Below are 144,179 nucleotides of genomic sequence, written 5' to 3'. Positions count from 1 at the left end.
CCGGGTTCGAATCCTGATTCGGGCATGGTTGTTCTTCATCTGTCTTCTATCTATGAGGTGTGTGAATGTGACCCCCTGTAAAAAGAAGTTGTGCAAGCGAATGTGTGTGTGTCATATTCATATGAGTTAGAAGTCAGACTTCTGCCCTCGGGTGCTCAGGGGTCTTTACCCTCAGAAACTACTGGACCCCCTTTCTGTGGTAACGTGGACACAACGTCATCAACCAACTTGGTGAAAGTAAATGAAGAATCTTGTCAATTACCGAAAATTTTCGAAGCGTTGTGCATAATTGCTAATTATTACACTCATTTCCGTTATTTATTACACGGAATAACTTTGCATAGTGTTCAAAAACTCAGTTTTGCTGAAATATATATATATATATATATATATATATATATATATATATATATATATATATATATATATATATATATATATATATATATATATATATATATATATATAATAAATTCAAACGAATTTCCGCGTTATCATAAGTTCGCTCATGTCATGTGTGGCTTTAAAGCTACTTTCAACTTAAATAAACTTTCGCTGTTAATGATTTTTCTGTACTTTTTTCTCTCGCGTATATAAAAAATAAAACTGTACTCAGAAAAAAATAAGAATTTGAAATGTTGACAAATCCCCTCGTTTCAGAATTCCCCCGAGACCAAAAAGCACATTTTTTAGAATTATAAAAACACATTTCATCTGCCTACGAACACGATAACACAAAAATCCTTTGAGCTAGACGGATGAAATCTTGCATGTGATCTTTATACCGAAATTATCGATTTCAATCCTATTTTGAACGAAATCCATTCAAAAGAAGTCTGTCAATATGTCTATCTGTAAACAAGTGAGCACCGTAATTATAGAATGAAAAGATAATGGTTAAAATTTGATACATAATTTTGAGAGACTAAAATATGGTAGCGAAAATGGCTCCAAGCGCCAATGGCTCAGTCGGCTGAACGACGCATTCATCGCGGACCGGAAGGTTGCGGGTTCGAATACAGCTAGGCGAACTGCTAAAAATTGATTTTTAATTTCAATTTGCTTTATGTCAGACTTATGCAAATTTATGTTAATTATTCTAATATGTTATTTATGTAAATTCCTAATTTTCTGCGGGACTTCTTTTCTGCGGGCCTTCAAATTCTAGAAGATTCTTGAACTGTATATAAGTAATTTCCCAATCGGTTAGATTATTATTAAAACTCTTCAGTTGATCTTGAGTGTGTTCATTTCTATTGGACTTACTACATTCACTTCATCTACGTGACAATATTGATCAGTATCAAATTTTGAACGAAATTCACTGGAAGGTTGGCCGTCTGTCGGTTTGTGCACCTGCTGTGTTGATAGCAATTTTCCCAACATTTAAGAAACTTTTATTGTTTGTTAAATGACAATAACTATGCTTGCTTTAATTTGGATTGTAAATTAAAACTTTAATAAAAAAAAAAAGTGTCCAAAATTTATTTTGTTCTAAAATATTATTAAGCAATTAAGTGCTTTGTCACAGCATATAAATCTGGTGTCTAAATAGTGTTTTTAAATATTTTTTTTTCCTCTGTTTCAGTTTTGATGTGTGAACTTATAAACTGAATTGATTTTGTTAGAATTGATTGAAAATAGTAAGCAAAATGAACGGACGTTTTTTTTTTGTCTGCATATTGCTAAATTTATGTACATATATTGGTTCTATATATGTTGCTGTTATCTTAATTTCATATTAGTTGATATATTCGACGTTGCTTGAAATGAAAATATTTTCAAGTGAAATATTTTTAGCGCAAAAAAACTACTTTTGTTTAATACACTATAATATAGAAAATACTTTTATCGACTGAAATCTTTATCTTTTGCTTTTAATTAAAATGATAATACAAATGAAACCAGACGATTTTGAAGAAACACTGAAAGCTAATGTTTTCCGTAAATTATTAATATTTGTTATAGTTCAGACTTCCTTCGTTTGAGAAATTGACTTAAGGTTAATTTTAGGCATGATTAAATCGCCACTTTAAGATCGACAACAGCATTGCCAACAGACATATTAATATAAGCGGGAATTTTTTAAAAATAGTGGTAGAGTAGTTAAATTTAAGAAAAATAAAAATCTGAGCTTCCTTAAAATTCACGGACTTGCCGAAGGGCCCACAACTTTTACAGAGCGAGAGATAAATAATACTTTATTGGAGAATAAGTGAGAAAGTTTTGGGAGACCACCCCAGTTGGATGACAAATGACATTCATGCTATTTATGGAAATTACATAATCAATATCTAGTATATAACTGATTATTTATGCTCTGCACATTCTAGAGACACGGGAAGCAACAAAGAGTTAATCACACGAGGGCATTGATCCTTGCAAGTAACGCACAAATGAAAATACATTCACAAATAATTAAATAAACTTTCCCAAGCTAATCTTGAACTATTGATGAATCAGTGAACCGATGTCTGTTGAAAGAACAAAAAAGAAAAAAGTCGTTACAATTATTAACGATATCATACCCGAATACAATATATTCTCTCACGATCCGAAAGAATATAACTTCAAAAAACCTCCTGAAGATATAAATGGTTTTTCCTATGATTACAACATCGAATCGCCTTTGGCCTCAAATCAGATGCTTTATCATGTGATGTAATAAACAATCTCATCTATTTGAGTTCTAATTCGCTTCTTACTTTCCTCAAATTAAGTCCCATCCGCCACTAATTATACGCCAAACTTGTGATTAGGGCGCCAACAACAAGAGCGAACAAGCAGCGCAGATGAAAAATCAAAATGGTATCAAAACATTCAACAAGACGTGTCCAATTAAGTCTTGTCGAAGCAACATCAAAGGATTATTGTAACGAAGTGTTTTGCATTTTTAGTGCGATCGGCTCAATAGCAGCTGAAAAGTTCCCCGTGGAGTTTGAAACAACAAAAGTGATCGTCGGTAAAGAACCATTAACAAGCTTATGTTCTAATCCCTATACGAAGTTTTGGTTAAAGAGATCGTTTGATTAACGACGGAAAATTGAACTTTTTATTCTTAAATTTCGACTGTTTTAGAGTAATGAACACATAATGTAGGCTTAGCGATTCGGCAGGTTGCTGGCATTAAAGGATAATTTATTCCGATTTTGTGAAAAAATTTTGGTTGTCGATGTAATAATGAAGAAAAATATCTGACTAATTCTCTTTCATTTAGGTTTCTGTTTGAGAAAGGATTTCATGAAATACAGAATTTTTCTTTTCTTTTTTTACCGTCTCATGCACGAAATACACAAAGAAAAGGTATTAAATTGTTAAAAAATTCGAACGTAAGATTTTGACGAATTTCCACTTTTTCGATCTCCCCAAGCTCGGAAAACATATTTTTAGCACCATGTATGTCTGTGAACACAATACCTCAAAAACGCTGTGAGCTAGACAGGCGGAATTTGGTACATGGCTTTAAGATCAAAATTGCATATTTCTGTCGAATTTTGAATGAAATACACACTGAGAAAGTCTGTCTGCCTAACTGTGCGAGTACAAGTGAACTCGCCAACTATAAAACTTAAAGAACTTGATTAATGAAATTTGGTACGCAGGATTTGCATCTAAAATGTTGATTCTAAACAAATTTTGAACCAAATCTATCAAAGGCTTGACCGTCAGTTCGGACGGTAGTTTGGAAAGCTTTAAACGCAATGAGTTAAATCAATGAAATTCAGTATATGTTATTGCGTTTACAATTGTAATTCCGTGTCAAACAGTAATTTCAATTTGGTCTAAAAACAGGCGTATATAACAGACTCCATATTGGCATGATGGATTCTGTAAGAATGCTAGATTCCAGCCAAAGATTGGAACTCTCGCATTGTTTGCCAATGTCATGTAAGACTTTACGATCTCATGTAAAAATTTATGCGATGTTGGAGATAAAACCTTTATTGGAGAATATTTGAGAAAATTCCTGGAAGGCAACTCACGCTGGTTTGAAAGTGGAGATAAGACCTTTATTGGAGAATATGTGGGAAAATTTCAGGAAGGCAACTCGAGCTGATTTGTAAGTGGAGATAAGACCTCTATTGGAGAATATGTGTGAAAGTTACGAGAAGACAACTCCCCTCCCCCGTATGTAAGTGGAGATAAGACCTTTATATGAGAATATGTGAGAAAATTCGGAGAAGGCAACTCAAGCTGGTTTGTAAGTGGAGATAAAACCTTTATTGTAGAATATGTGCGAAAGTTACGAGAAGACAACTCCCCTCCCCCGTTCGAAGTGGAGATAAGATCTTTATTGGAGAATATGTGTGAAAATTTCAGGAAGGCAATTCAAGCTGATTTGTAAGTGGAGATAAGACCTTTATTGGAGAATATGTGAGAAAATTCCGGGAAGGCAACTCAAGCTGGTTTGTAAGTGGAGATAAGACCTTTATTGGAGAATATGTGCGAAAGTTACGAGAAGACAACTCTCCTCCCCCGTTTGTAAGTGGAGATAAGACCTTTATTGGAGAATATGTGGGAAAATTTCGGAAAGACAGATCACGCTTGTTTCTAAATGAAATATACAAAGAGAAGATATTGTAATTGCCAGTTTTGAAATTTCGAAATTTTCAAAAATATTCGTGCTTTAAACTATCCTGAATTTAAAAAATAAAAAAAGGAAAGAAGAACCAAAAAGGAAAATCATTTTTGGAATTTTATGCATCGTTTTTTCACTTTGCTCAAAATGAGAAGAGCTAAGCGAATGAAATTTGTTATGTGGTTTTAACACCAAATGTAGGTATAAAATTGCAGAGGAAATCAACAAGCAATCTGTACATATAGGGGTCAATATATACCCCCAAGAATCCATATCCCGTGTCATTGAACAAATATATAGGAATTTGGAGTGGGATGAGAGTCTGGAGAGTGGATTGTTGATTCAGGTGTTGCCATTATTAAGTCCCGTTCCTATGATCCGTGTGCGCCTTGCATCAGGCGCATTTTGCCCTCTTTCCTCTCATTTATAGTTATCCGGGGCTCTTTGATGTCTGTTTATTTTACCGGCTGTTTGCGACAAGCTCCCGACCGACGTCCACAGGCGAGAGTGGTCTTACAATGACTCAGATGGCAGATTTACGACCATATTCGTAAAGGCAACGGGCCATGAAGACGGTGTGTTAATATTATGTCTACTGATAACTACTTTCAATTATGAAATCACTGCTCAATTACTTTTGCGTAATTATAAAAACGAGATGTTAATCTGATAATCTAATTACAGTAACAATTACGAGTCAAAACAAATCGAAATATTTTTGTAATAACATAAAAATAATATCATTTTCTGCAATAAAGTTATGTTAATGAATAATCTAAAAATAATACCAGTTAAGTTAATTAAATTGTAATTTATTAAAATTAATTTAATAAATATAATTAATCATTATCATCATCCTATTTGGCTAGAACAGCCCAGGGTAGGCCAGTGCCTTCCTTTGAATTCTATTCCATCACGTTCTATTTTTGACACTTGTGAGCCAGTTTCTTTCTTTGATAGCCAGGAAGTCTGTCTCCACTGGCTCCATCCATCTCATTTTGAGTCCTTTTCCTACTTGTTAGAGGTTTATGTAAAGGATTTTTTTTTTTTTAATATGGAATCATTAATCATTCTAAATGTATGAGCCACCCAGTTCATCCGATTTATTTTTATGAACTTTATAATATCTGGCTCTCTATAGATTTTATATAGCTCAAAATTATATCTTCTCCAAACATTGTTAATTTCTATCCCACCAAGAATGGCTCGCAGAATTTTTCTTCCAAAAATGGCTATTTCATTTCCTCCAGCTTTGGTCAGGGTCCAGGTCTCTGAGCCATAGGTAAAATATAATTAATAATACAGGGTGTTTATAAAGTCCCGGACCCATTTTGATGTTTAATAGCTCATAAAATAATAAAGATAGATTAAAATTAATAACATAAATGGTTAAATAGACTCAAAAAGTTTCATGACCCTTGTCAATGAACTTCCACGTGTGCTCCCTTTGTCGCACGGAGAATATCAAGTCGATAGTCAATTTCACGCCAGGTAGCGACAAGCATGTCGGCATCCACAGAGCCATTTGCGCACATTATGGCGATTAACAATGCCAGAAACATGAAAGGATGCTTCATCGGAGAACATTATGCTCTTCAGAAAATCAGCAGCATCTTCTATCCTCCCTAGCATATCTGTTGCAAAGGCCATTCTCCTAGGCCTATCGTTCGGTTCCAAAACTTGAACAATTTGAACTTTGTATGCATGCAGTCTTAATTTTTTCTTAATAACCTTGTACACCGTCGAAATTGGCATATCCAATTCTGTTGCCGCTGATCTCACAGATATTCTAGGATTGTGTAAAAATGTCTCTCTGACACGCTCAACATCAAAATCACTTGTGCAAGGACGTCTGGAACGTTTCTTATCTTCGATACTTCCAATTTCTAGAAAATTCTTTTTCCACCGCAAGATGCTGTTTTTGGATGGAGGATCTTTTTGGTAAATTCTTCTGAAATTTCTCTGTGCTTGCACTATCGATTTCATTTCTATGAACCACCATAAAATCTGTGCTTTCTCTTGTGATGTACGCATTCTCCTTAATATCCACTCGAATAAAACATCACATACAAAAGTACTACATAGAACAAACACATCAAAAGTAAACATAACATTGCAATAGTTGCCAAAATCAAAAGAGAGAAAAATGCAATTAATAAGCAGACAATATTTAGAAAAGTACAGATATTTAGACTGGAAAAGGAAATTATCTGAAAATAACCACACGTGCAGACGATATTTACAAAAGTAAAAATATTCAAACCTGAAAAGGAAAATATATGAGTTATTTCATCAATAAATGCCATAAGTTTGTTTATATCTTTATTATTTTACGAGTTATTAAACATCAAAATGGGTCCGGGACTTTATAAACACCCTGTATATTGAATGTTATATTACTTTTTATTACAAGTATCGGAATTCCTTCATAGTACTATAATCAAATCTTTTCCATACATTCGAAAATTTTTTTGTTCGTAGTTTTCTCATTAACGTGTTATACTTTAATTTTATTACGGAATATACAAAGAAAAAATTTTTTTAAAAAATTCGAATTTGAGAGTTTGACAAATCTGAAAGTTCTTCCAGACAAATCCAGATCTTCCTGACTTCGAAAAACACATTTTTGGTATTATATATGTCTTTGAATACAATAATTCAAAAACTCTTTGAGCTAGATAGGTAAAATTTGGTTTATGGATTTAGTTTGTCGATTTCTGTCGATGTTTACGTTTCATTTTCTCCAATAAAAGATTTTTATGTTTATGAACAATCAAAAAATAATATGATTTAAATTAATTTAGTTAAATTTTAGTTTATTAAAATTAATTTAAGAAATATAAGAAACTAACAATCCATAAATCAACAATGTGCAAAAACACCTGTATAATTTTTCTGAATCTATATAATAAAATATACATTGTATTTAGAGAGCGCTAATGCTGCTACAAACTAAAACACAAATGAACTTAACCAAAATTAGAAATAAATGTTAAGTTAATAGCCAAAGAATCAAAAAGAAAGATTAACTGAATCCGGCCCGAAGACTTTCTCAAGGGTCACTCTCAGGCAAGGATTCAAACCAGGGATTTTCGGGTCACGAGGGGTCAGTTTGTTGGACGAAAGTCAGACCCCTCACAGAAAAAATCCCTGGTTTGAATCCTTGCCTGAGAGTGACCCTTGAGAAAGTCTTCGGGCCGGATTCAGTTAATCTTTCTTTTTGATTCTTTGGCTATTAACTTAATATTTATTTCTAATTTTGGTTTAAGAAATATAATTGATATTATTTTGAATATTATATTATATTTTAATGGAAGTATCAGAATTCCTGGATACTAGTATAATCAAATCTTTTCCATGTATTCGAAATAATTTTTGTTCCTAGTTGTATAATTTAATTTCATCAAATCTATTTAATCCATGAAAGCAAAAGTCACTTTTTAAATATGAGAGAAAAAATGTTTAGTTTATAAATTACTGCATCACTTTTTTTCCGTAGCCTTAAATATTAATAATAAAAAACAAATCATTCTTTCAGAAAAAAAAAATCATTCCATAAAAAACATTCAATATCAAACAAAAAAAAACATCCTTTCATTTAAGATGATAATGTAATAATTCCTTTCCAGTTCAAAATTAGATTTCGTTTTATGCAAATTTGTATCGCAAATCCCTACTTCTACTACTCTCTGAAAGTAATCAGGGAATAAAAAAAAATAATAATAATAAAACAAAAAAAAAAATGTAAAGAATTCCAGCACGTAGAAATTATTTTCTTTGCACTTTCGAAAACAGCGCCGTAAAAAACACCATCACGTTTCGCTACTAAAAGAAAAATCTAACACCCGGGCTTATAAGAAATGCGTAAATGACAAAACAAACTTGAATTTCTAAAAATGTTCTTCGTGGAATGAGTTTTCCATCAATATGGCGTCTCCCGGAACGCGCGGCAAAACTGGAATAAGAATTCCAAAAATCTTCTTATAGCTGGAGTTGCGCTATCATAAAGATTTATTCCCGGGTTGCAGCGTGGGTTATTTTATGCTTTTTCTCCTCAAAAGTGCATTTTTATGTATCTAAATTCGCAGGAAAAAAAAGCGAAAAAGAAACGCAAGCTGCAAATCTGTATTGACAGAAAGTATAGGTAGTTGTGTTTCGTAAGTGAAAAAACAGCCTTGTTGTCTGCGATGCAGGATTTTTTTCCCTCCCTCTAAAACTTGGTCTTATTGAATTGAATGAAAAATGAGAAAAATTGGATATTGTATAAACAATTTTTTTTTTCCATCATTTTGTAAAAATGTATGTCGAATATTTATTACGAATTATGTAGAAGAAAAATGTTCTTTTAATATCAAAAATTCTTGATGGCATTTTTTTTGGGGGGGGGAGGGGGAAGCAAACATCCAACTTTGATGTATTTTTGCCTGCACTTTTTCGTATTTTAACACCATATGGTCCTTTGTGTGTTTTAGAATTCTATGTAGAAAACTGAGTTTGAATTTTAGACTTCTTCATTTAGCCGATTCAGTTAAAAGTTTACTATAGATTTACAAAAATTGGTACTAACACATATACCAAATTTCATTTGTCTTAAGTCATTTCATTTTAGATTATAGCATTATAACTCGTTGATAGATTAGATACAAGATGTGATACTAATTTACGATTCTGGTGAAAAATAATATGATTCATTTCATTCATCAAGTTATATGCGGTTTTCAATAATGTTTTCACATGGATATAGATGAGAAAAATATAGATTTTTTTTGTGTTTAGATTTTGCCCAAAATTTAGGAGAAACCAGAAAATTTAGAAAAAAAAAAATTACATTTTGATTTTTTTTTATCTGAAAAGATTACATTTTTCAGACATCGGCAGATATAATTCCAAAAACATATTTCATTAGGATTTCTAGATAGATAGAAACCAGAAGATTCTCTCTCTATATATATATAGCTTTATTACATCCCGGGAAGCATATCTTGTACAGATAAAAAGGGTAAGAGATACGTCAGTCTACATCGTGACACAAGAACAGAGGAGAGCGAAATTTTTCTCTTCAGTGATTTTACTATGAGGTTTTGTCAGAAAATTGCTTGACGCATGTTGATTAAGGAAATGGAATTTTAAGTATCTTTAAAAGAATGTTGTTAAGCATTAAGAATTTTTATCCCTTCACTCAGAGCGTGTGAAAATGCTGAAACCATCAATTTTCTAGAGCGCATGTAGAATTAATTAAATAAAAAAAAAAGTTGGAATTAGATCAGGGAATAAGAGAGCATTTTAGAACAATGTTAATACGCCTTAAATTAAGATAAAAATCAGGAAGTTAATAATAATTAAATTAATAATTCATAAAATTAGTTAAATAAATAAAATTTGATACTAATCAATATTTCTAATAAACGATAATATGCTTCATTTCATCTATGCAGGTGTATGAGATTTTGAATAATATTTTCTCACGGATATGGATGAAAAATAGATAGACTTTATATAGGTAATTTCTCCCCAAATTTAAGAGAGATCTGAAAATTTGGCTGAAAAACTCCATTTTCTGAATTTCGTATCAGACGCTCATTGTGTTTTTGAGCCGTCGTGTTCAAATAACGGGGGATATAGTTCCAAAAATATATTTTTTCAGACTTCAATAAAAGCAGAAGTTAAATATAAAATTTGTCATATCAGAGAGTTACAGGATAGAATACTATCATCAAGCTCTTATGATTATTATATGTAATTAAATTATTATTATTTTATAATATTAAATTATCATTATATATTATTATATTATGTGATAACTGCAATAAACTAGCTAAATGAAATTTGGCATATGGTCTTGATACAAAAATTACTTATCTGCGTCAAATTTCAGATATAATCGAATGAAGATATGATGCCACTCAAAAAATTTTCCTCACTTAATGGCGAAGTTAAACATGAAACTCGTCATATCAGTGAGTCATAGTGGAGCATACCTCCACTGCGTGCTTAGGATTATTATTATTACATATTATTAAATTATTATTATTATTATTATTAAACTATCATTATATATTTTAAAATTATTATTATTATTATTATATATTACCAAATTATTATTATATTATTATTAAAATAATTGATTCCGCTCAAAAATCAAAACGATTATTTCAATGAGATTTTTTTCTGCTACATGAAGTAAATATTGAGTAATAGTGTCATTATTTTCTTCAACAAAAATTCACTACCCATTGTAGCTTACCAAAACAGAAGGTGACTATTTTTTTCTACTTATAATTCTCCTTCTTAATGTCACTATGTTGTACGAACAAGATATAAACAGATTTCCGCAATTCTTTAACAAACAGCTGTGCTTAATCCATTTTTTGCGAAACAAATTCAGAAGTTCGGCAAACCACAAACAGCTGTCTAAGTTCGTCAACCCTTAATAAAAAAAACTAAGAAAAGACATGCACTAACAGATTGCTCATCTGTTTTATTTCTCTGTTCAGATCATTTAAATGGATCAAGTTTCTTTTTCACGCTAGTCTTAATTAATTCCATTTTACTTGTTCATTTTTAAAATAGTCGTTAGAATTTCTAAGGTTCGTATGACATCGTAGGTTAAAAGAAGAAAAAAATCTCACTAAAAAAATACAGAGAAGCATTGCTTAAAGGACATTGTCTCCTAATGTCTAATTTAATTACTGTATATGCAAGGTAAAAATAAATTTAGATTAAAAAATTATTTATAGGCTAATTTATAGGTTAAAATAGGTTAATATATATGTTAAAAAATTTTTAACCTATCAGAAAATCATTTCCCTCAGTTTTTTAAAAATATTTTTAAATGCACTTTAAAGTATTGCAATTGTCAAAAAAGTACGAAATGTTGTTGTATCTCAACATTAAGATTTTATTAAAACCGAAAGAAAAAAAAAATGGAAGGATGTCTATCTGTCCGCGAATATGCCAGAACATAGGAATATAGTATCAAGAACATAACAAACTGGTATGCAACATTGGTATTTGTTAGTAAGTGTTGTCCCTCAAACCGAACTGCGGATTTCCATCAAATTTTGTGCAAAATCCGTGTAGCGAAAATGTCTCCCTGCCCAATTGTGCACGTGTGAGTACTTGCAACCGAAGCGTTCGATGTATCTGGCTTTATCCCTTGTTTAAACATGTATGGTTTTAACCCCAAATGTGTAAATTTGGATCACATTTCTAACCACTTCCGCCAAAGGGTTGTTGTTCTGCTTGCCTGCATATATAATTGTTCATTCTCATATTAGAAAACCTCCCATGCTTTTGCGCGTGCGCCGAGAAGAGTTCATTTCGCCAAAAAAGGGATAAGAGGAAAGATGAAATGAGGAGATGTTTATATTTCGCAATAGGGTAAATTCCGATTATTGGTGGAATTAGGAGGCGTAATAACTGCTCATATTTTAGCATACCATCCCTTAGCGAAGTACAAGCTACGAAAAATGGTCATCTCGGGATTCTAAAATGAATAGTAGAAACATGATAATTAAAAGCGTAATAAGTTATATAGATGAAATTCGGTAAGATTTGAGGACCTTTTCAAATTTTGGGTTTTAGTTTTTAGTTTAGTTTCGTTATATTAACGTCCCATTGTAAAGCAACACTAGGGCTATTTTGGCACCTCGACATTTTGAACCGCGGTCAGATGGCGAAGAGGACACCTGAGCTGGCACCTCCCTTTCCACACCACACCACACCAGCGGGAGGACGTTCGGCATGACGGATTTGACGTGCAACAGACCCCCTTCCACGACGGTCCTTCGGGTCTCGAACCTGAAACCCTACGGCTCACAAGCCGAGACCTTACCACCAGGCCACCGCAGCCTCATCATATTTAGGGATTATTTGCATAAAAAGAAGAAATACAAAGTGTATACTCTGTTTTATTTATTATGTTACGAAATTTAATTTAACTCAAAAGCCATCTACTGAGTTAATATACCAAATTCGAGATCTATGTAGTGCATGTTTGCGAAAATGACAAGAGCAGACCATTCCATTCAGTATTATTTGTTATTTATTTCCTCACGTTTATGAAAATCATACCCACATGAGTTTTGATCTATAGAGTTTTTTACCCTCCCTTTACAGCACTTTATACAGACTTGTTTTATTTCTAGCTGCTTGGTAAAAAACGTAATAAATAATTAATAATGAGTTAAGAAATTTATAGTTAGCTGAATTTAAAAACTTGTTTTTAAAAATAACCAGTGGAAATGGTCGCCCCAAAACTTTCTCGCTTATTTTCTAATAAATTTGTAGTGACAGAGAACGCCTTAATGGCATTGGCTTGCAATAGTTACGAAATATTAAGTATTGGCATGTAAGAATTTTTATTGAATCTATCGTGTCCGTTTTGGCGAGTTATTTGGCGATAAATCATCGACATCCGTTAATAGTTTCCAAAAATCAAATTTGTATTTTAGACATATTTTTTACAATAAAGATGTGACACAAAACTGTACTTGTATTCACAAAATCCCATACCAAATTTGTTATATTTAGCTCATCTTGTATTTGAATCATCACGTTTATATGTTTTTGAAAGTACAGAACGACCTACAGTCAATCCGTTGTTGGATTTCGCACAAAATTTGACAGCTGTCAACACTATAGATGTTAAATCTGTGTACCAAATTTATATATCTAGTTCTCTTCGTTTAGTAAGTATCGTTTTTAACTTGGTTCGAACCAGCCGAACTGAAGGACTTCCTCTGAGAAGATTTTACTCAAAATTTGATAGATATCTGCAAAATTGATATAAAGACTACATACCAAATTTCAGCGGTCTAGCTTAAAGAGTTTTTGAGTTATTTTCGTCACAGAAAAACAGACGGGCATTTTCCAAAGATACTCGTATGTTTTTCTAACTTTGGGAGGGCTAAAACATGGAGATTCGTCGAAATCTCGAGTTCGAATTTTTTGACGATTACTATACTTTCTCTACACTACGAAGATGTGAAAGTAAAAAAAAAAGCTGAATTTCGCATTGTACAAAACCATAAGAAAGGCTAAAGCGCAAAACTATTTCTTTTATTTCTCCATATAATCGTCAAACGCAGGTGCAACCTAAACATGATTACGAAAGGCGCCGGGTGCATAGTTTTAAAAAACTTCCGGAATAGCAGACATTATTAAAATTGAAAGAAGTAACGGAATAATAAACCCTGAGGTAGAATGCCTCTGTAAACATATAAACAGATGATCTAATTCTAGCTTATTAAAAACATTTATAGTTCAATCATTACAAATAATAAAAAAGAATGTGTGTGCGTAGGCACCTTGTAGGCCAGATCGTTTGACCTAGAGCTATTATCGATCTTCGACGGATAAACTTTCGAGTGTGGAAATGTACATCACGGAATTGTTATTATTATTATTGAAATTTTAAGAATAAATTTAATAAACTAAAAATCAAATGGGAATTTGGATCTTACCCGTAATGCGCTCTCAATTATTATTGGGCAAAGCTAATTTTTACGCCATTTTAAAATTTAAAAGATATTTCCTTTTTAACTATACTTATTTAATTGTCATGAATTTAAAAAAAATTAATATTTTTATTAGTTTTTAGCCGTAGATTCTATTGTTGCACTGAAATTCAAACTAAGTTCGTTGCTTCATTCAATATTTATGTGATATGATTAGAAAATCATTTTATTGAAAACTAAGGAAGAAAGATACTGTTTAATATTATACGCACATTTTACATAAAGTAAAGAAAGGGAAGTTACAGACCCCACGAAAGCTAACATAAAATTAAAAGAAGGATCGCTCAGATAGTTGCACTTTTCATAGCATTACGATGCTATCTGACTTTATTTCATCAGTAAGGTTCATGTGCTCAATAAAAAGAAATGGTGCAAGGCTTTTGAAATAACGCAGTTTCAATAGCTATCGCCATTTGATGTTAGTTAATTAATTGGAACACTAATTCAAATTCTAATTTGATATCTAATTGAAATTAAACACAACGCATATTTTCACCGAAACCAGAAAGTCGCCAATGGTGATAATTATTAGACTAAAACACTAACTTAAATTTTGAACCTAAACTTTACAAAGATTTAAATGAACAAGCTTGATTCTGAGAGGAAAACCTAAAATAAATAAATAATTAAAAAGATAATAACAATGAGAGTGATCTCGCAATAAAAGTGTTATCCCGAGAACGTCTTGCATTGGCTTACAATAGCTACCGAATTTTAACTTTTGGCGTGAATTTAACATTTTACTGAATCTATCGTGTCATTTTTGGCGGGTTATTTGGCGGTTAACACCTGGAATACGGTTAAAAGTATCCGAAGATGGAATTCACGCTTTAGCTGCGTTTTTCCACCCTGCTGAAACAAAAATTCGACCCCGAATTACACTTGTAGTCACAAAATCTCATACAAATTTGATGTATTTAAATAATTCCATTTTTTGAGTTATCGCATTTTACATGTTTCTAATAGAAGAGATCGATACAACCGCATTTTGGATTTGGGTAATTCGATAAATTTGGGATTGTAAAATTCGATAGGAGTTTATATACTATAGATGTTAATTCTGCCATCCGAATTTTATTTATCTAGATCTCTCCGTTTTGTAATTATCGTGTTAAATTATATTCGAACAGCCGGACAGACGGACTTCCTCTGAATAGATTTTGCTCAATAGAAATATTAGAATGGTAGATCTACATCTCAATTTGTAGATGAAATAGAAATCTACAAATCTGGCATAAAGACCGTATACCAAATTTCATATTTATAGTTTAAACCGTTTTTGAGTTATGTTTGTCACAGACAGACAAACAGACGGACATTTTCGAAAACTGTATACGAGAAAGTAAAAGATCACTCATCAGATCCAATGAACAAAGGAAAAATGTAACAAATGTTTTCATTAGCTATAATTTCTTCTTGTTGTTTTTCTTGTTAGCTATCTTTTTTATTTTTCCTTTTTGTGTAGCGAATTTCTGATTGGTTTGGAAGGCCGTTCTGTCTAGCTTTGAATCTGCCCTGAATCAAGGGTCTGCTATAAACCCAAGATCAGAACTCGGTTATGAAAATTAATGGTTGCGTTCAGCTGCTAATTTAGGAGATTAACTCGGCTTGTCTCGAAATAGGTTGTCCAATTTGTTTCAATCAGAGGGAGAGAAAGTCTATTAATTTCCAAGTAGGTTCCAGACGGGAAAAAATATATATATATACGAAGTATTTAACAGAAACAAGTAGACAAGTATTCATTGCATAGTGTATAAATAATAAATGCTGCAATGGTAATGTAAGAGTGTCGTTAAACATTGGCTGCCAGCCTTAAGGTGATTTGTTATTTGATGATTTTACGAAACAAGCTTGGCAGTCATTGTGTTAAATAGGAGTTTTTATTAATTTGAATTTTTCTACTTTTTTGGAATTTTTTAGTACGAAGTTTCTTTTAGAGTTTTTATAATACAGTAGACTCCCGATTATCCGCGGGCGGGTTATCCGCACCTGCCGTACTAAGTTTTTTTTTTTTTTTTTTTTTTTTTGCTACCAAGCAAAGAGAAAATGCTTCCAAAGCAAGAAGCAAACACAAATGACTGATTTCTTCAAAAAGGTGTAGTTTTACAGTTATGCTTTTGCAATTACATAATACATTACAGTATTAAAACAGTACATATGTATTAATTTTCTGTGTATCCTTGACGCCTCCCGTAAGTGCAAAGCCCTTTTCTGTTTTCATTAACAAAATGTATTTTAGGTTAGTTTTGAGTGATATACTAAAATATTAAGTGTTAGTTAAACATTTCCTGCTGTTTAATTTACGTTTTATTGTACATAAAACGATTTTTCAAAGTTGGAATGACTGTTTTCTCTTTTGCTATACCCGTTTTTAGCTTTTTTCGGATTATCCGCGATTTTTGTTATCCGCGGCGGCCGCGCCACCCAATTCCGCGGATAATCGGGAGTGTACTGTAGTGATTCCTGGGCGTTCCGGGTTCGAATCCCAGTGCGGACATGGTTGTCCTATCTGTGAGATGTGTGAATGTGACCCCCTGTAAAAAGGGGTTGTGCAAGCGAATGTGTGTGTGTCATATTCATATGAGTTAGAAGTCAGACTTCTGCCCTCGGGTGCTCAGGGGTCTTTACCCTCAGAAGCTACTGCACCCCCTTTCCGTCGTAACGCGGACACGACATCAATATCATCATAATAATAATGATTCATTTTATTCATAATGTAACGCTAAGCCTCCACAAGTACCAAATTTTCATAACTGCTTTTTATTATTATTATTTTTTACTCATACTCTACACCGTGTTCAGTCATCCAGTTTCATTGTACACCAGATATTTTTCATTCTAGTTTTTACCATTTTTTTGTTATGCTATATGTATTCGTATCTTGTCATTTGTGTGTTTCTTTCCAACTGATTACACTCTTTCTTTCTTCTTCTTCTCCCCCCCCCCTTCTTTTTTAATAAAGTCCACCTACATCTGTACCAGACCAAAAAAGGGATCACATGAGCTCTGAAGGTGTGTGTTAAGTGTTAAATATATTAATGATTCATAAAAGAATGTCTGAATACCGTAAAAAAAACAGCTTTTAAGTGGATAAAAAAAGAGGAATGAAAAGTTATAATGTGAAGAAATAACTTAGATTGGCAGCTTTTTCCAAAATTTACTTGTTATTCAAGAGTTAAGAGAGAGGAAGAATTATTACATTCTTCTGGTTTCTTTGAATTCTCCGGTACGCACTTCTACTTGTGAGTTGTTTATTATGGAAAAAGTGAAAATGAATGTATATGTTAAAAATAAACATTTCTTTAAATAAGTCTCTCTGTCCAATAAAAAATATCCATAAAATTTTGGTCAGTTCTCTGTTATGAGAGGAAATATCTTACTACTTTGAAGTAATAAGTGTTAATGTTGATTAATGGGTTATATATGTTACTTACTATACAGCAATTCTTTTTTATTTCTAGTGGAAAGGGGAGGAAACCAGGGATGCGATGGAGACCCCCCTCTGCTAAAATTCTCATATACTTGCCTACACAATATGCTTCGATTTGTATTTAGATTTATCATACATAGAAGGTACGTAATTTGAACCTCCTCTGAATAAATTTCATTCAATTGATGTATTCTTATACACACAACCCAATAAAAAGGCTGGTGTTTCTTTTCAAAAATATCATTCCATTATTGAGGGAACATTTTAAATTAAGACCATGCACCACATTTCTTTTATATAGGTTGTTCCATTTTCAGTTGCCATGTTAATAGACAAATGCATATAAATCATAAACTGACTACTCTGACCTTCCAGAAGGCACACGGAAAAACTTGAAGGACCAGACCGCCGTAGCAGCACCACTAGCGGGAACTGTGGTTGAGTCCTAAGGGCTATTACCGGCCACGGTACAACCCTTCCCTAAGGAAGTGTGTCCCGTCATCGATGGGAGGAGCCAGGCCTCCATCTTTTCATATACCGACAAGGGATGGCGAGAACCAACCACCTAGAAACATCTCATCCTCCATACTAGAAACATCTCATCCTCAATAACGAAGTGCCCCCCTCCTGTGGGACCAGATGCATGTAAAACGTTTTTTAAAATATTTCTTTATCGCAAATCGCAAATTAATTAAAATAAGTCAATTAAAGTGTAAATTAATTAAACTAAGTCAAATCTTTTAAAAACGGCAAACTTTTTTTTTTTTTTTTCGTATAGTATAAAGTAAATGCGCCTTCTACACTGGATGTTTACTAGAAAAATAAGTACCTTATTTCATGTTTACATCTCTATTCATCTTTCATAGTGTATTGTTTATTGTCTTACTCAAGAAAATTATTTGAAGACAATAAAAATAGAATTAACCATATCGCAATGTCAATCTCAATAATCATCATGAAAAAAATATCGTTGATCAGTATCTCTCATTTCTGCTATTCTCGCCTCAATTCTGATTTCACTTCTCTAATCAACTTTTCGTGACTTCCCTAAATCAGACCTCCCCTCCCACCCACCCCAAAAAAATGATACAATTGACGAAAGACAACCCCCAAAAAATCACTCCACTTCACAGATCTCAACCTTCTGTTTCAGCCACACCTAACCCTTAGAGAGCACAAAGACCTTTCAGAGCAAATACAGCCATTGTTAAAAGCACTTCTCTACTGAAGACTCCAGCGCGACTTTATCTCCCTGCAAGCTTCTGGCGAGACATTCAAGATAGGGATCAGTTTTCATTGTTGCAGCCGGGGGGGGGGGGGGATTGCAGCAACAACAATTACGAGGTCAGAACCCTCTGAGGCTAAAACTCCCATTATTAAAAAGCGTGACGCAGCATAATGAGTGCAATAATTTAAAGTCATTGAATCTATTTACACATTTAATTATCGCAAGGCCGCGTGTGGCTGGCTGAAGACGGCACTTCTAATCTTGGCAAGCTTCCGACGATTGGTTTGATTTGACAATTGCCAGACATTCGCTCTTTTGGTTGCACCGCTTTTGGGGACATATTTGGGATTATTTCAAAAATCAATAATTCTAAAAATAATGAAGATAAACTTATTTCATTTATATAGAAAGGTCAAAAATGAAATCGGATTTTTACTTTAATTTCGATATGGTGATGGACAAAGGGGGTAGTATGGAAATCTTCGAAAAATTCGAAATCGAACTTTTGATGTATTTGCATGTTTCACATCTCCCCTGGTACGAAAAACGTATATCTGTCTCGGAAGACGATATTTCAAAAACGTTTTTAGCTAGACAGATAAAATCAGATATTTTAAATTTTACTTTACTTTAAATTTGCTGGTTTCTATAAATTTTGAACAAAATCCATTCGAGAAAGTCTGTCTGTCAAGGTAACCGAATGTAAGTTAACACAATAATTACAAAAAGAAGAGAACTAGAGGGATACATTTTGGTGCACCGGTTTAGCATTTGAAATTTGGAATCAAATTCAAATCTGTGAAGGTACTGACAGTCTGTTGGTTTATACTTTCACAATCGTATAAACACATTTTAAAAACGAAACAATATGAAATTTAATATGGTATTTTGTGATTACAATTGTAGCAATGCGCCAAATTTTGATTTTAATCCGACGCAGAAAAGGAGTTCAAAATTAACATTTGATTTTCTAGTACTTTTCCAATAACCACATTCAGAGATGAATCGCCAAAGTTCTCACTCTAATAAGTTCTTGAGTGTGAAATGTTCAAGTAAAGTGCTTGAACTCTAGGTTCTCAACCTCCGGACATAACAGGGGAATAGAGCAATGGCATGACAATGAGCAAGTGGTTGTGCTTAAATAACAAAAGGTATTATTTAGGAGAGTAACTTATTACTCATAAATCGGATATTTAATACCTATTAAGCAAATGTATTTCTAATATCTTTTAAAGGTTCTCAGAAAATCTCTGGGATTCCTAAAACTCTCTGGGTGAGAGTTTCAAGTAAAGAAAACAAACTTCTCAAGCAATTTAATCAATTGAAACAAACTTCTCGAGCATTTAATCAAATGATGATGTCGTGGCCGTGTAACCACGGAAAGAGAGTATAGTAGCTTCTGAGAGTAAAGACCCCTGGGCACCTGAGGGCAGAAGTCTGACTTCTAGCTCATATGAACATGAAACGCCCACATTCGCTTGCACAACCCCTTTTTACAGGAGGGGAACATTCACACTCCTCGCAGATAAAACACAGTGGAAGAACAACCATGCCCGAACAGGGATTCGAACCCGGGACGCACAGATCACGGGAAGATGCGCTACCCCTACGCAAGGACGCCGACATTCAATCAAATACATTTAATGAAAGTGATCGGAAATTTCGCAATGAAAGTCAAATATCTAAGGACCCGCCGAAGTTTCGTTGAACGGGCGTTTGGGGCCTTTCAGTATTGATAGAGTTAAAATTTGACATAAACGGACTAATATTTTAGCTCCAAGATAACTTTAGCATGGCACCCAAAATGCTAACCTTATCCTCTTATCGATTGCCACGCCACTGGTTACTTATAATCCATTAATTTTGAAGCAAATGAGTGTTCTGTCAGTCAGTGCTCATGTACGCGTATTCAAGATAGGATCTGTATCTTTCGCTTAATTTTCTAAACTGAAATATCTCATTAATGAGGCGAAATTTGGGTGAGGCATATACTGTCTCAAGTGTCAATTCTAGGTTCTACATTATGAGATTCTTCCCTGAAAAATCTTCGTGCGATTTCAAAACGAATATTTGGCGTTGTGTGGAATTGGGAGGAAATGTATATAGTCTCAAATGCCGTCTTTGTCAATTTATGGCTCAAAATAGGAAATCTGGCCAAATTAATCCTCTTGTCATTTCGAAACGGGTTATTAATTTAATTAAACTAATCTATACATTAAAATAGATATTTAAAAAAATAAAAATTGGGCCAGAATATAATGTCTTTTTTTTAAAAAAAAATTTATTCGCTTTAGTCGAGATTCCGAGAAAATGTAAACTTTTCATGCTTCCAAGAACCTACAAATCACCAGAAATTGAATCTTTTGTTCTCTTAAAAGTAATTAGGAACCTAAAATCATTAGAAGACATAAATTGCAAAACTCAAGGACATATACATACGAGACAACAATTTAAGCTCTTCTATGTTTTTCTCGTTCTGCACCACTTATGACATTGACAGTCTAAAGTAAGTCATCCAAAGCAGAACAATAAAGCCATTTTCAGCTGTCTCCTCTGACTTGTCAAGATGTCGACCTGCCTTCAACTTATGAATTGACAGAGAAGTCTGACGTGGCGGTCTGCTATTATTTTCGGTTGGTTTATAACTAGCTTGTAAAGAATCTTTAAAAAAGTATGTATACAAAGTGTCCCCCCCCCCAAAAAAAAAAGTGCCAGCAGATAGAAATTGAGGGCTGATTCTGAGTAGAGTATTGTGTTTAGTTCGACCTATTATGGAATAAAATATTCATTGCTAGTTTAGAATCAATTTTTTCTGAAAATTACTCAAAACGTCATGGATATGTATGAAGTACTTTAGTAGAAAAGAAGCTCTCTGTTTCATTGTTTTATTAGTTTCCGTCCTTAAGGTGTACGTACACACATAAAGATTTTTTTTTTTTTAATTTTAACTTTAAAAATCCAGTTTTTTCACAGTAGGTTATTAATATATGTTTAAACTCATTTCAGTGAGAAAAAACCATATAGCAATAATTATTAATTAATTAAATAATATTTAATGGGCTAATTAGCCCATTTTTTGAAACATAATATCTTAAATTCTAATTTGTACAGACACACAATTCTAGTTGGAAATGATGCCTAATATTAGTCTTCATGTTGTCTGCCTCAAACAAGTTATACGAGGGCAATTCAGAAACTAACCTCCGGTTGATTGAAAAAAATACACCAAGTTAAGTAAAAATATTTTAATATATACATCTTACAACTACATCTTTGCACTATTTTTCGACATAGTCTCCATAACGATTGAGGCACTTATCGTATCTCTTCACAAGCTTTGAAATTCCTTCTGCATAAAAATCACCCGCTTGTGCCTTGAGCCAGCCTGTGACCGCATCTTTGAGCTCTTCATCGTCATCAAACCGCTGGGACCCGAGCCATTTCTTCATACGCATGAAGAGGTGATAATCGCTTGGCGCCAGATCTGGGCTGTAAGGTGGATGGTTGAAAACGTCCCACTTGAAGGACTCAAGAAGGGCTGTTGTTCTGCGAGCAGAGTGAGGACGGGCGTTATCGTGCAAAAAAACGATACCGGAAGTCAGCATACCACGGCGTTTGTTCTGTATAGCCCGTCGTAATGTTTTTAGTGTTTCACAGTACACGTCTTGATTAATGGTCGTCCCACGTTCCATGAATTCAACCAACAACACCCCTTTGGCATCCCAAAACACCGTTGCCATCAGTTTTCTGGCAGAAAAATCGTGCCGGGCTTTTTTTGGTTTGGTAGGCGAATCTGAATGTGCCCACATCTTTGATTGTTCTTTTGTCTCAGGGTTCACGTACTTAATCCAGGTTTCGTCACCGGTCACGATTCTGTTTAACAATGGTTCTCCTTCGTCCTCATAACGTGACAGAAAGTCTAATGCAGAGGCCATTCTTTGACTTTTGTGGTGGTCGGTAAGAATTTTGGGCACCCATCGTGCACAGAACTTACGGTAACCCAATCTTGCTGTCACTATCTCGTACAAAAGAGTCTTAGAAATCTGTGGAAAATCAGTAGACAACTCCGCCATTGTGAAACGTCGATTTTCACGAACTTTTGCATCAACTGTCTGAACGAGTTCGTCAGTCACCAAGGATGGTCTACCACTCCTCTCTTCATCATGAACGTTTTCTCGTCCACTTTTAAATAAACGTACCCATTCACGGACAACTCCTTCACTCATAACTTTTGGTCCGTACACGGCACAAAGCTCACGATGAATAGCTGCTGCAGAGTATCCTTTGGCTGTAAAAAACCTTATAACAGCACGCACTTCACATTTGGCGGGATTTTCTATTGCAGCACACATTTCAAACTGCCACAAAAACTAAACTAGCGCAGGTACGATGTTCACTCGACTACGGCTTGATGCCGACTGACCTGCTGAGCGTGTGAATGCACAGATGGCGCGCTACTCCCCCCACTACCCGCACTGTGACCAATCGGAGGTTAGTTTCTGAATTGCCCTCGTAAAAATGGATAGTTTTTTTTTAAACAATTTTTTCATCAACGATGAATAGAAAGAGCGAGGTTTTTTCTGTAATTTTAACTTTTAAACAACTATTAAAGATTTATTTCTATAAATATAGCTTTCATTGAGGCACAAAACATCCGCTATTTCATACAGATTATTTTGATATATAAATAACTGTATTTGGTTCATTTCTTGTTGAGTTATAATGGTTTGAATGAAGCAACATAGTGGGAAAATATCATTCTTCATAAAATGAGTTTTAAAAACACTGTAACTAGAGTTTTTAATGAAAGCACCTCAAGAAAAATAATTATAACTCGAGAAATATTTCGAATATTGGCAACATCTTGGTATAATTTGAAAGCTAAGGGATCAGAGAACATTATTAAGCAATAAAAAATATTCAATATTTTGAACGATTTTTTAAGTTTTAAGTGTGTACATACACCTTAATTGGAGATATAAAAATTCATCTCATGTTTGCTTTTCCAACTTGAGAGTTATTTGGTGATGAAGTTCGCATTTCTGAATCATGCTCAGATGATGAGGGCGACACATGTTCCACAGTTCCCTTTCTTAGTTTCCTCTCTACACCAGCGGAAAGACATTTGATCGCGAAGTATTATAAACGCTAAAAAAACTCAAACTCGAGAGTGTGATGAATCAACATATTTTAGATCTTCCTGAGTTAAAAAACCTATTTTTGTCATTATTTCTACAGTTTATCTGTTTGTGATAAAAATGACTCATAAACACTTTAAGCTACATGGCTGAAATTTGGTTCCCAGTCTTTGTATCAAATTTGTAGATTTCTGTCAAAATTTGAGCAAAATCCGTTAGAAGAACTCTATCTGTCCCGCTATTTGAATATAAGTTAACACGATAAATATAAAATGAACAGAATTAGATAGATAAATTTCGAAATATAGATTCAACATCTATACTGTATACTCCTACCAAATTTTAAGTCAAATATAGTAAAGTGTTGACTGTTTTTTGGTCTGCACTTTCAGAAAGAAATAAACGCTAAAACTCAGATATGTAATGAAATATATCAAATTTGATATATAATTTTTTGACTAAAAGAGTAGTTTTGCGTCAAATTTTTGTTTCAATCGGTTGGAAAAAACGCGCCTAAAACACAAATTCGATTTTCTCATACTATTAATCAGGGATTAAGGTATCCGAACACGTTGAATAAGTCGATTTTCGCTGAAAATGGCAATTTTAAAAATTCTTTTATTGGATAGACCACTCTTTGAGCTATTAAGGCCGCGGTGGCCTGGTGGTAAAGTCTCGGCTTATGAGCCGTATTGTTTTAGGTTTGAAACCCGATTCCACCGAAGAACCGTCGTGTAATGGGGTCTGTTGCACGTTAAATCCGTTATGCCAAACGTCCTCCCGCTTGTGTGGTGTGGTGTGGAGAGGAGGGGTGCCAGCTCAGATGTCGTCCTCGTCATCTGACCGCGGTTCAAAATGACGAGGTCCGTCCCAAAATAGCCCTAGTGTTGCTTTATAACGGGACGTTAATATAACTAAACTGAACTAAACTTTGAACAATTCAAAACTGGTTTACGTTCGTCTCTACTTTAATTAGAAGTCAATATATTAATATGATCGGAAAACCGGAAGTGGACATTTAAATAACCGGAAGCACCAATTTTAAAGGCCAAAAACATGTTAAAAATTTGTATAAACACGAATTTAGATTTAAATACTGAACATTTTTTCCACGGAAAAATGCAAAATGCCAACAAGAGTTTTCAACGGTGTTTTGTGCAATTTTGTACCTGAAGATGTATTTATTGAGTTCCGAATCCTCAGATTAGGGGCTTTTATGTCTGTATAAAGAAGGTTTTATAGGATTGCTGAATATCCTTAAGGTTATTGGAGTGTATCCTAGAGCAAGTGCAGTTAGAGCATTTGCTGAGCTCGACAAAGACAGAATAAACGAATCTAGGCGGTAAATGCAAAAATTGTCAGGAAAAAAAAAAAATTATTAAAATAGAAAAATTATTAAAAGGTGGGAAGGAAGAAGGTATAACCTATAAATGAGGTGAATTTTGAGTATATACACACATAATTTATAATTAAAACATGTTACTATATATTTTAAATGCATTTTTCTCAAAATTTATTTTTACTTGTTTTTTTGCTCACTTCAAATCAAATGACCCAAAATATAATTATCATATTACTATGAAATTTGGTGAATTTTGCCTTTATACTATTTTCTAGGGAGGGAACTAAAAGAATTTAGATTTAGTGATTTTTTTATTTTTATTTACAGCCTCTTGTTTGAACAATAACGTAATAAATTTACTAAAAATTTCATGATAAATCTTCGACTGGTTCTAAAATTTTTATTTCTTATTATAATCATAGTTCATTCCCTAGAGAAAACTATGTAATTTATTTTGGTATAAGTTTTGTTCGGATGAGAGTAATAGTTTTTGGTGTCGCCAATTTGAAGTGTTTTAAGAATATGCTTAAATTTATGCTATTAAATATCAATTTTTAAAAATTATAAATGTTTATTTCAAATATTGACATTCTATTGCTAATCTTTAATAGTCTTAAATCCATAAATATGGTTAAAGTATGTCTAGGCCATGTTTTTCTAAAAAAGTGCACCGAACGCGTTCGGATATCTTAATAGCCAAAACACTGACACGCTATATTCAGTAAAATTGCTAAATTAACGCCAGAGGTTAATATTTCGTAACTATTGTACGCTAGTGCCATGCAAGGCGTTCTCTGAGATAACACTTTTATTAGAGACGAGAAAGAAAACCATTCCCGATTTTTTTTAAAAGAAATTTCTGGTTCATTAGAGCTCAAAAAAGAATCGCTCTCGTTCGTCAAGTCTACACATAAACACGCTGTATTGAGGAAATGTATAAGAATTACCAGAGGTGAACAATCTGGGTGGGTTGAATTTGATTATTGACCTGGTCTGAAGTCCGTAAGAAAAAACATGCTGAATAACAACTGATACAGATTCAGAGCATTTATCAAAAGTAATATTACCCAATTCTTAAAACTTGCCTTCAGATAACTGCGTTTATTTAAAATACATTTTTTGTATTTTTTATCATGAGTTACCTCTTCATTAACCTATTTTATTTTTGACATCGCAAAACTGACTTCCGCATTTCTCACTGCTAATTATTATTTGATTAGTCTAGTTAATTTTTTACTTATTAATAAGGAAAACACTTCCCAACATTAGATAAAAGAATAAGAACATAGGAAAATGAGATGGAATTACATAATTTCTTTAAAGCGGAAAAGAGTTTACAAATGAAAGTAAGATTTAAAATACTTTAACCTTGAATAAACACAATTGACATAGTTTTCATATTGTTACGAAATTTCGGGTTCGTTTGGATAGTGGAAGGTATATGTTGAGGAGAACGCTCAATCAGCAGGCGGCAGTAGAAAAAAACAACGACGTTTATTTACACGAAGACAGGACAGGACAGCACAAAGACGACAACTATATAAAGCATAGAGAAGCCGAGACGTGCACACAGCAGCATACAACAAGACTCTACTGCAGACAGTAGCGCACAGCTTAGTTCAGCACTAGCTTGACTCCGTCGCTGCTCCGCTAATCACTGGAAGAATCGTTCTTTACCGTCGATTCCGACTACCATCCCGGCAGCTTCAGACTGTCTCCTTTTATAGGTCTCAGGAGACGGGGCTAGAAGCCTCTCAACCAATCAGGAACGTTCGAGGCGTATCTCGGTTCCTAATGGACGGATCGGGAAAATTCTCGATGTTTCGGGTATAGTCTATTTTGGCGCCAAAGTCACCAGATTTGACGCCAAGTCGCCAAATGTTCGCCAAGCTCTGAGTTCATTGACGCTTAGCACGCACAGGACAGATCGTACATCCTGTCTTTCTTACGATGAGACTAGTCGTACTGAGAAGCAAAAGTACAGGTTTGTAATAATATTTACCCTTTAGAGTTTGATGAGTGTATATGTTTTAAACCACCCTGGCTCCGAAATATTTAAGTTTGAAATTATGTCTGACAGTAAGCAGGATTAATTAACAAGAACCAGCAGAAGAAGTCTTCCCAAAACTTTCTCGCATACTCTCTAATTAAATTCGTCAGGCCAGAGAACGCCTTACGTGACACTGAAGTAAAATAGTTACGAAATATTAACTTCTGGCGTGAATTTAGCAAATTTACTGAATCTATCGTATCATCCTTGGCACGTCATTTGGCGATTAATCCCTAGTGTACAGATCCGAAAATGTGTGCTTTACGCATGTTTTTCTCTACCGTTTGAAACAGAAATTTGATACAAAACTGCTCTTATAGTCACAAATTCTCATACCAAATTTGATATATTTAAGTCATTGCATTTACTTATTTCTGAAATACATATCGACAGACAGTCAACTCGTAGTTGGATTTCGCTCAAAATTTGATTGGTGTCCTATAGTATAGACACCAGTCAATACTTAAATCTATGCAATGAATTTTATCTATCTAACTCTCTTTGTTTTATAACTACCGTGTTAACTTATATTCGAAACAGTCGGACTTACTCTTAACAGATTTGTTCAAAATTTGATAGAAATCTGCAAATTTGGTGTAAAAATCGCATACCGAATTTCAACCGTCTAGTTCAAAGCGTTTTTCTTCGTCACAGACTAGGGATTGCAATACCGGTATACCGGGATACCGAATACCGGTATTTTGAGCCATTTGTACAATTTTGTAATACCGGTATTCACAAGTTTAAATACCGGTTTTTCGGTATTTACAAGAAATTTTTAAAATTGCCTCCTCTATATGTTCAGGGATCGCCAACATAGCAAAATAGTATACGTTTTTGTTTTATGTCTCCCTAATGGACGAAATTAATTAGCTAATGAATGGCTTAATTAATTGCTTAAATCTAATTTAGCGAAACATGGATTATCCCTGAAAGAAGACATTGTATCCATAATGACTGATGGAGCAACAGTTATGAAAAAAGTTGGAAAGTTGATTGGGGCAAATCAGCAATTGTGCTATGCTCATGGAATTCAATTAAGAGTAATAGATTTATTATACCAAAAAAATAAAGAACAGAAGAATCCAAATACTGTGGATACAGAAACTTCGGATTCCAACTTTCAAGAGAGTAAGAGTGTGAGTGATATTGACAATGAAGATAATGACAATGTAATTGACGAAGAAGACATTGGTAATGAGAACGAAATATTAACCCATCAAGAATTGCTTCCTATAATTTATAAAGTTCAAAAAATTGTTAATATATTTAAACGTTCCCCTATAAAAAATGATATATTACTAAAATATATACTAACTGAAAATAAAACAGAATATATGTTAATATTAGATTCTAAAACACGTTGGAACAGTTTATTCCTAATGATGGAACGATTTTTGAAACTGAGAAATCCAATCCAACCATTAATCGATTTAAACCTGTAAATTAATTTTTCAGATAGTGAATTCGACTTAATCAGAACTGTATCAACTCTACTCCCAATAAAACTGACTATTGAGGCATTATGTCGGAGAGATTCTAATTTATTAACAGCTAATGCAACAATCAATTTCATGTTGCAGTCACTGAAAGAACAACACACATTACTATCTGAAGAATTATATATTACATTGAAAAATAGCACAGAAGAAAGGCATACCGAAATAGAAAATGTCTTGTGGTATTTAGATAATTATAATGGTTTTAAAAATGAAAATGAAAAAGCGGAAAAGAAAATAGCCAATTCAAATCTGACTAAATTTACAGTAAATTTTCTTAAAATTTTTTACCCACAAACCTATCTATATTCGGAAGAATTCGGTTCAGTTATCTAAGATTATGATGACACTAATGTCGATAGTGAAAAGGAATTGTCTCTTGAACAAAAATTAGAATTGGCGATAAATAAAAAAATTTCAATAAACCATAATATAATCAGCTATATCCAAAAACCACCCGACAAGAAATCGATTTGTTTGGAGATGAGGATTTAGAGGTAAATACTTGGAAAAAAATATATCGCACATTGCTAACAGTACCACCGACTAGCGTAGATGCCGAAAGAGCGTTTTCGACAGCTGGTAATTTTTGCACAAGATTACTTTTCATGCTTAATCACAGTACAATTGATGCATTATGTTTTTTAAGATCACATTTCAAAAATTTGTAATAGTACCGCAGACTGAATAGTGATATTTACACTTTTTTGCGATTTAAATAAATAAGACTTAATTACTTTTTTTGTGATTCTTTATATACTGTTATAATTTATAAGTTATACATTTTTTGTGATATTTATACTCTAATAAAACTGGCAAATAAAATAAAAAAACACCTGTGTTTTCTTTTTTTTTCCTAAAATTTCTAATACCGGTATTAAAACCGGTATCCCGGTATTAAGATCCAAAAAATACCGAATATCGGTATTGAAATTTTGGTCCGGTATTGCAATCTCTATCACAGACAGACGGACATTTTCAAAAAATGCGTTTTTCAAACTCATGGTGGTCTAGAATGTGGAGGTTCGTCAAAATTGGTTGAATCTTCACGTTTTAGATCTCCTTGAGTTCGAAAATCATATTTTTGGAAAATGTCCGTCCGTCTATCTCTCTGTGACAAAGAAAACACAAAAACGATTTGAGCTAGACGGCTGGAACTTGGTATGCGATCTTTCATATTTCTATCAAATTATCTAAATCTAATTTCTAATCAAATTATCCAAATTTTCTGATATCTATCAAATTTTGTATAAAATCTGTTCGGCTGCTCGGATATAAGTTAACACGAAAACAACAAAATGAAGAGAGCTAGATAGGTGAAATTTGATACACAGAATTATCATCCGTAATCTAGACATATTTTGAGCCAAATCCAACAAGGGATTGACCGTCTGTCGAACTGTACTTTCTGAATCATGTCAAAGCGATAACTCAATGATGCAGTGATTTAAATCTATCAAATATGTGACATTCGTATTTTTGACTAAACTAGACTTTGAATTTTGTGACAAGAAGTAGGTTTGTGTCAAATTTTTGTTTTAGTCGTTTGGGAAAAACATGTCTAAAATACAAATTCGATTTTTGGATTCTACTCACGCATGTCAGGGATTAATCGCCAAATAACTCGCCAAGGATGACGCAATCAGTCTAAAATTCATGCCAAAAATTAATATTTCGTAACTATTGTACGCCAGTGTCATGCAAGGCGATTTCTGACATGACAAGTTTATTAGAGTGTATGTGAGACAGTTTTGGGGTGATCACTTTTGTTAGTATTGTAAAGAATTTGACTGGAAAATTGCCAGAAGATAGATGGCAGCACCGTATTGATTTAGATCAAAAATGTGATGACATCACACCGGTAGTACGTTTGGCAGACGGAGATTTTTTTTCGGCGGGAGTCAGCGTGGTGTTGTGCTATGTGATGTTATGTTGTGTTGAAAGTAAAAGGCATTGATGCCTTGAGATTGTGTTCTATCTTGGGGATTAAGATAATGGTCGTGAGAATGGATTTACAAATATTGTAATGTATGAATTTCTTATTGTTTATATGTTGTGAATGTTTTTATGTTGTGTGTTTTGTCGGACTCTAATGTTATAAATAAACAAATTTAAAAGACAAATTTAGCTTTATTCACTCGGTTGTATTTTCATGACATCACAGTATTCTCTACATTTTATAAAGAAGAAGAGGTGCTTTTTCAAAAGGCATATTCAACAACATATATAAGAAAAAACGTGACAAGATTGTTAAAGTGTACGAGAAAGTGGCGGGAAAAGAAAAGCAGCTGATTAATTTATTATAATAGAATTTATAAATAACCAGACTAACCTATGTGCTGGGAGAGACACAGCCGGCTCTTGGAGTGTATGTGGTGAAAAGCTTATAAGCCAGATAACAACTACGAAACATAAGCAATTGCTTTTGTTTTGTGGTCTTGTTGCTCGGCTGCGATCCCCAAGGTCCCAGGTTCTATCCTCGCCCATACCAATCCGCCACATTGGTGACCTCATACGATGAACCTTCAACCTCCGTACAGCTGTTGTGGCGCCATCTACCACAGCAACCCAAAGTCGTCAGACTCACTTGGCGCATCAGCGACAACAACCACTCACCCACATACGCTCGCCATAACACTTGGCGCTACTCAAATGGGTACAGGCACATTAGACACAACAACTAATACATCACCACTCAACAGCAATGTCGTTTGTCTCACCTCCGACTCTCTGGAGGGAGAGTACTGTGGTGAAAAGCTTATAAGCCAGATAACAGGTACGAAACATAAGCAATTGCTTTTGTTTTGTGGTCTTGTTGCTCGGCTGCGAACCACAAGGTCCCAGGTTCTATCCTCGCTCATAACAATGCGCCACATGCGTCATGTGCTATGGCAAAATGCACTGAGCGGTAGGTGCACCAATTCAGAATCACAAATTTGAAAATTCGCGGGAGTTACATCGCTTCTGGCTGGAACACAACAGAAATAGAAAACTAACAGAAAATACTAGGCTGAGTGCGAAAGAGTGTTATTTTCTTTTTCCTTTACATTGTGTTTCGGCTGGTTCCCATTGACACTTTATACCCCCACTATTCCAGACGAGTTTCTTAGCAATTAATCCCCAACATACGGTTAAAAGTGCCTGAAAATCGAATTTGTGCTTTAAACGCATTTTTCCCATCCGATTGACACAGTAATACAATTGTAGTCACAAAATTACATATCAAATTTGATATACTTAAGTCATCGCATTTTTTTAGTTGTCGCTCTTATATACTTCTGAAAATACAGACGGACAAATGTTCAAACCCTTATTAGATTTGGCTCAAAATGCGATAGGTGTTTAAACTATAGGCGATAATTCTGAGTATCGAATGTTTTCTATTTAGCTCTCTTCGTTTCGTAGAAACTGTGTTAGTTTATATTCAAACAGCCGGACAGACAGGTCTCCTCTGAATAGATTTTGCTTAAATTTTAATAGAAATCTATTAATTTCGTGTAAAAATTGTATACCAAATTTTATTGGTCTGACTCAAAGCGTCTTTGAGTTTTCTTTTTTATACAGACTGACAGACATTTTCCGAAAATGCGTTTTTCGAACTAAAATGCGAAAATTCGTCGAACTCTCGAATTCGAATTTTTTGACGATTACAATACTTTTTCTAGACTTTGTATGTGAAAAATTAAAAATTAACCGATAATAAATTATAAACATGCAGGTTAAATTGAAAATTTATTAAAATGTGAAGCCTAAATTGACATTTTATTAAAAGAGGGCCTTATAATGGTCCTAGTCTAAAGCCACAAATGCCTTATTCCCCCATTGCCGTTTAGTCCAAATGTGTTCTCCATATAAAATACTCGAACTCCTTTAAGCGTGATATCTAATCTACACGCTATATTTGTTGAGAGCTAGCGGAATTGTTAATAGCACGCCTCAAGATGATTAATGCCCTTTTTATCTTCTTTTGCACTTTTACCTTACTGACAATACCTATCATATAGAAAAATTATTTTTAAAATAAAAATTTACACAAATTGTAAAATTCTTTGCTCTTGACTTTTTTTTTTTTCCCCACCAAAAATCAAAGCAAGAAGCTTATCCAAAACAAGCGCATGAAACAAAGACACACACCCCAGTCATTCATCACCCATCTCTCACCTTTCCCCTCCTCTCGTCAACCTATTATTCCACCGGAAAAATCGAACGCATTCCGAGCGAGCGACTTCAACGCTTTTCGAGTTCCAAGCGGGACGTGCGAAGAATATCGTCTGCTACTGCCGCAGAGAAAAAAGTTCCATTCCTGCGACTGGCAACAACGAAATAAGAGCAGGCAGACGACGAACACGAACACCCAAGGCAGCAGCTGAGTGGTTCCCGTCGTAATTAAAACAAAAACAATTCCATTCCATGACTTTCGCTGATCGTCACGCATATTTTCATCGGATATCTTCTGTCTTTGCCAGAGAATGGACTGATATATAGATGCCCGTCACGTATATTTGAACACGTTTTCACATAGTGGACACTTTTTTATTTTATTTCATTCACTCCGCGTCCGCTCCGAGGATAGGTGGAGTGACCTTCAGCGATGAGAACAGACTTCTATTCATTTAGCTGCAGCTCAAAGTGGCTGGTTTTCGTGTGTGAGCTGCTGTGGTTATTCTCGGAGTAGATGGATACGGAGAAAGTGAGTGGTTCTTGTAGCTGCAGTGTGTGTGGTTTCGGTGTATGCTGTCTGTTCGAATTAGCGATGGGGCAAGCAACTGTCAGTGGCGGATTTAGATATTTTGGGACAGTAAACAGTGCACTTTATGATACCACACTTTCAATTGGATGGTCAATCTAGTTGGGTTTTTTTTCAGCGCATTTTTAACCTGGTAGTCTTTGCTTTGTCACTACCCTTATCATCTGTTCTATCTGGAGATTAACAAGTTCAAGAACTCCATGACCCATCTCTTAAATCTGCAAAATATTAATGATTTATTTCAAACTATTATTTTGTATTTATAATACCTTCAATAAGACGGTCAATTTAGTTTTTTTTTTTTTCAGCTCATTTTTAATCTCGTATTCATACATAAATCAGATTTTATCTTTGGTATGCCGACAGGACTCAGGACCGATTTTGTGGAAATTACCTTACATAAATTAATAAAATTCATTCTTTTTTCCCCTCGAAATATTGTTACTATTTTATTAACTGCTTGATAGTTATCTTCTTAATGCTATTACTTGTTAAGTATTTTCAATGTCATGTCAGTATCCTTGTCATCTGTTCTATCTGGAGGTTAAGAACTGCCAAGTTCAAGAACTCCGTGCCTTATCCTTTAAATCTGCAAGATGTTAATGACTTTTTTTAAATTAATATTTTTTTATTAACCTTGCGAATAGATATTATTTATTTAAAATACTTGAAGACTGCCCGGCATCAACGTTTCTATATAATATTATTGAAGCAAATGTTTTATGAGTATTCTAATTAGTAAACTTAATGACATATAGAAACTTGACCAATACCAATGATAAAATATCCTTATATTTAATCATACATAAAACCTATATATTTTACAAATTTGGCGGCTTGAGATATAAAGCTTTTTAATAGACCTTCTGGTAGCACTATCTTAGGTTAGAGGTTCTAGGCAGCTGTCTATTGTTTGCCAACGGATTCTAAAACCTTCCACGCTATTGCGCATGCGTTAGGATGGGTTTAATTCGTCGAAATAGGGGTGAGAGGAAAGATGAAAGGAGGAGATGTTTACATATAACAATAAAGTGAACTCGGATGACTCGCAGGCTAAATTAAAAAAATAATAATAAAGTCAGAAACGACATGATACCCACATACACGTGTAAAAAAATGAAAATGAAAAAGTATCTAACAGGGCGGGAATCAACGTCAAAGAATGGCGAAGAATTCTGGAAATGCGCTCATCTTTCCGCACTTCACCCCTTAGTGAGATAGAATAGACGAAAAGTGGTCATTTTAAAATACTGAAACGAACAGTAATTGGAAATCCGCCACTGATTACTACTGAAACATAAATACGCTTCAACAGTGGCGTAGCGCAAAGTAAGTAGTAGTAGAGGCATAATATTAATGTTTTATTACTTATCCTCAGAGTAACAAAGCAAAAGCGAAGTTAAATACCCCCCCCCAAAAAAAAAACAACAACATAGTATTATTTTTATATTCCATCATTCATCGTTGATTGGAAAAATTAGCAAAGGCAAACTAATATTTTGTACCAGTAGAAACTCAGAAGACTGGTGTCAGTGATGGTTATGCTTTTTCCTCTCATTTTCTTCCTACTCCTCTATGAATCTAAATTGAACTAGCCGAAGTAACCAGTACTTTTTTTCCACATTTCTCTTTGTCATGTGTGATTGGTGGGCAGGGTATCTATGTCCAGAGCCGGCCTTCTCTTCAAAGGGACCTGGGTGCAAGAAGTCATTTGAGGCCCTAATATTTTGTAAAGCAAAAAAAAAAAAGAGAGAGAGAGAGAGAATACAAATCTGAACATATATTATTAATGCATATTTATTTAATGCGTTTTTTTTTTTGTTTTTTGTTTTTTTTGTTTGCTAATTAACATATCAATTACTTCAGAAAAATTACAGTTTTTTTTGCAATTTCTTTTTCGATGATTAATACAGCAAGTGTATTTAAGCGTTTAAGCGTTCTGAATACATGTTTGACCAAAGAAAATACTTTATTAATTTTAATTTGCTGAAAGAGAGCTCAGCACTTGCTGTAGTAACTGGCAACGTAAAGAAAAGTTTTAACACAGTTAATACATTTTGAAATAACTCATTATAATTATTATTTAGCATGCATTGCAATATGTCTTGTGCGTTATTTACATCTCTTTCATTCAAAATCAAATTCCGTAACATACAAATTTCTTAGATTAGGTTTTCATCTATACGTCTTTGTTATAAAACTTTACAAATTTTTTGCAACATTTCTCTAATTCATATTTTGTGTCTTGCGACAAAGCCTGACGACAGCTACGCAAACACTCTCAATAACTCTTAACCTCTGACTTAGAATAAATTTCTATTTTTCTGGCGTCTTTGTGGTTTCTTAGGGTTTAAGATAGAAATCATGTATAAAAGTTAAAGGATAAATGTAGGAAGAAGGTATATAAATTATTTATATCATCATTTTTCAAAATATTAAGTTTTTTCATGTATAAAACAGATTCCTAATTAAAGATGAATTTAACAGAAAATGAAAAAGCTACAAAATACTAATTATATTTAATACATTCCATATTATTAAATTTTAACAAAATGAATGATTGCATTTCACTTTCCAGGTTTTGAGCATTATTTGTGCCACTTGAAGCTTCGATTCAGTTTCTGGATACTTTAATAAGACGCAGAAATTAAAGGTTCGGTAAGACTTCAGATTAATGTCCGATTACTTGCAAAATATGACAAAATCGTGCCAACTTTCTGAAAACTTGTCAACAGTCAATCAAATAAGAATGGGTTGACGGTGTTCCTAGCCAGGACTTATAATAGTTAAAAAATATAATTTATAGTTTATACATAATAGTTTAAGTATAGTTTTATTGTTCGCACTTATAATAGCTTAAAGAAAAAAATTCGAACTCCATATTTTGACGAATCAGCACGTTTTAGATATCCCAGAATCTGAGAAACTTTTTTTTAAAAATAAAATCACGCCTATGAGTGAACGCAATTATTCAAAAGCGTTTTCATAATTGAAATTATGAATATATGGTCTCTACTTCAGATTTTTAAATTTCTATCAAATTTTAAACGAAGTGCATTCAGAAGAAATTTGTCAATTCGGTTGTTCGTAAGTAATTTAACACGATAGCAACAAAACGAAGAACGCTAAACGAGTAATATTTGATGTACAGATTTAACATCTGAAGATGTCATGCCCGCGTTACAACGGAAAGGGGGGGGGGGGGGGTCCAGTAGTCTTCTTAGGGTAAAGACTCCTGAGCATCCGAGGGAAGAAATCTGACTTCCAGCTCATATGAAGATGAAACTCACAGACTAGCTGGAGCAATCCCTTTTTACAAGCGGGCTCGTTCACACTCCTCACAGACAGAACACAAGGGAAAGAACAACCATGTCTGAACCTGTACGCGTTAGGCCCAGATCAAGGGGAAGACGCGCTACCCCTAGGTCAGGATGCCGGCGATTTAGTATCTAAAGTATTTCAAATTTGGATTGACCGTCTGTCGATCTGCTCGTTTACAAGTGTGTAAACACAATCTTAATCTGATAATTGATCTTATCATTAAAATAGTTTGGTATGGAATTTTGAGTTTCATTTGGTTGACAAATGAGCGCCCAAATTGCGTATTCGGTTTTCTTCAATTTTTTACGAATCACTAAACGCTCATGTAAAGGATTTTGAAAATTGGTGCTTCTTGAATTGATGTTTTTTTTTCTGCATTAGTTTTGAGGAATTTTATCTTTCAGCATATTTTTGCCCGTTTCTTCTCTTTTTCTTTCACTTTTCTTTTATCTTCCACTTCCTTTGTTTAACTAATTACTACACTAATATGAGATAGCAATTTATCTCAAATACAACACAGGGCACAGTAAGGATCGGCCATGATTCTCTCACTCCACAGGGCGATATTCTACCAAATTTTGCATCCCGGGTTCCAAGGTCGCCCCCAGAGAGCATTAACCGGAAGGAAAAGAGAGGGATGCTGTGTAAAGAAGCGAGGAGAGAGAAGGAGAGGACGCCATGTCCAGTTGGCTTGTGTTTGTTGATGGTTAAGAAAATATTTCTTAAATTACCAAAGCTGTACATTTTACAACAGTTAACCCATATACATAATGTAAATTTATGTAAATAAAACTATAGCCTAGAATATGGCACTTGGCTTTTATTTGTGCCGACAGGCAGTTGGCCACATCTACATGAAATGACAAATTAACAGAAAGGTCAACCTGGGCTGTCGGAAAACGCGGGAACTCGTCATAGCTGGGCGGGAAAAACTTTACTTTCAGAAACTTATTTCTTAACATATTCAGTAAAAAGGAAATTTGTTCTCAAATTTTACTCAACACATTTTTTACAAATTTTAATCAATTTCAATCTCGATTGATAGTATTCGTTTTAAATCCCACATGGAAAATCTAGTTAACATTCGAAAAAATATATAAATTAAAACCCACATAATTTAATTAAATATTAACTCCCTTCTTTGCCCCCCTCTAGTATTCTATACTTGATTATTAGATTTATTCCATTGTTAGCTTAATAATAATCATTGGTTATATTTCAGTTGTTATTGGATGAAGAGGGTTTCAACAATCACTTTCTATTATTGTTGTTAGCAGAAATATTACTGTTTAATGTTAAGAAACTTACAAAATACAAACAATGTAATAAATGAAACAATGAATCCATCATCTACTTCTCTGTTAAGAATCATTTCTCTTTCTGCAACTGAACGTTGTGTGACTTTTTTTTGTTGAGCTATGCTTAGTGCGTTTTTTGAACATTTCAATGAGGCTACGGCCATCATTGGATGGATCGCCCTTTGGACGATCTGGGAACTGTTGAAATATTACATGTTCTCTCACTTACCCTCAATCGGAGATCTGTTTCTCGATCCCGATTTGGATCAGGTTGTTTATACATCACCTGATCCACCTGCGACTAGAGTGGAATCCGTCCCAGTGGTTCGCTCATACATGGTATTTAGGATTTGCCAGGCTTTAGAACTTCCAGCGAAACTGGCTCCATCTGCAATCCAGATGTCAGATATCCCTGTTGTAGAATCCTATATGGTCTACAAGCTGTGTTCTGCTCTGAGTTTGCCTGCACGGATGGCTCCTGTCGGAGTGCCAGTTGTAGAATCTTTCGAGATCTACCAGTTCTGCTTAGCCTTGGATATTCCAGTGAGATACCGGTCGCAGAAGGACGCAATTTAACATCAAAATTGTCGTCGGCTGCCCGATGCAGTTTTCAGATCAGAACTGTCTTCGGATGCAGCTTCGGAGGGTGGGTGGGTGGGGAACGAATGTAGCCCACCTCCACGTGGTGTTCCCTGGGCAACGGTGCAGTTCTTTGGAACTGCATCGGCTAAGAGGCTACTCAAGTATGAAACAAATAATGAGCTTTTTATTTAGTTTCACAAAACTACACCTCTAATTTTTAATTTTGCGTTTTAACTCTTTAACATCCAAGCACTTTTCAAGTGGCACTCCCTTTAACATCCAGACTTTTTCAGCGTGTCTCTGAAAGACATGGACTCTTCCTAGCTGAGGGACAGTTACCCCCCGCACTCTGAAGTAATAAAACTGTCGACGCTCTACCTTGAATAATTGCCTTGCGGTTTTCGACAAAGAGATTCATTTTCCATCAGCTTAAGAGTTTTATTCTAATGTATTTATATTTTTTAGTGTGAAGTGTTTCGCTCATCATCTTTGTAGGTTTTTTTTTTTTTTTTTTTTTTTTTTACAAAAAATTTGAAATTTATTCTATAATTTAGAAAATAGGGGTTGTTTTTTTTTGTAAGTTTTATGTTAGGCTTCCAAACCATTTAAATAAAAACTGGCTTTACTAGCAATTTCAAAAACATCTTTATGTTTCATTTAATTCTCAATAGGCTTTTACATTTTTTTGTTGCCAAAATTAAATAATATGTCATATATTACCATGTAAAAAATTTTTACAGAGTAATGTAAAACATACATTATACATATATCAATGCAATTAGTACATTTTTTTACATAGTATAGATGTCAATGCTTTTCAGTGTAAACAAGATAATGTTTTAAATCTTCATTTAATACCGAAATAAAAACAATCGTTGGATAAAAAAAATGTTATTGCTCTTTTTGAAAGATGTTTCGAAAATAATATGTTCTTTCAACATTCAGCCTAGATTTTTTTTATTGTCTTTAGCATTTTTTTTTTTTTTTGAGTATAAACGATTATCTTTATTGAATTTTTAAATATAAAATATTATTTTGTATTTTCGATAGTGATACTAAGAGAAAAATTTTAGAACTTTAATTAAATTTTTAAAGAAGTTTTCACATTTTTCCCCCCAAAACCTTACGCATTCTTGCTTTTACATTAAATAATCGAAAAAGAATGTAGGGTAAATATAAATTTCAAAAATATCTCTATTTTGCCACTCATTTTTACTAATCTTTTAAAATATAACTATTAAAATTTTTTTCTTACCAAGGGAATATATTACGTCAAACGTTATATATCTCATCTATCGAATTGTTTCGATAGATGAGATAACATATTTTTAAAACTTCATTTAATAATGAAATACAAAAATTTATGAAATAAAATTCGGGGGAAAAATTACTCAGCGAAATATATTTCGAAAATACATTCCTTCAGTTTTCAGCCTGAACATTTTTCTAAAACATTACATTCTTCATAAACTAAATATGAAGATTTAACACATTTAAAATTACATCAATCATAAATATTACTTTTTTAGTATGAACTGTCATGTTGAATTTTTCAAGCTGAATTTCTGATTTTAAAATGTTATGTGAAGTTTTCTATAGTATTGTTAAGACAAGATAAATTTTTGAACGAAAGCTTCATATTAAATTTCCACAAATTTCCACACGAGGGAATCATTTGCAAATTTTTGATAATATGTACATTATATAACATTTTTTGACTCCTCATCTCTATCTCTCTCGTTCATCTCCTGCTTCTTTGCTTAGAATAAATGAGAGATCAGCTAAAGTATCATTTTTTGGCCAAGCATCATCTTCGCTGATAGATCACTGTCACTTTCATCAGAATCAAGTAAAATTGCTTTAATTTCTTCTTCAGTGTGTTCACGATTTCTTTTACTCATAATGAAGAAATAATAAGCTTTTCAATAGAAAAATTACTCTGATAATCCAAACACCCGATTCACAGTACATAAAATAAAGAGTAGAAATTCACAACTGAAGAGAAATTTTCAGAATGGCATTCTATAAAGGAACTCAGTATTTATATAACTTATCTCACTCTTTGAAGAGGGCGATAAAGAATACTCCCAATCTTTTTTTTTTTTTTTTGTCTTTTAATTCTATTTTAAAAGCGGTAGTTTGTACACGGCCTCAGAATTTCCGACAGTCCTTTGATGAAAGAATAAGATGCTTGGAGTGTAAAACGACTTCCTTCCATAGTAACAAGTGTCGCTACCCATTTTGTGAGAAAACTGCGATGCGAATAGGCCGCATTGACAATGCAATGGTTTGTCTTTATATCATTACAATAGTCTTACTACTGAAAAGGGCTTCTGATGCTTGTCCGAAAAATAAACAACGTGTCGGTATCCTTATCGTTACCAGAGAACTTCAGTGGAAAATTTCTTTTATAAATGGCCATAAAATCTTTCCAATTTTGAGCTAACAACAAGTGAAAATAGAAACTAAAACCCTTTCAAAATACAAAATGTACGCCAACAACCTATTTAGTGAATTCCTCCTCAACCCCTACCGCCCTAAGGCACAGGGGAAACTACTGTGAAAAAGCCGCGATTGTCGGAGATAACGAGGACCTCCTGGAGTGTTCAGTAGAGTAGCCGCTTTTAATACCCATCTCCCCTAAAACGGCTAGCAGCCGCCCCAAACCGACCCACGTGGATGTTATAGGGTAAATTCTCAAACCGCCCCAAACCGCCCCGCTGGAATCGAGAGGGTTAATCCCACAAAATTTTATTACGAGCATCAAATTTAGAACATGCAGAACGTGTATTTATTGTAGCAACAACTGCAATGTTTTTTAAATATACTTAAGAATTATATTTTTTTATTCTAAAAAATAAAAAAGAATTTAAAATACGTTATCACAAAGAATTATTGTAGAACTCACACATACAGAAAATAAGTAGCGTTGACAATCATAAATCTGATGGAGGAATCTTATATTGACTTGAATTTGAAAAATTATAGTGACAAAAATTTACAAATTCATAGCATAATTCGCCGCCACATATTTATAGCCAGTTATGAAAAAGTATATTAAAGGGCTTATGATACTTACTCTCTTCAAACTGTTTTGGTGCAAGAATTCATTTGAGACCCTAACTTTTTGCAAAGCAAAAATAATAATAATAATAATAATAAAAATAAACCGATGCAAATCTGAACACACATTATCAATGCGTGATTATTATTATTTTTTTTTTGCTAATTAATACATTAATTACCTCAGAAAAATTACAATTTTTTGCAATTTCTTTCTCGATGCTTAATACAGCAAGTGCATTTAAGCGTTCTGAACACATGCTTGACCGAAGCTAATTCTTTATTCATTTTAATTTACTGAAAACGCGCTCAGCACTTGCTGTAGTAACTGGCAACGCAAAGAAAAGTTTTAACACAGTTAATACATTTTGAAATAACTCATTATAATTATTATTTAGTATGCATTGCAATATTCTCTTATATCTCTTTCATTCAAAATCAAATCCCGTAACAAACAGATTTCTTGGATTAGGGTTTCATCTACATCTGTGTCATAAAACGTCACAAAGTTTTTGGACATTTCTCTAATTCAGGTCTTTCTAAAGTTTTATATAAGTGATTAATTTAAAATACTATTTGATATACTTTTAAACCCATCTTCTATTTGTACAATAACAGTATCAATTACAGTGTTAAAAAAAATATCTAAATTACTCTACCGTTTATATATATATAGATATATATATGTATAATATTATTTTGTTTGAAGCAGAATGCAGGTTCAAAGACGTTGAAGAGACATGTTATATTTTTAAATTAATTTTAATATTCAGCAGAGACGCGGACAAGGCATGTCCGCCAAAGCGTAGCACAAAATCAGAAGTAAAGAAGAACGCGAAACAAATGATCACTAGTCTTATATAACATAGGATTTCCGGCCACGCGCTGATGGAATACATGTTTTGACCTCTGATAAGGGCAACGGAAGTATCACTTTCATTTGATACATAGTACTCATGGCGCATTAGTTTTACAGAGGAATTAATTAAACCGAAAGTGGAATTGGATCACGAAATAAAAGAATATTTTTAGAATGAAGTTACTATGGGCTAAATTAAGATAAAATCTTGGAAATTAATTAAATTGAAATTAGAATTAAAATATCATTACATATATATATAACATTTCCTTTTAATAATAATAACCTTTAACCTTTTTAATTCCTTTTAAGGATATAACATAATTTTTTCCTTTTTCGAATTCGTTTTTCAGGAAAATGTTCAAATTATGTGCTAACACTTTTACTTCGTCGAAAAATGTGTTAAAGTTTGTTCTTAAAATTTGGATTTCAGTTTTAATTTTACTGACTATATTGAAAGCCGAGTCGAGAACAATTGTTTCTGCTTGAAATAGTTTATTGATAGTGTTAATTTAGGTATATACTGCAAACAATACTATTAAACATAAAATAAATGGCGTTTCTTGCACCTAATAAACTTTTAGCTTCGAATACGCTACCGGTACTTACATCATTTAAACATCAATAAATTTTTCTAGGGCATTACAAGTTCCTTCAAACTGTGTATACACTGCTTTCACCTAATCTATTTTGGCTTCCCAACGAGTGTCACATAATGGTTTAAGAATAATGTTAAAATGCTTTGCAGAATTTCCTATCTTTTTCCCATTGCAGAAAATAAGCAATATAAACGTTGTAATATCCCCAAAAGTTTTTTACTTTATATACTGCTGGAAACAGCATCACAAATTAATAAATTAAAGGAATGTGATAGGCCAGAAGCATAAATTGACGAATTTATTTCAAAATAATAAAAATTTACATTTTGAGTTTGAGATTAGGTACCAAATTTTATTCATCTAGCTCCTTACAGTTATCCTGTTCAAACGTATTCGGACAAATTTCTTGAGGATGGATATAAATCTTCACATTAAGTGTACATCCCACATACCAAATTTCATCCATCTGGCTCAAAAACCACACTTGCGGCCACACTCAAATTTTATACAGCCCACATATAAAATTTCATCCATTACATTTAGTTATTCTATTGTCAGAGATACAGAAATATCACAAACTGACTACTCCAACCGGCTGGAAGACACGCGGAAACATTTGAATGATAGGACCGTCGCGACAGCAACACTGACAGGAACAGTGGTTGAATCCTAAGAGCCGGCCACCGGCCACCTTACAACCTTTCCCTTAGGAAATACTTCCCAACATCGATGGGAGGAGTCAGTCTCCCAGCTTTTCGTGTACCCAAAAGAGTGGCGAGAACCAACCACCATGCCGGAAGCTTCTCGTTCTCAATTATGAGGTGCCCCCCCGTGGACAGAAAAAAACATCCCCCCCTCCTCCATTTTTTTTTTTTTTTTTTTAAATTCATGAGGTCTGAAGCGCGGAAATTCGTCAAAGTGTCGAGTTCGAATATTTTTGATGACTGCAATACTTTCTCTTTGCATATGTGTATGTACGTTTCTCAGATCACATGAAAGTAATATGAGAAAATAGTTGGGGGTGGGGTGGAGGTATGATATTAGGGGGTACTCAATAATAAACTGATAATAATAATAATAATAAATAAAAAAATAAACTGATAATTTTAAGAATCAATTATCTTTGATACTGGAAACGAAACAAACTAGAGATATGAATTTTAGTGATCGGTCTTAATATTAAAATTATAGAAATGTATTAATTCTTGGAACATTGAAATCGAATGAAGAATGAATGTTATTCAAAATTCATATTACTTAATTCAAATTGTGTTATATTATGCACTATTTTGTCAGAACGTTCTGTTGATAAAACTCAGAGATCAACAACCTGTTCTCAATTTCATTTCAACGAAATTTAATTATGTGCAAACATATAAACTTTCTGAAGTTGTAATGTTTATGTATATATATTTATAGCATTCTATGAAAGAAATTTTACGACCTTCATAATGGGTGAACAGCGTGGCAATAAAAATAGTCTAAAACAAGCATATTATTTTTCCTCTGTTTCTTTTTCAAATGTAATACAAACAGAAAGTTAAACGAATTCCCAGACGAAGTTGTTTTCTTAAGCCTATTAATTGAACCCTCCTTCAAAACAAATGTTATATTCACATGTTTATAGTGCTAAAGTGAATTCAGTATTATTCAATATCAGTGACATTATTTATGAAGCTTAGTTAAACATTAAAACTCAACGAATCAAACCTTCGAAGCATAAAGAAAGTTAAATTTAAAAGTTATTGGAATTTCCAGATGTATTTATGCTTTATCAGGAGGGCATTACTAGCTTCGTAAAAGAGTATGTTCGAATGTTTGGGGGGAATCCCTCCCGCTAGTTTTTTTAAAAAATAATTTTAGTAAAGATTAAACTAAATAAACAGAATTAAGATTATTTTTTAATTTTACATTTTATTTTATTTTTACTTTAAGGCGCATATTATAACCGTTAAAGCCGCAGTGGCCTGGTGGTAAGGTCTCGGCTTAGGAACCGGAAGGTTTCAGGTTCGAGAGCCGATGCCACCGAAGAACCGTCGTGTAAGGGGGTCTGTTGCACGTTAAATCCGTCATAACCAAACGTCCTTCCGCTGGTGTTGAGAGGGGGGTGCCAGCTCAGGTATCGTCCTCGTCATCTGACCAGGGTTCAAAATTACGAGGTCCGTCCCAAAATAGCCCTAGTGTTGCTTCAAACGGGACGTTAATATAACTAAACTAAACTAAACTGTAACCATTAAAAAATTGGAACTCGAAATATTGACGAATCTCTTCGTTTTAGACATCTATGAGTTCGTAAAGCACATTTTTGAAAAACGTCCATCCGTCTGCTTCTTTGTGACAAAGATAACTCGCAAACGCTTTGAGCTAGATGGATGAAATTTGGTATAAAATCTTTACACCAAATTTGCAGATTTCTTAAAAATTTTGAGTAAAATCAGTCTATCTGTCCGAGTGTTCGAATATAAATTAACAGAATAACTACAAAACGAAGAGAGCTAGATAGATAAGATTCGGTACACAGATTTAACACAGGTGTCTATTCATTGTGTAGATACCTGAAATTTTTTTCAACTAAATCCGACAATGGATTGATTGTCTCTAAGTCTGTATTTTGAGAAACGTGATGAATCAGAAACGCAGTGACTTAAATATATCAAATTTGGTATGGGATTTGGCGACTACAAGTGCAGTTTTGTGTCAAATATTTATTTCGATCGGTTGAGAATAATTTGTCTAAAGCACAAATTCGATTTTCGGATACTATTGACCGCATGCCAGGGATTAATCGGCAAAAAACTCACCAAGTGGGACTCGATTGATTCAGTAAAAATGCTAAATTCAAGCCGAATGTGAATATTTCGTAACTATTGTACGCCAGTGCCGTGCAAGGCGTTCTCTGGCACAACAAGTTTATTAGAGATTATGTGAGAAAATTCTACGAAGACCACTCCCGCTGGTTACAATAGAGATCCCACGTTCCAACAAATGAAAATTGCATTGCAATAACTTAAAGCTAACAATGACTCACTGTCATAATCAACTCTTCAAATGGAAGACAATGTCAGTGTTATACTTGTACTTGGTTCATGGAATTGAATTTTATAAAATAAAATAGAAATGAGTACAGATATCATTTCTTCTTGGGAACTGCTTTAAGCTAACTGTGAAATGTGTTACTGATATACGCATAAGACCAGTCGAAGAGTTCATTAGTGAAATTATTAAATATTCATTGCCTTAATATCAAGCTCTTAATACTTTTCTTTTACTGCTATGTGGTAGGGTTTCAGATTTACATTGAATCACTTTTCACAAACTTGAGGAAACAAAATTGCCGAATTTATTTATTACTTTCTCGTATATGTTGTATAGAGGATGCATTGTAATTGTCGAAAAATTCGAACTCGAAATCTTGGGACAGTTCTAGGGACGGGTACCATTTGGCGATTTTCCGCCACATTTTTCTCGCCAAGCCCCGCGGACGCTGTAATCTTCGAAATTTTATTTCTCAATATTATGACTATTTGGCAAAAATTTGGCGACTTTATCTTTAAAGTTTGGCGCAAAATTTGGCGGTGCCCGTCTCTAGGATTTAGCCGAAATCTTGACGATTCAGACCTCTTTGGGTTCGAATAACACATTTTTAGAATTATGTTCGTCTGTGCATCTGTGATCTGATCCCTGCTGTATTCTGCCCTTGGCGGAAATCTTGATGCCAAGCCGATCCACTACGCAAGAGAATGTATGCTGATTTCTTTCTTTCACATGACCAAGCCAACATCTGAACTAGAACGAGTGTGGTTTCGTAGTGTTGCCTCTTCAAAAGGATCCAGGATGAAAATTCAGAGAACGATTCATCATCTCCAAGATCTGTTTAGATTTCAAGAATGCTATTTCCGAGAGTAGCACTATACATCTATATATATATATATATATATATATATATATATATATATATTTTGTACATAGCATTTATTTGTATTTGTATTTGTTTTTCTGTGTGTGCTGTTCTTTTTTTTATTTTTATTTCTGTCTCACTTTCTAATTTTTTGTTAATATTATTTTTCTGAATTTAGTAATCACAAACAGACTGTAAATCTGTTGATGTGAATTAGCATATGTTTTCAGTTTATCTCTGATGGCTTGCTTTAAAAGCCAAAACTACTACCCATTTTTATTTCAAACATCTCATTACTTTCGGCTTTCTTTTGTCCAATATTAAAATCCCCGGTAAAATCCTAGATGGGCCCATCTCTTGGCGACTTATTTGAAATCTCGCCAAGTTGACTACTAATTGAATATTTGTTATTATTATTATTTTTCAATTAAAAAACGATACTTGAAGGCCAGGAATAATAATAAATATAATAAATAAATAAAGGAAAGAAAGAAATAATAATACTATAGTTGTAGTCGCAAGAACACATACCGAATTTTATTAAAGGAATATAATTACATTAATGGAATATTGCGTTTATATGCATGAGAAAGTACTGACTGACTGACGGCCAACTTTTGGATATATTTTGTTCAAAATTTGACAAGAATCCACATTTTAAATGCTAAACCTCTGTACCAAGTTTGATCTATTTCTTTTTTTACGTTTTCTAGTTATATTGAGTTTATTTATACTGGAACATTTAGACAGACAGATGCTCAACATTCAAGAGAACTTTATAAAATGGGTCTGAAATCCGTGTACTCTATAGCGTCCTTCTGGTTCAAAGTGTTTTTGAGTTATTATATTCATAAACATAATGCCAAAAAAAAAGTTTACGGAACTCAGGAATATCTGAATCGTGGTGATTCGATAAAATTTCGCGTTTGAATTTTTCAACGATTAGAATGGCCGCGGTGGCCTGGTGGTAAGGTCTTTAGTTTCGGAACTGGAATGTTTCAGGTTCCAGACCCAATTTCACCGAAGAACCGTCATGTAAGAGGGACTGGTCCAGGTTAAATCCGTCAGGGCCAAATGTCCTTCCGCTAATGTGGTGCGGGGTGGAAGTTTGGAGAGAGTGGTGCCAACTCAAGTTCATCCACGTCATCTGACCGTGGCTCAAAATTACGAGGTCCGTCCCAAAATGGCCCTAGTGTTGCTTTGAAATGGGACGTTAATATAACTAAACTAGATTTGACGATTACAGCACTTTCTCTGTACTTTGTCTACGAGGTGTCTATACAAATATATTGTCACGTAGATACTCTAGTGCGGAACTCAATGACACACTCAAGAAGTAGAGCTAAACCAATTTATTAACTCAACTCTGAACTGAGAATACAGTGACTGACAAATCTTCTGCTTTTATACTAGCAGGGAAAGTTCCAGAATACTTTTCTGGAGACAGTAAAAAAAGTCCAGAACACTTGTCTGGTAAACTACAGAAATGTCCAGTATCTTCTGGAACATGAAATAAAGGTAAACATAAAAGCAAGGAATTAAATACTTATACAGACGGTGAATCGCATTGTCTCTAGCGGGATTCGAACTTACGATCTCTTGATTAAGAGACCAGTGCTATGACCATTCGGCCATGGAGATTCGACTGCCTCTTTTCAATGCGGCAAAATAAACTAAAATTAATTTTTGAGAAATTTGTTTTTAGACATTGAAGAGGAAAAGGGGGCTTCAAGACTTAACTTGCACAAAGGCCTTTACAGGGCTTATTACGGAACTGCGCAGAAGGCAAGTAGTCTCATGGAGCCTCGAGAAAATAAACGATCGATCTACCTTAGATACGCTACCGTCCACCATGGTCTAACTACAAGGTAACAAGGATTTTAGTATTTTCCTGCTTACTTACTGGAATATATCTTATTTATTCTAAACTTGTACTCTCTTATCTCTGGTAATAATTCATATCTCTACGAGTGTAACCCTGAGTGTTTTACATCCACGAGTTCTCATTCCTTCGCATCCAGCTTTCGCGCATCCATGGCACAGACGAGCGCGGGGTATCATAAAAACTACGAATTGTCAACTTCTGTGATTGATTTTTATTACCCTGTAATACTACTGGGCGAGCGCCATTCATGGAATAATGCAATAATTTCATTCACTTCGTATGAAAAAAAAATGAAAACACCTGTCAGAACTGTCGTCTTTAGAATGTGTTTTACCGCTTAAATTTTCTTTCAAGTACGAATTACGTTCTAATAGTTCGACTCATAACCATAATAATTTCTTATTCTTTTTTTTTTTTAAGAGAGTGTAAAAGATCCGTTCGATTATGATTTGCATCGTCTGACGAAGATGAATGAGCGATTTTGGAATACATCGAATTCGAATCCTCTTTATCGAATTCAATGGAAGCCGATTTATGTAATTGAAATGAAATACCGGGCAGATGTTTTTTATTCACACTTCGATAGCGCGTTCCTTTTTATTAGCGAATCATGTTATGATTGATTTATTTTTTCTCCTCTTCATATGCATGAATCAAAACCGATTTAACATAACAAAACATTGAAAGGAATTGAAATGGATCGAAGTTAATACTTGAAAAAAAATATGCGTCGCGTCTTTTTTTTATAGAATATATCAATATCCGAATGAGAATTATCTTCAGTGCAATCCAAAACAAATTAAAACCAGCGAGTGTTGTCTCGCCCAAACTTTCTCGCATACTTTCAAATAATGATATCATCCAATGATATCACGACTTGCATAGCATTGGCGTACAATAGTAACGAAATATTAACATTTGACATGAATTTAGCATTTTTACTGATTCGATTCTGTGATCCTTGGCGAGTTTTTTGGCGATTAATTCCCGGCATGCAGTTAATAGTATCCGAAAATCGAAGCGTTTTTCTCAAGCGACTGAAACTAAAATTTGGTACAAAACTACAATTGTACTGACAAAATCTCATATCAAAATTTACGTTTTTATGTCCTTATGTTTCTGAATTATCGTGTTCAAATGTTTCTGAAAGAAAAAAACCGAGAGATGGTCAACACCTAGTTGGATTTGGCTCAGAATTCGATAGGTATCTAGACTATAGATGTTAATTCTGTGTATCAAATTTTATTCATTTAGCTCTCACCGTTTTGTATTTACCGTTTTAAATTATGTTCGAACAAAGAACAGACAGACTTCCTTCCAGCGGATTTTGTTCAAAATTTGATAGAAATGTACAAAACTTGTATACAAAACGTGTACCAAATTTTATCCATCTAGCTCTAAGCATTTTTGAGTTATCTTTGTCACAGACAGACAGCTAGACATTTTACAAAAATGCGTTTTTTAATATAAAGTGTGGATTTTTGTCTATTACTATACATTTTCTATACTACGCATACGAACCTTTCAAACCGTTCTAATGAACGATTTTACAGCTGCATTTAATTCAAGCTTCGCTAATTCATGAGGCTGTAAAATATTTTCAGAAATATTTTGAGAAGAATACGCTCAGAACTCCATTCAGTCAAAGAAAACAAAATGTAAAAGAAATCAAGATAAAGGTGTCAAGGAAAAAGCGAAAATACTAAAAATACTAGTACTAATACCAGTAGGCTTAACCGTCTCCAAATGGGTAATCGTTTCGATTTAATTATGAAAATAGATGAATATGTCTTCCAAAAAATATTATCTAACGAAAATGGTTTTTATATCACTTTAAAATTGAAAAAATATGGCATTTTTACTGATCAGAATTTTATTTCATATAATTTTATTGATTTATTTTTAATAATTTTAAAATTTAATTTGATATTTAAACTATAAAATGTTTTTATTTTTAAGAGGAAATTAAAACTAATTTCATTTTTCTATCAAAACATTTAATCGAACACATTTCCCAGTATTTAAATTAATATATAAAAATTGTTTTCTTTGAACACTCTGATTTTCACGGCGACCGCTATTAAAACGACGCCAATCTAGAATTACTCGCATTTAATAGTTTGTGGCATCGCTTTTTTTTTTTTTTTTACATGATTTGGCGGTTTATCGCGGTTGGTATGGAAATTAAGTTCTACTATTATAAAATTGCATTCTATATTCGTCATTCATTTACAACCTAAAAAAAATCTGTAATCTGTGAGAACAATCTGGTCGCCAAAGGCGTTTAGTTTATTATGTCTTTTTGATGAATTTTATCCATTGTCATTATTTTATGGATATTTTATATTTTAATTCATACAGCTATTTAAATACTCACAATCAAAAAATTTATTTTTTTAAAAATCGAACGTTTCTTTTTTTGAACCAACACAATTTTCTTAAGTGCACCCCTAATATTTTTCCTGTTTTCATATTGTATAAGTAACTATATAATTTCTTTGTCTTTTTTTTACTCTTACCTAAGAAATATAATAATTCAATTTATCGAGATATTCTTCAGTATTCAAATATTTAAAATTTTCTTAATTAATAAAAATTATAATTTACAGTAATTTAAATAGATGAAATCAGAGCACTTTAACAATCTTCTGTCAAAAGTACAATGTATTGGATTTTAAATAATTTTTTATTATGTATTTTTAGAATTGAAAACTAACTTAAATCTCCATTTTAATTAAATTGAAATTATGAAAAACAAGCGTGTCATTATATTTATCAATATTTCACCCATATTATATACGAACAATGCTTTCAAACTGCCAAACGATAACTGACCATGATAAAAGCGATTTCTCAACACTGCATCAACATTTCCCGATTTTCAGTTATCGTTTGCATATCAAATTGAAATGTCGCTTTTGAAAATGAAAATTTAATTACATCTGAAACAACTACAACTAGCTTTCTGAACAGCCATAATAATTCTATCATGAAGTTTTTTTATTTTGAAAGAAAATAGCACGCTTTTCGAATTTTTATTATTAAAATATTTTTATTTATTTATTATTTTTTTCTGTCTGAAAGGTTCTGACGAGTAAAGTCGAGAAAATTGCAATTGTCTCTGAATACTAACGTACCCTCAGTCACGATAGTGACTATTTCAGAAAAATAGTAATCTCCGCGCCTGTCAGCGATATCGTCTGTTGTAAATCACGTATTTGATTTTTAAATTAGGTATGTCTGGACTTAAAGAAAAAGTTATTATAAGTAAAATATCAAATGTAAACATAATTCAATATTTCTTAGATTAGATTTATTGAAAACTAACTTATGTTCATCTGCATGGATTCGCAATGCTTCTTGCATTTGTTTCTGAATTTTTTAACCCTTTTTTATTCCCGATAGACTTAAGATTATCGCCAATCATTAAAATCCTTGCCAAACTTCCATCGTTTTGAATAATAGCAAAAAAGAATTTCTTTTGAGAAGCCTTCAATTTTTATTTTGTAGGGTTGTAATTGAAAGAGAATACAAAAGGTTATCGCATATAGCACATTATCGCTGGGGGGGGGGAATTATAGTTTAGTGATCGTATCTTATAGCATATATATTGATAATATGGAGGGTTATTAATCGGTAGCTTAAATATTGAAACAATTGATTTGTTTATGTTTTTTGTTATTGAACTTTTGTTTTATTAACAAGACAGTTTGATGTAGAGACACTGATTTTTACCCCTCCTTTCAATTTCAAACAAAATTTTATAATAATATTCATATTATATTTCAAATAAAGAATTGATAATAGAAACAAAATAGCTCTCAGAATTCGAAGAATTTTAATATGTATCATCTATTTGCTTAAAATCTTTGTTAAGACGTGCTCGAAATGGACCTGAAAGTTCATAAAAAGAATATTCAGCCAATTTTTAAAATAGTGTCCAATTGTCATATTTGAATGAGTTGCCATAACTGAAATTTTTTTGACGATTTCTCGCCAAATTTGGTAATTTCGATAACATTGAATTTATCCAAGTTAGCTGAACTTTTGCCAAGTTGTTCATAACTTGACACGGTTTGAGCGTGCTTAACGAGAAATTGGGCATTATTCTTACCTTTTATCGATTGTTCATATTTGTTTAATTGTGTTGGAAAATGCAAGTGCCTTTAAATTGTCGCGTTGTCGGAATGCTGTACTATTTCAAGATTGTTATGCAGAAATAAATTTCATACGCCTGACTTAAAAATAATATCCGTACACTAATGATGAATTTTTTGAGGGTCAGTTTTTTATCAAGTGTAAATCTGACATTTTTTTATGTATAGATTCAACTCTAAAAGCTAATTGTTATCATTTCCTATAACAATCCAAAATGGCCGATATTTGACAAATTTTAAAAAAATAGTTGGCAGGATTTCGACTTGCTTGGCGAGAAACCAAACGCTATTTTTTGTCTTGCCGTTCCGTATTGTTTCGAAATCGTGAAAGTGGAACTAATATTCTTAACAAAATCAAAATTGTTTTTTGAAAAGATTTGAGTTACACAAAGAGTGTTTAAAACTATTCATTCTAATAATGCAATGAAGATGTTTCTAAAATGATGCGACTAATAATTGGAATTTTTGCACCGATTGTATCTTCCACAGAAGATTTAATTGTAAAAATGTTCATGTTAAGAAATAAATTTAACACACTGTAATAACATGAAGTATTATTTGTAAATTGCGACATTCGAAAAATCGACGTGCATGAGACGATGTTTATGATTCAAAGTCACACTATTTTTTTACAATCTGAAGAACACACTACACACCCCTGAAACTAACCAACAGAAACTTACTGATCAGTCACAAAATCATTATGAAAGGCTTTTATAAACTTTAAAAAATATTTTAATTATTTATATTATTTCAATTAAGAATTAATAAAAATGCTAACGTTTTCCTTAATAAATCAGCTCATATTATAGCTCAAAAATTCTCTCTAATCCGAAGCATACGAAGCCAGATGCCTATCGGATTACAGGGAGCGTCTGTACTATAGAGGATCACATAGACATCACTAAAATATACAGTGATCCAGATGCCTATCGGATTACAGGGAGTGTCTGTACTATAGAGGATCATACAGACATCACTAAAATATTCAGTGATCCAGATGCCTATCGGATTACAGGGAGTGTCTGTACTATAGAGGATCATACAGACATCACTAAAATATACAGTGATCCAGATGCCTATCGGATTACAGGGAGTGCCTGTAGTATAGAGGATCGTATAGACATCACTAAAATATGCAGTGATCCAGATGCCTATCGGATTACAGGGAGTGTCTGTACTATAGAGGATCATACAGACATCACTAAAATATTCAGTGATCCAGATGCCTATCGGATTACAGGGAGTGTCTGTACTATAGAGGATCATACAGACATCACTAAAATATACAGTGATCCAGATGCCTATCGGATTACAGGGAGTGTCTGTACTATAGAGGATCATACAGACATCACTAAAATATACAGTGATCCAGATGCCTATCGGATTACAGGGAGTGCCCGTACTATAGAGGATCGTATAGACATCACTAAAATATACAGTGATCCAGATGCCTATAGGATTATAGGGAGTGCCTGTACTATAGAGCAGGGAGTGTCTGTACTATAGAGGATCATATAGACAGCACTAAAATATACAGTGATCCAGATGCCTATCGGATTACAGGGAGTGCCTGTACTATAGAGGATCATAAAGACATCACTAAAATATACAGTAATACTCTTCTCTACAAGAGAAGAACGAGCTAAATATATATTACAGTAGATTGAGTTGGGGCACATTAAACAGACAAATCATGTATTGAAATGTGGAAGGTTTCAAGTTTTGAAAGGGATGAATGACTTAAATAACATATACTAACAGGTGTGTTGGATTAGTGTCAGAGTCGGATTAACGAGTGTCAGGTTAGTGATAGTCTGCTGTACTTTAAGAATCAAAACTTTAGCTTTTTAGTAATAACAACTTTAATTTCCTTACATTTTTTTTACTTTCTCTTTTATGAAGTATAGAGAAAGTATTATAATCGACAAAAAAAAATTTGAACTCTACGTTTTCAAATCTCTCCGAGTCCGAAAAAGACACTTTTGGCATTATGTTTGTCTGTGAACACGACAATCATTACGCTTTGCGCTATAAAGGCTGGAATTTGGAATATAGATTTGCGACCAAATTTGTAATTTTCAATCAAATTTTGAACGAAATCCATTCGTAGAAAGTCAGGCTATTCGTGTACACAAATGAACTCAATATTTACAAAACGCAAGGAGCTGAATACGTAAAATGGAGTACACAGTTATTTAAAATAAAGATTACTGTCAAATTTTAAATCAAAATGGTTGACTGTCTGTTATTCTGTACTTTCGCATGCATGTAAACGCAGTAATTCATAAATGCAATGACTTAGATCAATGAAATTCTGTGCATTATCTTATGAGTACGGCTGTAGTTTTATGTCAAATTTTGGTGTCAATTGGCGTCTTTTGGTGTCAATTGGTGTCTTTTGGTGTCTTGCATTAAAAAAAATGTTCAAAATACACATTCTTGCGATTAATTCAATGAAAATGCTACATTCACTCAAAATATTATATTTCATAATTATCGTTCATCAATGCAACGCAATGAATTTGTGACTTTACTCAAGGTCCACATTTTATGTGGAAGAAGAGGTTAAGACCTTTATTACAGAATATCCGAGAAAATTTTGGACAGACCACTCCCGCTAGTTCTCCGTAATTTTAATACATTTTAATGATAATTTTAAATAAATTTCAGAGCAATATTTTATGTTGTTTTAAGTACTGCTTTAATACACACTTGGGTTGCTATGATATTAAATAGTATTGTTTATGTCCTCGTTATGCAGCTGCAAATCAGAGCAGTTTTTTTAAATATATATTTAAAGGTAGACAAGTAAAATTTAAAGTCATCATCTTGCCATGAGAATTCGGATCAGAGGGTGGTGATGACCAAAAGTCCTAATGATTTTAAAAGTTTCTTTAATTTTTTCACTAAGATAATATTTTTGATATACCTTTGATAAATTCTCGTGATTTACCGTTCTAATTGCGCCGATGAATTCAGACAGATATTCGAATTAAACAGCAATATTACTTTTACTTGCAAAGCCTTGGATTACCCAGCTTGCCAACCAAACATTCGCCACCGATGGAGGAAGTGAAATGTTACATTCCAGGAGGTTTGGCGACCTTGGCGCTTTTTTTGTTGCAGCATCGCATTGTGAAAAGATGCCCAATTATGAATGTAGCTTCATTTGCATGATGGCAAGGAGGAAGGTCAGGCAGGGAAAGTGCATACATCCCTCCTACACCTTACGCCGCCACAAACAGGTTGGGTAATTTTTCACCGTGATTACACAAAGCATTATTTGCCAGCAAAACGCCCTCTGGGTCAACGTATCCGAGCGAGGATCGAAGTCATACTTTCAAGAGTTATGAATCAGAGAAGATAACCTTATTTTTCTTGATTACACTCTTGTCTTGAGCATTGTATTCATTCTAAACGCGGCCCAACAGCTAATTTTTAAAGCGTTAGAGTACGGCCTAAACTTCCAATTGGAAAAATGCTTTAAATGGTGTATAGAAACATATTTCCTATTGTTTGAGTCTATAAATATATCTTAAAAATTAAGATTTCTAGTAAGTAATCTAGTAATTTCTATCTAGTAAATTTTTAGTAAGCGGCTATTAATCATAATCTGTAAAATATTGATGATGATGTCGTGTCCGCGGTACCACGGAAAGAGGGTGCAGTAGCATCTGAGGGACACTGAGACCTTCTGAAAGACCCCTGAGCACCCGAGGACAGAAGTCTGACTTCTAGCTCATATGAAGATGAAACTCGCACAGTCGCTTGCACAACCCCTTTTTACAAGGGGGCACATTCACACATCTCACAAATAGAACACAGAGGAAGAACAACCATGCCCGAACCGGGATTCGAACACGGGACGCCTATATCACGGGGAAGATGCGCTACCCCTATGCAAGAGCGTCAACTCCAAAACATTGTTAGCAGAATAAAAGTTTAGACAGTTAAAATCCCACTCTTACGATTAAAGCTAACCGAGTTATGAGGCACTGAATATCCCTATTTTAAACCATTTCAATAACTGTCCCTACCTATTCCTAAAGATCCAATAATCAACGGCTGACGATAACTCGAGATGGTCGTTGATTGACTTAAAACAAGAAGATTCGGAAGTTTACATAATGGTTTTGGTCGTAGAAGAGGCGAAGACATTTTTTCAGAGAGTTACGTTACTTATATGACATAACTACAATACATAATTAACAGAACAGGAAATTACATAAAAATTTATACTTCGTGTTCTTTTCGATCATTACATTTAATAACTCAAATAATATAAAATATAATTATGTACATCATTGAAAGAATTTTACCAATGGGAAGCATGTATGACGATTAGAGATTAATTATTAGACCCCAATCGCACCCACATATTAATTACTAATATTTCCTGTGAAGTATATGATTTGTAGTAAAGCCATATTTCTGAACAATTCTGTAACAGGGAAATATTGCAAAGACATGCATGTCTTCACAATATTAACCTGTTACAAATAGCCAACTGAAGCAAAACTGAAAACTTTCCTGGAAACTCAAAAGAAGATTTTAAAAGATGTTCCATGCAATGTCCTAAAACCATACAATAAGCTCGATGTTCAGATTTGTCCAAACTATCCTTATTAATCATAAATTCGGTGTTCATAATCATTTGCAACATATTTTTAATAACCGAGCCATGACCATTTCCATTTCTTCAGATATCTTTTAACCATTCAGTTTGGACGCTTAGATTATTTTTAGCACCTCTAATCTTTTTGAAAAACCTGTTTAAATATGCTCGTAATCGATATTAATATGCTCGAAATAATAATTAAATATAATAATAATAATTAAATATCCTCGAATATGGTTTTAAACAAATCACTTCCAATCAATTTCTTATTGCAAATTATTCTTACTTTCAAAGTAAAATACTGCATATAATCCAATAATGAAAAAAAAAAAAAAAAAAAAAAAGAACGAAATTAAAAACCGATAAATCTTTACCCTAAGATGTCAAAATCAATGAGTGTTTTCTTTTCCCCCCTTGTTGCCTGGATCAAAGTTTCATTTTGCTTAGTTATTATTTTATTTATTTTTTTTATTTTATTTAATTACTATAGAAGATATATTTATTTTTATTATAACTTATTATAACTAGAAAATGAGGAACAACGGGGAGTAGGCTACTATTCACAACTATCTAGGAAACCTAAGCATTATAAGAAACAAAAATTGGCAAAATCGGTACTGTGGTTGTTGCTAGAGCATTCTCTCAAGGTTCCCCCCCCCTAAAGAATATATAGTGGAATGATGTTTTTGTGAATTCTCTTGAATTTGGAAGGTGGCGATGAATATTAATCTGTATTTGAAGAGGTTATAAAATTTCATAGGAAATAAAAATTGATGAAATCGTTACCGTAGTTATGGTTGGGTGACTATTAAAGTTGTTCTACCATAAAACATACGCAGTGAAACAATGCTTTAAAAATTTCTCACGAAAATGAATGGTTGGAGAGTGGGTAAGGATATATAAATCATATATGCAGGAACCATAAACATTCACTCGAAATAAAAATTAGTTAAATTTGTAAAATGTTTGGAGCTGGAAGAACTGATATTTTGATCCTTCCTATTTAATTTCAAATATACTGATCATGAATATGAAATTTCGATTTCCTGAAACTATTTTCATCAATGCCTTGCACTTAAATAATTTTTAATTTGATCACCATATTTTTGGTAAGAAAAAAAATTGATTTCGATTTTTTTTTAGTTATAAAATCGTTTTTTTTTAAATTAAAAAAAAAAACTTTTCATTATTTTTGCTAATTTTTCTATAATTTATCTAAAAAAATCTATTTTATTTATTCCTAATAGATCTAGATGGAATAAATTAAATTGTATAAAAAATTTCTACGAAATGGTGTCAAACCATCAAAAGTTGTCCTCTGATATTTTTTTATAGAGCAATTAGAATTACATCCTGATTTTGATAATAATCCTACATATCTGTCAATCTACTTTTCGTTAAAATTAATATTAAAATACATTTTTACAGTATGATGTATTATTAAAATTAAACAGCAATCTCTAATACAAATACCTCGGTTGTATTTTTTATTGGCGCAATTTGCATATATTAATAGAACTACAATTTAAACACAATGAAAACGAAACGAATAGCTTCGCCAAAAAAGAAAAAAAGAAATTAAGAGAAAGTCATTACGATAATGAGTTTGTTTGAAAAAGGACATTAGGACTTCCATTTTAAGCTGATGAAACAGTAGTAACTGATGGATTAAACTAAACGGAAGTCAAGATTGCATTAAACAAAGATCAAACGATCGTTAAACAAAATAAAAATCGCAATTTGCCATATCAAAGATCAAACGATAATTCAAATGCTAAACTAAATGGCTCAGTTATGACTTTAACTTTTAACTCCAAGTTTTTTTTATTATTAATTTAAAATTCTACATTTGAAATGACTTATCATAAAATTATGTGCGAATTTGTTGATCTTTTAAAAAAAAAGTGTTTGTGGGCATGTTGGCGATACCCAGGCAAATCTATAGCCATAAAATTTTGAAAACAGGTAATTGTGATAGTGACTTAATGCAACTCGAAGCCTAAATTTTAAGATTAATATAATTTTTTAATATTAAATATTTGGTGCTGTTTCGGATGGATGATCTTTTATTTCATATTCTAACGTAGTATCGTTTCGAAGGATTGTAGGAAGTAAATCAGAGCATATATGAAAGAAAAAAAAATCAGTGCATATACGAAAAAAAATCAAGCTTTTATTTTACACCTCTCAGATAGCTTAATGAATTTTGAGAAATTTTGAAATATCAATAACTTAGATGAAAAAGTTTAAAAATTAAAAAATAAGATTCCTGCCTGCAGTATTCTAACTCCATTATCTTTTTAAAATTTTTTTGGTTATTATTTGAAATTTTCTCTCTAATTTAAAACAAAAATGATCAAAACACCTTTTTTCTTTGATTTTTAATATATTATTTTCCTAATTTTCTCCACGTAAACAAATCTTATTTTTTTCGTTCGTTTAGAAAATTAAGAAATCAAGGGTCATTAAAATTAAATTTCATTTGTGTTTTGTCCCTTTCTGATCGTTTTTTCAGTTCAATTTTGTCTCTTTTTCTTCAGTATAGTTTTGTGGCGAATTGTGATGAGCGAGGATAGAACCTGGGACCTTGTGGTTTGCAGCTCAGTAACATGACCACAATACAAAAGCAATTGCTCGTGTAGCGTAGCTGTTAATTGAGTTATAAGCTTTCGCCACAGTTTCTACAACATCCATTTATCTTATTCATACCTCGGGATGTTCTTATCATCATTCATTGCATGAAAAATTCTATGGTTAATTTCGTGATCCACAATGCCTCCTACTCAATTATTAATATATCCTTATCGTTCATGCTGGATATTGTCCATCAAAATCGTCAATTTAATCTTAAAACCAAAGAAATTATGTTGTTTTCCTAAATTTCGTATGAATGAATAGAGGATCTCTTGACGTCTCTTCAAACGAAACACAAATGTGAACCAATTCCTCCTGAAATTCCCCCAGTCGGCAACCTGAATAAATGTAAGGAAGTCAGAACTTTTGACAAACCATTCTATTCCATTGATAAACCTAAGAACTTATACTCGCTGCTTTATCATTTCATTAGATATACAACATCCAACTATCACAACTTTTCTTATTCCGTTGTTAATAATTAGCTTTTGACTATCATAAAAAATATTTTTACTTTCTGTGTGTGTAAAGCGTAGAGTAAATATTGCAATGATCAAACCAGCAAGAGTGATTCCCAAAACTTTCTGACATATTCTCTAATAAATTTGTCATGCCAGAGAACGCCTTGCATGACATTGGCGGAGTATAGTCACGAAATTTTAACTTTTGGCGTAATTTTAACATTTTTAATCTAACATGCGATCCGTGGCGAGTATTTTGGTGATTCATCTCTGGTATATGGTTAATAGTACTCGCAAATCAAATTTGTGCTTTAAACAAGTTTTTCTCAACTGATTGGAATAAAAATTTGATGGAAAACTGCACTTGTAGTCACAAAATCTCATACCAAATTTGATATATTTAAGTCATTGCATGTTTGAATTATTTTTGAAATCACAGACCAACAGAAAGTCAACCCGTAGTTGCATTTGTCTCAAAATTTCAGAGATGCCTACACTATAGAGGTTAAATCTGTGAAAATCTTATCCATCTAGCTCTCTTTGTTTTCTAGTTATCGTGTTAACTTATATTCGAAACAGTCGGACAGACGGACTTCCTCTGAACAGTCTTTACTCAAAATTTGATAGAAACCTGCAAATTTGGTGTAAAGGTTTTATACCAAATTTCAACCGTCTAGTTCAAAGCGTTTTTTGAGTTAACTTTGCCACAGACAGATAGACGGACATTTACCAAAAATGTGTTTTTCGAACTCAAGGTGGTCTAAAACATAGAGACTCGTCAAAATCTCGAATTCGAACTTTTTGAAGATTGCTATACATTTTCTAGACTAGTATACGTGAATGTGAAAGAATGTTAACCTAACTGTCTTTTTGTTTGTCAGACAAACAAACAGACAGACATTTTCCAAAAATGTGTTTTTCGAACTCGAAGAAATTTGAAACGTGGAGATTCGTTAAAATTTCGAGCTCAAATTTTGTAACGTTTACTGTACGTTCTCTATACTCAAACAATTCAAAAATTCAAACTCAAGATTTTGACGAATCACCACATTTCAGACCTCCCTAAGTCCAAAAAGACACAGTTTTGGCCTTATGTCTGTCTGCCTGTCTGTGAACAAAATAATTTATGAACGCTTCGAGCTGGACGGACGAAATTTGGTATATGGACTTACTACCAAATTTGTAGGTTTCTATCAAATTTTGAATGAATTTGTCCAAGTAAAAAAGGAGACTCGATAACTACAAAATACAAAGAGCTCCAGAGATAAAATTTGTTGGTATCTTACACACACACACACACACACACACACATACACACACACACACATATATATATATGTAAGATACCAACAAATTTTATCTATGGAGCTCTTTGTATTTTGTAGTTATCGATATATATATATATATGTGTGTGTGTGTGTGTGTGTGTGTGTGTGTGTGTGTGTGTGTGTGTGTGTGTGTGTATATATATATATATATATATATATATATATATATATATATATACAGTGGCAATTATCATACGCATTGTCACTATTAAGTTGTATGTCTTTTGGCTCTTATAATGGCCTCTAAACGTCATGGTACCATTCGACCAATTTTTGATGGCATCTGAAGATATTTTACCCCATTTTTCTTGCATTACTTGTTTTAAATGGGTTTTGTTTCTAATTTTGTGTTTTTGAATCACTTTTTAGTATGGCCCACGAGTATTCAATAGCATTGATGTCGGAGTACTGTGATTCATCGTAACTGCTGTTTACAATGAAAAATACACCATATTTTGACATTAAGTGCATTCTGTTTGGAGTCGTTTTCCTGCTGGGAAATGGAATTTTCATCTAAACCCAAATTTTTAACACTTTTCTTTAGATTGCTGAGACCATATGGTTCATCCAACTTGTTGCAGAAACTTTTCAGATCATAGACAGAAGTGCAATTGCTGAAACTGTGCGAAATGCCATTAGACAATCTGGATATAAAAGTCGCATTTTTAGAAAGAAACTGTTCATCAGCTTGCAAATTCAGGAAAAGCATATAAAGTTTGCAAAAATTCATGAATGGAATAACAATTACCTTTGGAAGAAAGCTATATTTAGTAATGAAAGAAAACTCAACATTTTTGGCAGTGACAGCCATCACACTGTATGGAGAAAGCCTAATATTGCTTTGGATCCAAAACATTTACGTCCTACAGTTAAACATGATGGTGACTCCGTCATGATTTGAGGTTGCATGGCTTCATCTGGGGTAGAAAATTTAATTTTTATAGATGACATTATAAACGATATGGTTTACTTGAATATACTTAGCAGAAATCTAAAGGAAAGTGCTAAATATTTGAGTTTAGAAGGAAATTTCAGTTTCCAGTTGGATAATGACCCCAAACAGAATGCACGTAACGTCAAAATATGGTGTCTTTTTCATTGTATACAGCAGTTACACACACCACCACAGTACCTCGACATCAATACCATTGAATATATGTGGACCACACTCGAACCAGTGGTCCAAAAACAGAAAATAAGAAACAAAACCCATTTAAAATAAGTGGTGCAAGAAGAATGGGGTAAAATATCTTCAGATACCACCAAAAATGGGTCGAATCGGTACCAAATTTAGAGGCCATTATAAAAGCCAAAAGACGTGCAACTAAATACAGACACGTTCTTTCCATGTGAGATATTACAAGAATTTCATTGGTGTATTCTCAATTTTTTGAGGCAAAATTCTGCTTATATTTATTTAAAATGCTTCTGAAACTTTTTAATTTAGAAATCTTTCATTGATTTTTCTTTATTTTTACTCTAAATTAAACCATTTGTTACATGTAAAAATAAAAATATGTTTGCACTTCCCAGCAATGTGTTATTTATATTGAAAGTCGGATTTATCAAGTAAAAGTAAGGTGTACTCCCAATTTTTTGAGCCACTGTATATATAAACAGTTGACTGGTTGTTGGTCTTGCCTTCATCTGCATGTAAATGCAATAATTCATAAGCGTAATGACTTGAATCAATGAATTTTGATACATTATATGGTGACTATAAATGTAATTCCATGTCAAATTTTGGCGACAATCCATAGGGAAAAAGTCTCCAAAATACATATTCTCATGATAGATTCAGTAAAAACTAAACTCACGCGAAGGTTCTATATTTCATAACTATCGTTTTCCAGTATCATGCAAATCATTCTTAGCTTTAATGTCCACAATTTTATTCGCGGAAATGTGAGGCTTCTATCAGGGAGGATGCGAGAAAGTTTCGGGAAGACATCTCATACTGGCTTTCTTTTGTCTTTTTTTAATGTATTTGTAACAACAGGATTACGCTTGACTTGAAAACTATTGTTTATACTCTAATTAATTCAAATTAAATCCACGTTCTCAACAATTTAAACCCAATCAATTCATTTTTTTTCCCTCTTTAATTCGTAAAAGTTTCAGCAAACAATTTTATTTTAAAAGTCAATGAAATGTAGTCGCAGCTGAAGAGATGTTCATTAGAAAGAAATGAACATTGCTCCTCTTAATTTATTCTCGGATGAAATTCAGTTAATTAAATAACTTCGTGGGAGTGCACATTCCGATAAGAAATGAAATGTTACTTAATTAAAAGTAATTTATGGCCGAATCCCGATCCCAAATTACTTTCTTTAAGATTCAAAACATTTCCCTTTTAATCAAATTTAAAGTCCTTGAATTAAAGCGCAAGTTGCCGGAAATCTAACACAAACTCATTAAAAGATAATGCATTCACGGTATTAATGAAAACATTCCGGCTTTTGAATTATCGCAAGTTTTCTGAATACTAGACCTTCAGCTGCGTACGATTGTTGTGTTATATGTTTGTTAGAAAAACATTTGGAATTCATTCGCCGAATGCGTTCAAAAATAATCGTCTGATTCTGTACGAGATTTAAATTCATTATTTAAATGCAATTAAGTATTGTTTTTTTTAATTCTCTTGTGCACAATGCAGGAAGCTTTCTTATTAAAATGAAAAGATATTTGCGGATTTTTTAAAACAACTTTTGCTGAGGAAGGTTATCTAAATTTTTGCATTATTATTATTTTATTTTCAAATTTTCGCACAATTTTGGGATTTTTTTTTTCAGAAAATTAGCAGGAGTTGTCACCCGAAATTTTTCTAGTATACTCTTTAATAAACTTGACATATCAGAGAACACTTTACATGGCATTGGCGTACAATATTTTACGAAATATTAACTTTTGGCGTGAATTTAACATTTCTATGAATCTGTCGTTTCATCCTTGGCGAGTTTTACCTTGGCGATTAATCCTTGGCACGCATTAAAAATATCCCAAAACCGAATTTTTGTTTTAGACCCATTTTTCTCAACTGATTGCAACAAAAATTTGGCATAAAACTTTGCTTTCACTTACAAAATTCCAAACTTAAACTGATATATTTAAGAAACTGCGTTTTTGAATTACTGCGATCACTTGTTTTTGAAAGTACAGACCAACAGACAGTCAACAGTTAGTTGGATTTGGCTCAAAATTTGACAGGTGTCTGTCTACATTAAAGATGTTAAATCTGTGTACCGAAAATTTTATGCATCTACCTGTCTTTGTTTTGTATTTATCGTGTTAACTTATATTCGAACAGCTGGACAGACGAACTTCCTCTAAATAAAATTAACTCAAAATTTCATAAAAGTCTGCAAATTTGATGTAAAGGCCACATACCAAATTTCAACCGTCTAGCTCAAAACGTTTTCGAGTTATCTTTGTTATTGACAGAGACATGGATATTTTCCAAAAATGTGTTTTTCGAACTCATGTAGCTCTATAAAATGTACTAAATCCATCAAAATCTCGAATTCGAATTTTTTTACGATTATTTTACTTTTTTTATACTAGGTATACGAGAAAGTACAAAAAAAAACAAACAAAAAAAAACAACAGATAAATGGAAATTCAACCCTCTAGTCTCAAACCTTAAAACATGTTAATGTTTTTAATGTTTTAGACTTATATCAATCTGTATCGTATATTGATAAAAAAAAATTGAGATATATTTAAAAATTCTTAATTATTTGGCAACGACAACTTGCACAAAAAATTGTATAAATTATCGCCACAAGGCACTCTATATAGATGTCGTAACTAAAAATAATGAGGAAATTTTGTTGTAAAATACATTATAAAAATATTAATTAAGAATCGATAGGAAAAGTTGTTCTGAAATAAAATTGTTTTTATTGAAAAGCTTATTTATTTACTTTAAACTGGTGTAAAAATTGTTTTTCATGTTTAATCGAAATAATTGAAGAAAAATGTTAAAATTAACTATGGGCCATAACAGCCAAATTTGGCCCGGAGTTACTTCTTAGGTAGCAGGTGATTATCAAGAAAGATTATCTATACCCCAAATCGTAGATTTTTATCAAAATTTGAATGAAATCCATTCATAGGGAGTGAACTCAATTACTACTAAACGCAAAGAACTAAGAGCATAAAAATGTGATGTATGGGTTAAACATTTAAAATGTAGATACTTAAAAAAATGTGAACAAAATCTGTCAAACAGTTGAACGTCTGTCTATCTGTACTTTCGTATGTATATAGACGCAATAATTCAAGGACCTAAATCAATAAAATTCGATATGTGATTTTGTGACTTCAAATGTAATTCTGTGTCACATTTTCGGTGTGAATTGGCTGACTGAAAAGTATCCAAAATATATATTCCCACAATAGATTCAATAAAAATGCTAGAGAAACGCCGAAGTTTTATATTTCGTAACTATCGTTTACCAATACCATGCAAGTTATTTACAGCCTTACCTGATTCCACAATCAATGGGAAAGGCTTTTATAAGAGAGTTACGAGAAAGTTTCAAGAAGACCACTCCAGCTGGAATCTAAATATAACTTACTTCAATAGCAAAGTTCGTGAGACCCGATGCAAAATCAGTCTTTTTTAACATGGCACTTGCCGCCAAATCAGCCAATATGTATATAATTAATGATACAATTCGTGTTTATCTCCGACTGGTTCTTTCTGCCTCATAATTCATAAATTATCGGTCGTGTCTTACAATCCCTTTCTTAACGGGGTGTTTTGATTTTATCGACAAATTTTTCCGTCGTAAATTGAGTCGTAAAGTAAAAACCGAAGTCGTTAGCTCTGAGGGAAAGAAGTAATGATTACAAAAAAAAAAAAAAAAAAAAAAAGAGAGAGAAAAGAAAAGAAAGAAATACGTTAAAAGGCAATAAAACTTCTGCATAAAGATAAGAGTTCATCTATCTAGAAGTCACGATTATTGGAGTCCTTATCCTTCTTAAGATTTTATTCTATAATACAATTCTCAAGATGGTTTCTGAACTTTTTTTTATTTTTTTTAAGGATGGTTGAAGTCTTTCATGGTTTAAGTTAGGATTCATTGACTTCTGCAGAGCATTAGGATGTATTTTTATGCGTAATAGTAGCTGAAAGCTTTCTTATCTTAAAATGGCTATGATGAAAGACAACGTGCTTTGGAATTGATGGTCTCGTATCTTGTGATAATACCCGAAAATGAAGGAAAACGGAAGATTAGGTGATTGGCTCGTTTCGAAATGAAAGAAAGTGGAAGGGGAATTGCCAGGATTTCGGTGGAATTCGTTTTTTGCAACACTGTGCACTTTTAGGTAGATTCCTTTTAGGAATGCTACTTATTGCAATGGTTCTCATGACACGATTTTAAATATATATACAAGGGATGTTCAAATGAAAAGGTACGAAACGATACTATGGGTAAAAATGAAGACTTTATTCAAAGTGTACACCATAGGCCTGAGCACAACGATCTCATTGATTAACGAGCCAAAGGATTCCTTTTACCAGAATTCCAGTGGCAATGAGACCCAGTCCTTCACAGCGTCCTTGAGTTGACCGTCCGAGGTGAAGCACTTCCCTTTCAGATGTTTTTCCAGGGGACAAAACACATAAAAATCGCAGGGCGACATGTCCGGACTGTAGGGTGGATGGTCGAGCTGCTCCTTTTTGAACTTGGCTAGTTCCGCGGTGTGTGACCCTGGAGACATGTGGACGCTCCTTATCATGGAGCAGATCCACATCCTCCGTGAGTAGCCCCTGTCTTTTGTTCTTGATGGACCTGCGTAGTCTTCGGAGTGTCTCACAGTACATATCGGAGTACATATTTTGCAATGTGAACGCTATTATGCCTTCATATGTACTGCCACGTCAATTGGACGGCGCTCTTTATAAGAGCCTCTGCTCTTTCTTGCGCATGTGGGCGCCAACTAATGCTCCGATCTAGGCCGGAGACTCCAATCGCATCCCTAGATGTCACGCTACGTTTTCCCATAGCGGCATAAGCAAATATATTAACGGTTACGTTGTTATGACGTTTCGTACCTTTTCATTTGAACAGCATGTTACCGTTAAAGTATGAAATCTGTTATTTTATAGAATACCTAGTTATTCCATGAAATAACTGATCGTGTCCGTTAAAGTGTAAAACTCTCTTGTATTTCATGGTTTAACTAGTTATTTCATAGAATAACGATCTGCAGCCCGTTAAAGTGTAAAATAATCTATATCATATATCTCGCACGACAAATACATTTACCTTCCACCCCTACTGCATTTATGTTTTTGTTTGTTTGTTTTAGAAATAAAAAATGTTTTTGTTTTAGAAATAATGTTCTTTGTAATTCCAAGTGTCATTTTAGTAATCCTTGTTGTAACAAATGATTTTATGGTATGTTTCCATAAATGCCATTTATACGCTGCATAAATTAGATACATTGCTTCTTTTTCATTTTAATTGTCTATGATTAGTTTAATTTCATTTTAGATAAATTGTTTATTTTACACTTTAACTGTCTCTCATTAGTTAATTTATAGAGTACCTAATTATTTCATAGAATAACTAGTTAAAGTGTCAAATTAATAACATATTACACACTTTAACGGACACGATCAGTTATTTCATGGAATAACTAGGTATTCTATGAAATAACTGCATTATATACTTTAACGGTACCATATATATCTAATGAATTTAATTTATCCGCGTTCTTACAAGTTATTATTTTCTAATTACTTGAATTCAAAACTTCACTGCGACTTTGATTCCTCAGTTGCGTGGATTTTGTCTTTAATTCTCAGGGTCTTCTTTTCATAACTTTAATTATTAAATATTAAGTTGCAGAATAACGTAAGAATCACGCGGTTAAAATAAATGCTTGCTTAACCAAATTTCGACAAAATTACAATTTAAAGTTATATAAGCTCTGAATGAATTCTCTAACTGTTTTTTTTTTCTTTAATTTCTGGTTTCCTACTTTGCTTTGTTGAGCGTGCCCCTCCAATGACAACGGTTTGGATTCATCAACAATAATTTCTGAAGAGTACACTTAAATATATCCTTAATAAATTTCAAATAAACTGGTTTATGCATTTTTGCTGATTTTCTACAGCACATAGTTCATATTTAATTAAGAAAAACAGTAAAATAAACAGAACATTATCCGTTATGTATTTGTGTATATATATATTTGAAAAGAAGAAATTTTTGGAATTTTATCTTCGATTTATTTTACACGGAGTCATCATTTGTGCAGGGAAAATAAATAGGTGTCTGTTTACATCATGACATAAGAACAAAGTGACAAAAATTTTTCCCTTCAATTATTTTACTAAGAGATTCTGATAGGGATTTCTTTGAAGCATGTAGATTTAGAAAAGGGAATCTTAGGTACCTTTAAAAGAATGTCGTCAGCATTAGGGATTTTTATCCCGTCTCCCTAAGTATGGAAAATGCAAAATTCATCAGATTTCTAGAGCGCGTGTTAGAATTAATTAAATAAAAAAAAACTGGGAATTGGATCAGGTATTCAGGTATTAGATTCACATTTTAGAGTGAAGTTAACATGGGCTAGTTTAAGGCAAAAATTAGGAAATTAATTTAGATTTAAAAATAACATTACATATATATATTGATATTATCCGCATATAAGCATATTAACCGCATAATACATGCGGATAATGTTCTGCTCTTCTTATCATGTGAAACAATAATTGGAGAATAATTTTGATTGGATTTCAATCGGTAAAGAATATGTTGCAGAGAGAATGAAGATCTCTCCCGAGTTCGTTGATGGGTCTTTTAGAACAAGGGAAAGGGGCGGGGATAGTGGAGAGTTTTGAAATTTTCATAGTAACTTTCACGACTGAAAATACAATGGTCGTTCAAATTTATGCATTTAAATTATAATGAGGTAATAATTCGACAAATATCTCATTATAATAAACAATAATTGAATGAAAATGAGTTACTTCGATGTTATAGACTGGAAAGGGATTTTCAGCCCATAATCTAGACTGCCTTTAAACGTAATCATGCCATACCTAATTGGAAGGCTCTCATAAGTTATATTCCCTTCCACGCTTTCAGTTCATCTTCGTATTCCAATCCTTATAAAATTAGGGAAGAAAATGACGGTGGTGTGAAATTTTCTTATATCTCGACAAAAAAGAAATTGCATTTTGGCGATTTGCCAATAGATAATTTTTTCTTTTTTAATGAGAGTAGACAGCACAGGTTAAATTCCTTGAACGATATTACTCAGTGTATCAGACATATCGTCCTATATCATTAAGTTCTTTTCCATCTTTTAATTGGGATTAACTATCAATCAACAAAAACTATTACCTTCCTTTCCTGACTGTTAAAATGATAATTAACCTCTTTTATTGTTCTGGTAATAATAAGGTTTCTGTAAAGTGTTTTTACTCAGATCGGAATATCACATTATGTTATCGCTTCCTATAATTCAAACTATCAATCAATTATTAGAATGGCTTTCGGACAGTGAAAATGATAATTACTTTTTTTTTATTTACCTGATTTATTTGATAATAAGGTCGATGTGAAATGTTTTTTCCGCTAACTTTTGTTGTTTATCATCACTTGGTATGTCTCTTTCCCGATGACATGAAATCATACGGGTCATCAACATATTTGATTGATCATTATTATGAGTTATATATTTGACAGGAAGTAAACGGTTTCTCAAACAAGAGTGCTGAGCCTTAGTCGAAAAAAAGCTTCAGGAATAACTTGTTTTCACTTGGGTTTTGATTAGTAGCGGTTTGGTATCTCATGAAACAAACAACATGTAAATAATATTTTTGTATATATATAAATTCATATTTTTTTTCCTTGAATCAAAAGTCTTATATTTAATGACGGTTTTCGAATGTTTTGAGTTTTTAAATTATTAATTTGAATAAATTATTTATTTATTTAATACCAATAAACACAATAAAATTGATCCAAAAAGGTCTGGAAATGTTTGGACATTTTATTAACAAGTTTTTTAACTCACCTGTTTGTCTGTTCGGTGCAAATTTTGCAATCGATTTAAAACTAACTTCCTGCTGAGAAAGAGACTTGAAACTGTAAATATAGTTCGAAACCAGATAACACTGTAATATTAACTCGCTTTCTTATTTGTCTATTTGCTGCTCTGCTCGGTACAAATTTTACAGTCGATTAAAAACTTTCATTACTGACAGATGGCGCCATGCCAAATGGTTAGCTCATCCGGAAGTTAATTTAAAATTGATTACAAAATTTCACAAAATTTAGACTAAAAAGTAGAACACCATTATTTAATGAAAAAAAAAATTAAATTTGAAAGAATTCCTTTAATGAAACTCTGCATAAAGTCTTGAATGCAGTGCAAGGCGACATTGTTGATAGAGAAGAAATGCATGATTTGTTAACAAACATAATTTGAAGTAGGTAACTACGTTAAAATTCGATTTTTTGTGAAATTATGAAGTTTTTATTTTATATTCTTTAAAAAAGGTTTTTATATGTTTCTTTATAAAATCGTTATAATTTTGTTTCTGCGTACATTCTTTTGGAAGTTATGCTGATTTGAAAAAGGTTTTTATATGTTTCTTTATAAAATCGTTATAATTTTGTTTCTGAGTACATTCTTTTGGAAGTTATGCTGATTTGAAAAAGGTTTTTATATGTTCCTTTATAAAATCGTTATAATTTTGTTTCTGAGTACATTCTTTTGGAAGTTATGCTGATTTGAAAAAGGTTTTTATATGTTTCTTTATAAAATCGTTATAATTTTGTTTCTGAGTACATTCTTTTGGAAGTTATGCTGATTTGAAAAAGGTTTTTATATGTTTCTTTATAAAATCGTTATAATTTTGTTTCTCAGTACATTCTTTTGGAAGTTATGCTGATTTGAAAAAGGTTTTTATATGTTTCTTTATAAAATCGTTATAATTTTGTTTCTGAGTACATTCTTTTGGAAGTTATGCTGATTTGAAAAAGGTTTTTATATGTTTCTTTATAAAATCGTTATAATTTTGTTTCTGAGTACATTCTTTTGGAAGTTATGCTGATTTGAAAAAGGTTTTTATATGTTTCTTTATAAAATCGTTATAATTTTGTTTCTGAGTACATTCTTTTGGAAGTTATGCTGATTTGAAAAAGGTTTTTATATGTTTCTTTATAAAATCGTTATAATTTTGTTTCTCAGTACATTCTTTTGGAAGTTATGGTGAATTTTATATTGACATTTGCATACTTTTTAATTCTATTTTGAATTTTTAGGTGCTATTTTCTCAAATTAGAAATGAAGACGGAAATGGAATAAAAGAAGAATAGCAACATCGTTAGAATAATGCTCAAAATATTTTAAAAACGAGACTTATTTGAAAAAGTTGAATTTAATCCAATAAAAAGGGACTTTTTTCTCAACCAAATCTTTATCGAGGCGAAATTTTTAGAATTCACTTGATAAGACTTATTTGGTAAAGACACAAATGTTAGAGTAGTAAGATAACGAGAACGATTTGATCACTTCATTAAAGAATATGAACTTTGCAAAATAGAAGTAAATGGCCAACGAATTAGAAAAAGCAACCAATTAAAAATTGACAGATACTTCCAATTGCCATCTCTTCGATTAAAGAAATCATTTCGATAAATGCCCGCTGGAAGCTTTATTAATAATTTTTTATCGACTCAGTCTAACAAAAAGGACTATTTACTTTCAATATACAGTGGTTGTCAAAATTGTGGACACTTTTGAAAATCGTTATGTTTTCTAAATTTGTATGCTTACAGAAAATGTTACATTTCACAAAATGCAAACTCTTACATATCATTTTAAAGAAAATTCAATGCTGATTTCAATACAAAAAAACAAAATAGAAATCATTGCAATACAAAAAAAAGGTATTCTTACTTTAATCTGAATAACAAACACAGTGATGAAGTGGATTGTAATTTCTACTTTCCTGACTAATCACTGTTCTTGTTCGGTCAACCAATCAAATGTTAATTACTGCCGGCAGAAGCTGATATCATGTTTAAAGTTGGAATAAGTCATTATTGTGCTTTTTTCTGTAGAAGAAAGACTGTTTTTTATGTAATCAAATTGCAAGTTAGAAATTTTGTTAAACTTTTTAATTATAGTAGGAATTTTTGTAAATATTTCTAATATTTAGTAAGAAGTAATGACATCAAATAAAAAAATAGATTGTACACTAGAAAGAGATCTAAGATTGCGTTACATGAATGTGGTCTTTTGTTTACGATATCAGGTGACAAATTCAATAAAAAAAAACGAAGAAGGAAATATCTGAAAAAGATGCACCACATCTGTTGACGACAGAAGAATAAAAAGACAATGTCTCCAAGATAGAAGAATGTCATCAGAGAGCATCAGAAATCAATTGAATGATGCTGGCATTTATGTCAGTTCAAGAACAATCAGGAGAAGATTATTAGATGTTGGACTAAAAGGTAGAATTCAACGAAAAAATCCTTAGCTCAATTTACAGCAGCGTGTAAAAAGATTACAGTGGGCGAGGGAAAGCATTAATTGGACAGATGATCAGTGGTCACAAATTATTCGGAGTAATGAAACAAAGGTATTGTTATTCAGTAGTGATGGCGAAAATATGCAAGGCATAGAATAGACGAAGATCTACACACTGACTACTTTCAGGCAACTATGAAGGACTCAGTTAGTATTATGATTTGATCCTGCATGTCAGCAGACGGTATTGGTCTCCTTCATGTTATCAATGGGACATTAAATGCAAGAAAATACATTGACACTATTCTAGAGCCAAAACTTACTCCTTCCATCAGTGATCTCTTTCTCAACAACGCATCATTTATTTTTCAGCAGGATTCAGCTCCTTGCTACACAGCAAAAATATCAAAAGAGTGCTTTAGTACAAATAGCATTGGATTATTATTATGGTCAGGAAACAGTCCTGACTTCAAAATTATTGAGAACTTATGGCGCCGTTTGAAAACTCTTGTACTTATGAAGCTTTCATCAAATAAAAGAGAATTAGTTCAGACTATAATTGTTTCCTGGCATCATGCAATAACGAAAAAAGAACTAAACTCTGGTCATCTCAATGAAACATCAGTATGAAGCTGTAATAAAAAATAAAAGATATCCTACTGATAACCCACTGCAATCATCAGCATTTATCTCGATAATTATTACCGCCCAACTTTTTTTGTATTGCAAATATTTAAATTTTGCTTTTTGTATTGAAATCAGCATTAAAATGATAAAAATAGTTTTAAATGATGTGTAAGAGTTTGCATTTTGGGAAACATTACACTTTCTATAAGCATACAAAGTTAAAAAACATAAAAATTTGCGAAAGTGACCACAATTTTGACCACCATTGTATAGTGAAATTTTTATTGTTAAGACAAGGGGCTCGCTTTCATTCGCCAACTATGATTGCGTGTTCGATACTGCACGCGAAGGTTCGTCAATTTCAATTAATAAAATTTTAACTTTACGAAATTAAAGTTCAACTGGCCCTTCGTTCAATGCTGGAAACATATTTTTTCCATTATGACATCATATATTGGTAAAAGTGAATTATAGTGTGCCTCTGCTGCGCCAACAATGCTAAGTCACCTATAAAGATGCCAAGTCGCCAAAAGAAACAAATACTTCCGCGGAACAGTTACGGTTACCATTTCCCGCCATATAATTAGGACTTTTTACTGATAAGTATATTTTTTTTTTTCCATACTGCCCGGTGCCTTCTACAGATGCCGAAGGCAGCGGGCAGAATTTTTTAACTTAAAAAAAAACATCCTACCGCTTCGCTAGCAGCGGGAGCGGGAACCTAGTAGCTTCGCTAGCACATTGAACATAAGGACTGTTCGGATAACAGAAACAGTACATAACCAAAAGAAAAGGAAGAACGGAGAAAGAAGCAATCGGAACATTCTCCATTCAAAATTTCAAACAAACATCCTTTTACCAACTTCATCAACTCGTTAAAAAATATCCTCCACTCACCCTTCATCCATTCTGCCGGATCGATATCAAACCATTCTCAATACAAAATTTCAAACAAGAATCCTTTTCTAACTTCATCAACTAGTAAAAAAATTATATATATACATATTTAACTCACCCTTCATCCATTCTACAGGTTCGAAATACTTCCGACATAACAAATTATGAAGGGAACCAACCGTTAGAACACCAAAAGAATTACGAGAACTGCGAAGAATTCCATTGCAGCTGTCTTTTAAAGTGAGAATGCAGACGATTTTTTAAAGCGCATACGGACAATTAAAAATTGCAAAAGAATAAATATTTTCTGTTTGTATTCACATTAAAAAACAGAAAGAAGAAAATAGCTTTTAATTATAAGCTTAACTATCTTTATTTAATAAACTTTTAATTATAATAAAGAACAAAATTAAAATCTTTAATCGATATTTTTTTAATATTTTTAATTTAACATTTTTCATAATATATTTGTAGTTTATGTACAACTCAACATTGCAAAAAGTAGTAAACAAAACAGCATTAGGGTTGCTAGAAGAGCGTTCCGATGGGCTGCCATATTGGCGACAAACTCGGGGGAACACTATTCTTCACTTTATCCCATACTTTTACCGATCGACCTACTTTCGATTTAAAACTCAAAGCTCCACAATGGGAACATTATTTGTTCATATATCCCATATCGAAGCATTGATTCAATTTTTCACTGTTTTGTCGCCAACGTAATAGCTTCACGATCAGCTTTCCTAATTAGAAGATTCTTGCTTGTCCTTTTTTGCATTTATTTTTATCTGATATCGCTAGCTGCCTGCACTATTATTATTTAAGAAAACAATGCAAAATTAACATGTGTTTTGCTGAGATATAGCCGAAGGGAGAAAAGTTTCCGTTATACGAAAAAAATAACACAAGCTGGAAAGCTATTGCCACAAACGGTGCTAAAAGTGTTGCCACAAACGGTGTGAATAAAAGTAGAATCAACAAATAATATTGTTTTAAATTCGTTTGTTGGTAATTTGTTAATAAACAAAGCTTTATTTCCCCCTTTTTTTTTTGTTACCATTTCACTGTCAAGTGCAACATAAATACTACGACGTAATAATAATCTTCATTAAATATTTCAAACAATACTGTCAAAACAAACTTCAAATGTCATGGGTCAGGTGACTCGCTATCTACCAATCGTAAAGCGAATAAAAAGCAATGTTTTCGTTCAAAAAATTATATAATAGATAGATATTATCATTGGAGCTGAAGATCTGCTGGCGAATATATAGATCAAAGTAGATCTTTCTGAAGGACCTTGAAAATGAATCTGTCTAGACAGGCTAATATCCTGCTTTCAGATCTGATTATCACATATTAAATAACGGAAGTTGTAATGGAAAATATCACGCACATTAGCGAAATGAACAGACATATTTATAAAACGCAGCGCACTTTAGATTTAAGCATAGAGTAACATTAAAAATAAACAATAAAATTTCAAAATTTTGTGAATTATAAAATTTGAAAAAAAAATTAAATCAAGACTAATTATTAAAAGTGGATCAAAGAAAATAATGATCCATTAACAGAAAATAAATTAGAGTGAGGGATTATCTGGAAATCCACATGATAATCTGGAAATTCTTAAAGAAAAGAAAATGATTGATAGTCTCTAGCTGATCAATCTGATTACCTGCGGGATGTTGCTGCACCTTGGTAATGGGTGGGACTGTTTCACGGGCAACCTGCATTGAAGTCCACATGGCTTAGGACAGAATAAGATTTTGCATACTAGAAAAAGACGTGAATCACAAACCGAAATCTTCTTGATTGCTGAGAATACTAAATGACCCATAAATGGCCCATCTAGCTCAAAGGTGGTAGAAATGGTGGGGTGTTGAAATTTTCAATTCCCTATAATTTCCTTAATATCGAAGATAGAAAAATAAATCCAATTAATCAAATGAGCGCCTCATTAAGATGAGCAACTTTTGTGTTTAAAGTGTTTCGATAACTGCAATATCTTTGAAGGTAGGGGCTGAAAAGTTATTTTTCGCACCTTAATTCTGACTTTTTCTAACATCAACAGTTTATGTTGCCAGATATTAACTCAGATGTAAAGGAATTTACCTTTGCCTTCTAGCTTGCTGAAAGGAATTAATTTCGTCTGCCTTTTATGAATTCGATTCATCAAAAATACTTTAATCCAGAGAGAGAAAATTCAACGTTTGTTCTCTAAACAAATTTTTGTTGAAAACTGTTAAATTTTGAACGATGTTTATTCAAAGGAAGTCAGGGGTCAATGGAAGTCAATGGATGCAATAATTACTAAACTTAAAAGGCTTGATGGATGAAATTTTGTTCAGAGATATTGAATCTAAAGCGTAGAAAGAATCTAAAGTATTATTTTCAGACAATTCTTTATTTTACAGCCCTATATATATACAAAGAACAACTTGTTCTAATCTTGGTTAAATAAATAGTTATTTACACCTGTATTAGGAGATATAACAATCAAAGTTGAAGAGTTTCTTGAAACTCAGTTGGTTCACGGACTCCGAACTCGTGGGCGTAGTCCAACAGTCTCCTGCAATTCGTTTCTTCTCTCCTCTTCAAAAAAAAAAAAAAAAAGAAAAGAAAAAAAGAAAGAAAGAAAGAAAAAAAGCCCCGCACTTTATTTCGGCGACAATCTCCGCCTCTTAATTTACATTGGTCATTTGAGCTCTCTTTCGGCCAATCGGGGTTCAGCAATATGCTCTCTCAGCGGCGCCAATTGGTCGTGGGAAGGTCTTTCCACAAAGAGAAACATCTAGCATCCAGATGTTTGGACACCCCTTTCTCTTTGAAGGTACTATCAATACCTCTCGGACGAGGAATTCCACATGTGGTCTTTCATTGTAGTCGCTAATGAACAGATGTGAGACCACCCAAGTGAAAAGATCCACCACCTGGCTATCTCGGAGAGTTTAGTAAGTAACAGCGACGACACAGCTGGCTGTAAATGTCTTATCAGTACTGGGAAACGGGGAGTGTTACAGTATCTTTATCAAAATTAGAACTAAATCTTTCAAAAGGATGGACTTTCTACCTATCAGTACTTTCACATGCATTTGAACGCGATGACTTAAAAATGCGAGTGCTCAGGTAGATGAAAATTGGTTTGTAATCGATTTAAGTAAGATGTATAATTTAGCCCCAATTTTTGGTTTTGATCCATTGACAAAGAGGCGTCCAAACTGAATATTTCTTCATTATATTATGAAGACAAATTAAAAATAAAAACTTAAACAATCTAATCATTCACGATCTTGCCTAAGGTCATTAATATTTACGCAGTGGAAGGAGATACATATTACCTTTATTTAACAGAAGGTCTAGGAAGACCTCTGCCATTCATTAAACATTATATATATTCCCGTTTTTAAAAAATTATTATTATAATCTGGAATTTTCCATTTTTTTTTATATCCCAGAGTTTATTATAGATTTCAGATGCGCTGCAAGATTAGCATGGAACAATATAACAATGCCATAAAATAATAAATGCGATATTAAATATTGAAATTAACTCATTAGAGGTTCTGCAAAAAGCTTTATAACTGCATTTCTTTTAATCAATTTAATCTCTTATAGATTATTTTAATGATAATTTAAAAATCAATTATTGAGAGTTCAATGAAAATATGCAGGGAGTTGTTTTCCCAAAACTTTTTTTTCGCATACACTCTAATAAAGGCGTTACCCCAGAGAACACTTCGAATGGCACTGGCGAACAGTAGTTACGAAACACTAATATTTGGCAGGAATTTAGCATTTTTACTGAATCTGTCGTGCCATACTTGGCGAGTTATTTGGCGTAGATTAATCCCTGGCATGTGCTTAATAGCTTTCGAAAATAGAATTTTTGTTTTAGACGCGTTAACACCAATCGATTGAAACAAGAATATGATACAAAGCTAAAATTCTAGTCACAAAATCACATACTAAATTTAATATATATAACTCATTGCGTTTTTATGTTATTGCGTTTATATGTTTCTGAAAGCACAGACCGACAGACGGTCACCCCCTCATTGGATTTGGCTAAAAATTCGGGAGTTTCCACCCTGTAGATTTTTAATCTGTGCACCGATTTATCCATATACGTCTCATCGTTTTGTAGATATCGTCAACTTATATCCGGACAGGTAGACAGACTTCCTCTGCACGGATTTTGCTCAAATTTCAGTGTAAAGATCTTATACCAAATTTCATCCGTCTAGCTCCAAATGTTTTTGAATTATCTTTGTCACAGACATACAGACGGACATTTTCCAAACCGAACTCAGGGAGATCTCAAACGTGAAGATTTGTGTAAATCTGGAGTTCGAATTTTTTGACGATTACAATACTTTCTCCATGCTACGTATACGAGAAATTAAAGAGAATACATCTTTATTTTCAGACATTATGTTTAATTATTTTCATGTTGATCAAACTTTTTGCATGCTTTCTAGAAAACTACCCGTTTTCTTAAGCTTCAAACTATAACTTGCAGAGCATCTTAAATTCTTAAAACTAAAATAATACTCCAAGCAATTTAGAATTCCATCGGCTTGTTTATTCTTTCAACATAACAGCGTATCTTACAAACATTGCCAGATTCCAGAAGGTTTAGAATTGATCATCAACTATTATACAAAAGATAAACGAAATAATATGAACAAAATATGTTTGTCAAAGAAAAAATCGTTTGCTTTTACTTTTTAATAATATTTTAACAGAAACAAAAATAGTAGCAGTTATAAAATGTCTGAAAAGAAATCGTCTGCTAAATGTCTATTAACAGATTTAGATTATGATATTTACCGAACAAAACTAAAAATAATCTTTCAATCAGGGTTAAGTGATCGCAATCAAAGCTGTTTAAAATCACTGGTTATATTTTTATCAAATGTTAACCCTAATTTTTTCCCTTAAAATGTTTAACTAGTTTGATGTTAATTAATTATGTTGCATTTTATTTTACACCGAATGATAAATTATATAATTGGTTATAAATTATATTTTGCAACACATTTAAAATTTCAGATTTAAAGTTCATAAGAAGGCGTTGCAATCAAAGTTTTCTGAAATCTAATTTCGTTTGACTAGCTTAACATTGAACCATTTTTTATAAGTGGTATTTGCATTAGCCTAAAGGGAACAAAATTAACCATCTCTCATGTATATGTTGCCATAAATTAAAAGCATCGAATTCCGACACTAAACCCCAATCTAAAATTTTCCGATGCAAACCCACTCTTTTATTTCCCTCTCTGTTATTAAATTTAAAGATTTCAAACTTTCATCTTCATCAACCCTTCACTCCTCCTTCCATAACGAGACCAATAAACGCGAAGCAAGCAAATTTAGGAAAACCCGTTAATTCTCAACTCATTTCAGTTCCCTGGACGAAGCAAAATAACGGAGACTCAAATTAACAGCATTAATTTTACGACCTTAGCTGTACCGGGTCGTCCAACTGGAGCAAAAATCGATACACCAAGATATGAGGCTTAAGTAAAAGAAGGCTTATAATAACTCTCCCCATTACTGTGGAAACAAAGAAAACGAACGAAGAATCTGATTCCATAAGATAAGAGGAAATTTATGGGACTTCGTATCATTCCCCATTCTTGGCTGGCAGAAATGGCATTAAGGACGTTATGGCGGGAAAGAAGGCTTAGAAGATATCCCGAGCAGAAAATGTTCTTGAAGAACATTGCTTTAAAATATGGAGCTGCCGTCGTAAATGGCATCGTTATGTATAAAAAACGACGGAAATTCTATTTAACATTCCTATTATATTTTATCCCTTTTTACAGAATATCCGGAATTTTTGCTCTTTTCATCTCTTTTTTCCCTAAGCTTCCAATGGTAGTGTTTCAAACTTTAATACCCTAAAATTGAGCAAAAAGTGAAAGTCGTAAATTTTCAACTTGTCTCGCATTTCCTTAACAAGTCTGGAATGGATGTTTGATTTAATTGCATTTATTCTTTTTTTTATTATTATTTATATATATCTTCAGGAAAGAATTCTTTTATTATAAAATTTTTCGTTTATTTTTAGAGGTATACATTATACATACAATAACATATACATTAAACATATTGATTGATTAAAATCAAATTATTCTGAAGAGAATACCTAAACGTAACTTCTTATAACAACAACAACAGAATGATTTATCGAAATCTTTCTGGCAACAGAAATACAATTTAAAAACATTTTTTTTTTTTTTTTTTTTTTTTTTTTTGGCAAGCAGACGATATTCTCCTGCAATTATTTTTCCTTTTATCCATTTATTTTAAACTTTTCTAAAATAATTAATGACTTCTTTCAATTTTATACATACTATTTTTTCCTGTTTCTAATTATATTAATATTTCATATTCATTATAAAATTGCTGCAAAATTCTGAACAGATATGACATGTTCGGATAATGGATTTGTGGGAATGTGAAATGCTTATCAAATGATAATTCAAATTATAACTTCAAAAAAATTTAAAACAAAAGTGAGGAAATGGAAAGAAAAACATAAAACAACAACATTATTCTTTAAAAATTATTTATCTTAACTTGAATTTCATGAATAGATGTATATTTAAGAGCAAATAATCATTTAGATTTCAAGTATCGTTGAAGATTTGTGCATATTATTTCCTACATGTACAAGTATTTTATTTTCGTTATAGGAGAAATGTGAAAACAAAGTAATTCGATATATCTGCTTTTGTTTAATAATACTATTACAGGAAAGTATTTACTTTGCAAACATAAGACCATTTTTTCCTCTTAAACCCAATCGAAAGTTTAATGGTAAATATTTTTATTTATTTTATTATTTATTTATTACACTTTTTTAGAATTTTTATATTTTTTACATGAGAAAACTTTCATTATTTCATCTATTTTTGAAAATGTTTTGCAAACTATTCTCTATAACCGTATTTGCAAATGAAGAAAACCAATTAAATTCAAACAAAGTAGTAAACAGCTTTTTTTTTTATATATATGATATTTTGACTTCTGTTTTTCCAGTTAATGTTCTTGAAAAGATTAGTTTTGCTTCTTATTTATATTTCCATAAATATTGTGATGCTGTACTGAATTGCATCGTCTAAGATGTCAAAACAAGATATATCTTAATTAGATAAAAAAAAAAATCCAAAGCATTCGCATATTTATTACAGCTAGGCACAACAAGCATATTTACTGAATAGTTGTCCCATTTGACTTGCTAATTTATTTCGCTTTGACTCACTTCTTTAAGGGTTAAGTATTGCTCTGTCTTGCGCAAAAAATTATAAATTAAGTCAAATCAAAATTTATTGCCAGGAGAAAAATAAAAAGAACAAAATTTGTCATTCCTAAGAACTTCGCATTAGCAAGAAAATTTATTCATTTGGAATAAAACACAGAAAGCAGAGACGACGAATTCTTGTCTAATTTATTAGTCAGATGAGTATCTTCTAATTGCTTTTCATTTTTATTCTACAATTAGGGAAGCTGATTTCTGGTACACGTAAAAACGAACAATTCGAACTTAACAGCTGGCTGGAGAATGAGAAAATCAACATCAAGCGTTAAACATTTACTTTTTTTTTTTTTCAAAATCGTTTGGTTACGAACACGAACATTGAGTTTCTTCGTTCAGATGAATTTACGAGTACGAATGCAAAGGAAGAAACATTGGCTTTTGCAGTTCAAAAACAAACATTTACTTCTTTAAAAAAAAATGGGCAATAAAATGTCCACGTTTCATGGTGGATGGAGTTCGTTTTCATCCTGTTTAGCTGGAGGCTAAAAGTGGTGGAATGAAATTATTTTCATGGCTATTCCGCACGTAAGACTCGTAAGGAATTTATGGACTTCATTAAGATGCTCGCGGAACTGTAATGAAATAGGAATAAACCAGAATTGCGTTTTAATAAATTACTTTGTTGTTTTTCAGAAAGCAATCTTTTATTGGCTGATATTGTACTTGGAATTGCTACTACTTTCAAAAACGAAACTTAGCATACTAATCGCAGTTAATGATCCAGAAGATTTTCATTACTTTTATTCCATTCCAGGCGTAAAACTTTCGTTTTACATTTGCTATTAAATTTTAATTTGGGTGCAATTAAAAGATATCACAAATCGTGCAAACTGAGAAATTGACAACGGTGCTTCATTAATTTTAATTTGCTGTATAAGTAATTAATAAAAATGAACCAATCAATAAATAAGAAAATATAGTAGATGTAGTAAAAAGAATACAAATTTAAGTACGAAACTTTAATGCTAGGTTTACCACGGGGTCATTTTGAATCCCTTTGAGAAAACTTTTCGTTAATTTTCTTCAAGAAAATTATTACCATATTTTATGTGAATATTTTAATTAATTTTTACTTACATTTATTAGATATATAATCGCAAATATTATTATTATTATTATTTAGTTTCGGAGGAATATATATAGTACTAGCTGGTACCCAGCGCGTCACTGCAACAGAAGAAATAATTTTGGAAATAACGCTTGAAATTTAAAAAAGCTGTCTTGTTTAGTTACGAATGATAGAAAGAATGTTATTTATTTTCTTTTCGGTAGTGAATACATGCGTTGAAATTTAATGATATATAAAAGAGAAGAACAAATAATATTTTTTTCTATTTTTTGAATTTATTATTCAAGTGTTTTGGGGTTGGCAATATTTTTTATCTTTCCATCTTCAGTAAAAACAATTAAATTTATTGGCTGTCCAACTCATAAACATCCAGCGTACAACTGGTATACATGTAAAAAACATGGATTTTCTAGGTTCAATCCGCACACTTGAAGTGACTGATCTTGAGCCATGTTGATGGTCCTCGAGAATGCAAGTCGAATGGGAACTGCAGACATTTGAAATCCAAAGGCATGTCGGTGGGAATAATGGGAATGAGCACATCTTCAATCGACTTTCTGTTAAGAATAGTCACTTCTGGCCGTATATTGGTCTTTTGATTCCAATGCGCGTGATCAGGTAATATATAAACGTTGTCTTTCGATTCTTGCCGTATGCAGATCGTGAGATTCTGAAGCACGTGAACTTCTAATTTGTAAACGATATGCTTAATTGCTCGCTTATCAATCTTCGTTTGTTAGAGAAGCTCGAATTGGCTCATTTCTACATGCTGCGCTGGTAGATCTATTAAGTGACAAACGTTTAGGGACATTTTTTTTGTCGAAGCAATCAATACACTTGTATAACCGAAACATCGTTTGTCGATTCACTGAATAAATAGAAAAATTATTGTTTTCGCTGGAAATTAATCTATAACTTAAATCGATTAGCATCGATAATAATAATTCTATTTTGTATGTGAGAGATAAACTCAAAATAATATTGCAGTTTGAGGCAGACAAAATATTGTGCACGCTGAATGACAACATCCTGTGTAGATGATTATTAATTAATGAGAAGACATAAATTAGCGCTTGCACTAAATAATTCCGATTTCATTTCCCTCACATTGATTGGCATCAATCATAATAATTACTTTTTGTTTATATGCGATTAGCTCGGAATGACATGTACCGTTTGCCATTTACTGTTTGTCAGTTCTCAATTTTAAAGTATAACTTTCTCGCAAGAGCAAGCAATAAGTTGGCTAAGTTTCATCGATAATCGGTTTTCACTTTTATATATTAGATATGATAACTGTACTATGCCTATAACCTTCACGCAGATACGAGCAATAAGTTGGCAAAGTTTCATCGCAATCGGTTGAACGGTGCTGCAGCGCATACAAAAATTTGTTTTTATATATTAGATACTTACTTTTACCGAAGGTGTCATTTTGGCCATTCAAATAAATATTGGTGAGAATATATACATTTATTTTTAAAGATGTAATGGCTTTATAGGGACGCACATAGATATAGGTATAAATATAGAAATAAGTATGTGTTAGTAAAATACGTGTATATAAGAAGCAAGAAGACGAAGCCGAAAGACAGTTAGAAAGAAGATATTATAGGTTGTTAATAAGAAGACGTGTGAGTCAATGTCTTGGTAGAAAATGATGGTAGAAGAATAGATGGTCTTGAAGACTTAGATTAGAAAATAAACACAGAGGCACTGCCTTTTAATCACACCACTCCTCAGCACATATATTGGATATATATATATATATATATATATATATATACTTTAACTTCGTAATAGATAAGTCAATTTATATTTTTTCTAATTAAATACCAAAAGGTGTCATTTTGACCCCTTTGGTAGAAAGAGATATACGTCAATTCATGGTAAACCTAGTGTTAAAAGATTGAGTAATCCCCATTTTTATTTCATTTTTTAAATTTATCTGGCAATCTTCGAATCTATAATGTGTTAGTTATACATATTTTAGCAATGTAAATTATAAATTAGAAACAAATATTTATATAATTGAAAGCACCTATTGTTCTGAAATGTAGTAATTATATTTTTGTTTTCCGTTATTAGTAACATTATTATTCGTGTGTAATAATATAAATGAAACACTTCGCTGTTTCTCCATATTAATTCTGATGCTACATTTCTATGCAAAACTATTAAATTCACACACTACAAGTTAAAAAACAACGTTTTTTTTATATATGTTCATTAAAAAAGTTTTTTCTCCAAACTGTCCCCTATCTCCCTAATAAATATATTTCCTCTCCTCCCAGCATGAAAATTGTAGCACTTGTGTGAGCAAGGCAGTAAACTCCACTAGTACTCAGATTTCTCAAAGAAAAGTGCTCCTATGAACCTTTTGTGCTTTGCAATATAGAGTAGAAAACCAAATATGCAAATCGGATACTCATGCTTTGACCGATTGAAATCAAAATTTGACCAAGAACTATATTTTTAATGCGAAGAAACTTACCAAATTTCATTTATTTAAACTGAGGAGTTTTACATGCATGCGAATGCAAGGATCAACAGAGGGTTAATTCTTTGTCGGATTTGGCTCTAAAGCTGACATAAATTTGCAGTTCGCATGTTGAAACTGTGTATCAAACTTATCCAGCAAGCTCTAGACATTTTGTAGTTAACGTGTTTATTTGCTCTTGAAGAAAGAGATAAAAAGAAGAAAAAAAAAACCCTTTCTGCGAATATCGTTCAAAATTCTACTGAAATCTGCAAATTTAATGTGCAAATCACATACCAAATTTCACATAAAATTTAAAATTGTACGTATTTCTAAATACAGAGAATTCCGGACTAATCTACTTTTCCTTATTAAAAAAGTATCACAAAATCTTTATATTTTATTTCATCCAGAAATGTAATCCCCTGATACATCGAACATCTGACACTTACACCTGGGTGGCCATGCCAGCCACCAGGTCCTTGAAAAGCAATTCCGTCACCCAATATCCTTGAAAAATCTTAACGAGCCACCCCATCAGCCCTCATACCCTCTAATCAAGAATTATTAGGTGCCTCCGAACAGTAGGATGCATCACTACCTGTTGCACCAGACATACCCAGCACGAGTCACCTATCAGATCAGGTTCGATAACATCTCTGCCGAACGGAAGTTGACATCCTCAACCCAAGCGATGCAGCAGCCACCCCCTGAGGGCTGCATACCCTAATTAAAAGACAGACGACTAACCTACAAACCATGTTCTGCACCCTCCGGGCGGAATATCATCCGGAATGTTCTTCATTGTGCCAGTATCGAAAAGAACAAAAGAATGCTGCTTCCGTGGCAGCGTCTGCCTTTGTTAACCTCCATTGTGTTTGGGCCATGAGGTTTTGGTAAATGATTATTTAATTTGTAGTAATTAGTCGTGGCTGGAACAGGACGGTTGTGTCAGAAACAAAGTGATTTAAAGGTTGGCCAGATGGTCTAGATTATTATGGTGATGAGAGTGTGAATTTTAAATGGATTGCGGAATGGTTTCAAGGTAAAGTGACCTGATGTCCTGAATTAATCAGAAACGCCCCCCCCCCCGTTTTTAGATCTTTGTCAAGATTTGATTAAATGCCTCAGATTGGCCTGGTAATTGTCTCCTGGCCGCCTATAATTGTTTCAGTATATAGTTTATTTTTAAAAACAGTTTATGAATTTTAAGTTTATAAAAAAATTTTCCTCGACTTTTATTTTACACAGAATATGATTATTCTAAGATGAACATTGGGATTTTTGGAAGAACCAGTGGAAATGGTCACCTCTTCTCATATACTCCCTCATCAAGATTACCCTTCCCCCCATATAAAAATTATTGATCTTGGATAAGGCTATGAACATCACAGAATGTCTATATTTATATGTCTAAGTCATTTTATAATTCATAGGATATTGAAGAAAACCAAAAGGCACTTTGAGAGGCTTTTCTTTTCTTTTCTTTTTTTATATAACCAGTTAAAAGTAAAATTCAACATTGAATTACATTTTTAGTAGCAAAATCATATACTACATCTCATTTATCTTTCGCGTTTATTTGCATGTGGATGTACAGACCGACAGGCGATCGAACCATTAGCGAATCAGATTTAAAATTTTGATATGGATCAATAAATTTGATAAATTCATCGATTCTATGCGTTTTGCAGTTACCCAATTTACTTGTACTCGGGCAGACAGACAGATAACTTTCTGCGGATGCATTTCATAAAAATTTTGATAAAAATTTGAAGTCCACATAATAAATGTTATGTCTGATTAAGGCATATTTTGGTTATTGTTTTTATGATTGAAATTTTCCAAACAGACAGACAACATTCCAAAAAATTTGTTTTTCCGACTCAAAAAGGACTAAATTTCGAGGTCGAATTTTTTGACGACTATAATTCTTCCATTTTATATACTTGCACATACGACAAATATAAGAATAAAAACATTAAAAATAATGGCACAATTATTTTTGCTGCCTGATTCCTCCATTTTAATTTTAAATAATAAATTATTCCCTTATTTATTATTTTTTTTAAATTTATTTATTTATTTAATTTGAATTTTATTCATTGCCTTTTCCCTCTCCTATCAAGTTATCAACCCAGAACGAGGTTCAGAAAACTTGGTCATTTCATTTCAAGATAATTTACTCGATTCTAGAACATTATAATTATTTTTTAAAAAAGAATAATATGAAAACTCGTCTTGGAATGATAAATGAGATTAAGTCGTGAAAGAATGGATTAAGATAATAGTTGAGGATGTGTTATTTTTGAGAAAACATATTTAAACTCAATTTTTCTTTTATCAGTTTTTATAAAACTGGTTCCAGACATTTAAATATTTACTTTTCGTTAACTACAAGAAAAGATTATGCCATCATATCGCATCAGAGATTTAATTTAAATTTAATTCTGGAGTAATCAGAGCATTTCTATATGTAAACAAATGATTTATGTTAATCGAAATAAGTTTTTTTAATGTATCATTAAAATTTTATAACTTTTATAATGATTTTATTAATGTTGGATTCGAAATCCAAGCAACTAATGTTTGTAAAACATTTTATTTATTTAATTTTTTTAATAATTTTTATTATGACTGACAAAATAATAGTGGAAAAGCAAAAATTATCTCCTTTGAATAGGAAATGAATTTATTTAAAAGCTTATTAATATGATATTTCAGTTTTAATCGTTTCGTATTTATTATTTAAAAAATTAGAAATTTTAGTTATAGATGCTATATATTAGAATACTGATATTCGCTCTTTTTGAATGTTTCATTTATTTATTTTCTACATACAATTTTGACTCTGTCAAATAAAATCATAATAGAATAGTAAAATGAAGTAAGAAATCAAAAAAAAACATTTTGGAAAATCGTTTGCAATATGCAATATTTTTTTTAAATATAATTTTGACCGTGTCGAATAGAATCGTATTGGATTATATTAAGAAATTAAAAAACATTTTGAAAAATCGTTTGCAGTTATGAAGTATAAGAGAAAACTTTTTTTGTACGAAAAATAAACTGTAATTGTTAAACAGAATTGTTTATTTAAAAAATAAGTAAAAAAGAGATATTTAACAAAATTCGTTTAATATAAATCGTATTGATAATTAAAAAACAACAAACTCAATTAGAATTCGCTTACCAATGAAGAAAATAATAAATTCTGATATTCAATAGAATTCTTATTTAAAAATAGTGCAGAATTCTACTCTTAAACAGCAATAAATAATTTTGAGTTTTGAGAAAGAAAAAGAAAATGCTTATCCTCAAAATCAGATGAAGTTTGCATCATTTCTATTTTTTACCTGTTGATTTTAGATATTAAAAAAATAAAGAGCACCGTACTCAATCATCAGACGATAAGGCAGCGAATGTACATTAAAGCTAAAAACAAAAATCACTCAACTTAACTGTATCAATTTCTTGGAACCTCTCTTTCCAAAACAAATTACAGTGCTCTGCTGAACTCACGATGTCTAAGGATTTTTATCTTGCCACCCACACCCTTAAACGAACAGCTGCAGATAATGTTCATACACAAAGAGTTTTCAATTAACTTGGAACACCATCTGCAATAACATTTTCTGAAGTAAAAAGAAAAAAGGGGACATAAAAAAAAACTGAAACATGGTAGTAATGATCTTTCCACCATAAGATTAATTTTTCTTGGCATAAAATTGAAATGTCGTCCTCAAACTGGAGATGGCTTTACAAATAAATTAGAACCCTAGCTTGTTATATACCGCTGGAGACATCTTCATGTTCTGCTGGAATGCAATTCGCAATCGGAAAATTCGAATTCTTCTGTAACGGTGAATTCTTCATCAGTTCACTTCATTTCCTGGCGGGGTCCTTTATTTCACTCGCGAAGTGTAACAATCTTGCTTTTGTCCCCTAGGAATGTTTCGAAGACTCATTTAAGGAGATATTTTTAGTTGTTGTTGTACACTAGAGGTGTGAGGAGGCATTAGAATCACTCCGCGGCCTACTCATTCAGCTTTGGAATGACACTTCGTGGGTGGGGGTGGATTCTTTTTTTAACATTTTTTGCAGCCTTTTTTTTTTTTTTTTTTAATTTGTTCTGTGTTTAATTTGTTTATTTTGTCGTTTTTCTTTAGGTCGCTCTGATGTTTAGCTTGGCTTTGAGTTTGGACTTTTTTCCTCCCCTCAAGGCCGGAAATGAAGTTAGCATGTGTTGCTGTTCTTACTCAACACGTCATTTGAGGGAACGTTTCGTCGAACGAAGAGGACATTTTTATTAGAACAACTATCATTCCAAACACCATACTAGCAATTATTCCAGAAAGATAAGAAGATAAATTTTCAGCTAAAGGCATTGATTATATGTTCTGTTTCCTACTTAACTAGGAATGTTTACTAATTCGCCCTCTTAAATAATAATTTATAATTTAAAATGAATTAATCTTGGTGTTTCATTTAACACTTGAATGGAGGTTAAATTTAAGTTAATTGGATTGTTTAGTCTTGTTTTTTTTATTCTAATGTGAGTCTATTTTTGCGACCAAACTTTTAATTTTGAATCTGCATTTAAAATAAATGCACATGATAGCTCGTTTTTTACTTACAAGTGGATAACTCATATTTAAAAGAAAGAAAAAAAAATGAATAAAATGAAATAAATAACTAAATTTATTATTCGAAAAATCATCTGACTAGTGGTGTATAAAACATGACAACTTTATTATGATCAGTACGGACGAATTATTCTAGTAGAAAAATGATAAAAATCTTGTATCTGCATGCGATTTTAATCTTTTCCAGGTTTTAAATTTATTTTTAATGACTAGTCGTTTTATTATTTTTGACTATTTATTTTTTATTTATTTATTATTATTATTTTAATTATGTCGAATTTCATACCTTTACCTCTCTCCCTTTACAAAGTGAACAACTTTGCATCTCCTGATATTAAAATCCTCACAAATATCAACTTACTTTAAGCTAAATATTTATACCTATTCATGCGTAGAAATATTCTCTTTCATTTTATTGTTTTACAGACTTGTATATCAAACGCCGTTCAAGTTGCAAAACAATTTTATATCTGCAATTTTGATGTAAAAAATAATTTTATATACAAAATCATGTTATCGTCTGCAACTTTATTTTCAGTTATAGTGAGAATATCAGTTGCATCTATTCTTAAAAAAGTTATAGTAATTTATTTTTAAAAAAATTACGTACTGTACCAAACGATTTTTAAAAACCGTTGCAAGTTGGGTTTATTTTTCATAATTTTAGTAATTATATTTTAATTTAACGTTTACAATTTTTAAAGGAAAATTTAATTCTGGAATCACATTCCGAATAACAGCTTGAGTGCAAATAAATAAAATGCTTCAAAATATCGACAACATTTCCATTCAAAATGGACTCCAGCATTATAGATAGAACAATTCTTAATACACAGAAAAAGAATATTTAATTTATAAATTTTATTATTTTAAGAATTGCCACTAAATCTCCTTTATTCTTCATAAAATTTGAAGAAAATTGATTAAATAATTTAAATTTTTATAGCCTGCAAATTATTTATGATTTTTCACTTCTGAAAATACAAATAAAATAATATTTTTAATCAGTGAAGCAACGTCTGCGTTTTCTAAATTTTCTACAAATGAATGCAATTTAAACTAGCAGGGTTTTCCTCTTGTCGAACAAAATATGGCCTCGTTTTATGATTCATAGTAAAATTAAGAAAAGTGAATATGAGTATTGTGTAAATTCCTTTTCGTCGATTAGGTACAAAGTTTCTAACAAATCTTTAATACTGATGACAAGATTACATATCAAATTATATATGTCTAAAATAATGCGATTTCGTTACATTGTCTTCATGTACTCGCAAATATACAGACCAATAGTTCCAAATTTAATACGTATTTATAATTTAGATGCTAAATTTGTATACCAAGTTTTTTCCATCAAACTCTCTTTATTTTGAAAGTTATAATAAGATAATGGACAGAAAGGTGGATTTCGTTCAAATTTTGATTGAAAATCTACGAATTTGGAACTGCCATATACCAAATTTCATCTATCTAGCTCAATTTTTTAAAAATGTATTGTGTTAACGACAAACATAAAATGAATAATGCATTTTTTAGGCTCAAGGTGTTTTGAAATGGGGAGATTCGACAAAATATCGAATTCGAATCTACCTTCGATTTCAATATTTTCTCTGCATACTTCAAATACGAGAAAGTAAAAACGGAAAGGAATAACCGCATCAAGCGCTAAGAATTTATTAATTATCAAAAAGTCACGAATACTTACAAAAAAATAATAAAAAAGCCAAATTGAGTATTTTTTTCTCGATTTTCTTATGCATTTACAAGTACGTTTTATATTTAAATTCATAATATAATGAAGAAAATCAAAACAGCATTTTGGACTTGATTGCATCTAAAATTCAGTATATATCTGCAATTTCGGTGTCAAGACGACATATCGAATTTTATTTAACTGCCTTGTTGCGTTTTTCAGTTACCGTATTCATGTGCCCATGAATGGATAAACAGACAGAAAACCAATCCTAGGATAGATTTAGTCCAATGTTTGGTACATATTTCCAATTATGATAATAAAATCTTAATTGGAAAGTGTATAGTAAATTTCATTTCTCTAGCTGATTCAGTTTATATACTATCATATATTCATCTTTGCATGAACCAATGGACGAATAGACAGACTTTCAGTTGAGGAATCTCGCCCAAAATATTGCTTAGATATTCAAACGATTGGTATTATAGCTAAGAGATGAAACGTTTCCGTTACGGAAAAGGTAAACCTATTGGAAAATTATACATTAGTGTTGCCACAAACGGCGCGTCTAAAAGTAGAATTAACAAGTAATTGTTAGTAAGTAACAAGTAATATTGTTTTAAACTCTTATATCTTAATTTGGTGTTAATTAAAGCGTTACTTTTCCTTTTATTTTTTGCCACCATTTCACCGTCAAGTGCGATATAAATAAAAGATGATAACACTTACATGTCGTAATAATAATATTCATTAAATATTTCAAGCAATACAGGCAAAACGAATCTCAGATGTCATTGGTCAAGTGATTCGCTATCTACCAATCACAAAACGCCACGTTTACATCAAATTACACACATACATATATATATATATAATATGAATTTTAATTAAATTCTTAATGTTAGCTCATGTTACTTTATTCTAAAATTTTCTCTTATTTCCTGATCCAAATCCCATTTTTTTTTATTTAATTATTTCTAATATGCGATCAAAGTAGTTGATGAACATTTCAGTTTCTCATGTTCTGAGTGAAGGGATTAAAAATCCCTAACACCTATGACATAACTTCAAAGATACCTAAGATTCCCTTTCCTAAATAGACACATATCAAAGAAATCCCTACCAGAATCTCTTTGTCAATGTTCTATGGGGAAATACGTAACCTACTTTTCCCTTGTGTCATTATGTAAATAGACGCATGTCATTGTTCTTTCCGTGTAGGCTCTTTCATGAATATATATATATGTGTGTGTGTGTGTGTGTGTGTGTGTGTGTGTGTGTGTGTGTGTGTGTGTGTGTGTGTGTGTGTGTGTGTTGTGTGTAGAAGAAAATTTTGGAATTAACTTCAGTTTTTCCCTTCAGTGGTTTGATTATGAAATTCTAATGGGGATTTCTTTGACACTTTGATTTAAGATAGAGATAGGATTTAAGATAGATCGGATCTTATCTTTGAAAGGAAGTGCGGGTGGTAGGGATTTTTATCACTTGGCTCGGAGCTTGAGAAAATGCAATATCATCAATTTTCTAGAGCGCATGTTAGAAATGGGAGTTGGGAATGAAAAAATGGGAGTTGAGTCAGGAAATAAGAGAACATTTTAAAAGCTAGTTAACGTGGGCTAATTTAAGGTAAAAAAAATTGGAAAATTAGTTGAGATTAAAATTATATTTAAAAATGTCTTCACACACACGAACATATAATATACATGAGGGAGCTGCTAACAGATCTCATATCCTGTATGGCGCCATGTTGCGTCATTGATCACGTGATGCTTTCGAGTCTTGAAATTGCGCTCAGAGATAGATTGATACAGACAGACAAAGGCACAGATACGATCCAAAAATTGTCTTTTTGAAATCGGGAAGTTTTTATTTATTTATTTTTGTACCCAAGAAAATAAAATTAGCTATGTCTCGAAATATTTGTTTTATCGATTCCCTGTGACATAACCGTGTCCAATTAAAATTTAAGAACCTGGAGATCAGTTGACTAAATAGTAATGGCATCACAACTTCCGCCTTTTCTTTCTTTCTTTTCCCTTTTTTTTTTTTTTTTTTTCTTTTTTTTTTTCATTACTTTACTTTCCAGTGAAAAAAAAATATTCCTCATTTAACATGTCACTATATCGAAATACAGATGAAAAAAAAAAAAAAAATAATTAAAAAAAAACAGGAAACACGCGTTTTTTATTAGCGCCTCGAATATCAGGACCTCGGAGTCGAAGCGTTCCATGAAATATTCTATAATATAGTTCTTTTTTTCGTTCCGCAGAGTCTGTGGTGAACGAAAAACCCCAAAAATAATCGCCCGAGGGCAACCGCAACCAGCCAGGCAGTTCATTTAACGCGGCCATTGAGAGTCTCAAACCAGCAGACGATAAACACCTTCCGTTTCGCGTGCCCCTCAGCTCAATTATTCGTTTGGGGAACGAAGAACCGCCTGATCACCTGGACTCAGGGAATGTCGGCTTCATGACCTTGACACTTCTTAACTAGAGTCAAACGCTTTTGCATTGGATCGGTGGCTTCGCTTTTGTTGCCATTCTTTTTGTTTTTATGAAGTGTTTATGATTGTTTGCGTTTTTGAGCCGTGTTTCACAGATAATTAGCACTTGGGGCACTTAAGGGAAACATATAGAATGACGGGAGATTAAATTCTAAAGCTTTTTGTACTTTCTCTTATACGTAGTATAGAGAAAGTATGATAATCGCCAAAAAATAGTTCGAACTCTCGAGATTTTGACGAATCCCCACGTTTCAGACCTCCAGGCACAATTCTGGAAAATGTTCGTCTGGCTGTCTGTGACAAAGATAACTCAAAAACACTTTCAGCTAGACGAATGAAATTCGGTATACGGTCTTTACACCAAATTTGCATATTTCGTTCAAATTTTATGTAAAATCTGTTTATGATAAGCCCGACTGTTATAATGTAAGGTAACATGATAACTACAAAACGAAGAGAGATAGATTAATAAAATCTGGTGCCCAGAGGTAATGTCTACAATATAGACACCTCAATTTTCAAGCCAAATCCAACAAGGGGTTAACCGGCGATCGGTCTATAATTTTAGAAATATGTAAACGCTGTAACTCAAAAAACGCAATGACTTTAATATATCAAATTTGGTATGGGTTTTTGTGACTACAAGTGTAGTTTTGCGTCAAATTTTCCTTTCAATTGGCTGGAAAAAATATGTCTAAAATACAAATTCGATTTTAGAATACTATTAATCGCATTTCAGAGATAAATCCCAAAAAGCTCGCCAAGGATGCCAAGATCGATTCACTAAAAATGCTACATTCACGCCAAAGGTTAATATTTCGTAACTATTATTCACAAGTGCCATGCAAGACCTTTATTCGAGACTATGCGAGAAAGTTTTGGGAAGACCACGCCCGATGGAATTTTTTTTTTATTTAAATGCCCATATGCCTGCATGTAAATCATATAAAATAAAAATATATATAATTAATAGTGAAAAATACCTTGATAGTACAATTGTTTTTTTATTTTTTTATTAAATAGTTAATTTTGAAATCATTTTTGTTTGCATGTTATGTAGAAATATTATATTGTTACTATAAAAAAACATTAAAATTATTTCTTTTAAAAAATTGCAATATTAACATTAAGCTTACTATAATGAAAGTTGTTTATTAAAATATCGATTAAACATCTTTTCTTTTAACATGCCGATTTTCGTTCATGCATTCATGGACATAAAAATGTGCTTTACAGTATTTTTTAATTGATTTTAATTAAAACTTTGATAAGCTTTTAAATAATTAATGCAACGAAAAAGTCGGATGAGCGAGTAATTAAAAAAGTATTATCAGATCCACTTATGCCTGAATTTTTAAATTAACACTGAATCAACATTTCGACAGACTTGATATAAAATTTTTATAGGTTTACAATTCATGCAATTAAACTGTATATAAATTCAATTGCCTTTGGCGACTGGTGACTTAGCAATGATAAGTAACCTAGTAAAAAAATATGATTTTTTTTTCTCCAAGTGTCGTCTTCGTCGTCTGACAGCGACTCCAAATTACGAGGTCCATGACAAAGCAGCCCTAGCGTTGCTTTAAAAAGTGATGTTAATATAACTGAACTGAACTGTTTAAAGTCGGAGCAGTGTCATAAAGCGATAAAGTTCGCCAAAATTTCTAGGGGTAGAATCTTTTTTGGGGATTTCAGTATACCTTGTACGCCTCCCGAGTATCCGATTCGCGACTATCCGGCTTCCGTACTATCCGGCATAGTTTTCTTTTATCGTAATTAAGTGAGGAAGGCAAAGCGTTGAATTTGCAACATTTCCAACGCCTGAAAATATTGCCAAAGCATTTTAGTCCAAAGCTTGGCCTAAAATGCAGATGCAGTCATCTATTCAGAACTTTTCAAATCTAAAAACTGTTTACTTTTTACTCTTATCTTAGGGTTACCTTTTTATATTTGTGCAATCATTTCTCAGTGAAGAATAAAATCAGTTTGTGCCAATTTTCTTAAGAATTGGCCTATTGTTTACTTTAATGTTTTATTTATGTTTCCTACATTTAAGTTGGGCATTGCAGAATGTATGTTAAAATGTAAACAGTTTATATCCTTTAACTTACTTTTTCTCTGATAAATTCTTGAAATGTGCAGTGCAGTATATAAGCATATATAAACTACCAATACAAAGTCTTCTATTTTAACTCGACACGTTACCGACAACTGCTTCTATGATTCATCCGGCAGCGGCTGCGTTCACATTGAGATAAATGGAGAGCTTAGTACTCAGTAAGAAGTGAGAAAATACGTATTGTAACAGTGAATTTCGGTATTTAAACTTTTTCTGGTATTGGTGGGCAAAGAAAAGAGTTCATAAAATTCCGGCTTGTCAGGCTTTTTTGTTATCCGGCCTACCCGTCCGCCACATTAGACCGGATACTAGGGAGTGTACTGGACTTTCTTTTTGTGCCCGTTATTCACACAAAAAATAATCAATAAATAAATGATACTAGAAATATCTTGGAGGTGCTAAAAAAACCCTTAATGATTCAAAGTTTCGAATGCCTGGAGATGAAGCCCACGCCTTCCATAAATCAACATGAATACCATCTCAATCCTCCTTTCTCACACAAAAACCATCGACCCTTCCCATTTAGTTATGTTATACATATATAAATAACTCCATATTAAGTGCCTATTACTAATTTAATGGCTCATATTTATTCCCTCCTTCTCCTAGCCTACCTACCTTAAAATGAAATGGCTCGGCGAAACTCAGAATATTAACGCGCCAAAATCATAACAATCCGGCAGCGTCATTTTATTCCACATTAACTAAAGTTAACAGGGTCGCTTTTCTACAGAACCCGCCAACCGTGGCATCCACATGCAATTTCCCCGAACGAGCCCATTATATATGGAAGGCCCATAAAACACCCCAGCAAAAACGAATGTCTGACCTTCCATCCTCTGGCCCAGCCATTTATAACCCAGCATTTGCTGCGGCTCGAAATATCGTCCCTTTTCCGACTCCTGTAAATCAAATATAATGGTCGCATCCTCGATCTTGGGGAAGAGGGAGGCAGAAAGATGCAGAGACCCTCCCAGTGTCCAGGTGGGCAAACCCCCCGTGCCCATGCAAGTCCAGGGTTGCCACATTAGCCTTTTTTCAGACCAGTTTTGGGATTTCTTCAGAGAGTTTCGTCGATGGAGTTCATTTTTGATCGTCGTTAACCAGGCATTACTGCTTAGCTGATGAAATAACAGCTTCTGATTCTTTTTTTCCAGCTTGAAGATAGATAGATAGATACTATATTAGAACAAATTGTTTCCGTTGTCATATTTTTTTCTTAAAATTGTAGGAGAACTTGTTTAATTCGAAGCTGACATGGCCAGGATAAAAATTTTATTTATTTAAAAATTTGAATTAAAAAATAGTATATAATAATAAATAAAAAATAATAAGAGCATGGTAAGAGAAAATTGCACTTTTTGAACCTGGACACTTTTTGAACCTGACAGTTAACTGGTTCAACCTCTTCTGAAAATGCATATCTAAATTGTGTCACGAAAATTTAGCGATGACGAGTACACTCGTCAAACACAGAGTATGTGAAATATGAAATTATGTGGTAATGAAATGACTTTTATGTTTTTATACTTTTTTTCCCTGTGACGAGTATACTCGTCAAAAACTGTTAACTGGTTAAAACTGATAAGGGCTTTAATAAATGAACGCATGTCATTTCAATAAATAAAATAATAATTAGTATAATAAAAATATTTCATAATTTTAATAATTAGTAAGTGTTTAGCGTATATGGCAGTTCGAATACAACAATTTGACAATGAAACTTTAAAATAGAAAAGTAAAAAGCTTACTTGAAAATGAAAAATATTTTAATCAGTTTTTCTGGGACTGATTGTAGAATGGTAAAGTTTTGAGTAAATCAAGGGCTATAAAAATTATTTACACACAATTACAGAACATAAAATACTGAAATATAGAACAAACGAAAACGATTAACAAATAAAAGCAAATTCTTACAGTTTTTAGTGCTGACTTCGAAGCCCCCCCCCCAAAAAAAAAAAATTCAAAGAATGAATGAATGAAATGAGTGAAATCCAATTATAGACCATATTTTAGCATTGTATTTAAAAAAAATTTAAGGCACTTAAGAAAAAAAATTAGTATTTCTAACGAATTTGAATTAAAAATGTTCGAATTAGCCAAGATACATTGTGTATACCTCCTATTGAGAAAATTTTGTTCCTTTTATCCATCTTTCTTTATATTGGAGAAGTTAGAGGGGGGTTGGAACCCTCATTAATAAAAAGAATTAACTTAAAATTAGATTTTAGTTTTCTTCTAACTTGAATGTTTTTGATATTAATAATTTAAAATAAATAATCATCTTGATTTAAAGTATATGTTTGGAAATTGCAAAAATAGCTATTATAAATTGAATTTATTTTTTATTTATCGTCAATTTGACTCATTTACCATTAATTAGTTTCCGTTCTTTGAATTAACACAGTCGGAGCATAAGTTTTTGAAGAAAAGCAATGTTCATATAATTTTTCTTCTGTTAAAAAGAGTTGCTAGCTAGAATCGGACGGGGGGGGGGACCATTCTGTGTTAAAACATTCTGTGTTTTTTTTTTTTTTTAATCAAAAGCAAATGCCGGAAAAATTGAATTTATTTAGTTTGGTTTAGTAAAAATCTCCCCATTTCTTAATAAATGTCTGGTGAATGATTCCAAACCAAAATAGAATTGAATTTTGTTTCAATACTCGTATTAAGTATGAATATGTTTTATTGACTAGGTTTAGTTATATTAACGTCCCCTTTGAAGCAACTCGAGTGTTATTTTAGTAGCGACCTCGTAAATTTGAGCCCCATTCAGATCGCGAGGACGACTCCTGGGCGACAGTCAACACTCCATACTTCCGCATTAACCAAAAGGAGGACATTGGTTCACGAAGTCAGATTTAAAGTGAACCAGAAGAGCATAAAGCTGGATTCTTATTGAAATCGGGTCGCGAATTTGGATCCTTCCAGCCCCAAAAACAAGTCTTTGCTACAAGGCCACAGCAGCCCCTTATGAGTTTAAGATATATCTGCTTAACAATCCTTCTCTGTAATTGCTCGTTATATGTAAGTCATAGCGTTTTTGTGTTATCGCGTTTGCACACTTCTGTTAGCACGGAACGATGGACAATCAGCTCTTTGTTGGGTTTGGCTCAAAATTTGATAGCCAACAACAATATAGATGCCAAATCTGTGTACCAAATTTTATCCTTCCAGCTCTCTTCGTCTTATAATTTTTACGTCAGATTATATTCGAACAGTCGGATAGGCAGACTGCCTCTAAACAGATTTTGCTCAAATTTTGATAGAAATCCACAAATGTAGTGTAAAGATAATATACCAAATTCTACCCATCTTGTCAAAAGTATTTTTGAATTTTCTTTATCACAAATAGATAGACGCCATGTAAAGAATGTGTTTTTCGAAATGAGGGAGATCTAAAACGTGGAGATTCGTCAAAATCTCAGATTAGAATTTTTATATATACTAAACTTTTAGTATATTGAGTAAACAAAAAATTAAAAAAAAAGAAAAAAGAAGAAAGAAAAGATGCCGAATTTTATTAACTTATTGAAAATCAAAGCATTTTTGAGTTATTTTGTTCTTTCAATTCCAAGGAAATGTTTTTCTAGCGCGGAGAGGTTTGAAGCGTCTGTATATATATTTTTTAATGATTGCAATACTTTCTTTTTTATGTAACGAAAAATGAAATAATAGCTGAATTTCAAAATGTATTTTATATAATTTAGTCCAGGAAGCTATGTACTATACAAAAAAGCCTTTTTCCTTCCTTTTGAATTTCAGCATTTTTTAAATGAAAGTATCCAATATTCGGATATCTTGCAATTCGTTTTCACAAAAACTACCCCTTTTCAAATAAATTTTGATGAAATATCACGTTTTTCTGAAGGAATCAAAATATGTCCCTATTTTAAAAATCGTTTGGCATTATTTCGTTACTTTGATCTGGCAGTCCTGATGCAGCCAAGGAATTCTGGCAACCGAAAATAAATCGTCTGTCACCTTCTCTCTCTTTCAGCAGAAGCGTTTCGCTTACCTTTTCAAGCGCTCGGGTTCAAAGAAGACCGCCAAAATGCCCCACCCCCTACTTTCGGATGAACCCTGCTGGAGATGGATTTGGGGATGGAAGACCCAGATTTGCACCTTTTTCTCTCCCCGTTATTGGAAGAAGGATTTTATTCCGTCGATGAAGTGGAGGTACGACCGTGTCCGATCGAAGAGATTGACTTCCAGGAGAATTTTGTTAGATTTGTTTCTGTTTTTAGATATGCCGAAGTATCTATTTTGATGAGTTAGCAATGTTTTCGAAAATGACTCAAAGCACTGATTATTAAACTTCGGGGCGAAGTTTCTTTGAATAAACTTGTTGGCTTGGGGGGGGGGAGGGGGAGCAGCCACCTGAAATTTCTTTTCACGACATTCTCATTTGCAGGGTTATTCCAAACTATGTATTATCTCCTCACCCACCTGCAAAAAATCCTTTGTCCTTGGATAAGTCAGAGAATGCCTTGCATTTCATTGGCATACAATAGTTAAGACACATTAACCTTTGGCGTAGATTTAGCATTTTTACTGAATGTATCGTGCAATCATTGGCGAGTTTCTTGGCGATTAATCCCTGTAATGCGATTAATAGTATCCGAAAATCGAATTTGTCTTTTAGACACATCTTTTCCCAACCACTTGAAACCAAAATTTGACACAGAAATATATTTACAGTCACAAATTCACATACCAAATTTGTCATATGTAAGTCATGACGTTTTTGAGTTATCACGTGTTCATGTTTCTGAAAGTACAGACTGACAGGCACTTAACCCCTTATTGGGTTTGGCTAAAAATTAAAAAGATGTATATGCTACAGATGTTAAATCTGTTCTCAGAATTTTATCTACTAACTCTCTTCGTTTTGTGGTTATAGAGTTAACTTATATTGGGACAACTGAATAGACAGACCTCCTCTGAATAAATTGTATTCAACATTTGACAAAAATCTACAAATTTGGTGTAAAGATCATATAGCAAATTTCATTTATTGAGCACTATTTTTGAGATATCTTTGTCAAAAACAGATATTTTCTAAAAATGTGTTTGAAGAGAGGAATTCGTGATTTAGATGCTTTTTTTTTTCAACCGTTTGGAATTAAAATTTGTCAAAAAAATACAACTGCAGTCACAAAATGCAGTACCAAATGTGACATATTTAAGCACTGCGTTTTAGAACTATCGCATTTACATGCTTCTGAAAATACAGAACGACAGACGTTCATCCCCTTGTTGAATTTGGCTCAAAATTTGGTAGATGCCTACAATATAGATGTTAAATCTATAGATGCACCGAATTTGTGTAGCTATAGTGTTAAACTATATTCGAACAGCCGGACAGGCAGACTTCTTCTAAACAGATTTTATTCAAAATTTAACAAAAATCTACAAATTTGGTGTAAAGACCATATACCAAATTTCAACCATTTAGCTCAAAGCGTTTTTGATGTATTTGTGTCACAGACAGACATTTTCCAAAAATGTGTTTATATAACTCAGGGAGATCTAAAACGTGAAAATTCATCAAAATTTCGAGTTCAAACTTTTTGATCATTGCAATACTCTCTCTATTGTTACGAAATTTCCGGGGTTCGTTTGGATAGTGGGGGTTATATGGTGTGAAGAACGCTCAATCAGCAGGCGGCAGTAGAAAATAAAACAACGATGTTTATTTACACGAAGACACACAGGACAGCACAAAGACGACAACTATATACAGCACAGAAGACGATTATCTTCAGCCGAGACGTGCAGCATACACAGCAGCATACAACAGACTCTACTGCAGACAGTAGCACACAGCTTAGTTCAGCACTAGCTTCACTCCGTTGCTACTCCGCTTAACTCTGGAAGGCCAGTTCTTTACCGTCGGTTCCGACTACGACTACAATTCACCACCGGTTCACGACGACTACTACTCTTTCCCTTCCGACTACTCTTCGACTGCCCGGCAGCTGCGGCTGCTTCCTTTTATAGGTATCAGGAGGCGGGGCTAGAAGCCTCTCAACCAATCAGGAACGTTCGAGGCGTAACTCGGTTCCTACTGGACGGATCGCTAAAATTCTCGATATTTCGGGTATAATCTATTTTGGCTCCAAACTCGCCAAATTCGTCGCCAAGTCGCCAAATGGTCGCCAAGCTCTGGGACCTCCTATGGAGCCAACTATGCTGGGAAGCCGCTTCACAGATTCGTAACACTATATTTTCTCTATACAAGAAAGTATAAAAAGGAGCAACTTTAAAATGTTTAATTTTAGAATAAAGATCATACAAAACTCACTTGAAAAGTTCGAATTTTTATTTATGCACTCGGATAAAAGCAGCTAATCCTAATAAAATCCTATTAAAAGCAGCATTGTTGCTTATTTACCAGAAAGTGGCGATACCTCAGAAAAAGAATCGTTTGTTTACAAAGGGTGAATCTATTATTGTAGTGCAGCGGCCATTTCATTGCAAGCTCAATTTGCCCTCTGGTCGTAAACAAATTGATAGCTGGTGCAAAAAATTCGTCGAAAGTGGTCGCAACGGAAAAAGCTCTGGTCTTCCTCCCATGTCAAATGAAATTTTTTAAAGTATCCGAACTGCTTTCAAACAAAGTTCCATCTGTAAACGTTTTTTTATAGCGTTGCAGCACTGAAAGTAACAAATAATTAGCAGCAAATAATTCAATCACAGGTTCATTGTTCATCTGGAAGAATTCGTAAAACTTCGATTATAAAGTATATAAAAAATCGTTAAGAAGAATAAGCTGTGTGTTAAAAGAATGCGATAATTAAAACTGAAAAAAAAAAATCCAAAACACCAAACGATATTATCTCGATTCTTTGTGGCTCGAGACTAATTTATTAAAAATAAGAAACCAAACAATAAATTAATTGCACTATCTAATAGTTAATTAAAAGTAAGAAATCAAACGATAAATAATGATCGCTATTTGAACGTGACGTCACTTTGTTGAAATGCCGAACAGTAGGAATGCATATGTCAAAAATTGTCAGTTTTTTACCAACTGTTTGAAAGTGTTCGGATTTCTGTTGTTGTGAAACGAGAATTTGGAGAAATATTTAGAATTTCGCGGAGATTTTCTTTTAGTGATGGCCTGTTCCTTGTTTAATCCGAAGATAGGCGAATGCAAAGATGAGGAGGAAGGTCAATAATTGACCACTTTGTGGCTTGTGGTCAATTACTTCGACGAGAATGTCAGTTTGATGAATCGGTCAATGCAAAAATGGACAGTTCTAATGAAAGCAGTAGACTACAACAAATCCTGTCGGTATTGCTTATACGTTCAGTGGTGGCGGGATGGTCGGCTGTATACAAGAAATAGGAAAGCATAAAATACAGTGCAATGTCTTGATCTAAACTGATCAAATAACGAAGCAGAATTTCCAGACAATTCTTTATTTTACAGCCCTTTATATACAAAAAAAAAAAAAAAAAAAAAAAAACTTGTTCTATTCTTGGTTAAATAAATAGTCATTTACACCTGTAGTAGGAGACTCAACAGTCGAAGTCGAAGGTTTATCTTGAAACTCAGTGCTCCATCAATACGGAGAAACGACACCACAGGGAACTAACAAGTTGTTAGTCAACACGACCACTCCAGGGGTAGTTCTCGGACTCCGAACTCGTGGGCGTAGTCCAACAATCTGCCTGCAATTCGTTTCTTCTCCTCTCCCTAAAAAAAAATCTCCTTTATTTCGGCGACAGTCTCGGCCTATTCATTTACATTGGTCATTTGAGCTCTCTTTCGACCACTCGGGGTTCAGCAATATGCTCCCTCAGGGGCGCCAGTAGGTCGTGGGAATGTCCTTTTAGTGATGCACCTTTCATAACTGACTATTCTGGGACACGGAGTTATCATAGTCCTTTCACAATGAGAAACATTGAGCATCCAGATGTTTGGACACCCCTTTCTTTTTGAAGGTACTATCAATATCTCTTGGAAGAGGAATTCCCACATGTGGTCTTTCACTGTAGTCGCTAATGTACAGGCGCGAGACCACCCAGGTGAAAAGATCCCCCATCTGGCTATCTCGAGGAGTTAAGTAACAGCGACAACACAGCTGGCTGTAAATGTCTTATCAGTACTGGGAAACGGGGAATGTTACACAGTGGATGCAATAACCAGTGACCAGTTGCTTCAAGTGAGGGTAGAAATGGACTTCCGATTTGATGTTTCTTGTATAACAAATATAGCTCGTGTCAAATGCATAAATTAAAACTTTGAACTTTTCTCTATCCAGTGATGTATTGTATATATATATATATATATATATATATATATATATCCTTATCTGTTGTTCATTAGAAATACATGTTTTAAATTCCCTTGGATACCCCCTTTTTTGGAGAATTAAGTGCGTTTTGTGTTTGTATTCATCGAGTATACAATGCGTTTTATATATACCTTCCCTTAAACTAATATGGTCCTTATATACAATTGTAATGCTACGGTAACTTATATACAATTATTATAATTTTCCTGTAAAGACTAAATGCCATTTATCTAATTCATTACAATTTTCAGTCATCTTGTTCACGGGTATATGAAGAGACAAACAGGAAAACTTTAATCCATTAGAATTCGACCAAAATTGGATGAGTATATACCGCAAAATTTCATTTATCTATTTCATTGTTTTTGAATTAGCGTGTTCATAAACAAGCGGATTTCAAAAAATTTCTTTCTTTTTTCTTTTTTTTCCGAAATTTTTCAAGCTAAAGGATATTTTTCATCTAAAATCTTAAAGTTGAATTTTTGATACAATCCCTTTGTATGATTCTCAAGCATGAAGAAAAAATGAGTTATGTTGTAAGGAAAAATAAAAACACAAAAGAAAAACAGATATTTAAGAGAGAGAAAAATACAGCATGGTCAAATATATTAAAGAATAAAATATGCAAATCATTTGCATATCAATAACTGATTTGAATTTGACCTCAAGGCCGGAAGGCTTCATTTTCGAAATCCGAAACCAATAAATGTTCTACTATGTATACATGACTGATGCATATTGAACATAATATTGTGGGTCAAAAAACCTTTCCTAGTATAGCGCTGAAGCCAGAGATGAGTGCTAAGTCATTATCTAACAGTAGTTAATTATCTAACTCATTATCTAACATTATCTAACAGTAGTATGTTAGAAATGCCCTCATGTTGAGGGGGCTGGGGTGCTTAGATATAACTAAACTTAACTACCACATAGGGAGGCAGTGACCTCTGCCTCTTAGATAATTCAATGGCTCCAGGTTTGGAAGAATCCAGTAACCCCTGGCGAGTGTTCAATCAGCCCTCATTGGCCGAAACGTCATTCCGTTAGAGTTGTGTAGAAATTTGATGAGAGATAGTTCAGGTGCCATCCTCGTCATTTAAACTGGGGTTCAGAATTACGAGATATGACATTATGATTTATAACATAACTGAGGTTAACTACTGCCTAGAGAGGCAGTGGTCTAATGGTGAGGTCTCTACTTTAGAAATAATTCAATGGTTCCAGGTTCAGAAGAACCCAGTGAACCCTGGTGGGAGTTAAACCAACCGTCACTGGCCAAATGTCTTTCCATTAGAGTGGTGCGAAAATTTGGTAGAAGGCGGCTCAGATGTCATCGCCGTCATTCTGATTGGGTTCAAATCTATGAGGTCTGTCTCAAAATAGTCCATGTATTGTTTCCAAACAATCTTTATATAATCATTATATTATACTAAATAGTAATCACACATTGACATTTCCTACCCGCCCGTAGGCACGGAAAATAAACTGAATGACCGGAAAACCGATACGACAACACTGGCGGAAACTGTGATTGAGTTCTAAGGGCCATCATCGGCCACGACACAACCCTTCCCTTAGGAAGTATGTCCCGTCAGCGGTGGGAGGTAGCCAACTCCCACCTCTTTCTGTTTTAACCGGAGCGATGAGAATCAAACACCATAAAGGAAGCTTTTAATTCTCATTTTTGAGGTCCCCCTTCCCAGTGGGAATATTCTAAGTAGTAAACCTTGAATTTTTATATGAATAATTATGTTTATGTTTTAATTATATGTTTTTTATTCTCATTTTAATTTCTTTTATTTTGCGTTTTCCTCTAGTATCAATACTATTACAACCATCCTCCTGATCCACCATAGTAAAATACACTTCAGGCTAGGACCACCTGCTCAAAAAATATACACTAATTGAAATCACCAAGCAAATTCTTTCTCTTTATTTTCCCTTGCTTTTCTTATTTTTGAACATCCAGCTCTGTTTTCACTTCAGTTCCATTTGAATAATTTAAATGCTTTTTGATTTTTTAAATAAATTAATAAGTAACCGAAATTTTTTGTTCTGCAAGATTGAAATTCATCTCCCAGAAAACCCACCATAAGAAAAAATCTAGAGAATAGATAATGAAAAAGTAAGAATATTCACGTTTTTCTAATACGTCTCTTATCTTCAATTTTAAATGAGAAATAGGCAGCAAAAAGAAAATCAGCGACCTATAATTCTTTCTGTATAGCTACAGGCAGATTTAGGTGTAAGCAATGTATAATGAATGAATCGAATATTTCGAAGAGAACGAGCACCCTTCGCTTATAAATCATGTTCCCGAACAAAGTAATAAAAGGGCAGAAAGAAAAATAAATTCAATCTTTTCTCTTAAAGTTAATAAGACCAGTCTTTTATTATTATGATTACGATTATATATTTTCTCGCTTTTATTTTATTATTAATTTTTTTTTTTCCCCTTCTAGTAGAAAAATCGTTTGGAACAGTTTGCCTGCAGCTCAAATAACAAATGAAAATTCTAGGAATTGTAGAGGAAACTGAAGATTTAAAGAGATGGGAAAACAAGAATAAGGAAGAAAAAAAAAATCGTTCAACCATTTTTTTTCCAGCCAAACTTCGAAAAGGCAAAAAGTAATAGCAGTGTAGAGGGGGTTCTGCAAAAGCGGGAGCGAACGTGCCTACTCCCCAGGCGATCGAGATGGGCGAGGATGGAGTTGATTGAATGACAAAAAGTTGTAGCAATTTTTTAGTTATCAGAGAGTGCATTTGGATAAGCAAAAGGGTGTCATTGAAATGGCCGAGCAGATGGTGTAAAGTTTGCCATTTATCGCCAGCGCTTTGTGACATTATGTTATAGGAAAGAAATCGTTTGGCAGTGAATTAACATAATTAGCTATTCAAATAGAAAAAAAAACTTCCTATTTGGAAAAAATCATAGATGCGAAAAAAATAAAATTCTTTTTCATTCAGAGTTTTGATAAGCAATTTGATTATTGGATGCCATGGCTATTTTCTAAAAAAGTTATAATAATCGTCTTTGTTGTTTAGATTCATGGTGGTCCACAGTTATTTTTTTAACAAACCACGGCTATTTATTTCTTCTTTATGTGCGTATAGAAAAATAATGTTTTTTATCATAAAATATTCAGAATCATAAATCATTTTTCAAATCTATTTCTTTACTTCTGTTCTGCTTTTTATTATCAAGCCGGAAATGAATTCTGATTAACAAAATGCAATTGTAATTATTGATTTATTTAAAAAAGAGAGAGAGAGATTGCATTAGATCATAAAATTAACGAATTCTGCTGAAATATTAAATACGAAGACACTGGGAAATAAATTCTTCCTGCAATCGTCTCTTATCGTTGAACATATCAATGACCCAACACCTCAAACATGATGCACGAATTTTCAAATCATTAAACTTTCAAAAAAGTGCAAAATGGTGTCAGTTGAATTCACACTCACCCAGCATGAGACCAAAAGAACATGTGTATAATAAAATAGGTTTTTAACCTAAAAAATTGTGACTTAAATAACACCAAAAAAAAAAACGAAGAAGAAGAAATGTTACGAGTGTTCCAAAAATTCATCACACACAGTTTAACAGTCCAAAAAGTACAACATCACAGAAAATATTAACTGAAACTCTGCCAAAATTCTTTCAATTTATATAAATCTAAAATAATCTCGCCTACCAAGAAACGAAAAACTAAAATTAGGGTTATTAATTTCACGACCATTATTCTTGCCTTAAAGAAACTGTTTGGGCATTGATTTTTTATTAAATTTATGTTCGATAATTTTTTTTAAGAATGTATATTTAATTTTAACTACTAAAATAATGCTGTTAATGGAATGCCCATTATTCAATCCAATTGCACGGAAATTATTCTGATGTCAATTTTATGTAGCATGATCGATCTCAAATTAAGAAACAAAAACATTTATTTTCGTCTTTGATTTTTATAATCACACTCTGAGAGAATATGTAAATACTGTTATGTTATGAATTCAGAATTAAAATTATAATATTTACGAGCAAAATAAACAAACAGATAAGCTATCTTGAATTATTTTCTTAATTCCTGTCTTTTTATTTATTTAAATCTGAAACGAGATTGGAAAAAAATAATAAATTTATCGTCTGATGATGTGAATATTTAAATTCGATTAAATTTTATTTCATTCATCAGAAAAACTCAAGAAACTTTTTTGAATATCTTTTCCTGTTGGCTATATAATAACTGTAAAAAATAGATAGAATTGTTCTCAGAATACCCCCCCCCCTCAACTTTTTTTTTAAGAATATTTTTATTTTTCTATTTCAAAAACAAATAATTGATCACTCTTTCAATTGATTACTTTGAATTGAATTATTAAACCAAACGATGATTTATTAAAACTCGATTAATTTATTTCTTACTTGACATGTGTAATGTCATTCTTTAACAGTCAGTCTTAACGATTTACCGATTAATTTATTCTTCCATTTCTGTTTATGTTTTTATCAAATGTTTCCGAATTATAATGAAAATAAATATTTTTTATTCATATTATTCGTATTCGTTTTGTTTGATTCACTTCTTATTATCCGATTATTTCAAGCTAGGCTGATGTGATCAGAATTCCGTAGTAACTCTTGTTTTACAATATCCTTACAGATTTTGTGAATTCATTGTACGTGGAATACGCCCATTTTTAAATTAAAAAAAAAAAGTCAAATACGCCAATAGAATCTTGAAATAATGCATAAAATTATCCAATTTTAAAATTAGTATAAATTGCTTTCATTGTAAATTAAAATTTATGCAAATTTATAGTACAATGAAATTTGGCTAATTCGAAAATTTTTAATTCGAATTTTTCGGAAATTCGTATTTTTTTCTGGTCCAGCGAATTTGCTATTAAAATATTTTGTTCTATATATCGAGTATTATTCTAAAATTAAAAATCCTATTATATTTTATTATTCTATTGCTATAATTCGAATTTTTTTTAATTCATTTTAAATTAAAATTAAAAATTATTTTAATTTTCGTACTCCAATGATAATTTGTGGATGAATATATTTAATGCTTTTGATTCACTAGAAGTTCCGTTATTTATTCCGTTTCCGTTATTCGGAAAAAATAAGCGAGTGAAACAATTCATTAGTGTTGCAACAAATTGTGCGTCTAAAAGTAGAATTAACAAATAAATTAATATGCTTTAAATTAATTTGTTTGAAATTAATTTGATGTTAATTAAAGCTTTCCTTTTCCTTTTTTTTATCACTATTTCACCGTCAACAATACAAATACTATGACGTAATAATAATTTTTATTAAATATTTAAAACAATTCTGGCAAAACACATCTCAAAAGTCATGGATCAGGTGACTTGGTATCTACCAATCACAAAGCGAATAAAACGTAATGTTTACACACTTTTTTTTTATAGAATAGAAATATATATAAAACGAGTAAGATGTAGATTGTACTGTTTATTTCGAAGATTCATTGCTAAATTATTGTATTCACATTTGGATTATTGTCGTTTTTTAAATATAAATATTGTATATTGTTTTTTATTAAAATATTTAAATTATTTATTGAAATTATAGTAATTTTTAATTCTACTAACACGGCATTTATTAAAATTACTTACCTTTCATTAATAGTTTTTCTTTATCTAATATATAAAATTCTCGTGTCACAGTTTTCGTTGCCATACTCCTCCGTAACGGCTTGACCGATTTTGATGAAATTTTTTGTGCTTATCCGGTATCTATGAGAATCGGCCAACATCTATTTTTCATCCCCCTAAATGTTAGGGGTAGTCCATTATTAATTAAAAACTAACTTTCCCGCCAAAAAAATCTTTCATTTTTCCCAACGCCAACTTTTCCGCCAAAAAAATCTTCCATTTTCTCCATCGCCAAATAAGTAAGGCATCAGTTGTTTTTTTCTCCCAACAGTAATTAGGCTAGGGTTAACATTTTTCGACGGATTATTTCAAACGATTCTGTTTATTTTCTTAATGTTTTATGCATTTAAAATTAAACATTGTTAATTAATCCATGTTTCACATTCATTCTGAAGTACTTTTGAATTAAAATAACACAGAATAAAGGAAATTAAAAATGTCTAATCTGCATAGCGTTACCCCAACTGGCGTAGAAAAATTTACGCATTTGCGTTGACGTAACTGGCGAAGAAAATCCACGCATGCGCATTGTTCTGATTGTTGGCATGACAACCAACGGACGATTTAAATTATTTTTAGGTTAGTTGCATGCTTTTGTAAGTAAAATGTATTTATGTTAGTTATATATTTTTTGTATATGCTTATAGTTTTAAGTACATCGTTTTTTAAGTAGATTTTTTTAAACCTGTTTTCGACCGATTATTTTAAACGATTCATTTTATTTTCTTAGTGTTTGATGCATTTAAAATTAAACATTGTTAATGAATCGATCTGTTCATGATGAATCTGAGAAATTTTTGTTGACAAATTCTTGAGATATTACATAAATTAAGAAAGATATTCTTTAGTGACCATAAAGTTTAAACGCGCAGTGACTCTATTATCAGTAATCATATTATTAAAAAAAATGCTTTGTTTCAGTAAAAAATATTATATTAATTGCAGATTAATCATTTACACTGTAATTTAAAGCATAATTTCTACGAGGGGTAACAGAAAATTAGAGAGATATATATCACGCAATAACTGAAGGCCTTTATAATATTATGAGTGAATTATATGACTATCAAAATTTGAAGTTTTAAAATATTTTGCTGAAGAATCTATTAAAGTTGGAATTGCGTAAAATGTTTAATGGTACGACCGAAGTTTTATCCCCTGCTTGGCGAAATTTTTAAAAATCGCAAACAACGGCCTTGCGAAATGTTCAAAAGCAAAGAAGCAGATGTTCAATTATAGTGCATAATAAAGATTGCCAGCTTTGGTGCGTTATCGCAACTTGGCGAAGAAGGGGGTTAAACTCCGGTTAAACCTATTTAATTATTAAAATTTAAACGAACATTAAGATTGGCGAACCGGCTGGTCGCCAAAGGCGGCTAGTAAGACTATATTTTTCCCTTTGAACTTTTCACCTCAAGTAACCGCTGTAATGTAACTTAATGTCGCTTATGAATAAAAGACAAGGAAGTTTGGGATATTTCATTCATAACTGAGACTGGTTTTTACGCATACAGAAAAAAAAAATTGAAAATTAAAATAATTGAAAGCAATTCAACAAACAAACAAAAAATCTTTGAAGCATCGAAATTCATTTCTTTAAGGATTATTTCATTCCCTAAGAATCTTCCGCCTTGTGTCACAGCTATTTAGAATTTAATATTGTTTAAGAACGAAAAACGGGACAGTTTGTGGCATTTGATTTATAACCAAGGCAGTTTTGAGATATTACCAAGGCAGTATTCAGATAAAAAGACAAAAATTAAATTGTTTTCTTAAAATGAAGTGTCTGGTCAAAATTCATTTTTTTTAAGATAATTTTTTTTTTAAATTAGTTTTATATTTCTTCCAGCGAATTTTTTCACCACATGTGACTGCCATATTGTAACTTAAAGAATAAATGACACCCGGGATATTTTATTCATAACCGAGCCGCTTTTTAAGGTGAGACAGACAAAACGTCAAAAATTGGAACTGTCTCAAGGAAGTTGAGAACGTCAAATAAAAACAATTTTACAATTACCAACTTTAAATCATGTGAGACAATGATGTTGTTTTGGTTTGGGGTTTTTGAAACTTCAAAATGCATGGGCAGAAAACCGGCGATTTATCGCTTTTGAGGCATCAATTTTCCGCTTTTAGGGTTATTAGAAAATTATAAAGATTGTCAAATTTGGCGACATAACACTAACAAAAAGTTACAACGTAGCACGAATATATATATATATATATATATATATATATATATATATATATATATTTAAATTTTAAATTTTTCTTGCTGGAAAAAAAAAGTTTTCGAGCAGGAAAGATTTTGGGATGAAAAAAACCAATGTTTTCTAAATATCGACGCATGCGTAATCTGATAGTCACGTAATTGTTTAAAACCGATTTAAAACGTTTTTTTTTTTTTTTCTTTCGAAAAAAATTCTGGCCTTGAGAAAAAAAATTTAAATCTCGTTTGATTTTGAGATGGTTAAAAACCATCGTTTTCTAAATGTCGGTGATTGTGAAATATGAATCATAAGAGAACATTATGTTTTTCTATCGGATTGATACCACGTGATTTAAAAAAATGAGAATGAGATTAATAATATATATATATATATATATATATATATATATATATATATATTAGGGTGTCCCATAAATTTCTTTCCTTTATCTAATATGAAATGAATACGCAATATTTATTGTTTAAGATATTATTTATGTTGCTATATAAGAACCCTTTTGCTCTGTTACCATCTCTCAGGTAGCCTCATTATGCCTTCTTTCCAAAATTGTTGCGTTTTAAACAAGAAATAATCCTCAAGATGCGCTTTTATTTCGCTGATCGATTTAAAGCCCTTATCGTGAAGAGAATTTTCGAAGGACAGAAAGAAGTAATAATCAGATGGAGCGAGATCTGGAGACTATCCAAGATGCGGTAAAACATCCCAATCAAACTGTAAGAGCTTCTCTCTTACGACTAATACAATATGTGGTCTCGCATTGTCATGATGAAAAACAACGCCTCATCGGTTCATTAATTCTGGCCGTTTTTTTGTTATGGCATCTTTCAATTGATCCAGTTGATGACAGTCTTTTGTAAAATTTATTGTTTCACCTTGAGGAAGGAGCTCGTAGAAAATTGTGCCTTTCCAATCCCACCAAATGGACAAAAGAACTTTTTTGTTATGTAGTCCCGGCTTTGCGACAGTGGAAGGCCTATCATCCTTACAGCAAGTGCGTTTTTATGCACATTTTTATATAAATTTTCATAAAAAAAGTTTTGTCTCCAGTGACAAGCCTTTTTAATGTCGTAAATGTCGCTACCCATGCTTAACGCCGTGGATGAAAGTCTTAACACTGTGTCACAAACGAAACGTACTGTAAAAGAGCTCTGGTACGATTGAAACCGATGACATAGAAGACTAATAGATATTAGCCTGCATGTTTGCACAAGCAGAGCCAGATAAGGCCATTCGTAGCGTGATGAGAAAGAAACTTTTGGGACACCCTAATACATTTGAGAGAGAGAAAGGAATCAAAAATCAAAAATTTTCCTTCCCAAGTTTGCATTTCTCCGCATGAATCTTTCCCCCTAAATAATCACCTCTTTTCAATGCTGCCGGGTTCGAAAGTAAATAATGAAAAACGAATGTTAAAAAAAAAAAAAAAAAACTCACTTCCCTCTAGGTGAACAAAACTGGAAGTGTACAAACACCAAAACTGATTGGGAAATGAATAATAATAAATGATCGAACGAATCTCGATTGTGTTTCCACTGCCCAGGGAGGAATAACCTGAGGGTAGACCATGCGGAAAACTTAATTTCCGCTTGGAAAAAAATTGGCGTCAAATAAGGTCGTGTGATGTACTGATGAAAGCAGAAGTTCGAACTTGATTGGTGATCAGATGATACCTGTAGCAACATCAAAGGAAGCCTTCGAGCCAAAAAAGTTTATATAAAAAAAGTTGAGAGAAAACGAGAAGTGCTTATATCTGATCCTCTTGTTCTCATTAATTTTTTTTTTCTTACGGTAGCTGAAAAAATGATTAATGAAATTTGGGATTCCAGATTAAAAACCAATTGAAATAATACAAATAAAAAGAAAAGAAAGCATTTGAAGATTCGTCAGATAATAGCTTAGCAGCAAGTGAGAGGATAATTTTAAAAGTACCAGACTGTATATTATTTTTTATTTTCTCATTTACGGAATATAGAAAAAGAATGGCCGGCGTCCTGGCATAGGAGTAGCGTGTCTTCCCAATGATCTGAACGTCCTGGGTTCGAGTCCCGGTTTGGGCATGGTTGTTCTTCATTTGTTCTATCTGTGAGACGTGTGAATGTGCCCCTCTGTAAAAAGGGGTTGATGCGTGAGTGGCTAAGACGTACTCTTGGCCCTAGTTGGCGCTACTAAAAACAAGAGACGCTCCCTTGGCTTAAAATCGTTGACTTCGTCAGCGAGCTTGTCCATGGCAAGTGCCATTATAAACAACAACAACAGAAAAAGGATTCGACTCGAAAATTCGAAATCGTGACTCCTAATGACAAGTTCCCACATTTTAGGCCCCCAAAGTTAGGAAAACACACACACATACACATTTTATGAAAGTGTCTCTTTGTCTGTCCTTCCGTTCTGTCTGTCTGTGACAAAGATAATTCAAAACCTCTTTGAGCTAAATGATTGAAATTTAAAAGATGGTCTTTACAACAAACCTCTCAAATTTGAGCAAAATCTGTTCAGAGGGGTCTGTCTGTCAGGTATAACTATATATGGTTACTGACAGGAACATGTTTACTGACCATAAAATCTTATCGAAAGGCAAACACATGTCTAACTGGTCAGACTAAAGATCTCAACACATTTGTTCTTTTAACTATATATAGATATTTTGGCAGAGCAGCCAACGAATAAAGAATTTTAGCAATCGGAACGGAAATGGATGATAAAAGTTTTCAGATAATATTTACTAACAATGAAATAATAATAAATAACATCAAACAAATAAAATTTTGTAAAAGAAGTTGGTTGATCTTTTTAAAAGTTTTTTTTTTTTTTTTTTTTTTTTTTTTTTTAGAATTTCAATAACTCAATAAGTGTCTAACATTGATTCTGTGATTCCAGAAATGCTATTCCAGAAAACCATTCACATTGTGGCATTTATTGCAAGAAATGGTACTGGTGTCGAAGCAAACGATTCCGAAAAAGATACCAAGAGTTGTCAGAAACATATCTTATATGCATGAAACCTATACTACGTCATTTTACTTATGTGCATTTTTAACATTTTTGATGTTTTTAAAAACAATTTTGAATAATTTATCTCTATTTCTACCAATAATAACGATGAATGCATATCTATCGTACTTGTTTGCGCTCTACATGACACAATCATTAGATCTAGAATTACAAATATATATTTTGGAATGTGGAAATGTGTATCTGGGAGCATAATCAAACCTAAGCGAAGTTTTGAGGTACCTTTTTTTTTTCGCCATAATTTTCGAAACTTTTTTCCACAAAAAATAATTTTTAAATCATCTTAAATTTTTATCATCTAAATTTTCATTAGATTTTCATCTTAAATAAAATCTTAAATTTTTTCAAACTGTTTTTTTATTTGTTTTTTAAAAAAATAGATCTAAATTCCTCTTAACTGCTGCAAACGTTTTGAAAAAGTCTGATCAGCTGTAAATATATTAATCAATGAAGATTTAATTGTGAAATAAAAACATTTTTTTTCCCTTCGACTTTCTTGTTTACTTTAGATATAAGATTGTCACTTATAACGTATGGATAAAAATTATAATTATATAAATGTTATATCACAAAAAAATTCTCGTCTGATATACATAAAAGACCTAAAATATTTAAATTCTATTTTGTAACTAAACGGCTTTACAGATCTAATAACAATTTTTATATTTCTCTGGAGTTAACTTCAAAAAATAATATCCCCCCCCCCAAAAAAAAAAAAGAACGGGCCGCGGTTGTCCGGTGGTAAAGTCTCTGCCGCGATGCCGGAGGGTTTCAGGTTCGAGACCTGATTCCATAAAAAGACCCGTTGTGTAAGCGGGGCGGCCCTGCCGCCAGTGTAATGTGAAAATTTGGAGAGGGGGCTACAACTCAGGTGTCGTCCTCGTCATCTGACCATGGTTGAAAATTACGAGATCCCTCCTAAAATAGCCCTAGTGATGCTTTAAAACGGGACGTTAATATAACTGAACTAAACCACAGAAAAGCACTTTTACATCTTTTTAAAAGCAAAATATAACACAATAACATCAACTAGTAACACTTTTTTTCAATGATTTCCACCGTTTTTTTAGAATGTTTGATTGTAGCCAAGATTTTTTGTATTAAAATAAATGTTTTTAATATTTTCAACTAAAAGAATGATAAAGCAGCACATGTAAATAAGCACAATAACTAAAAAGCATTATATGTTACTTCAGCATTATTGGCGAGGAAATCAGATAAAGAAATGTAATAGCAATTTGTGATAAATTCAGTTTTCTGCATCGTTATATAAACTTATTTTATCCGTTCTTCTCAAAATCCAATAATTGTAACTTTAACTGCATTCGATTGATTTTTTTCGCCCGATTTCGGAATTACCAATTTGGGTGCTGACGTAGAAATTTTTGTGGTTTCACCTTCCAAACGGAGGGACTTGCATTCTGATTTGTTATAATATACGAACGCATTGCCAACGTTCTTTTTCTTGGATTTCCATTCGTTGGTGAACACGTGCACAGCATTTCTATCAAATGATTATGGTTAGGATCCACTTTAAATGCTAGACGAAGGGTTTGAATTCATCTTCTATTATGTAAAGAAATATATTTCAAGGTAAAATTAATTCATTTATATATTTATGCAAGCCCAGCTTTTATTTTTAAGATTTTATCATATATCTGAATTTATATTTCAAATATATATAAAACTAGCAGTACCCTCACAGCGTTGTCCGTCGCATAACGCCCAAGAGAAAAAATTAGTTTTATACTTAAGTCTACCTCCACCCGATATGACATGGGCATGTTACGCAACACCAAACAAACATGAAAATATATTTAGAAATAATCAAAAATAACTACAAAACCCTTTTTTATTGCACACATTTAGAAATATTGGTTAAGATTTGATATACAATCATTTGCGAAATGGCAGAATAAATTGCCTTGCGAGGTTGGCAATTTATTCTGCCATTTCGCTAAAATTTGGCGATAAATTATTTTTTGGGCGAAAATTTGTATATCAAAGCTGTTCCGAAATATTTAGACTGTTAAAAAGGTAAAAATATGATATGTTCATAAACAAAAAAAATACAATAGAAAAACTGTTTTGAAATTTAAAAATAAACATATAACTTATTGTACCCATTGTTCCACACTTGTTTATCGACTCTGTATAATTTGATATGAAAATAAAATTCAGCTTGCTTCGTAATATTTCTTTGTAAACTATATTGGCTGCTTTTCCTCCTGGTGCTAAGGCAAAAAGATTTTGTTTGGATGCAACTCCATAAAATATCATATAAAGTTGTCCATGAGAAAGACATCCTTCGCTTCAGTCAATTCCAGCAGTGTGAAACGTTTGTCTTTGAAATAATTAAAATCGCAATTTTAAAACACCTTTTATTTTATATGATTTCAATATAATTAAAGCTTCCCCAATAAATGACCTACAAAATGGTGCAAATATCTCCCATATCAGTTAATTTTTGGGGCCTAATGAGTTTTGAATCGCTGTTTAAAATCAGACGTAAACAAAGAATGTATCGGATATGCATACCACAGCTCTTGGTATTTGCGCATACGCAATTTGAAGTTTTCGCGCATGAGCAGATAAGTGTATTACGCATGCGCGAATATAGTAGGAAAATAATTAAAATCGCAATTATAAAACTCCTTTTTTTTTCTCTTTTTTTTTTTTGACACGATTTCGATTTACTAAAATCTTCCCAATAAATGCCCTACAAAATAGTACAAATATCTCCAATATCAGTTAACTATTTCTCGACTTTTTCTGGTTTAAACATACAGACGCTTTCATTTTATACTATGTATAGATATTTCCTTTCAAAGTGAATAGTAAATGTGACATTATATCTTAAAGTATCCGTCTAGGTTCAGAGAAGATTTTTCAAAAAAAAAAAAAAAAAAAAAACGTTTATTTGATGTTTTTTTATTAATATAAGGATAAAAACGATGAATAAAAATGAAATTATTTAAATTTATAGGTACTTTTTTAAAAAAAGCATATTTTGATGTAAATTTTAGCATTTATTTACAAGAACTAGAATTGTTATAGAGAAAAAAAGTGGTTACAGTTTTTCATTATTCTTTGTAACATTACACGTGTAACACATCTTAGAGAGTAACTGTTATCTTAGAATTACATTAAAAAATAAAGTTTTTTTTTGTGTTATATATGAAATTATCTATGAAATTTTGGAATTTTTTTTCACTAATATTTACGTTAACAATCACAATTCGCTTCTAGAGCATTAAACATCAAATCCACAGTTCATTACATTCTGCATAACATAACGAGCACTAATTACAAATTTCATTAAGGTATCTTGATTAATTTTTGATATATGACGATACCAATACAGTAGAACTATGAAAAAATTAATTCTTCAGAAAATGCTTTTGAAATTTTTAAATGCTTATAAATAAACGTCACTTACAGGTCAATAGTTTGCTATAATTAGGTTTCTAATTGACATAAAGACAAAAATATCTCCGAAAACAGAAACGAACCCATTTTTTTAATACTGCAATAAATAAATAAATAAAAATGCGAATTTTCATTCCAATTCATGTTTTTAACCGCGACGAATACATTAAGTAGCTTTTCCTTTCTTTTTTTACTTCCATATTTAGCATAGTAAAGAAAATCGATTGTGTTAATCATTAATTCTTTTATTTTCTCTACTACCTCATTAGATAGCACTATCGATCTCGGTAACACACTTTCTTAATAATCCAAATAAAAGAATACGTGAGGTTTTATGGATTATTAGTCTTATTTAAACGGATTAGAGCGTCTTAAAATAGCTTGAATTTAGCTAATACGCTTGAGAAGCGAAAATTCGATGCGTGCATAAAACAAATTAAGTAACATATCACTTCTTGTTTTCAGATGTGTTTAAAATTTCCCACATACATAAAATTTTTGAGCAAGAACTGAACACCAGATTTCATCAATCTAGCCCATTAAGTTCTCAATTATCATAGACAGGCACTGATATAATTCCAAAAATGATTTTCTTCCCTCATACAGAGAAGTCCTACTGTTGTGGGATTCATCAAAATTCTACAATCGAATTTTCGAACGACTCCACATGCGTTTTCTATACATTTCATATACAAATCAGCAGGAATGGCCCCCCTGAAACTGCCTCGCATATTTTCTAATAAATATGATATGTCTTTCTCTTCCGTATAAAATTAAGGACGCCGTGCAAGACCGTGAATTCTGTAAGTGCTCAGATTTTTATTTTGAAGGTCCCCGCATATGCGCTTAATGAGTATATACAAACCAATGGGAATGGTCGCCCTCAAACTTTCTCGCATCTTCTTTAATAAGGGTGCTATACCAGAGAATGCCTAGCATGGTATTGTCGTAAAATGGTTACGAAATATTAATCTCTGCTGTGAATTTAGCATTTTTACTGAACTTACCGACTGATCCTTGGCGGGATTCTTGGCGATTAAGTTCTGGCATGTGGTTACTAATATGCGAAAATGGAATCAGTATTTTAGATGCGATTTTCCAATCGATTGAAATTAAAATTTGATACAAGGCTACACTTCTAGTCACTAAATAACATGCCAAATTTAATATATTTAACTAATTTCGTTTTTGAGTTATTGCGTTTACATGTTTCTGAAAGTACGACCGACAGACGGTCAACCGCTCATTGGATTTTGTTCAAAATTTGATAGGCATCTGCATTATAGATGTTAAATAAGTGTGCCGAATTTTATCCACCTAGCCCTCTTCGTTTTGTAGTTATCGTGTTAACTTACATTCGAACAGCCGGACAGACAGACTTCCTCTGAAAGGATTTTGCTCAAACTTTGATAGAAATCTGCAAATTTGACGCAAAGACCGAATACCCAATTTCAACCATTCAGCTGGAAGCGCTTTTGAGTAATTTTGGCCCAGACGGACATTCTCCAAAAATGTGTTTTTCGAATTCAGGGTGGTCTAAAACATGAAAGATTCGTCAAAATCTCGAGTTCGAATATTTAGAAATTACTTTACTTTCTTTATACTACGTATACTATAAAGTAAAAAAAAAGGGGGGGGGATAAATAAATAAAAAGCTTTTAAAAGTGAATTTTCTAAAGTGGGAAAAAAAAAACAGCATTGAGGGAGGATTGTTTCAGCGTCCCCCCCCCCCTTTGCTTTCAGTCGTCCTCAGAAACAAGTCATTAAAATGCACCTCTCGCCTCGAGCTGTGGTGACCGATTGGATGGATACTGATAGGAGCTTTGCTACTGGAACCGTCAGAAAAGCGACTCGAGTATTGATTTTTCTTGACATCGACACCTCGCCAGCGCCTTGCTCGAGGAAGACAACTCCATGAAAACTTCCGCCTGGAAATTTCTCTGTGTGAAATTCATTTTTCGTTTTCCGGTTGAGAACAAACACAGTCATACGGAGATTAAATCTTATTCGGCAATCTTTTTATGTATTTTCCCTTTCTCAAATTCGAAGTATGGTAAGTTAAAAACTTGTAAACGTTAAAAAATTCGAATTCCAGATTTTGCCGAATTCCCACATTTTGGACCTCTCTGAGTTCGAAATATACATTTTTGGAATATGTCGGAGAATATAACTCAAAAAAAGCTTTGATCTAGACAGATGACATTGGTATATGAACCTTACACCATATATATGTAATGATATATCTTAATCGAATTTAAATCTTGATTAATTTAATAATTTTTATCTTAATTTAACACATATTAACTTCATTCTAAAATGTCCTCTTATTTTATGATCCAATTCAGTCTTTTTTATTTAATTAATGCTACACGAGCTCTGCAAAACTGCTTTAATCAGCAGGTTCTCACGCTCCGAATAAAGGGATACAAAGCCTTAATGCTTAGCACATTCTTTTTAAGATACCTAAATCTCCCTTTCTTAAGTCTACACGTGTCAAAGATATCACTATCGAAATCTCATTGTAAAAACCACCGAAAGGCAAATTTCAGTCACTTTTGTTCTTCTGCTCTTGTGTCGCGATGTAGATTGACGTATTGCTTAATGTTTTTTATCTGTACATAAATTATGCCTCCCGGGATGGAATAAATAAATAAAAATTCTAAAAGTGTCTTCTCTTCGGCCAGACAACTTCCAACCGTCATATCTTGTGTTTACATATATATATATATATAAATCTTGATTAAATAATGAGAGAAATCCTTGTTAGATGAAATAATGTATGAATTTTGAGCTAGACGGATGAAATTTGGTATATAAAACTGACACCATATTTGTAGATGCTGATCAAATAAAGAATGAAATCCATATTCAGAAAGTCCGTCCTACTGTCCGAGAAAAACTCGATTACAAGAAAACAGAAAGAGTTAGACATATAAAAATTAGTACACTTCAAAAATGTATATCATATTAGATTCGGAACCAAATCTGTCTGAATCGGGTGAACGTTTGTCAGTCCGTACTTTCACATAAATGTAAACGCGATAATTCAGAAACGCGGTGCTTTAAATATATCAAATTTGGTACGCGATTTTGTGATTACAAATGTACTTTTGTGTCAAATTTTGGTTTTAATCATTCGGATAAAAGGCATCCAAAGCTAATCATGAGCTAACAAAAAGATCTGTTTAGAGTATATAGCTGCAGATACTCATATTGTGTTAATTTTTCATTCGAAATTCTCAAATGAGTTTTAACAATTTTTTAATCATCTTTCATTCGGCTAGCTGTATTTCTTTTGCAGTGCAGTGTTTCTTTTATACTGCTTTTATTATAATAATTCTTCCTTTAGAATTCTTAAATGAATTGTATTATATTTTAATCAACTTACACTGGCTGTCAACATTTTTTTAACCCGTCAGCACACGCACGGGGTCTTTTTGACCTCCACCTTTTCTCTTTTGTTTATAAATTCAAGGAATTTATAATAGTTTACATCTGTTACTTAGATGGAAGAAGAAGATTAGAAGATCAAAAATGAATGAAGCAATATATCTTATTTTTTACAGGAGGATTGGGGTCAAAATGACCCCTGTATTTGCTAGCTTTCAGATTTTTTTTTTTTTTTATGTTGTAGTAACGGCAGCGTACGAACTTGAGCAGCAGAGATTCAGAGATTCTTCTCGCAAATCTTCCTTCTAATAGACAAAATGATGATAGCTCAGATTCATCAAACATTGATGAAATTGTGGAAAGTGGTTGGAGCAAAATGCAGATTTTGAATGCTCTAGAAAATCTGATCGAGTCTTTTCTTGCTCGTGTAAAAAGTAGCATATCCTTATGTAAAATTTATTCTTATATAATATAAATAAATTGTCTAAGAATTTTTTAAAGTTAAAAATTCATTTTATTCTGAATGAGGAATAATAAGTGTTTTTTTGAGTAGGTATATAAAAATGAAAAATAAAAGTTATGAATTTTTGAAGTTCTGTGTTCAATCCTCATTTTCCATAAAAATTTTAAATGTAAACTGTATGTAAAATATAGATTTTTCTTATTCTTTAAATATTTTTATACAGAAAAAAAACTCATGTAAATTAAAAATAATAAGTTTTATTTCAATGGAATGGAAAAAATGAAATGAATGCAGAAAGGAATAGAAAAAAGGGGCTAGGTTCAATTTTGGGTTTCCATTTTAAAAATCACATTTGCTTTAATTAGAGCGCATTTTCATGAAAAAATACTCATATATCCTGATAACATTTTATTTTTATTCAAATAGCAGTAATATAAAGAGTAGGTGCCTGATAATTTGGGGTCAAAATGACCCCGTGTGGTGCTAATGTTCAAAAAAAAAAAAAAAAAAAAAATGTGCTGAAGTGTTAAGAGATTTGCAAGAAATTTATATTATCTTCATGTTTAAACAACGTGTTGCTTATGATAGATCATGACACAAATTTATGTTACGATGTTTCTTATTTATTCATTGTGAATTAATTCATTTTTCGAAAGCAAAGGAATTTGAATATAAATAAGATGTTCATCATCACCGAGGTTTATCAGTACTGACCATCAGGCTCCCATTTCTATAATTTCATTCATTTCGTTTTAATTAAGATGATATCAAAAATTTATACGCAGTTCTAAATATGAAATGCATAATTTTTTTCAAAAATGTTTTCGTATTTTTCATTTATATTCCATACATTAACTTAATCTATAACTGATCTTTATTCTTTTGTGTGCGTGTGTGTGTTCCGGAATTTTTCATGGCAGATTTGTGGATTTTGATACAATAAAAGTTAGAAAGAAAGATAAAAACGAAATTTATTCCGGAGAAAAAATCAAAATATGTATGCAGTCATGTGAATAGTTCACAAAAATGAACATGGTAAAAAAAAAAAAATTAATAAAAACATAAATAAGACTGATGATACAATCATATAAGTTTCATAATAATAATATTAATAAACAAGCAATTAAATCATGTACAATAACTAGATTTAATAAGAGATTGTTTATAATGTCTAGACAATATATAGAATGCAAAAGAGGTTACATAAAAGCTTTTTTAGAAAAGACACGAAATTCTTCAGAAATTCAAAGTTTCCCATTTCGTCACTTTGGAACGAAGACTCAAATGCAAATGAGGAATCCTTCGTCTGAAATGAGTGTTGGAAATCACGAACTTAGTCACGTGACAATAAGAATGTCATTAATAGACTATTTTATACTTTGAAAGCCATTCTTTCGGAGTTGCGTAGAATCTATATATATCTAGAACTCCAATATAGAGCACAGATCGCTTTTATTACTTATTGTTGAATGGCAAAAGCCAAATATAAACGAAATACTGTAAAAATTTTAGTCGACTATGTTATACTTTGTCTTTAACAGTTTATCATTAGTAGACAATATTATACATTAGAATATATTCTTTTGGCGTTGCATAGAATCTGGCACAAAAAATTGCTCTTATTACTTATTGTCGAATGGCAACAATCAAATGTATGAAAACATTGCAAAAATTTCAAACTTTTTTCTTGACCGTTTTTACAGCTGCAATGAGTTCAATATTGCGTTTAAGTAATTAATGGAGGTACAAAATATTGCTAAAAAATTTCTGGAGGGTGTTTGTCATGTCTTCGAGAAGTCATTCAATTAGCAGAAAGAAGATAAAAATTAATCGAGAAACAAGCTTTAAATAGAAAGCTTAATCGAACCCAAAGTAGGCTTAACCGTCGCCAATATAATTTGTCTAGATTGATGTTCATGCCTTCAAAACAGCTTACAAAATTGATCTTCTCATTATCTTAAAAAACAAACGCAAAACGCAACAAAAAAATTAATAATATCAATTTTATTTTTGTACAATTTTCTCTTAATTTTAATAATACTTCTAATTTATTTGATGATGCAGTGTTTTTAAATGTTTGATGAAGTTAAAGACCATCCATCAAAACATTCAATTGCATGCTTTTGCTAATTATCAACTCCATAGTAGGATTTCCACTTCTGCTTTTATTTCGTAATATAAATACTTTTTTAATTTGAAGTAAACTAATTAATCTTTTATAGACATATCAAATAAAAGTGCAATTTTTTTAATGTATGCATTATAAGTTAATTTAGTGTTATTCATTCTATGTTTAGTTAATAGTCTAAAAAGTCAATAATCTGGGCGAACAAGTTAGTCGCCAAAGGCAGCTAGAGTCTAGAAAATAAATTAATTAGTAATTTTTTCATACTTTACCCCTAACTCCCGGATATCTATGTATTGCAAAGGCATTGTATTCAATGATTGTTTTTCAACATTGCTTTAACAGCTACACGTTACTAGCTGTCATCCAGAAATTTTTAGCAATAAACCCAACTTATATGGTTGTCATATAATCTAAAATTGAATCAAAACTTGTGAAATATTGTTCATAAAGTAAGATTTACATTCGGCCATTACAATCCATCCAGTAGGATCACGCATGCGCAGAAACTGCACAGTAGCAAGTACTCGAGAGAAAAAGGTCGAGCACTTCAGCGCTTGTGCGTATGCGTGAATTTCCTGGAATCATATCTTCTTGCCTTCAAATTTACAAATTTTACCTTCCTTTTTTTCCTACTAGGCTGGTATCCTTTCCCTCAATGCAAAATTCTGTTAGAAATCAATACTATAAAAATTCTTAATCTAAAAAGAATGTTATGGTTTAAAAAATACAAAAATTCTGAAGGTTTTCCATTTATCAAATCACAAATTAATCAATTATAAAACGTTGACCAAATTCTTGTTAAGAATAGAACAACATCATTTTCGAGCAGTTCTTAACACCATTTTAGAAAATACTTTTTATGCTACAATATTTGTTCCGTCGAACTCAAATTTTATCTCTAAGAAAATTAAATCGCATTACCAATTTTAAGCGCATTATCTTCATTATTACTAGAATATGTACTCTCGTTTAAAATAATTTGTATTATTTCCTGTGCATTCCAAAATGTTGTTTGTTTCATTCCTTTAAGATTTTTAGTTTTAATCAGTTTGAACTGAAATAACTTTTGAATTGTAGATATTGCAAACATTTTTTTATATTATTATTAAAAAGATCTTGGGAAAAGTATTCAGTGCATAATTTCTTCAAAAAGACGATCATCATATGCAGCATGATAACACAATGTAGAGAATTTGTTAGATACAGATTCAAGTATTTCTTTGTTTATTCTTGAAAATGAGTTATTTACGGCTTTTATGGGGCTGACTAAGTCTTTTGGGTTCTATATCAAATATTTCAAATATAGAAATTCCATGTATTAATCTTTGAAAAATAAGGTGGCCATTGCTATGCATCAAGTGACAATTGGATATTGATTAGCAAAAACAAGCATTTCTAACTTATGAATGGTTAAGACCATTTTATAAAATTAGTGCTGTATTTTCACCACATAAACACAATAAATATTCAATCATTAGTTGAATACGGCGTTTACATGAGATTTATGAAAAGAATAGAAATTAGATAAAACAATTTTCTTTTATGTCTCTCTTTATTACATGCATGGGTAGTGACATCTAGTTAGACTCAGAGAAGCTTTTGTATTCAAAATTAAAGAATTATTAAAATTCACTCTGAATAAAAATACGATAAGTACATATATCAACAAAATATATTCATAAAGTATTTGTACAAGTTTAAATGACTGTAAGTAAAGTTTAAAGAATTCATGAAAAAGAATCAGAATGTTTGCAGTATTTATTTATTTATTTGTCAGAAATTAACTTTAAAAATTCTTGTTTTTTTTTTTTTTTTTCAAAATTACTGTTTTTTTATGATTTTACAAAAGAGAACGTCTATTCTATTCTTTGATAGGTTGAACGCAAGATTCTTCAAGAACACTGCAGTATGGAAAAGTTAAGAATCCAGTACGAGAAAGAAACATCACATCAGAAATCTATATATGCAAGTGAATAAAAGAATTTCCAAGAAACAAATTTATATAGAACAAATTTTTAATAATTTTTTTTAGCTAAGCGTTGGATTAATGGTGTTTCTGGGAAAAACTTAAAGGGAATAGTTAAAAATAAAATTTCTTAAATAAATAAATAGGTACATTTCATTTTCTAATATTTTTTTTATGAATAGTGTTTCAAAGTTACAATCATTGTAAGTGGCACATTTTTTATAATATTTCAGATAATTAATATTAAATTAAAACATAACGATAGATGAACTAAGAAAAACTCATATATTCAGAATGTTAAGATTTCACAAAATGTTAACAAATTTCTTTGATCTTTAATAATATTTTTTTATTAAATCATATGATATGACCTGAAATAATTCATCCTTATAAACATAAAATGAAATAATTCATACTTTTATGCTTTAATATTAAATCGAAACATAAAAACAGATGAACAAAGGAAAACTCAGAAGTTAAGATTCAGAAAGTTAAGATTTCACAAAATGTTAGCAAATTTCTTTGTCTTTAATGTTTTTTTATTAAATCATATGATATGATCTGAAATTATTCATTTTTTAAAGCAATTTTATACAATCAAATAATTGGATCAAATATTTATTCGAAAAGATTCGTTCAATATCTGGCCATCTTGTTCACTAAGCCTAAAAACAAGTTAGTCCAATTCTTTCATCTTCTCCATTTCCATTTGTAGTAGCATTCTTCGAATGCAATCACCTTTCCAAACACAAACACGAGGTGACACAATGTTTGATTTTTCATCAGCCATAAATTTCAGTGGGGTGGCACATCCTCTCTGCCCCACCAAACAAATACAGCTGGTACAGTCAAAAGTCACCGGTAACTAACTGCTTATTCGTTTTCCTAACATTCTTTTTTTGGGGAGGATAGAAAGGATATATTGCTGGGGGAAAACAACGGAAACATCTGTCACTGTCAGCTCTGGCATAGTTTTGGTGGAAGTACCGCAGTATGGTATTTGTAAAGGAAAGACAGCATGTCGAACGAGTGGTATAGATAACAGAAGTTGCTTGAATCTTCCTAGACAGGGCGATAGCAGTTGATTCATGGCGTTCTGCAAGCAAGTGTAACAGTATCTTAAGTAACTGATATCCTGAGTTGATATGTTCTTTCTATTAACATGGAATCATTTAGTTTATCTTCCGTCCCTTTTTTTTAATCAAAATTGTCTGGAACGAATTAGAAACTATTGTACGCCGACAGATTTTGTGATATACGAGACATATGCTGCAATCAACAAGATTTAAAATAAAAAATTACACCTTCATAATTTCTTTAGAAAACTATGTACTTTTTTTGTTGCAGCAACTGCATTTAAAATAGAATAAAATTCAACAATCAAATTATTAAATTTTAGAATTTGTTATCGTTAAGATAGAATAATTTGACTTATTTATTTTTATTAGATATGATCTAGAACAAACTGAAAAGTCAGTACAGTGTTCATTATTCCATGTGAGTTGTTTTCTGAGAAAAGCACAATTTTTTTTTCTAAAAGAACTACAGTTTAAAAAATATATATACAAATGTACAAAATATGGGCTTTGTTTATCCATCTAACATATAAATACGCTTTTAAAATATTGAAAACAGTAAGTTCTATTAATCATCAGAATATAAATCTTGTATCAGGATATAATTACTATTATGCAAAATAAATAAATAAATAAAATCGAGAATTAAAAAAGGAATGAAATCAGACTTGTAAAGAATAATTTGAAAAGTACATCGCAGTTTTAACTATTCCATGTTTCTGGGTATTTTCTGAAACAAGCAGGAATTATAAAAAATAAAAAAAAAATGTCTTTACGATTTCTAAATATTACGAAAAGTATTCTAATAACTTCTGAATATTACACACATAAAGGTGAGTTCAAGTATTTTTAACCAAGAAAAAATGATAAGTAATACTTTAAAAAAAAACTTTGATCAAATTAAAAATATAAGAGCTCGAATCGGTACGAAATCCAGAGTGGACTTTGGATAATTAGAGCATTTTTAACTTGAATTCGATGGTAATTCTAAAATATTCACTGATTTCTTGAAATTACTATTAATATAATATTAAATTATTAATTGTAAATTTTATTTTCAATATTCTTGTTGACAATTATCCATTATTTTTACTGACGACTGTACAATATATTCTATCAAAAATGCGATCAATATTTCGCTCTTAAAAATTTTTGAACATTTTATTTGTGTATTAAAGCTTTATGGGATAATTATGTATTCAAAATGTTGTACACTGTTTGTTAAAATTATACACTTATTTATGGAAATTATTATTTTAAATATCACTAAGAATTTTTAAATCTAACTATTATTTTATTTAATACTGTATAGAATACAGGCGGCACATACTGTGCTGGTTGCCTATGCATTAATCACAATATAGATTTTATAGGCATTGCAGTAATATGACAGTCTGAATATGTATGAAAATAATTAATGTAACACGAATGATGGCACTTAAATTATGATGCAAGCTATTATTATAAACAATGGATTGTTTTTAACAATTTCTCCAATAAAATTTTCCATGGATTTAATGAAATAAAATTACTTGATTAATTCTAGCAGTAACTAAGGAATTATACTTAAAACACATTCAGAATATTTATATACCGTACTTTGAATAATTTAAACATAGTTTTTGTTTTATATAAAGATGGAAATGATTTTAGCTAATCATTTACTAATAAGCATCCTGAAAATTATAAAAAGCTTTAAATACGATTATTATCATTATTTATTTAACAATGAACAAATAAAATTCTTTCAAAATAATAAACCTTTCTCAATTTATCTCTCTTTAATGAAATACAAACAGCTAAACAACTAGCATTACTAGTTAATTTAAGGAGCAATTTTCAGATGTTTACTTTCCATTTCATTTTAATTACTTATAAAAAGCATCGTTTGCTAAAATTTTTCTTCACGTGCTTATTAAAGAAAGATTTTAATGGAAAGTACTCTTATCTTGGTTTAATTTATTTCTCCATACCTAACAACAACAACAACAAGAAAAAAGAGCTCTGGTAATATCTATTTCTTTTTAAGGAAGTTTACCTCTGTGGTTATTCTATTCATCTCATGTTCCAGGTCACAAGTTTGAGAAGAAGAAACATCATGCTAATCGACTCTGCTTTTCCCACAGGCCGTATGAAATTCCACAAACACTTAAGGTCACAGGCTGAAAATATTACCTAAATGAGAAAAGGAAGAAGAATAACCCAGAAAAGAAATTGAATACTTAAACACAGAATGGAAACTCGTAATCCCCGCACATCTTTCATCAGAATAGTAATTTGAAGAACTTGATGTCAAAACGCATTTTATTTTCTTCTATTTCTGATAGGAAAAAAAAAAAAATCCATACAGAAGTAATTCATGGGATGATTTTTTTTTTATTCTTAACGAAATATATTCAATTTATAAATAATGATGCCATAAGTATTTCAGATAGAAATAATTAAAATTGGTTCAATCTGTATGAAAGAAATATGTTCGAAAGTAAAATAATATCGTTAAGATTAATTTTATGAAAATATTATCGTTTGTTTCAAAAAAAAAAAAAAAAAAAAAAAAAACAGGAATAAGAATTGATAATTCTATTTCTTATTTACATACAAAGAAATATTATTAATATTTTCTTTGTATAATTGTTATAAATATACAAAGAAAATATTGTGATAAATATACAAAGAAAATATTTTCGTACTCAATAGCCATTTTCTAAAAAGAAAAAATTATTCCTAAAAGCAAGAGAACTTAGCTTTAAATTATTAAAACTTCACCTCGAAATTATACAGCAAAACATATTCTGCAAGATAAATTGCAAACTGCAGACGACAAAATGAATTCTAGTAAAAATCAAAGCTACATTCTTTTCTATTCTATAAAAAAGTAAATGTAGAGAAATATAACGTAAACAAAACTCTTTGAAACATATTTTGAATCGAAAGCTGGCAACTTTCTAAATTCAACTCGCTTTCCAATTTTAAAAATATGTTTACAGAAGTCATTAATGTAAGTAAATATTCTTATTTGAAAATCGCATGGTTGAACTAATTTCGTAGCTAAATTATATCCAAATTATTAAAAACGATTTTATTAAGCAAGTAGATTTTAAGCATTTTTGTTTTCATTTTTCAACAGTTATTGAAAAACACAATTTGTAGTGACAATAAAACAATTTGAATTGCATTGCAGGAATGGAAAAATGTTGATGTAAAATATACTTAAAATTTTTAAATATTAAAATAACGAAAAAACGTGCGGCAATTAAACTAATGTGGCTGAAAATATAATTTTTAAATTTTAAAATGTTGAAAAATCTTTTTTTTCTGTAATATTTTCGTTTTCGAAAATTCAATTCGAACTCGAAATTTTGGAAAATTTCCATGTTTTAAACCTCGAACAAGTTCGAAAAACACATTTTTGAAAACTTTTACTTTAAAATAAAATCTTTAATTTTCGCAAATTAAAATTCCTGCTAAAGCATTTTTTTTAATCAATCCGAAGTACATATCCCCATTTCCCAAAGTATTTTCGTACCGAATGTTTTGCACAATAGGATACCATGCATTTGTTATATACTATATATATATATATATATATATATATATATATATATATATATATATAACACTAAAAGTGCAGTTGTTTAATAAAGGATGTTCAATAAAAAAAATTTCATTACTCTTTAGTTTTGAAATTAAATTTTAATTGTAAATACAATAAAATTTCAAGATTTTTTTTAAAAAAAACATGATGTTTTGAACTAAAATCTACAAAAAATGAAAAAAAAAAAATCACTCGAATTTGCATTTCTTGATCATCAGCAACAAAAACGAATATCAGAATGTAGCGCTGGTAACAACAAATATATTGTGTTAAAATATGCTTAGAATACTTTTAAAGAAAAAATTAAAAATAGAAAAAGATTAAAAATAAAAAAATAGCATCATAAAAAGTATAATTTTTTAAAGTTTAAAATGCAAAAATCAGTTTTATGCCGTGATTATTGAAAATTATGGTGAAAAAAAAAAAACATTAACATTTCGCTTAATTTTAAAAAATCGATCCGAAGTGCACTTGTCACACTCCAAAGTATATATGCTTTAAGTTTGGTAGCTCTAGGCCAATCGGTAGGTCCTGTAGAGGATCAACACGCACAGAGACAAGCACACATTCGTCTTTATTATTAGTAGATATGTGTACGTATCCGAAAAAGTTGAGAGAAAAATACTCCTACGTGTTAATTTTATCATTAAAGCCAGTGGGAATAGTCCCCCCAAAACTTTCTCGCATACTCTTTAATAAACTTTTCATGCTAGAGAACGCCTTATTTGGCAGTGGCGTACATTAGTTACGAAATATTAATTTCTGGCGTGTATTTAGCATTTTTACTGAACCCATCATGTGATTCTTGGCGAGTTATTTGGCGATGAATCTCCGGAATGCATTAAAAGTACCCAAAAATCGAATTTGTATTTTAGTTATGTTTTTCTCAACCGATTGAAACAAAAATTTCATACAAAAGTGCGTTTGTAGTCACAAAATCCCGTACCAAATTTCATATATTCAGGTCATTCTGCCTTTGAGTTATCACAGAGGTTCCCAAACTTTTTTTTTCTCGTGGACCACTTTCAAAGTTTTACTATTTTCGGTAGACCCCCTGCTGCTACATTTCTACTGTATTCCCAAAAATTGTTGAAAATCCCGGAAACAAATGAGTAACGTTTTGTTCTTGGCATTCGTATTTATACTAATGTAGATTGCAAGCACAGCGCAAGTCGCATTTCATTCCTTTGCAGGTCTAAACAAGCATCCCGGACGAGCGGGCGGCACTTTGCATCTCGACATGCGGTGTACACTTGTACTATTATCTATTGTTCTATTCAATTCTGTGTTTGAACTGAGTCTCGAATGTTTTTGAGTACCTACCTAGTGAATGATGCTACCTGCCTACATTGATAGGTAAATCCAAGCCAAAATTTTTGTTCTTTATTATGAAAACCAGAAAATTTTTCGTGGACCCCCACTTACAACTTGTGAACCCCTGTTTTCTTTTCACGTGTGGTCTCCTATGGACCCCTGGGGGTCCACCTGGACCACTTTGGGGACCTATGAATTATCACCTTTTCAAATTTCTGAAAGTAAAAACCGACAGATGATCAATCGCTTGTTGGATTTGAAAGGGGAATAGACTATAGTTATTAATCCTGTCTATCGAATGTTGTCTATCGAACTCCCTTCGTTTTGTAGTTATCGTGTTATAACGAGGTGGGCAGACTTTTCCAGGGTAGGGGTAACTTCTAATTTTTTCCAAAGTGTTGCGGTCCACTCAGTGGCGTAGGTAAAGTGAGCTAAAAAATAGCTCTGCAATTTTTATTACAACTTAATAATATGTTTGAAGTTACATACTTGTTTACATAACTACAAACATATTATAATAGTCACAAATATAATAATATCAAATGATGCGTTTAATATCGAACAATTCAAAATACATTTAAAAAAGTCATTTTCATCGAAAGTTACTTCTCAGAGTTTAGTTAGTGGAAGACTTAGTCTGCATTATGTCCGACCATATCTCTGTATATAATTACTAACTGCTAATCTTTCACTGGATTCTAAGGGGTCGTCTGTGAGAAGAAAGACGATATATTGTCTTAATTATATTCACCGATGAAAAGGCAGATTCACACAGAAAGGTATAGACAAAAAACGACGTTATTTGCAACTTATTTGATATGCAACTTATTTTAAAATTAAGATACCTTATTTCACCCATTTGATTCCAAAAGTTATACATAGGTTCTGAACAACGTGCTTTTAAAATTATGTGATTTTAAAGAAGAAAAACCTAATTTTCCTCAAGAGATGAGGAGAATATATAATTTTTATTTCTAGTTATTTCTTCCATATCAATATTTCTTTTAGTATGCGCGTCTTAGGTCTTAGTAAAGGCGGTCACCCAAAATGTCTGGGTGGTGATACCGGTCGATCGCGGTCGACTTAATGCCCACTCCTGTGTTAAATTATAGACAGCTCAAAATTTGATATAAATCTACAAATTTGTAATAAAAATCATATAACAAATTTCATCCGTCTAGCTCAAAGCGTTTCCGAGTTATCTTTGTCACAGACAGACAAACGGACATTTTCCAAAACCGGGAGGTCTAAACTCCGTGAGGCCTAAAATGTGGAGATTCGTCAAAATCTCGAATTCGAATTTTTTAAACGATTATTATACTTTCTCTATACTACGTATAGAGAAAATAAAAATTTGTGAAAAAAAACCAAACTTTCAAAATATTTAAAAATTGACTCTCCCCTAATTTTTTCACAACGAATCATAATAAATGTTTACTTAGACAATTCGCGAAGAGAAAGGGGGAAAAAAAAGAAAAAAAGAATGCTTTTGCAAGGGTTCATTGCATGCACATCTAGCATTTTATTGCGGTCTTATAAAACTAATCTGTTTGAAACAATCCAATAACAGGTTTATAAACTACGAGGAGAAAGAAAAAAAAACCAAAAAAAGAGTCTGAATCAGAGAAGTCAACGTACGGTAAACCACTGGTAATAATGAAGTCTTTTATGGACCGACATGGTGACCTTCCTTCATATCTGCAGCTGAAAATGGCCAGTGGTGTTATTATTCCGACGGCCTTCAAGAAACCAACAAAACATCTTCTCGTTATTCAAATGCGGAAGAATACAATAAAAAAGAACATTAAAAACGAGTTTTTAGAAGCGTTTGCGAGGGATTAAATACAAGTGTAAAATGGAAAACATTTATGCCGGTAGAAGCCATTTCCTGATCGTTAAGAATAGCGAAAAAGATTCTAAAACGGCTGCTTCGTATGCGAAAAAACCCGGAAGACAGGGATAAAAATATTCTGCAAGAAGAATATTGTGTAAGAACTTCAAGGCACACACTATGCATATTTTTTCCATGCAATCTTAACCTTACAAAAAAAGGAAGTGAAAAAAATCTATAAAGAGAATCTTTGCATTCGTACCAAATCAAATATATATATATATATTCTTTAAAAAAAAATCTTTTTAGCTCAAATTAAGGGAAGTAGAACATTAATTCAGGAATAAAATAGCAAATTGATATTCATTTTTATAATTTATTGTAAATATAAAAAAAATTAAAGAATTCGAAAATAATATAAATGATTTTTAAAAACTTCAAAATTAAAATGTGCCTCTTGGAAACATATAAAAAAATACCTTTTTAATACAATATGTAATATTTAATAAACTAGTTAGCTTTGATGACCAATTGTTTCGTACGCATTAATGATTGTAACATCTACGTCTTGTACACAATATTATTAAAAAAGAAATTTGGTATTCATAAATGCAACAATAATTAAGATTAGTGTGATGAGATTGAAATGAATCTATTCAAAAATACATGGCAAAACATTGTCATCCTAATATATTATGATATATAGAATTAATATTTTTCACAAATTTATTTACTTAACATCTAAGCTAATAATATTTTTTTAATACATCAACGTGCGGCCTCCTTTAATCTAGCGGTCCTAGGTAGCTGCCTAGTCTGATTAGTTGAAAATCGCTGCTGATTAGAACAACTAAATTTTTTTTTAAAAATTTAAAGCATCCTTATACTGAAATCTACTTAACATGGAAAAATAAGCCGCATCTTCACTTCTTGATCATCAACAATGGAAAAAAACAGCCAGAGTGAAATATAAATGGTAACAATGAAAACGATTTGAATTTCACTTCAAAAGGTGTCAAGTCATATTGTTATAAAATGCGCCTAAAATATTTTTAACGCCAAATTTCAAAAAGCCATTCCGAAGTGCGTATTCCACCCATTCAAGTAAGTACATTGACAACCGTAAATCAAACTGTTGAGTCATTAGAGAGCCAACGAATGCTTATACGTTCATATTTATTATTAGTAGAGATAGCATTCATTGGATGAACTTAAAAATAAGTCTTATTTTCTTTCAAAGAACAAAAGATTTTATTGGCAAACACTGCCTGATATATGCACAATTTTCATAACTGTGCCACAATTGTATTAACTGATCAGTTTAAACTAGAACTGAAGAAAATATTAATATATGCTGTAAGTATTTTTTTATATAAACCTTTTTTTTTTTTCGCTTGTAAAAATAGAATTTCAAATAATATTTTCTAACAAATTTTTCAGATTACATTATAGTTTATAATTCAGGTGAGCAGAAACTAATACAAAAATTTGAATTCGAATTACGAAATTTGTATGTAAGGTCAAAAATTGACATCCATGAAATTGTTTTATTAATAATTTTTAAAAATCCCAAGTAAATTTCTTTGAAACTCATGTTGTAGAAAGTAGTATAACAGAAAATCTAAAACGAGTTCCAAATTCTATTGTAAAAAATAGAAGGCTAATATGGCAATAGACGCAATACGTGTAAAGTTCAGCCTTCAAACTGCATTATCTAGCTCTTGAAACTTGAGAATTTTAATTTATATACAATGATATCTCAAGTAACAATGAACCTCGAAAGGTCAAGACAACGTTAATTGAACCAATCAAAGGCCGTTGTTAATTACAAAGCTATCGTAAATTATCAGATAAGATATCTCAAAAGATGGCATATCTCACGAAATAATGGATTCGTTTGAATGAATAGACAATCGAAAGATAAATGCATGCTCATTTAGAAGTTTCCATCTTACCATAGTATTGATGCCAATTTTCAGAATTATAAAATTCGAATTATTTCGGACTGAGTTTTATAATATAATGCCAGATATGGCATGATAGAAAGAATTTAAACGGATTACACTAATGAAATTGTCCAATACTCCATATGAAAGTCCAGAACATCAAAAACACTTCTTTTCCAAGCTAACTGAACTTTCATCAAATAGAAAAAAATTAATTTTTCTTACAAATGTACGATTATAATTTAAATACTTGATTCTAGTTATTAATTCATAATAGCAAATTTATAAGGATAATTAAATTGCTAGCAAAACTAAGCTACTGAGCAAAAAAAAAAAAAAAAAAAAAAAAATTAATGCAAAAACATCTGCCGAAATTCAAACTGAATGATTTATTTATGATCTTTATTAGATATAAAACAAACGATTTATTTATTACCTTCAAATAGTACTTAACGTTTCAGTCTAGAATTTTTTTTTCACTATTTAATTAAATGACACATTTTTGATTTGGCAATGAGGTGTTCTGATTCAATGAACAGTCCATAAAATATTTAAGCAGCTTAAGAAATTCTTCGTTTTTGTTTCGAATAATAATGTCTAATTCAAAATATTATATGATCATCGAATTATCGTATTCTTAAAGCGAAAAAATAAGATAATTTTTTTTTAAATATAATAATTTACTGAATGCGCGAATGGTTTAACACCAAATTAAAGAGGGTAATAATAGGTATTAATATGCTTCTATTCTGAAGTAAATCGATGACTTTGGCCCTATTTTTTAATAGTCATTATGTCGAACTTTAATTTCAGTTTTCATTGTTCGTGAAATGCTTTATTTTTTCTAGCGATATTGTAAACAGAATATTCTTTGGCATGAACGTGGGATTTTGAATAAATAATAGATGTCTTTATCAAAATGAAAATTACAACTTTACATTTTATTATAAAATATTGTTAGCTTATAAAAAATACGAAAAACATTTTATCAACTAAAAATATAAATAAATTTGAAAAATATTCCTTTTCTCCTTTTAAATTATAAGTTTTCTGAAATCAATCAACAATTAATTATTTTTTAAAAACAATTTAATAAGTTTAAATAAAAAGTGATTCAGAATCTAGAAAATGGAATACTTTTTTAGTTAGTGACGAGGTACTCTACATCCAAGAGGACCCCCTGAAGTTCAGTAACCTTATATAGTCTTGAGAAGTACTATTTTAATATGCAAGTAATTAATCATTAACAACCCAAAGCATAGTTTATATTTCTTTTTTTAAAAAAAATACAGTGCAATTTTGCTATTATTTTCAGCACAATTTTCGTAAATCTCTTTTGAATTCTGAACACTTGTTTTGAGTTTTTTAGCATAATATTCACAGATTGGCATTCTACCTGTATATTGCATCATATGCGATAAAAAAAAAAGTCAAAATTCTCTGTATGGCAGATTGTAGCTGTTAGGGCTGCCAGATATGGCACGTTGTTATTTCTTGAGTAGTAGGACCTCAATTAAAAAAAAAAAAATGTTCAAAATTTAAATATTCTTTCATTAAGATTCTAATGTTTTCCCCCTATTATTTGTAGAGCATGTCATTGCCCAAAATTCACTTTTACTTTAATTTAAAAATTCACAAAATAAAAATATTTTTAAATTTAAAACAATTAAAAATATAATTTTATTTCGGTGCAACTAGGGATAGCAATATCAGACCAAAAGTTCAATACCGGTATTCAGTATTTTTTAGATCTTAATATCGGGATACCGGTTTTAATACCGGTAGTAGAAATTTTAGAAAAAGAAGGAAAACACAGGTGTTTCTTTGTTTTATTTGCCAGTTTTATTAGAGAGGGTAAATACCACAAAAAATAATTTGTAACTTATAAATTATAACAGTATATAAAGAAACACAAAAAAGTAAAGGAACATCTTTAAATCACAAAAAAAGTGTAAATATCATTATTCAGTCTGTGGTACTATTACATATTTTCGAAATGGGATGTTAAAAAAACATAATGCATTAATTGTTCTGTCATTAAGTCTGGAACATAATTTTGTGCAAAAATTATCAGCTGTCGAAAACGCTCTTTCGGCATCTACGCTAGTTGGTGGTACTATTAGCAACGCGCGATATATTTTTTCCAACTATTTACCAATAAATCCCTCATCTTCAAATAAATCGATTTCTCGCCGGATGTTTTTGGATATAGCTGCTTTCTGTATTGTATTTTGGTTCGTTGAAATATTTTTATTTATCGCTAATTCTAATTTTTGTTCGAGAGACAATTCCTTTTCACTATCGACATTAGTGTCATCATAATCTTCGATAACTATACCGATTTCTTCTGAATGTGGATAGGTTCGTGGATAAAAAAGTCTCTTTTCTTCTTTTTCATTTTCAAAATCATTATAATTATGTAAATACCGTAAGACATTTTCTATTTCGGTATGCCTTTCTTCTGTGCGATTTTTCAATGTACTATACAATTCTTCAGATAGTGATGTGTGCTGTTCTTTCAGTGACTGCAACATGAAATTTATTGTTGCATTAGCTGTTAATAAATTAGAATCTTTCCGACATAATACCTCAACAGCTAGTTTTATTGGAAGTAGAGCTGATACAATTCTGGATATTAAGTCGAATTCACTATCTCAAAAATTAATTTGCAGGTTTTAGTCGATTATTGCTGTTAGGATTGGATTTCTTCTTAACAATATTTCGAACTTTATAAATTATAGGAAGCAATTCTTGATGGGTTAATATTTCATCTTCATTTGCAATATCTTCTTCATCAATTACATTATCATCATTTTCAATATCACTCTTTTTCTCTTCAAAATTGGAATCCGAAGTTTCTATATCCCCAGTATTTGGTTTTTTCTGCACTTTATTTTTTGTTGTTGTTATAATACATCTATTCCTCCTATTGAATTCCATGAGCATAGCACAATTGCTGATTTGCACCAATCAACTTTCCAACTTTTTTCATAACTGCTGCTCGCTCCATCAGTCGTGATGGATACAATATCTTCTTTCAGGGATAATCAATGTTTCGCTAATTTAGATTTAAGCAATTCCACACATTTTTCGGCTAGCATACTTCCCGAGACATGTGTAAGTCCTATATTCCAAAATATTTTTATCTGAATGAAAGTTTATATTTAAATAGCGTCTATTTCTTACTCTTGTCCATTCATCAAATGTAAGACTAAATTTTTCACCATTTACTTTTAATTGTATTAGCTCGTGTTTCAAAGAATTGCGAACACCGTTACTGTAGTTTATAACAGTTCTTCTTATAGTGTTACTCGATGTTGGTAGATTTTTAAAACTTCTGGCGGATAGCGATTTTCTTAATTCAGTAGAAGTGCAAAACACTCGAAATGGCAAAGCATCTAATTCTGTCATTTTACTTAAAACTTCATCCAGATTATCTTTTATTTTATTTTTTCAAAATAATCTAAAATCCCTGATGTCTTGGGCTTAGAATCTATGCTTAAATTTGTAACTTCATTATTTCCTCTTTAACAAATTTGTACCATGTTTCGTTTTTAAATGTGTATGCAGTCCGCTTGTTCTTCCTCCGTTCACTTCAATAACTCTTGAACTTTTTACATTGTGCCACCATATTCTATTCATCATATAAATAATGAAACCAAACCAAAGTATTATCAATTGATTTTTTTATGTTCTTTAAAGTTATTCTTATTCATTATTATGGGTTATTATTTATGAGTATATAATAAATCTGAAAAATATTTTGAACCCTAAAGTATGATATTCAAATACAATGTGGATAACAAACTCACCAATTTAAAAAAAACAAAAAACATCGAAATATTACTCACTTTCTTCACAACTACTACCTTGTTTTTCACAGATACGAATGTCCATAGACTGCGAACCCTGCCCGTGTGCAGTATTGCTTGAAACTGTAATAGGATAATTTTGACCTGCCACCTTGGATGATTCACACACTACTTTTTTTTAGTACTTAATCACTTCTCTTGATTATACGATGCAACTTTGTATCCACAGTCTAATTAATTTCGCCCGTTAGGGAGACATAAAAACAAAAACGTATATTATTTTGCAATGTTGGCGATTCCTAAACATATAGTGGGGACAAATTAAAAAATGTCTAGTAAATACCGAAAGAACGGTATTTATACTTGTGAATATCAATATTACAAAATTGTACAAATGGCTCAAAATACCGGTATTTGGTATCCTGGTATTGCAATCCCTCGGTGCAACCTCTCTATATAATCGAAATAAAGAATGTTTTAAAACAAAACTTTTCATTGTTTTAGTAATTTGATTTATATTCACGTTATGCTGCCAAAACAATAAATATCGTTTGTTTTTATTTCAACATTTTTATATACATGTTATCGCTATTTTATATTAACAGCAAATTTCAGAAATAATATAAAAATAGACAAAACAAAAACAACGAATTATCATGTTTCGAGATTTTAGACTAGAAGTTCAAAAAGCTTTCAATTTATTTATTCGACAGAACTGAGTGTTAACGAAATGAATGTTTTTGTTGAAGGCACTTAATAAAAATCATCAAATTATTCTTCCACTGTCTTAATTTGGAATAATATTTTCAGAATAAACCTATATTCTTTCAGTTCTCTTTTGCAAAACTAATTTCAATTTAGTTTTAGAAATTCACTACAGCAACTGAGTCAAGAAGAAACGCCGAACTTCTTTCCCGGGTGAATTAAAATGGAATGAACTGGTTTAGAGCCTTTGGCTATCCTTATCAAAACCTGCTCTGAAAGTGTTTGCTCTCAACTTTTCCAACCTCTCATGATATCTATACTGTTCCAATTAAACAGTTTCATGACAGAGAGATTAATAATGCATGTATTTTTGTATTAGAATATTAAGGATTAACTTCAGCATTCTGCATATTTGATCAATCTGATTCTTTATTTTTGACAATTAACTTCTTGCTATTATATATAATACAATACTTTTCAACAATTATTGAAAACAATTTTTGGTAACTATTACTTGAATTTTTATGCATGGTCAGCTACTTGAACTTTCATGCTCAGATACTCGATTCCAAAATATTCTAGTGCAAATCATCTTAAAATATGTATTTCATTTGTAACCTATTTTCCAGGAAAAAATTTGCTGCAATTCCAAATAAATAAGTAAATAATTTATAAAAATTTTTAGTTTCAATAAATATTTTCTATCAAATTAATTTTTTGAATTATTTTTATTCACAAATAATAAATTATTTCTAAAATCTGGGGAAAAAAGAGAGAGAGAGAGAGAGAGAAAGATAGAATTTTCTCAATTCTAATTTTTTTCTATACAACCCTTTTTAGAAATCACAACTTGGGAAATTTTAAGGAATCCTTAACAAATATAATTACTACAGTATTTATTGTAAGATCTACTAATAAATAATATTTTAAGAAATTTAACAGCATTGCTATTGTATCTCTTTTTTAAGTTATTAAATAATATTTACACAACAAAAAAAATAATTTAAGTAAAAAAATAATAATAATTTCTTATAATATTTCATTAAAATTATGAGTATACTATATTATTCTTGCACAGTTCCAAATACTTTCTTCTAATAAAAATAACCAATACACACCCAAACTCACAAATTAAAAAAAAAAGAAAAAAGTATTCTACTGAACTGCAAAGTAATTTTTAGTGTCTTTAAGCAAAGCACAAACTTATTTTAATAATAATAATAAAACACATCTTAGGATAACTTTTAAAAAAAGTATATTTCATAATTCTATTTTCCGAGTTGTAGCTCCATAAATATTTTTGATAATTCTAAAAATGACATTTTAGGAAAACGAGGTTGTTAACTGCTTTGACTAATAGTGAATAAATTTAACAAGACATAATTCAAGTTGATATTAAAGAAAAAGCTGCAAAATGTATCATTGCTTCAGGTAAATTAGTCTTGGTAATCCTCTCAATTTAAAATAAATTGATTTATAGGAACAATTTAGTTTAAGCACCATTAATCAATATTCAAATGTATGCCACTATTTAAAAATTAAACTGTTCATTTCCATAATTTTGTTACACTTAGAAACTATTTCAACACACATTAGTAATGTAGTCATCAGATAAGCTATCAACTTAAATCTGTGGGACTGAGAGTACAAGAGATATCTTATTATAAATAAGGAAAAACTGTATCTATTTTTAAAATTTTATAAAAAAAAAAAAGACAAGGATTTTATAAATATATATCCTGATTTTTTTTCACAGAAATACTTAAAATTATACTTTAGAAAAAGTAGGCTATCTGGTCTAGAAAAAATAATCATAATATAAATAAGGATTAATTTATGTTGCCCAGATATTACAAATCTGGCATCTGCTACAATCAACAATTTATACAACAGAGTACTCTCTCCTTCTTAGATATGCCTTTATTTATTATCTAACAAAGTATTATTTAGTATTATATATCAACAAAAGAATATTTAATGAATTTTGAAAGAATTGAGCCTAGGCCAATGTTTAATTTTTAAAGTGTATGTATTCAAATATATATTCACAATATATATATATATATTTCTTTATCTGTAATCATATTTTAAAGCATAGTACATAACAAACTTGTAAAGCATCAAGAGGTAGATTTTAATATAAAAAATGTTTTTAATGGTGCAAGCACAGTAGGTA

Source organism: Argiope bruennichi, chromosome 9 (assembly GCF_947563725.1).
Source record: "Argiope bruennichi chromosome 9, qqArgBrue1.1, whole genome shotgun sequence".
Classification (NCBI taxonomy): domain Eukaryota; kingdom Metazoa; phylum Arthropoda; class Arachnida; order Araneae; family Araneidae; genus Argiope; species Argiope bruennichi.
The sequence above is the reverse complement of the archived record's forward strand: the minus strand, read 5'-3'. Positions refer to the sequence as shown.